Source organism: Callorhinchus milii, unplaced genomic scaffold (assembly GCF_018977255.1).
Source record: "Callorhinchus milii isolate IMCB2004 unplaced genomic scaffold, IMCB_Cmil_1.0 Scaffold2, whole genome shotgun sequence".
In the NCBI taxonomy this organism is placed as follows: Eukaryota; Metazoa; Chordata; class Chondrichthyes; order Chimaeriformes; family Callorhinchidae; genus Callorhinchus; species Callorhinchus milii.
In genome coordinates, this window is record NW_024704743.1 from 489,766 (window position 1) to 621,464 (window position 131,699).

The 131,699-nt window shown below is 47.6% G+C and overlaps 3 protein-coding genes and 1 non-coding gene across 6 annotated transcripts in view; all 4 read left to right on the forward strand.

Annotated features, from left to right (window-relative positions):
* Positions 1-10,142: 10,142 nt before the first annotated feature.
* On the forward strand, positions 10,143-95,409 carry ctdspla (CTD (carboxy-terminal domain, RNA polymerase II, polypeptide A) small phosphatase-like a). Of its 3 annotated transcripts, none has more exons than XM_042346228.1 (8): positions 10,143-10,380; positions 82,690-82,844; positions 85,744-85,776; positions 87,859-87,960; positions 90,505-90,561; positions 91,980-92,072; positions 94,415-94,600; positions 95,188-95,409. In XM_042346228.1, exons 1-8 carry the CDS (start codon positions 10,365-10,367, stop codon positions 95,311-95,313), a joined length of 768 nt encoding a protein of 255 aa, XP_042202162.1. In that variant the 5' UTR covers positions 10,143-10,364; the 3' UTR covers positions 95,314-95,409. The 3 variants fall into 3 exon arrangements, with proteins under 3 accessions (XP_042202162.1, XP_042202160.1, XP_042202164.1); XM_042346226.1 differs by lacking the exon at positions 10,143-10,380 and adding an exon at positions 19,377-19,603; XM_042346230.1 differs by lacking the exons at positions 10,143-10,380; positions 85,744-85,776 and adding an exon at positions 19,377-19,603.
* On the forward strand, positions 59,701-59,776 carry trnam-cau. The gene is given in 2 exon segments: positions 59,701-59,737; positions 59,741-59,776. It is a non-coding gene; the product is annotated as a tRNA-Met (tRNA).
* A 23,635-nt stretch (positions 95,410-119,044) lies between the features above and the next one.
* Positions 119,045-131,699, forward strand: part of LOC103173327 (villin-1) — a 24,200-nt gene continuing 11,545 nt past the window's right edge. Inside the window, exons 1-8 of the mRNA XM_042332519.1 lie at positions 119,045-119,108; positions 126,591-126,691; positions 127,344-127,481; positions 127,989-128,147; positions 128,658-128,837; positions 129,401-129,546; positions 130,151-130,295; positions 131,481-131,669. Coding sequence (XP_042188453.1) covers positions 119,045-119,108; positions 126,591-126,691; positions 127,344-127,481; positions 127,989-128,147; positions 128,658-128,837; positions 129,401-129,546; positions 130,151-130,295; positions 131,481-131,669 — 1,122 coding nt within the window. The remainder of the gene's footprint in view (positions 119,109-126,590; positions 126,692-127,343; positions 127,482-127,988; positions 128,148-128,657; positions 128,838-129,400; positions 129,547-130,150; positions 130,296-131,480; positions 131,670-131,699) is intronic.
* The window catches only part of dlec1 (DLEC1 cilia and flagella associated protein), a 58,671-nt gene continuing 57,916 nt past the window's right edge, over positions 130,945-131,699 (forward strand). Inside the window, exon 1 of the mRNA XM_042346911.1 lies at positions 130,945-130,975. The gene's annotated coding sequence lies outside the window, so the exon portion shown is untranslated. The remainder of the gene's footprint in view (positions 130,976-131,699) is intronic.

Here is a 131,699-nt window from a genome sequence, read left to right on the forward strand (position 1 = left end):
ATAATCTCAAGAGTTTCCTATCACAACAGTCTTCCCTTGAGTAAAAGAACAACAAACTCGTAGTGTGTGATTTTTTTTTGTGCGTGGGATTCTGGCTTAGATTTAGCACCGTTTCCCTCCCTGGTTGTTCTCAACTTTCTCTCTTTGGGTCGCTGTCTCTATTAGTTCTTTTCTCTCGTTAGGTCTCACCTCACCTACAGCTCACTTCCTGATTTAGCATCTCCCTACCTCTCAAACTTGCCTACACCTGATTGAATTTCTTTTTGACCAAGCCTTTTGGTCACCTTCCTCCCCCTCCCCCCGGCTCGGTCCCGGGATCCGTCACTGTAAAGCGCTCTGAGACGTCGTCCAGCGTGGAGGGCGCTATATAAATCCAAGTTGTTGTTGTTCTTGTTGCGCACAGCAGCGTCCCACATACAGTCGTGGATTGAGTGACAAAATTTTTTTTAAAAAAGATTATTACCGCCAGAAAAGCAATCCATCAATCGCCTAACAACTTGGCTGCTAGGTAAACAGAGGCGTGTGGAGCAAGGAAACTCACTTCACAGTATACTCTGTGAAGCTCTTTGAGATGTCTTGAAGACATGATAAGGCGCTATATCAAATGCAAGGATTATAATTATTATATCAAATGCGAGGATTAATGTTAAGTAACACCCCCACAACGCCTGCTTTAAGGAGGACAATCCCAGCCTCTCTAGACTCTCGAACAACAGAGTATTGTAGTGAAGTTTTGTGGTGCTGAATTCTGACGAGAGAGGAAGCAAGTCGGAGGTTCCTAGGCGATGGAATGCCAATGTCGTTGTGAGATAATGATAGGGTTATAAATCACCCAGCAAATCACCCAAGGGACACAAGCTGGTGTTGGATTGGCTGCAATACACAGGTACATAGAGGCCGATTGCCTGAAAAGCCAATTAGGTTTAATATTACTTTGTGTTATTATTAATGCAATCAATATTAGGTTAATTATGTTAGAATTACAGGACCACAAGGTAATTAACATTAACGCCAATTGTATTCATATTAGTCACTATATTTAACACTATTGTTTTATTACTCCAGCATTGTATTAAAATAACGCTAAAGTAATAAAATTGTATCCATTTCAACAGTAACATTGTATAACAGCAATTCAGTGGTTTCAGCAAAGCAATTTCACCCGTCTCCGTCACGAACCCATTCCGTTATTGGTGCGCGGAGTTTTGTAAGGGCCCAGGCCAGCCAACTTCACCTTCACCATCATCTTCCTCCAGTCACCACACTTTAACAGTAAACGTGTGAAGCGCTTTGAGACGTTTCGAAGACGCGAGTTGGCGCTGTATCAAATGCAAGGATTATTATTATTATAAAGTATCAACCCTGCCACAAAGAAAAGAGCTTTCCGTCTGACCATTTTTTTATGCCTAACCATTTTTGATTGAACTCCTTGAATCATTGTGTATAAATTTCTCCAGTCATCCATGCCTTATTCATTGCAAAGTAGGTCAGCAATATTTTCAGCCGGTCCTCTTTCTTTCCAAGGATGATGGCTTTTCCGTCCTGCCCTGCAGCGATGCACAAAAATATAATCTTTAAGGGTTATTTGCTATTAATGCCTTTTGCAATTTTTCACCTTAGAAACCTAGACTTGCTCCCAAAACACACAGAAAAACACACCAGTTTTGTCCATGTTAAAAATATTGTGCCGACCATAATCACGGACCTTTGACAATTTCTCCTCCCCGCTCACTCAGAATCCGAATCTGCACACTCGCCCCTCACAGCAATGTTACGTCCTTCTTAAAAGAAGAGGCCTTTGAAGTTTCTATTTCCTGCCTAATAAGTAAGTGCAATGGGCGAGAGCCATTGCCACACCAATTGATGTACCTTGTATATTTGCAGTCTTTATGCAGTTATTGGTCACATTTTTCCTTTAATATATTTGAGTCCTGAAGTGTATTGGTTAGAGTGTTCACCTCGCAAGCGAGAGGACCTGGGCTCGATTCCCAGATGGGGCAAAACCTTAGGCAAGTTTCCTTCCTCCGCAAGCCTGTCTTTACCGAGCAGTAACTAGGAACCCGGTTGTTAGTCGATTGGCGATTGGCTTTCCGGGGTTAATAATCACTTAAAAATAAATGAATAGGTCACTCAATCACAGCTGTTTGTGGGACACTGCTGAGCGCAATTGGCTGCTGCGTTTCGCCCACAAAATTTACAGTCAATTCACTTTACAGTGTACTCTGTGAAGCGCTTTGAGACCTCCATGGGTATTTTCCGGGGGTTATAATAATCCATTAAAAACAATTTGGTCACTCAATCCACGACTGCTGTGCGCAATTGACTGTCGTGTTTCACCCACAAAATACAGTCAATTTTCTTCACGGTATATTCTGTGAAGCGCTTTGAGACGTCTTGAAGACGTGATAAGGCGCTGTATCAAATGCAAGGATTATTATTAATTTGGCTGCCGTGTTTTGCCCAAAAAATAGAGAGTCAATTCACTTTACTGCTACGGAATCAAACCCGGGTCCTCTCGTTTGCGAGGCAAGTGCTCTAACCACTAAGCTACAGGACTCCTTGAATATCTCAGAGTCAAATGGCAGGAATAACATCATCCTTGGCATAAGGCTGTGATGTCACGTTGCTATACTAAGCCTGCTCGCCAGGGAAGGCCTCTCAACGCTTGGTTCACAAGCCACTTAAAGGTCACTCATGCCTTACACAGCTTGAAGGACACTGTCAATTGATACCGGCACGTCTCAGGCATCAAAGTACATCTTTGGTTGATCTCTCTGCCATTATTTATTCGCTCGCAAAATATACAGTCAAATTCACTTTACAGTGTACTCTGTGAAGCGTTTTGAGGCATCTCAATGGCGTGATAAGGCGCTATATCAAATGCAATGATTATTATTATTTATGTCTGTCATTGAAACCCAGCAGGAGTTAACTGGTGTACATGAGTGCTTTACTGTACCACTCTTTAGTTTCCTATTAGCAATACAAACTCCCAGTGAGCCATGTTTCCTTGCCAACACAATGCAGGAGGTCCTATGAACTGTTGATCATTCATTAACTTTGCATCCATCTCTCTGCAGTCAATTCACTTGACAGTACATCCTGTGAAGCGCTTTGAGACAGTTCAAAGACGTGATGAGGCACTATATCAAATGCGAGGATTATTATTATTTTTTATGAATGATCCGCAGATGTTGACCGATTCATGAGATTGTGCAGTTTCTGTCTTCAAACGAGTTCAAACCTCTTGAATGTCCCAATCCACATCTGCTATTGATGTTCCCTGCTGGCTTTCTAAATATTGACTGTTGTAACAAGTTCAGCAAGCAGTAAGGCACATTGTGGTCTCCTATTGTGATTGCATCCGCCTCCCGAAAAGAGTTACTGTAGATCTCTGGTTGAGTGACGTTTGGCACATCATGGCCAGCCTGATTCTTTTGGTCAGCCGACACAAGCGGAATAGAGCTATCAGGACCTATCAGTATTTGTGTGATTACTGCGGGTTTTTCCAAGTCCCTTTAAATATTGAATACACTTTCCAGTTCTTTCCCCATGGAATAATACTAATAACCCTTGTATTTGATATAAATCCCATCATTTAATGATAACAATAATCCCTAACACTCTGATATAGTGCCTTATCATGTCTTCGAGACGTCTCAAAGCGCTTCACAGATTATACCATAAAGTGAATTCACTGTATATTTTGAGGGCGAAATGTAGCAGCCAATTGCGCACAGTAGAGTCCCACAGTCCCAAACAGTCATGGATTGAGTGACTAAATTATAGTAATTATTTTTTTAAGGGAATATTACCCCCGGAATGTGATCCGCCAATTAACTAACAATCGGGTACATACTTCCTGCTTGTTAAACGCTCTGGGATGCTACTCCTCATGAGGGGTGCTATATAAATTCCAGTTGTTGTAGGTAAACAGTAAATTTGTTTACTGATATCTGGTTCTCTTTTGAAGGATTTTATCAACCTCAGCGGCTGCTTTTAATGATATGCATATCATAATAAGAAATTCCTTCTAATCTCCCTGACACTGCCATTTTGTCAGCGATTCACCAACAAAAGTTAATACGGTAAACTGCTGAAAACTCATCACTCCCATTGACCGGTTAGCTATACCGGCCGCTTACTGAGGTGTATAAATATGCATATTATCCGGCTGGGATATTAGCTTAAGCGATAGTAACAAGTTAAACCAGGGTCGAGTTATCAGAAGTGATCTGTTGATCTTGCCGTGCTCCTTCAGAAGCTTAACCATTTTTATGCTTTCTCTCGTTGGCTGGTCTGTTTCAGTGGGAAAAGCCCTAATTTGACACTTGGCACCTTTCAGAGTTAAAGAGAGGAGAGGTCTCAAAGTGCTTCACATAATATACTGTCAAGTGAAGTGACTGTATATTTTGTGGGTGAAACGCAGCATTCAGTTGTGCACAGCAGTGTCCTACAGCCAGTTGTTGATTGAGTGACCCAATTATTTTTTTAAGGGATTATTATCCCTGGGAATCTGCCAATCGACTAATTACCGGGTTTCTACTTACTGCGAGGTAAACAGATAAATTGTTTACTACTCAGGAACTACCATCTGTCCTGATTAATATGCAGCTAAATTGGTCATTCACTTGCTTGGATCTTTGTGGGATAGTGTAACCCGGAAATTGGCTGTCATGTTTGCCTACAAATATACGGACACTATACTTAAGAATAATAACTTGATCACTCAATCCACGACTGTTTATGGGACACTGCTGTACGTAATTTCATGCTGCGTTTCACACAAAAAATACACAGTCAATTAATAATAAGTAATAATCCTTGCATTTGATATAGCGGTGAGATATAGTAATTCACTTCACAGTATAATCTGTGAAGCAATTTAAGATGTCTCAACGATGTGATAAGGCCCCATATCAAATGTAAGGAATATTATTATTATTAACAATAATTAGTAATGAGCCCTTTGAGACTTTTTAATTGGTGAATCACTATCAAAACCAAGGATTTTTTTGTAAAAAAAAGTAATCTGTGCTGAACCTACTCGTGTTTATCACGGCCTTCCTGTAATAGGGTTTCCCAAACTGAACACAATATCCTAATTCAGTTAACATTCATATCAGCATCTCTGCAGTATAAGCACTTGTGTGAAACTAGTGTTGGAAATCCACCTATCCACTTAGTCTTCTGATAACAGATACTTTGCTCATATCAAGTTTCCCTCATCTTCTGATGGACAACCTGCACACCACTTTGCTGTGCATGTAATGTAAGTGGAGTGACCGCAGATCATATCAACGCAATGTCCATCCTGAGTTGAATGGCTGAAACCTGTGTGAGTTTTGTAAGAAGATTGACTAACTGGACCAATGTCACTCAAGTCAATCAGCACATTGTGGAACAATTAGAATCATCGAATCTTACAGCACTCGGCCCATTGAGCCTGTGCCGGCTATTTGAAAGAGCTACCAACTAGTCCCACTCCCTCCGCTCTTACCCCCATAGCCCTTCAAATTGTTCCTTTTTGAAGTACCTTTCCAATTCCCTTTTGAAAGTTATTATTGAATCTGCTTCCAGGCAGTGCATTCCAGATTGTAACAACTCTCTGGGTAAAAAAATCTCTCCTCTGGTTCTTTTGCCAATGATTTTAAATGTGTGAATTCTGGTTACTGACCCACCCACCAGAGGAAACAGTTTCTCCTTATTAATCTATCAAAACCCCTCATAATCCTCTATTAAATCTCCTCAACCTTCTCTACTCTAAGGAGAACAATCCCGGCTTCTCTAGTCTTTCCGCATAACTGAAGTCCCTCATCCCGGGTATCATTCTGGTTAAAAAAAACAGTTGGTGATTAGTTCAGTTGGTGAAGCATTGAATGCCCCCAAGGAATAGTCCCACCAATATGGCCGTTGGTCATACTTGCCTGCGATGTTGCTGTGTTCCACTACTCCAGAACTTCTAGAACTCCCTGTGTCAATCCCTCTTCCTTGCCTATCCTTTCTTTGCCCATCTCGAGATAGCATCTGAAGCACGCTTGGAGTTAGTTGATGGATATTTTAGCTTGGGAGACCAGCGTGGAAGTGATTGTGCAAGGGCAGGCGGAGAAACATTTAGATGAGGCGGTGAATTGGGTTGGAATTGGAATCGGGAGTCACAATTTATGTCACCTCTTATCTTAAGTGGCGCCTTCACTTTACCCTGTTTGTTAGTTCCCTCTATAAATATAGTTCACTGCAGTCTTATGCAACTATAAGACTGTCTGTAGTTCTCTCAGGCTAGCACCTGTCTGGGAATCACAGAGAGGGAAAAACAGCTGATTCATAATTCTGAAAACTTCGGTTAAACAGGTATTGTGGAGAACAGTGATAGGGAACATCTGGAGGCAGTGCCTTATTCCAGGTAACGTAAACCTGTCTGAACACCCTCTCACAGAAAACAGGTTATTGGCAATATAAGTTTATAAAATATCGAGTCTTACAGTGTAGCAAGCGAGAGGACCTAATGTGTCACCACCACGTGCTCAATCAATAGCACATTATCACATCAATGAGACATCTCAAAGCGCATCACAGAATATTGCAAAGTGAATTGACTGTATATTTAGTGGGTGAAACGTGGCAGCCAATTGCACATAGCAGCGTACAACGTGACCTTTAAGACTTACTCTTAGTTACATAAGACTCCATTGAGTCTTTACTCCCTATATTTTCTGTGTCAAGCATATGGCAAAACACACAACAGTCCTGTCGAATCTCATGTACAGCATTTCCTGTGACAGCTTTCTTTAGTATAAAAGTCATGTTCTGTATGACTAAAAAAAAGGTTTGTTTAACATGTTAAATGAGGTTCCTGGTTTGGGAAAATAAATCATATACGTTGCATAATCCTGTCATACCGATCAAACAAATAAATTAATAATAATAATTTGGTCGCTCAGTCCACGACTGTTTGTGCCACACTGCTGGGCTCAATTGACCCCTCTCTCCTCATCCTCTCCCCCCCTCTCTTTCCTCTCCCCCCCTCTCTCTCTTCTCCCCCCCTTCTCCTAACTCTCCCCCCCGTCTCTCTCTCTCCCCCCCTTCTCCTGACTCTCCCCCCCTCTCCTCTCCCCCCCTTCTCCTGACTCTGTCCCCCCCTCTCTCTCTCCCCCCTTCTCCTGACTCTCCCCCCCCCTCTCTCTCTCCCCCCTTCTCCTGACTCTCTCCCCTCCATTCTCTCTCCCCCTCTTTCCCCCCTTCTCCTGACTCTCCCCCTCTCTCTCCCCACCCCCACACACTCTGCTCAGTTATACCATTTTTCTTTTCGGTTTTCTGTCTGGGTTTTACCTCAACTTCTCTCTTCTGTTGCCTTTCGTTTTCCTTTGATGAAGGAAATGAGGTTTAAAATAATAATTTCAGCAATTAATCTGGAGAGAAATGAGAGAGAGAGAGTGTGGTGGGGGGGGGGGGTTGTATTTCAAGATTGTTCCAACTTTTCTTGGTTCTGCCAATATTTTTATTTTGCCCCAAAACTTCTCTCTTTCTTCTGAAATGAGGTTGAAAATAATAATAATTTTTTTTAGCTATAAAATAATGTAAAGTGCATTAATCTAGAGAGCAAATGGAGGGGGGGAGGGAGGGAGGGGGCTGTTTATATTGTAAAACCTGGGCCCCCCTCTCTCTCTCTCTTTCAGCTCTACTCACTTTTACTATTTTCTGCTTTATTTTACCGAAACTTCTCTCTTCTTAAGGAAATTAAGTTGAACATAAACTTTCAGATGTAGGGGCGGAGGGGTGGGGGTTGTTTATGTGTCAGAGTACTTTTTTTAAAAAAAAAACTCGACTGATGTTGTTATTTCCATTTTCTGTCATACTTTGGCTAAAGGTCTCTCGTTTTTTTGGGTTGAAAAAAGGAAATTAAGTTTAAAATGAACTTCCACAAATCACTCTTCAGAGAGTGCGAAGTGAAAGAGAGAGAGAGAGAGAGAGAAATGAGGATTGTGTGTCACACATATACCCCCCATCCTCTCTCAACTCTGTTGAGCCATTATTTCTGTTTTCTGCCCTTAATTTCGGAGTTAAGGTTCAAAATAAACTTTTTAACCAATTAACCCAGAGACAGAGAGCGTGAGAGGGGGGGGAGAGAGATGGGGGTCGTGTGTGCGTTTAAACGTCAGGTCAGATACAACTCTGTTGTGTTGTGTTGTGCCATTGTTTTTTTTTGTGTGTGTGTGTATTTTCTCATTTGAGAGAGAAAGTGAATCGCAATCTTGTGCATTGATTCATAATGTTATAAAGTTAACAGAAAAAGACCTGCGAGGAAGCAGAGCTCCGAGTTGGGAAAAAATTGGAGCTCAGTTCTTCCCTCATGTCTCGACCTGTACAGTGTTTTTTTTTCTCTCTCTCTCCTTCTTTTATTTTTTTTTTTAGCGTTTCAGTGAATAAGGTTTGACACGAACTTCTCCACATGAGCTTTCGAAAAGCAATGCGTTTGCTTACAGGTGTGGGGTCTTGTTGGTCTCTCAACCCACTCTTTTTCCAATTATTTTTATTTTCGACCCGTTTTAAAGGTCACATTTTAAATGAACTTAATGGAATAATAGTACGTGCAATAATAGTTAATAGAGAGGGAGATGAGGGAGCAGTTTCACTCAAGGTTTTCTGAGTTTTTTTCCCCCCTCTCCTGTGTGTTTTTTTCTGACTTGTTTAAGGCAGTCAGATTTAAACAAGAAATACTACCATAGTTTTATACACGTTTTAATAATATTGAACTGGATTATAGAGCGGTTTAAAAAAAAAATCAGGTCAGGTTTTGGAGCTTTTAGGAGTATTTTTTTTCCCCTTATTTAAGAAAAAAAACAAAAAAAAACTTCAGCAAAATGAATTACAATACAAATATTTTTTTCCAGTGAGAGAGGGGGAGAGAGAAAGAGAAAGTTGGGGCTTCTGAGTTTTAATGAAGTTCTCCCATTCTTTTTTTTTTGGTTTAAAAAAAATATATTTTTTCCTTCGGAGGGAATCGAATCGAAGAAAGAAAAGCGAGAATTAAATAGAAATTTTTTTTTTTAAAAAAATGTACTCGTGGGGTGTAACGTGTGTGTGTGTGTTGATACGAACCCTCTTCCTCCCCCTAACTTTTTTTTATGGAGTTTGGAAAGAAAAATGATTGGGGGGTTTTTGTGTTTTAAGAAAAAAAGAGAGAGAGTTCGGGACTTGGGGCAAAATCTGTCATCTGAGGAATCTTAATAACATTGCACTCGGTTCGCGAGAGAGACCCCCACAAAAGGAACGAAACGCCCCTCTTTTTTTTTCTGTGCAAAAAAAAAACCACACACACACACACAACACACGCACACAACAACACACACAACACCAGGAAATGTAACCCTCTAAAAAAAGCTGTTTGGAATTAGAGACGAGTGCTCTCTGTTTGGAAGTGCGTGTGTTTCGATTCCAAACCGTTTGCGAGAGGGGCTCGGACCGATTTTTTTATTTATATATATATATATAAATATATATCATATATATATAAATATATATCATATATATATTTGTAGTTAAAGTACTGTAACACTGCAGGAGAGAGAGAGGGGTGGGGGGGGGGGGAACGTTGCCCGTCTGAGGTCCCTTTAGAAAAAACACTTTATTATTATTATTTCTGTGTGTGAGCAGTTGTGCAAATACGCTTTTTTTTTCCCCTTAAATTCTTTCCTGTCGTGGTGGTGGTGGTGGTGGTGTTGGTGATTTTGTGCAATTCCATTGCATTCGGGGTTGCAGTTCCTCAGCTGTAACTGGGGGCCCTGTAGGGAAAAGTAAGACGTTTCAGACCAAGACACAAGTACTTACTCTCTCAAAACACGTGTGGTCCTGGGGAAAAAAATGGAATTATTAAATATCGACGCGTTAATACTTGTGTTTTTTTTTAAAAAAAACAACAAGTCTTGTCCTAGACAGCAGTGGGGGGGGGGGGGAATAGATTAATATCTATCCTCTTTGCCATATGTTCTCTGATCTCTCAAATAAAATGGTTCGTTTCAAAAATAGCGACACATGTCATCACATGAAAACATTTACCCACACGAAGGGGAGGGAGGGGGGGGGGTTTCTGATCGTACTGAAGGCGTGTTATTTGTATACACTTTCATTTTTAAATCCCCCCCCCACACCCTCTCCAGCCTTTTCTAGTATTTTCCTATCTTTCTTTTATAGCAATCGCTTTCTCGCGCGTAAACCGGAGGGTTGTAGCCGGTCTGGTTTCGGTTTAACTTTTCTAAATGGTTCTCTTTGTCCCATTTTTTTTTTATTGTTTTCGTGTGTTTTTGAAGGTTTTATAATAAAGCGAGACTTAGCCCTTGTGGAGGTGGAACGCATTACGCTCTGTGATGTGGACTGGCAATGGTAACTCTTGTTTTGCTTTGCAGCAGAAGTTAACAGTAAAATTTTTATAACCACGTGAATGCTTCAGCTTGATTATAAGCCCGAGCGTTTTAGCTTAGGGTTTCGGCGCTTGACCTTACAGCGGGGCGATGTTGAACGGGTATTATTAGGAAGTCTACCTCGCGAAAGCTCACCGCCTTAGACGGGCGAAATGAAACTTTTTTTTCTCTCTCGTTGCGCCGTTGCTTTTCCTTCCTCTCCCGATTTTCTCCTCTCCTTTCTGTCGCTTTCTTAAGATGCTGTTTCGCGTCCTGACTGCCGTCTGTCTGGTCCCTTGCCCATATATGAATGTGTCTGGCCAGTCAGTTTTGGCAGGCGGTGCGATCACAGTGCTGGTGGGAGTTGGGGGCAATCCAGCTGAATCCTATTACTGTCCTTAGAAGATCTCCACTATGCATTCTTTCCAGCAAAGGTCACTAGATCACAATCACAAACAGAATCCTGGGCTGATTTATATTTTTTATTCCCCCACCCCCACCCCCTCTTCCCGTAGTCTGAGCTGTAGTTTAAATGCTCCAAGACACTGCCTCGGGTGAAGGGCGCTATATAAATCCAATGTCTGCTGTTGTCTCCGATGCCATTTGTAGGGTCTCCGACTGCAAATGAAATCGAGGACCTCAATACAGGACAAATTCCATTTGTACAGCGCCTTTCCCATGAGGATGTCCCAAAGCGGTGAACAGATGTTCGAACGTGTGACTTTCTTTTCTTATTGGTTGGTGCAGTGTGGTCCAACTGGCTGCCGGTGGGCCTCATCCGGCCCGGGGAATCATTTCAAGTGGCCCGCAAATCATTTCCCACATCACTATCTGACGAGCAGATACAAGCGACGCGCACGCAGGCTAATCAGGTCACTGGGGTCTCTAAAGGCCAGCATCCGGCCCTCGGCAGCCAAAAAGTTGGACCACGCTGAGTTAGTGTGTGGCGATGGCTGTTGATAGGCATTGGTGGAGCGGCAACAGATTTTCTGGCAGCAGCTTTATGACAGATGTTTTACAATGGTACTAAAGCAAGTCTTAAAAGGAACCCATCATCTGAACAGCAATTAAGAATAAAACTGTCCCTCACCTGTCAGTGCTGTGACTATAACACTGCACTGTTCAGTGTGATGACATCCTCCCTGTATATCAGTGAAGACGTGAAGGTGAGCCACGTAAATGCATCCCGGTCGTCGTAAAAAAATAATCTGTGAAATTATTTCTCTCCCTTTGTGGTAACCGACGTGGTTGTTGATGCTACAGTGGAAACGTCGCAAGGTTTCTGCGGCACACCGCGGTTGCCATCGGACTTCCAAGCCCATACGCTGTTAAACCCTGAAATTGGCGATGGAGTCCTGTAGTAATAATTTGGTCGCTCCATCCACGACTGTTTGTGGGGTGCACTGCCGTATGCACTTGGCTGCCCCGGTTTGCCCCGCAAAACGTGCCGTGGATTCACCTTATATTGAGTATATTCTGCGAAGTGCTTTGGGACGCCTCGGCGAATGCAGAAAAAGGGAATCGCGCCAAAGATGCAAGCGAAATCAATCCGAATTTGGGCAGCAACACTGGAATTAGGGGGAGGGCCCATTAATACCCAAGTATGCAGCTCTCCGCACTTTTAAACGTCTGTGGGTTTTAGCCTGTTTGGCCTTTTGGGACGTAATTCACTCAAGTTTCACTCATCACTTGTGGTCGTCCAACTTTCTCATGGTTACTGGCAAACATTAATCTCTTTATAATGATGTGCTGGACATACAGTCCACAATGTATCAGGTTCCTATCTCATTCTGTGCTGAGTTCGCTGATCTTAGCTGCTGACCTCAATGTCATTGTGTAAGAGAGGGAGAGGAGGGGGGGGGGACGCGAAGGGGAAGAACAAGTCCGGGTTCTTTCTCCGGATTGCTAACCAGATACGAACCCTGCGAGTGTGTGTGCGCGCGCGCGCGTTTGTGTTGTGTTTGGATGTCGGGCGAGGACGTGATTAGGATTTTCCCTGTGGTGAAACGTCCTGCCAACTCTTGACTGTCGGACTTCATGCACAACGGGTGTCAGCATCTGAAGCAAAATGCACTTATATAAGAGCGGGGGGTGGGGGTGGGAAAAAAATGGCAGGTCTTGTTCTAACTGGTGCTCGGTTCTGCCTAAGTGCAGGGAAATTGCTGTGTTTGGGTGGAATACATAGGTAGAACCCTGCCTGGTTTGGGCATTATTTTGCGTGAGTCAGACCCTCGACCAAAACATTTTTATCGGTGCACGTTCAGTGTAAATGCAGCGTGGGTACATCGCAGCCTGTTGAGTTATTGGAGAATCTTGTCACATCAAGACCCAAGTGCAATAAGCTTCTTAACGTCCCCAGTTCTCAAAGTAAGTTCAAGGCTGTGCGCAATTGGCTGCCGCGTTCGCCCACAAATATACAGTCAATTCACTTTACAGTGTGTTCTGTGAAGCGCTTTGGGACGTCCTCCCGACGTGAAAAGCGCTATATCAAATGCAAGGATTATTATTATTATTATTATTATAAGGCTACAAGTTAATCCTTTGGCGTTCAGTAATGTAAGGCATTTAATTCACTTGTCCAGGTTCCCGCGTTAGTCTGTAAAGCTTCCACGGTGTAATCTTGGGGGTTGGGGGGAGGTAAGCGGGGTCTCCTTGGAGCCGAACTGGCTCCAAGATGCCGTGTTCGGCGGCAGAACGTCAGGGCTCGTCACGCTCAGCTCCCGTTAACCCTGCAATCCAAAGCCTTAACCGACAGGGTGGTCCGAGCTGGGCAAGCAGCAGGAACGCTTGCCAGGCAGTGATATGAATGGCAAGCTGTGTGGTTTCAGCTGGTTAGACTCCAGCAGTTACCCCAACGCACTCTTGCCAACCTGCACCTAATACTTTCCGGAATTGGGTAAGCAGGGGGCGTTCATCCAGGGGGTGAGAGAGAGAGAGAGAGAGAGAGCGCATTCCAATAAACATCTCTGGGATTTTGATGTGTAGGTGGATGCGTGGAACTCTTGTTTGGCTTAATCATAGGGTTTCTGCATGTGTCAAAAAAAATCCATTCTGCATTTTGCTCATGCAAAGCCGGTCCCACCCCTTCACGCACTCGCACACGTTTCTATTTTGTTGTGAATTACGTGTCATAATCTTGAGATTTGCTTCTCACTTGGGCCATTTTGCCGACAAAATACGCAGTCAACCCACTTTACAGTATATCCTGTGTCGCGCTTTGAGACGTCTCAATGACGCGATAAGGCGCGATATCAAACGTCAAAATTCTTGGGCCTGCTGCTGTGTAAACTATTCTCTGAACGAATTCACCTTTTGCTTGCAAAAATAAGGTTGAACATAGTTAGAATGCTGTGTGCAAATTCACAGCTGTATTCACCTACAAAATGTATAGTCTCCACATTTCCAGTAAATTTAGTGAAACACTTGTGACACAGCTTCCTGACGTGAAAGGCTCTATATCAGTCGATTTTTATTGAACTGCACGGTGGTGGAGTGGAGCCAAGCGAGGATGGGTGTGTGGCTCTCGGAGCTGTGTGTGTGGATGGTATATAACCTTTGGAAGGAAGAGCGGCAAACAAGCCCGAAGGTCATTTTGCCTATTGTGTCGGTGTGGTAGCTCCCCACTGGATCTGTGCACTTTAAACCCATATCAAGTAAAGGTCGCTTCTCCCCAAAAAATCTGCATAAGATCACGATTTAGTCACGTGTGAAATGTTTACCAATTTGTATTTGCTTCGAGCTGACATCTAACAGTGGAATCAATGATTAGTTTTTTTTTACTTGGAGATGCTTAACTAGGGTTGGGTCGTGTCTAGTGACGAATTGGATTTGTAGACGCACATCGAAGGATGTCTGTTATGTATTTTCTAGGATTCGTTGTTCAATTCATTTTATAAATTCAGCTCATTCCCAATTGTGAACAAATTACATTTAAAAAAAAAACCTCACGAGGGAATTAGTGTAACTTTTGAATTATACAAACATTTGGTTGATTTGTATCGGTAGAGCCGTAGCATAGAAACCATGAAACAGAGCAAAATTAATTCATCCCGTACCTCTTCAAGCCCATCTCTCTCATGCCGCCTCCGCCACCCTAGTCGACGGGGAACTCCGCAGCCCAACAACGCTGAGTGCAAATCATTCCTTCTTATTTGACCTTTCGCTGTTCTTGTGGCTTTCATAACTATGTTCCCCTAGTCCCCTTCTCCCCTAGAAATAACTACTCTATTGTTGAGACATCTCAAAGCGCTAATCAGGAAGTTCCTCTTTAAATTTAATTTTAAGTGTTTGCGTTTTTGAAGAAAGCTTCGTGTTTTAGGGTTTTCTAACTCTGCAGCAATAAACAACAACAACTTGAATTTACACAGCGCCCTTCGTGCGGGGTAGTGTCCTGGAGCGCTTGAGCAAAAGCAGTTTTGTGAAAAAAAATCCACTCTAGCAACGAATGACATTTGTGTTGCGCCCTTCATGTCGGGCGGACATCCCAAGGTCCTGGACATTCAGGGATTTGGACCCGATCGGGGGAGCACTTTAATATAAAGAATACCAACTTTGTTTTAAGTCCCACTAATTAAGCTCCATGATAAAGGGACTTGTATCTAGACTTTATTTCCTCTTTAAGCTTGTTGTGGAATGTAAGCTTTTACAACGTATTGTTGCCTCGGCTCTTGATTATAATAATCCAGCCACTAACTACCCACAACAAGATGTTTCATAACGTCAAAGAACTTGTGTTTATTTCTGCCTGGCTTTTCAAACCGGACCTGGTTTCATCTGAATTGGCACGTTTATATGAAAGGAGAGATTCATATCGCTATTAGTTTCCCATCCTCCTGACTTTCTACACTTTAGAAATGGTTTGTTAAGTACTGTCTGGAGTAGACATTCTGTCCGGAATTAAATGCCCCGTCAGCAAAATCAGTAGGTTCTTCCCCGTCTTTGTGGGTGGTAAAATGTGGGATCCTTTGCCGCAAACCGTTGTCAAAAGCGGAATCGACAAATTCTTGAATTGCTCGATGAGCTGGATTGTTCGATTGATACGAGGAATGAGCAGCAAATGAGTTGTCTCGGCGTAGACCCGATGGGATGAATGGTCCAATTCTGTTCGGGGAGATGCTTTGATGTCTCTTTTTAAAAAAAAAGGAGAGATTGAACTGAGAGTTTTGAAGCGAAAATAAGGAACCAAAAAGCCATATGTGAGATATCAGTAGATATCTGCCGTTTCCACTGTTTACAATTGTGTGATGATTGGAGCGTGCACAATTTCTCAAATAAATAGGCATCGGGTGTTAGGGTAGAGAAGTTGGTGGCCTCTGGGTCATGAGGTTGTGGATTCAAGTTCCACTTTGGCACATGGAGTCACATAGTCGAGGTTGCCGCTCCAATGCAGTGTTGCAAGCACTGCCCGTCAATAATAATAATCCTTGCATTTGATATAGCGCCTTAGCACGTCGTTGAGACGTCTCGAAGCGCTTCACAATATACTGTAAGTTGAATTGACGGGTGAAACACAGCAACCAGTTGTGCACAGTAGTGTCAACAGTCACATTAGGGAAAAAAAGGTCATTTACCTTCTGGCTGTTTACGAGACATGACTATGTGCAAATTGGTTGCTGCATTGACCTCCAAGTACTGTATAGTCACTTTACACAAGCTTTTAAGATGTTTTGATGTGATATATGGGATTGTTGGCAGGATAGAAAGGGAAACGTGCGTTCTGAAGCTCTATAATTCTTCCATATAAATGTGCCGTGTATTTGATCAAGCTTTGATTGTCCCTGACACTTTGAATGGTTTTTATAAATAGCTATACTGAATATTGTCTTAATCCACTCTGCATTACGTGGGCCGTGATAGATGATCTCCAAGCTTACACTTGAGCTATTTTTTGCCTTGGGTTCAAGATCAGCATCCCATCTTTCAGCCATGTGTTACAAAAGCCACGTGGCTGGCTGGCCCTCCCCGACTTTGTTCAGATCCTCATCCTAATATTCTGCCCGCCATTTTGATGAGATTTCATCAGATTAATATCGCGGCTCCACTGCCTCGGCTGTGTATGATTTTGAAAGCTTTTGGGCAAAGGGTGATTTCGTTAACGCTGATCGCGTCCTATAATATTTAATCTGTGATTTACCTCTTCATTGCTCTCTTTTCCCCCCCCCCCCCCCGGCAACACATAGACGCACTTGCTATGCAAATCTTTCTACTCCACTGCTCTCCAGACATATGTAGAGATCTGAGAACTGTTGTGATGTAGGGAATCCCCCTTGTTGTTGTTCTGATACACACAGAAACCCGGGCCTGCCCGCCCTGCCATCGGCAGTCATGCCTTCATTCCGTTCACCTCGCCCTTTCCCGTACCTCCTTTCTCTTTGACCATATCTTCGGTCATCTTTCCACCCCCCCCACCCCCCCCCCCCCGGCCCACATCACTCCTGAATCCAACCCCCAGCTCGGGTGCAAACCTTCGATTGTCCAGCACCTTGGCATTTCCTCCCAACCTGTACAATCTGTTGTTGTTGTTGTTGTTGTTGTTGTTTTGGCGATGGTGGTGTAATTACATTCTGCCAATCTGACTACAATCTGATTTCAAGTTCATGCGATCACAATCACTTCTGATGGGGGGACGTCTGAGTCCATTGGAGAAAATCCTCCAGGTTTGTGAAGGGTATTCTGCCTTTCTCCTCTAAAAGTTTCTCCTCTTTTGCATATGCCCAATAGGACCGTGTATCCCAGTGAGCTTGAAGTTCCTGGGTTGAAGCCCAGTCTGGCACTCCGGGTCTCCTCTGCTTGTTCGGTTAAAGTTATTTTCTAGAATACTTTAGTCACCTATTGGCCAGTTGTGGAACTCTGTCACACACACACACGTGCCTGTAAATAGTCATTACACTTGATATCAATTACATGGGAAGCTTTTCCAAGACATTTCAACATCATAGACACTTATCAGGTGAAAGCTTTATAATGCAGGAGTGAGCACGAAGACAACTCAAGCAGCTTCAGACCGATGTTGGGAATCTCCAAACAGGGAGGAAAGGAAAGGAGGGCGAATTGAAGAGTGTTGGTCGAACTCTCAAATTTCAAGACGATTTTGAAAGCAGAGAGTAGGGAAGGGATTTTGCTGATTCCAGAAAGTGGTTGAAAGGTTGGGGCTGGCTGTCCGTGGTGGGCCTGAGCGGAAGAGTGAGGAATGAGCTTCAGACCATTTAGTACCAGCAGCTCATCAGACTCGTGTCAAGGCAGTGTGCTGTAAGGTACTAACTAACTAGTTTAAGAATGAGAAAGGCTGCTGTAACTTATTCCAATGTTGCTTTAAGTGGCACACAGTCAACAGAATAATAGTTTTTTTTAAGTGGTTGAGTGGCTCGCATGAGACACACCAAACTTTTCCCACTTTAAAATTACAGCTCCCTTCTTTAAAAGCTGCGGTTGATATCAGTCAGTCTGCTTCGAATTATGACAGTCTTAATGCGTCGGCTGCGATATGATTTTCTGTAGCCCGAGTCCCAGTTCTTGCATCAAGACAAGCTCATCGAAGGCCTATTTGCTCTTTATATTAATAATAATAATAATAATTCTTATATTTGATATAATGCCTCAACATATCATTGAGACATCTTAAAGTGCTTTGCAAAATATTCTGTAAAGTGACGGTGTATTTTGTGGGATAATTGCGCCCGGCAATGTGGATCGAGTCTTTTCAGGAAAAGTCGTAAATTTTTATAAAAGGAACAACGTTCAACCAAAATAGCAATTCACCTCATTAAAGTAATTTGGCAATTGATTAATTGTTTTGTTTAAACAACCACGGCTGCTGGAAGAGACTATAATGGCTATTTAGCATCACAATCAATAGTTTGCATCTTTAGTCCATGGATAATAATCCTTGCATTTGATATAGCGCCTTATCGCGTCATTGGGATGTTTCAAAGCGCTTGACAGAATATATTGCAAAGTGAATTGACTATATATTCTGTGGGCGAAACGTGCAGCCGATTGCGCACAGATGCTGGCATAAAGGTTTTGCATTAGGTAGTTTCGATACCTTTTAAGTGCTAGGGGAATTGTCTGATGTTTCAAAACAATTTAGACTGGGCTCGAGAGGGTAAAATTACACAGCAGTTTTACATCTTTTTAGCGCTCGGATTAATCTTTTCTTTTCTTGACTCTCTCAACCCTTTCTCTTGCTATTAGGATTTGCATGTTTTGATTGTCATGGTCAAAGATGCTACTCATAACTAAATCCAGAATGTCAGTCCACTGGCGTCCACACATGCACGTTTCCCGCAGGGCTCAATAAATAAAATATCAGTCGATTGGAGGATTGCTTTCCATTCCAGCGGTAATAATCCCCTTTTTTAAAAAAAAATAATAATTTGGTCACTCACTTCACGGCTGTATGTGGGGCACTGTGTGCGATTGACTGAAATAATAATCCGTGCAACGTATGTCATGGAGACCTCTCGAAGCGCTTCACAGAATATACTGTAAAGTGTAGTGACTGCATTTTGTGGCCGAAATGCGGCAGACATTTGGGCACAGCAGTGTCCAACGAACAGCAGGGTTTGAGTGACCATATTTTTTATTTTATAGTTTATTTTAAAAGGGATTATTACCCCTGGAAAGCGATCCGTCAGTTGACTAACAACCGAGTTCCTACTTACTGCTAGGTAAACGTGGGTGTGGGTGGGTGGGTGGGGAGGTGGAGTAAGGACACTTTCCATGTTTCGCCCCAAAAATATTGAGTCAATTCACTTTACAGTATATTCCGTGAAGGGCTTTGAGACCGAGTGATGAGATGCTATATCAAACGCTGCCGTTATTATAATTTGATTTGCGAGCTGATTTGGCCTGCCTGAACTTGGAGTGTCGAAAGTGACAGCGTCTCTAATGAAATCTAACTGAGATCATCGCACATTGGGTCCCTCGTGGCTCAGTTACCCATCAAATAAATGAATGAGTCACGGGAGGGGAGGGGGGATGATGGGGTGGCGGGAAAGAATATCACTCTGGCTTGATGCGATTCGCGAAAGCATCAACATTTTGAAGCCCATGAGCCGCGATAGTGCAATAGTTAATGCTCCAGTGTTTACTGAGTAGTATATGACTTCTTCCACAGGATTTGCCACATGGCAAGTTTCTAATCTTGGCTGTACGCAGGCAAGGGATGAAAATAACAGGGGAGTCCTCTGCTGTGGTTGCTGCGAGTGAGTAGCATTTGCAGTTGCTGAGTGTATGTCACCTGTCAGCGTCGCCACTAAAGCAACATATATAGTGTGTGCGTGGGGTGGGGGGGGTGGGGGGGATAGAGAGAGAGAGAGAGAGAGAGAGGGAACACAAAATGGCAGATTCCCAAACTCGACATTGTGGTGAGTGGATTGCATTTATTGCACGCTTTAAGCAGTTTACAGGCAATCAGTCGTCCGGCACTTTTAATAACAGAAGTTTAAAAGCATTCGTGGATGGCATGGCGCTCGCAGAAGAAAAGCAAAGTTGCCGTGCTGCCCGAGTTGCAGTTTCACAATCCGACATTTTCTAAATTACTGAGGCCATTGGTTAAATATTTTGCAGTGGGGCGTGTGCCTGGTGTGACATCTGCGTACGGATGTTGTCCAGTATGTTTAGCATAATGAAGCAGGAAGTGGGACTGGTGAGTTCCAACTTGTTTTGATCACATTTGTTGTCACGGAGCCAAAGAACTGTTGAATGCACCACATTTCAGTGTTGCGCTTTCATTTTACTGGGCGAACTAGCAAAGCTTAGTTAGTTAGTCAGACAGTCATTCTTTGCTTCTGGCTTCGACTGTCAGTTTCGTAACTTTGTTTTGTCTCTGAACAAACGAAGCCAGTTCATGACAAGATTTTGACTGATGGGTCATCAGCATCCCTCACAAAGGAATTAAAAGGGACCCACACAGGGTTTAGCTGATGCTGATTGCAGTACAGTTTCCAGTGTTAACTTGGGAACATAAAATACAGAATGAGGAAAATCCCGTATCCCACCAGACCATGATTAATAATCAATAATAATAATAATAATAATCCCTGCCTTTGATACAGCGTCTTATCACGCCGTAGAGACGTCCCAAAGCGCTTCACCGAATATACTGTAAAGTGAATTGACTGTATATTTTGTGGGTGAAACACAGCAGCCAATTGTGCACAGCAGCGTCCACAAACAGCTGTGGATTGAGTGATCAATTTATTTTTTTTAGAGCGGATTTTTACCTCCAGCGCTCAGCCAATTAACTAACAACTGGGTTCCCACTTACTGCTGGTAAACATAGCCGTGTGAAGTAGGGAATCTCGCCCTGCCGGGGAAATTGAACTCGGGTCCTCTCACTTGTGAAGCGAGCGCTCTCACCACTGAGCTACAGGACCATTGCTATAAACCAACAATACTCAGCTAAAAATATACTATATCTACTCTGCATGTTATTTCCTGTAATCAACTGCAGATTATCAGGGAAATTCACAGTGACTATAAATAGCATTAGCTTTTGGATGTGGATGCATCCATTTGTGTTGCAAAGGAAGTCAAAGTGGAATAAATGTGGAGTCCTCACCCACTCTGGCAAATGCATTATAAAATTAGCGGATGAACAGCTACGATTCCAAGGCGGAAATCTCATTTTGGGATGCTATAAACAGCTCGAGCTTTGCCCTTAGGGGCCAATAAATTATCGGAAGATCTTCATGAGATTACTGCCTCAATATCACTTGATCTGTTGCTTTCAAAACAACACGGGTGGGGTCGTGGGGGGTGGGTGGGGAGAGAAGTGACGTTTACACAATTTTACACAGGGCTGCCATTTTAAATGTGAGTGCCTGAATGAATTACAGTGTTATCCCCACACCAGCAGCCCGACCTGGTTTCCCGGGCAGCATGTTGAATGCTGACCACGCTGATGTTGACTAGGTGGGCCTGAGGTAACAGGCTGCATAAGGGAATCGATCGCTTGCGTGTTTTAATTGTAAAACGGGATAGAGGGAGACATTTTTACAAACCATATCCAAATCATTTCGCAGAAAAAAATATTTCTTTGTTTCAAAACAGGAGGGGGGGGCTAGACGGAGGGATGGAGGAAAAGTTTCCCTCTCTCCTCATTCATTTTAAATCCTTCTGTAATTGAATCACAATTGCGATGTATAATTCTGCCCTGTGTTAGGGCAGGGCATGTAGGGGAATATAGAAACAGAACCTTGAAGCCCAGAAGGAGGCCATTCGGCCCATCATGCCTGTGCCGGCTCTTTGAAAGAGTTGCTAACTAGTTCTCCTCCCCCACTCTTACCCCAAAGTCCGTCAATTTTCCTCGCTCCCTCCCTGTCCTCCTTCAAGGCCCAGCTCAAGACCCTACTCTTCGATCGCTCCCTCGGTCACCCTCTTACCCCCACCCTCCCTTCCAACCCTCCTGATACCAACCCCCAGCTCGGGTCCAAATCCCTGACTTTTGGACGTCCTCCCGACATGAAAGGCGTCGTATACAGATGTCATTTGTTATCAATTGAGAAGAGGCGATTTTTTTTAAAAAAAGTTTGCCTTTAGTAATTTAGGTTAAGCATTTACTTTACCTGTTTGTGTGGGTGCATTTATCATCAAATCTTGTCTTCTAACCTCATCGCATATGCAAGTGAGGCTTGTTTGCTTGTTCCCAAGGTTGCACAATTATTGCAAAATACTTATGAAATGTGAAGTGGGCAATCAAAGCTAACAAAAAAAATGTTTTCCCATGTTTTATGTCTTATTGTGCAGAAGGACAAATGAGGGCTGTTCAAGATTATACTTTTATTATACATTTAGGCATTTTTGTTTAAAGTTAAAGATGGTTGATGGACGTTCTACATCTCTTTCCTTTTTTTTCTCTCTCTCTCTCTCCCCCACCCTTCTTCCCGCCACCATTAGTTTTCCCTGGTGAAATATTTATCCCTGAGCTCATCGCAAAAGCTGACATTACTTCTGTAAATTATTTATTCCGCAGTAATGCACGTTACTGTGAAGGGTTTCACAAGATATTTTTGTCAGTCCGGAATGGCAGTGGCGAAGAATTTTCTTTCCACATCCTCTATCGGATGAAGATTACTAAAGTTTTATATCCTAGTACGGATTAAATATTAATCTTCATTGTGACAGATTCCCATCCATGCGATGAACATCGAACTTGAAGGAATTTGCGAGCTTAAGGTCATCTTTTATTTGTATGCGAAATCTCACAATTAATATATAATTTATATCACTAACATGCCTGAGTCTGGGCACTATTGACGCGGCTTTCATTTAGCTCTGCCGCTTTGGAACTCCTCCATCTCCGCGAAGAGCAATGCTGAGAACCACTACTTTCTCAGTTTATACTCAGTTCTGTGAAGTTGGTATTATCAGGAGACCAGAAACTATCTGGCAATAATAATAGTAATAGTAATCCTTGCATTTCCTTAGCAAGTCATTCAGACTTCTCACAGCTCACCACAGAATATATTGTAAAGTGAATTGACTGTGTATTTTGAGGGAGAAACGCGGCAGCCAATTGCGCACGGCGGCGTCCCCACAAACAGTTGAGTGACCAGACCAAAAAAAAACAATTTTTTTGAGGATTATTATCTCTGTAAAACAATCCGCCAAACGACGTACAACCAGAGTTCTTACTTACTGCTATGTAAATGGGTGTGAGGAACAAGGAAACTATCTAAGGTTTGGCCCTGCCCGGGAATTGAACCCAGGTCCTCTCACTTGCGAGGCGAGTGCTCTAACCACTACCCTACAGGACTCTCCATTTGTTCTCATGTGCATTTGCTGCTTTACAGAATGCAAATCGCAGACCCAGCGTCAGTAATCCTAATCATTGCATTTGATATAGTGCCTGTAAGGTTGCGGTTTTTCATAGCACCTCGGAAGAAAATGTTTGCAGTGATATGCAGGCAAACTCAGCAGATAAATCGTGCACAGCATTGTCCAACAACCATGAACAGTTTGATCTAGAGATTTATTGGCCAGAAACTCCCATCTCTTTTCACATGTTGTCATGAGATCTTTAAGCTCCACCTGAACCTTAGTTTAATGCCTCTTTCCAAATGCCATCAACAGCGCAGCATTCGGCCCGTTACTGCATTGGAGTGTGAGCTCAAGGTTCGATTATAGATTGAAACTACAATAACAACATTACATTTGTGTAGCGCCTTTCGCGTCGGAAGGATATCTCAAGGCACTGGACAGTCAGTGTTTTGGATCCGAGCTGGGGGTCGGGATCGGGGAGGGTGGAGGGCTGATGGGGGGGTGGGTGGGGGGAGGATGGAGATCGAAGGCCTTCAGATTCGGAGGTGAAAGTGCTAAGACAACAGCTATAGAAATAAAACAGGACTTGAATGACTTTGAACGAATCATTTGTTGTGTATTTTAGATGCAAGTGATTTGGAGTAGGTAAACTATTTACAGTGTTCATCTCCAAAACTGTAATCACTGAGCGCCAAGGGGCCTCTAGGTTTGTGCTGCTGATGGTATTTATTGCTCTCCATAACAGCATCCGACATTCGGTAGTTTTTAATGCTGAGGAGCGAGAAGTCCTGGGGTTCTGTAGTGCGGTGATTAGAGCACTGTGCACAATCGGCTGCCGTGTTTCTCCCACAAAATATATGAATTCATTTTGCAGCATATTCTGTGAATCACTTTGAGACGTCTCAACGACGTGATCAGGGGCTACATCAGGTGCAAGGATCGTTATTATTATTGAGTTTTCATAACACTATAAAAAAGCTTTAAGCATTATACAGGGTAAAGGATCATCCAGGAGCTAATTTGAAGGTGTGTCTGAAGCCTAAACTTGAATCTGCTGCTGCTCTGTTGACTTTTTATCGCTCCCTCGCGAAGTGGGTTAAGATGCACGTCTTGCGATGATGCGACCTGTTTCAACCTGGCTTGTGTAACGTGTTTAGAATTGATCAGACGTGAAATCAGCGTGTAGCCAGCACCAACTGTGCCTAATAACAACAGTTTATATTTAAATAGCGCCTTTCACAAATGGAGGAGATCGCTTAAATACTTCACACATCTGCCTGGGAGCCTAACGTCTGGGTAACGGGGAAGGGAAGCTTATAAGGGCAGTGTACCCACTCAGATTTCTTATCGAGTCAGGTCAATGATAGAATAAATTATCTCTGCTAGCCATTATTCACATCAACTACCTCCCACCACCACCACCAAATTACATTTGTATCGCGCCTTTCACGATGAGAGGATACCAAATACCAGCGCGAAACATCCAGTGACTGATATTTCCTGTCGCACCAAGCAATTGGCTGTGTGCGTTTTGCCCGCAAAATATTCAGTCAACCCACTTTTCAATATGTTCTGTGAAGCGCTTTGAGACGTCTCAATGATGTGATAAGGCGCTGTATCAAATGCAAGCGTTATTTTTAGTATTATTTCTTGAGGTAACTCCATATCAGTCTCTGCAGGAGAACTGCAATCTCTCACTCCAGTGCTCAGTGATAATTTGCAAATGTCAATTAACATTTTTAATTTCTGCGAATGCGAAATATTGCTTTACCCCAGTGTTGGTGAAATTGCCACTTATGGGCATAATGGGATTTAGGGAGGACTGAATTGCGCTGCTCTCGACTCTGTTTAGCAGTTATATTTCCATTTTTACGTCTCCGCTCTGCTGGGTTTGAACCATAGCAGACTGAAAATTATATGGGGGAAGCTTTATCGACTGAGCACTAAGTGCAATGAGATGCAGTATTCAATAGGGAGAAGAAAATTCAGGTGAGATAGTAATACAGTAATTGTGATGGTGTGGGCTGATTCTTCAGTGAATGTAATCATCAGCGTCCAAGGAAAAAGGCTGTTTTGTAGTCCTCTAAAGCTCTTGCATTGATCTGTCATGATTACTGCGGTTCAGCTGTTACAGCAGGAGTAGAACTGATACGATTAGGACAGGATTTATGTAATCCCAATTATTTTAGTATCAGATAGCTGTTGAGCAGTCAATGGCTGTTTGTGTTGCCTTGAGCAGGAATATGTGCTTCTGTAATAACTTGTTGTGATGTAGTAATTGCAATCTCCTTGTTAGTACTTCTTACGCTTATATTACAATAGGGTATCATTAATCTACATATGCATATCATTGCACACACTTGCTTTGTAAACTTCCGAACTCACAGCAATGAACTGCACTAATAACTGATCAAACGTAACCTGATTCGGACGCATTCTTTTTAAAATATAAAAACAGTGACGGTTATAAAATCTCTATATTTTATTATGGTTACTCAATCCACGACTTTGTGTGGGACACTGCTGTGTGGAATCGACTGCCACATTTCCCCCACAAAATACGCAGTTAATCCACTGTACAATCGAAATAGCCCGTTGAGCGCTTTGAGATGTCTCAAAGGCGATAAGATGCTGAGTCAAATGTAACTATGGTGAGTGTTAATTACACAGCAATGGCATTTCTAAAATAAAAAGCATCTAAAAGCACGTGAGAGATTGCGTGCGAGGCAAGACGTGGTATAAAATGCAACACCTGGATCTCATGATTAAAAGCGGGAGCTTTGGGCGAATTTTTTTTTGTTTTTTTTTGTTTTGATCAGCCGGTATCTGACAGGCATGGAAACCAATTGCCATTCCGTGCGCACCCAAACGACTGAGAGTTCAGCAAATGCTTTCCGTTCGCTCTCAGATGCTGACCAGTCCGTCGGGCGCTACGTAAATTGCACGTTGTTGTCTGGTCTGGAGGGTGCGCTCTCTGGCGAATGATGCCCTCCTCGCTCAAGCCCAGAGAATTTAGGCACAGGTGAGTATTTGGGAAGCCAAGAGCGTGTGTATTCGGTCCCGCCAGAGTTTAATCAGCTAAATCATACAAAAGGAACAAGGGTGATGTTTGTGCAGAGAGAAAGGTGGTAGTACTATAATTTTGCAGCCTGTTGTATTAGCCCTACCTATGCCAATGCAAACCGTTATTCAGTAGAGGAGAAGCATTGCTTTCATACTGTGGAAGAACAACGTATTGTTCAGGAAAACACCAGTGAAGTGACACAAGGCGTATTGGTGATCAGTTCATTGCAGTCGACAACTTGGGGACGTGTTCAGCTATGTTTCAGCGCACGCTTCTCTCTCTCGTCCCAGAGAACCGACTCCCTTGGGGGTTCAGGATACACGATTATCAGGGGAGTCGGTGCTGATTGAAGTGCTTTTAGCTGCCTTAACAAAGCGCCGTCCAGCGTTTAATGAGATGCACTTTGTTAGTGTTAAAAAGCAACATTTGTAAACACGAAATAAACAAGTGTTAGGAGTTTTAAACTGTCGAACCGGATTTTTCTGGATAGCAGTGAGCGGTCTGTTTCTCTTTCAAGTCCTGCCAATGTATTTTGTGGGTGTGTCCATGGACTGTTGATGCACCCATGGCCTTGAGATTAAACTTGTGAAATGCAGCCTCGCGTTTCAAACTCGCGGTCCAGTGTAACCTGTCCAGGATGTCGACGGGAAGTAAGAGAGAGCCAAAGATATGGGGCAAAGGCTGGCAATTGGAGTTGAGGTACAGGTTGTTAAGTTGGCAGGTCGCTTTGCCGGGGGTAATAATCCCCTTTTCTTTTTAAAAATAATAATAATGTCCTCACTCAATCTATGGCTGTTTATGGGATACCGCTGTGCGCAATTGGCTGCTGCATTTCGCCCACAAAATAAGCAGTCAATTCACTTTACGTCTCAAAACGCTTCACAAAACATATCCTTATATATCATTATTGTTAAAAAATATGGTCAAGTGGAATGACTTGTGTATTTTGTGGACGAAACGTAGCATCCAATTGTGCACAACAGTGTCCCACAAACACTCGTGGATTGAGAGATCAATTTGTTTTAAAAGGGATTATTAAGCCCCGGAAAGCGATCCGCAAATCGACTAATAACCAGGTTCCTACTTAACTGCTGAGCACAGAGGCGTGTGGAGCAAGGCAACTTGCCTGAGGCTTCGCCCCCGGCCAGCAATCGAGGCTCGGTTCCTCTCACGTGCGAGGCGAGCGTGCTCACCGCTACACTGCGCCACTTCCTCTCTCTGCAATCTCCTGTCGGCGTTATTGTAATGCTAGTCTGCTGCTCATTCCTCGTTGGTTACGTTAAATACTGTGATCCTCTTGAGGAGACAAGTGCTCACAGTAAATCCTGGATAATGGAAAGTTACTCCCGGTTTCAGTAGGCGCCGATCAGCCACATTAATTCAAACCGAGGAAACTCATGAATTAATTCATTGAGGAAACCACGCAGGTAGAGAGCGAGTAGTAAACTTATGGAACCGGCTCCCTGGAGAGATGGTGGCTTTGGTTCGAGAACAGATTAGACAGATTTCTGCTAGACAATAAAATCTGGGATACAGTATTTAGTTTGGGGTACGACATGTCAGGCTTCCAGATGTTTTGTCCACAAAATACACAGTCAATTCACTTTGCAGAATATTCTGCGAATCGCTCAGGTACGTCTCGATGACGTGATAAGGCGCTGCATCATTATTATTATTAATTAGTGACAGCCGTTCTGCTGTAGTGCTTTTTTAAATGTATTCCACACGGCTTTGCGTTTCGAATGTGAAGAGAATGCCCCAAATCTAAATGTTTTGATTTTTGCTGGTGGCTATCCAGTTCTGCAGTGTTTCTTTTTTAAGTTCCTTATTCTTTTGTCTTTGATGAAACACTATTTATCTCCATCACCACAGACAATTTCCTGGTTGACAAACACAGCTTCCCAACCCGCACACCCCTTCCGGCCAGTTGTGAGCTCGAGCAAATTTTACTGTATAATTGCTGCTTTGCAATCCCATTGCAGTTCAGCTGCAAAACTTTCTCTGCATTAACTCATACTGCACCCTTCATGTTTTGAATTACTTCAGATGATAGGGGGGGAGAAAGATATATTTAAGGGTGGTGTTGACCAAAAACATGGCCAAACACATGTTTTTTTNAAAAGGGATGAAGGGATGGAGCCTGGGATGAGAGCGTAGAGGCTGAAGGATCAACCATTGATGGTGGGATAGGGGGAGTGATCACTGGATCTGAATACTCACTGGGACAGGGACTCTTAATACCTGAAATCAAGCCCTTGCCTCTCAAGCGAGAGGACCCAGGTTTGAGTGCCGGGCAGGGCGAAGCCTGAGGCAACAACAACAACAAAATTACATTTATAGAGCGCCTTTCATGTCGGGAGGACGTCCCAAAGCGCTGAACAGTCAGGTGTCGGGGCCCGAGCATGGGGGAGGGTTGGGGTAGGGGTGAGGGAAGGCAGAGAGGTGGGAGGGAGACCAAAGGCAAGTTACCTTACTCCACACGCCTCAGTCTACTTAGCAGTAGGAACCTGGTTGTTTTAGTCGATTGGCGGATTGCTTTCCCGGAATAATAATCCCTTTTTTTAAAAAAAATAGTAATTTGGTCACTCAATCCACAACTGTTTGTGGGACACTACTGTGCGCAACTGGATTCTGGTAGAAGTGGGAGTCGAGATTGTCTGCTGGTTGTTGACTGGTGTGCTCAAAGGATCAGCAGTCACCTGGAAACTGAATCAGTGGACATTTTGCTGACGTATTATAATTTTAAAGATGCGATACATGGAGCCAGACTGTATTCAGTTGCTGATAAACCAGAGTACAGCATACTGTGATTGTAATCCGCAAGCCCCTTTTTGGATCATTTTCTACGTGGAAGATTAACTGGAGATCTTGTTTTACGGGATTGCTCGCCCTAGATTATCAGAGTTGCAATTAACTCGCATTTTGTACCTGAAGCAAATAAGTCACAGGTTGTTAATTGGAGCATCTATTAATACTCATCCAACTAACATGAAGCACCACATTGTTGCACATAGCTTGTTGCAGCTCTTTACGATATTACTACTTCAAGTGGGTCATGTATTGTACATATGGAACTTGGCATGTTTACACAGAATTTATAAATTCTGTAATTGGTAAAAAATCTGCTTTTGCCATCTGTTTTCAGTTTTGCGCCACTCTGCACTCCATCTTTCTAGACGCACACACACACTTTCTCACATTCTCTTTCTCTTTATCACCCTCGTTTTCCTATATATATATATAAAACAATGCAAGGATTAATATACATACATTTACACGCACAAACACACACAGCCTTCTGACCTTGCAGTCCTGAAAATAAATGAGTATTTGGCTAACCATGTATTTTCTCGAGTATTTTTATCGCAGCAGCATTGTATGTATTAGATTGCCGATGTTGTCCCATAACATGCCTGTAATCAGAACTGAAAAGGACAGTATAGAGCAAATACTTTACAACACAGCCCCTCCCTCCACCAATTCAAAGTGGAATCAGCATTTAATGCATTAAATTGCCCGGAACAGATTTCCTTTCTGTTCCGATTATTGCTGTCTGCCATCCATCACTACAAATGAGTAGCAAATAGCACTTGTGTTTTAACTGCTTGCAACACACCACAGTTGACACAATAATGGTAACAGGAGTATTCTGTCTCATCAGAGACCTACCAATTCCAGTTTTAGCCCGGAAGATCATTGTGTTAGAAAATTCAGCATTCATGGAAAGATGGTGCAGATCAAATTCAGCCCATTCAGTTCGGCTGGTGTTTTTACTCCATGAGTGCCATAGGGAACTCGCCTCGCAAGTGAGAGGACCCGGGTTCGCATCCTGGGTGGAGCGAAACCTCAGGCCAGTTTCCTCACTCCGCCGCCTCTGTTTACCCAGCCATAAGTAGGATGTCTGACACATGCGGAAACCCATCACCGCTGCTTAAAAGCGGTATCCTAACCAAACTGAGAATTCCACGCATCCCACCTACACATAGAAATCCCAGAGATAGATTGTCGGAATTGAATGCACTCTCTCTCCCCCTGGAGGGATGCATCCTGCTTCCCTAATTCCGGAGAGTATTAGGCACAGGTTGGAAAGCGCTAAGGCTTGGGGGAGCCCAGAATGTATGTTGGGGTAACTGCTGGAGTCTAACCAGCTAAAACCACACAGCTTGCCATTGGTAGCTTGCCCAGCTAGGACCACCCTACACGTTTGGGCTTGGCAGGGTTAACAGGAGCTCAGTGGGATGATTCCATGCCCACAGTGACTGGGCAGAATTACAACGTAAAAACAGGCCATTTGACCCATTGCATCTTGCTGCTTGGTTTGTCTAAATGAGCCACCGACGCTCTTTAACGTTCTTCAAGCTCCAGGATCTAATTGCATTCAAAAGGAACATGAACTCTGGTTCGACAGCAGTCTGCGGCAGTGAATCCACATTCCAACCCCTCTCGAATCAGGTCAGGGTTCGATGTGTTGCCGTGTGCCATGCACTGAATGCAATCTTAATTGCATGTTTGATAAATTAAATTCACTGACATTCCTGGCAGATTATTACGCCTCATGGCTGTTCACTTTTATGTTTGTTTCACTCTGGCTTCTTTTCCCTGTGACTCTCGGTGCAAAAAAAAAATCCCTGCTCAACGCCCCTCTCCAGTCTTTCATTTTAACACTCTCTCTCTCTTTCTCTCACTGTGTGTGCAAGTGAACTTCCAGTTTCTCAGCAGTGTTGTCTGATGTTCAGTCAACCTTAGAAATGAGCAGAGCAATAATGGTTCTGTAATGAACAGCATTCAGGGCGGGGTGGAACGGGGGGGGACATGGAGCCATCATAAAAAGCTTTCAAGAGAGCTACGTTCAATTGTGCAGCGATGGCTGACTTAAAGCCGCTCCGTGCCAGAAACTAGGCTTAACCGAGGCTTTTTTAACTGGAGGAATGGCAGGAATGCGTCCGATTAGCATTATCCAACAGCAGCCCTTTATGCCCTCCCCTTCCCCCACCCGTAGCGATTTACAACCTGTGGGCTTTTATTTTGAAGCGTTATTGTGGCGCTGCCCGAAATCGATGGTGAGTGAATCTTAACCGTTTGGAGGCACGAGGCCAACATTTCTCTTGCTCTTCCCTTTTAAGACCGTTGACTTAAAATGTAAGATCATTCAGTATTTTTTTTTTGGGGGGGGGGGAAATATTTCAATTGCGTTTCGATTTGAAAACTATTTTTCCTCATTTGTTTTTTTTTAAATTAAAAAGACACTTTCAAATTGACGTTGGTTTTAGGCTGGAAATCTGCTGCTGTTTCTCAAAGAGTCCTTAATGTTGTGGAGATGATGATAATCTCTGCAATTTATGAAGCAACTTATCACGTTGTTGAAACATCGTAAAGCATTTCACATGATTAAATTATTATAATCTTTACATTTGATATATCGCCTTATCACGTCATCGAGATGCCTCAAAGCGCATCACAGAATATATTGTAGAGTGAATTGACTGTATGTTTTGTGGGCGAAGCGCGGCAGACAATTGCTCAACCCGTCGTGATTTGAGTGAACGAAAATAGTTATATTTTTTTGAAGGCATTATTACCGGCAATCGACAGCCGGATTCCTGTTTACTGCTGCGTAAACAGAGCCGTGTGGAGTAAGGAAACTTGCCTAATGCTTCATCCTCCCCGGGAATCGAACCCAGGTTCTGTCGCTTGTGAGGCGAGTGCTCTAACCACTACGCTACAGGACTCCATGTTGCTACTGGGATGTCTTTACAGAAACATTTTCTCAAGATTCCAGCGCTGCATTAAGTGTCTCAGTGCTGTTTTGATGCAGTGGCCCAGTAAATGTGTGTCAATGATGCACACGATTTAAGGTGAGCCCAGGAGGCAGATTTTTAATAGCTTCATTATCTGTCAGTGGAGAGATGCATTTATAGCTGCTGTTCAAATCTTAAGTGCTGTACAGTGTGTTATGAAATTCAACACAAGATTAAAGCCCTCATGATTTTGTTATTAAATTAAGTTGTGCCGATTTGAAATGGGAGATGTCTCTACTTATGCTCATTGTATGAAGAACTGGTCAGGTGCAAAGCAAAACTGACCCTCTAAGCTCTACCTCAATAACTTAGCTCCAATTCCATCACTGTGATGCTGTGTATCTCAAACTACCCATTTCTGTGGCCATTCACGTTAGCTTTGTATCTCATTTTGAATTGTGGACTTGTGCCCAATGGAAACTGGTCTGAGATGTCCAAACTTTGGGCTTTAATCTTGTGTTGAATTTGATGAAATGTGTCCCATCAGTTCGGGCCAGATTTGTAATGATTAGTGGCATTGGTTGATGTAAGAGATTCACTTGAGTGGATGATCCCATAGACCTGCTTGAAATTCTCTTGCTAAACCATGGTTAATTATGATTAGATAAAGGAAGTTGAGATTGCTGTAACTAAGCATTTTACCGTGATAGCGTGGGTCAAATATTTAGAAATGTTTTGTGGTAATGACATTCTGCCTCGTGTGGAGTTGGAGTTGAAACTCTGTTGTTGTTCTACAATCAAGTCGTTCAGATGATGTTCAACATCATGAGTGCTGTTATCATGTAATTGTCAACTGCTCAACAAGGGTCAAATTACTTGATGATTAGCTTCTGATACACAGTGCTATTTACTCATGGGTGAGTGAAAGCAATTGGTGTTCAGACAGCGAAACAGTGTTAGAGGCAGCACAGGCAAAGCAAGTGAGGTCTGGACTCAATAGCCACACACCTTTCAGCAGGAGGCCGTGGAGAAAGCCTAACCCAGGCCTGCTAAAGAATAATAATAATAATCTTTACGTTTGATACAACGCCTTATCACGCCATTGAGATGTCTCAAAGCGCTTCACGGAATATACTGTAAAGAGAATTATATATTTTGTGGACAAAACGCGGCAGCCTATTGTGCACAGCAGCGTCCTACAAACAGGATTGAGTGACCAAGTTGTTATTTATTTATTTATTTGAAGGGATTATTCCCCCGGAAAAGCAATCAACTAACAACCGGGTTCCTAACTACTGCAGAGGCATGTGGAGTAAGGAAACTCACTTAACGTTTCAACTGTCCCGGGAATCGAACCTGGGTCCTCTTGCTTGCAAGGCGAGCGCACTAACACTCTACAAAGCCAATTACTGCCACAAATTAGCTGCGTCTAAAACATTCATTTTATTTCTACTGCCGCCCTCCACCCTCCCTGATCCCAATCATCAGCTCAGGTACAAATCCTTGACTGTCTAGTGCCTTGGGATGTCCTCCTGACGTGAAAGTCGCTATGTAAATGTAATTTGTTGTTGGTCTGATTCTTTTAAAGAGCTTTGAGAGTTCATCCTATGTGAAAGGTGAAATATAAGCACAAGTAGTTTTTTTTAATAAAAACATTTATTTATGTTCATGCCAGGATTTGGGTTACGGTCACAATTTCTCTTCAGTTTTCCCAGCTGCTGTAAATCTCTGTGACTGCCGTTTCACATCATCCTCCCAGTTTGTCATGTTCCCAGTGTCCGACTTCCAGCTTTTATTTCTTATTTTTTTTTGCATCCAAAGTCGTGTTTCCGACAGATGTTTAACTTGCGGCTTCCATTCCCTCCCTCCCTCCCTCCCACGCCTGCCCCTTATCCCGCTGATCACCACGAGGGACACTTAAATTGTTCTAAACCCCAGCCAGTTCTCAACAGATTGCATAACCCTGACGACATGTAGCACAGTCTACTTCGCAGTAGTCATATCCTCGGAAATCGTATGGCGGCAAAAGATGGCTTGTCGAGAGAGGTTTGCGTAAAACATCTATCTCTAATTTGATCGCATGTGCCTGCAACAACCACAACTACTGCTGATTTGGGACCTTGAACCTCCAGCAGGGACCCGCTGATTATAATTAACTGAAATGAATTCTCCGTAGGGTTTGGCTCTTTAGGATTTAAGTATGTGCCGAAAGTAAATCCCCAAGTCAACTAGATTTCAGAGGGGTTACCTACCGTTCCTTCCGTTCTCCGCATAGAAGAAAAATTATGAAGCCGGGAAGTGCCGGGAAAAAAAAAAGGCGTCTTACTAAGCGAATTCAACCGATGCTCTGTTTTTGCCTGAAACTTGTCGTTAAAATAGTCTGTCGATCGGCTGCCATGTTTCGCCCACGAAATACGCAGCCAATCCACTTTACGGTGCGTTCTGTGAAGCGCTTTGAGACGTCTCGTTGACGTGATAAGATGCGATATCAATCGCCATGGTTATCATCTCAATGCAGATTGAGCTGAACGGCTGGTTTCTATGCTCTAACATTCTTTGCACCAATGTTCAACTTACAACATTCGTGTTACGCCCACTGGAAACTTGGAATGTTACCATAGGAAGAGGCCATACATTCCACACTGTTTTCCCCAACGTGAGCCAAACACTGTCCTGCTCTCACCCTGAATCGCTCCTCATATTTCTCCTCTTCAAGCATCTATCCTGTAGCTAAGTGGTTAGAGCACTCGCCTCTCAAGCGAGAGGACCCGGGATTGATTTCCGGGCAGGGGCGAAACCTTAGAAAGGTTCCCTTACTCCGAACACCTCCGTAAGTAGGAACCCGGTTGTTAGTCAATTGGTGGATCGCTTTCTGGGGGTAAATAAACCTATCAAAAAAAAATTTTTAACAGAAAATCATTTGGTTCCTCAATCCATAGCGGTTTGCGGGACGCGGCTGTGTGGAATTGGTTGCCGAGTTTTGCCCACAAAATATACGGTCGGATTCACTTTACAGCATATTCTGTGAAGCCCTTTGAGGCATCTCAGCAATGCGATAAGGCGCTATATCAAATGAAAGCATTTCCAGGTTTCTCTTTGACTTTTCTCCCCTTGTTTGAATTTTAATTTTCCTTTTGGGGGTTGGCACTCTACGAGCTGTAAAGGATTTCATCGCCATAACCTGCAGAAATCTTCTGTGACATTTACTTTTGAGGAGTCTAGTCATTCTTTACGCATGTGGGTGTATGTATATTATAATATTTATGGGGGTGTGCGCAGAATTGGCTAACATAGTCATTACCTGAATGCATGAAAAGAAAGAGCCATTGAGGGACCGTGTTACAAACTGTAGGAAAGAGTATTGAGCCGGTTAAATGTAGCTGAAAGTTGTGAAAATGTGGGATATTATAAGGCTGTTGGCCATATAGGGAGAATAAGTTGTGATGTTTAATGGGGAATCAATTTACCATAATCTAATAAATGCAATACAAATTTACATTTATATAACCCCATTTGTGTCGGGAGGAAAGTGCTTAATAAACTGGCGGAACAAGGTCGATTGAGTGAATATTGTTCCAATGTTTCTAACCACGCGTAGACCATTTACCTATATATCACATCAGGCCTCTGTTGGTTCGTGTGGACATTTCAGATGTTCAATGTCTACAGAATTATTCTGAAGCTACGTTATGTGTGTGGTGCTAATGATGTAGCTGGTCATGTCTGTTTTACGTGTGAGACCTGCAGATACTTGTCTGACCCTGTTGGGATTTAATACGGGATCATTTCGTGTATAGAAATATTGAATAGGAGAAGAGGTGCTGTAGAGTTCAGAGCTTTGCGGAGAGATTTTTTTTTACTCAGGGAGTGGTTACGGTCTGGAATCCACTGTCTGAAAGTAAAGGCGGTGGAAACAGGTTCAATAACAACTCTCAAGAGGGATTTGAACAGGTACTTTGAAAAGGGAACGATTGCAACGATATGGGGAAAGAGCGTGGGAGTAGGACTGATTGGGAAGCTCTTCCAAAGAGCCGACACAGGCCCGATGGGCTGAATGGCCTCCTTCGGTGCTGTAATACCTATGATTCTAAAATCCAGGAAAAAANTTGGATCCATCACCATTCACTGGTATGAGCCAAGATGAGTGGCTGTCGGCATTCTTTTACGTGTAAGTTGACAAATAAGAAAATAATACTTGCATTTGATATAGTATTCCACTCACAGTATTGTAGTTGGTGTGGTAAATATTTTACAGGCATATCAGTCAGCAGAGAGGAGGGTTAATACAAACTGCCAAACTCGTAGTGATTTGTTTTGATAGTCCTTTATGGGTTACAGATTCCAGAGGTTGGGCCTGATACTGCCAGAAACAACTCCCGTGTTTTCAAAGGGGAAGACGAACCTCGAACCAGGGCGTTTGTGCGCTGTTCACCCAGCAACACCTACTCAGGTGTTCCGATTGCTCTGCCGCAAACCAGTGTTGGAGCAAAGCCCGAAGATTCCTGGGGAAAGTGTCTGTGTGCCTGTGGTAGCACTCTTGCTCTGAGTCGGAAGGTTGTGGGCTCGAGCCCCGCGTCGGAGCTTTAACTCACCTCGTCCGAGCTGACACTCCAGTCGAGTACTGAGGCGGGGGCGGCAGTGACGGGGGTGCAATCCTTTGGATGAGACATCAAACTGAGATCCTGTTTAGGGGACGTCAAAAATCCCAGCTGCCATTTGAAAAGAGAAGTCCGTTTGTCCCAGTGCCCTGTCCAAAATGCCCCCCCCGTTTAACATTGTTCTTTCCTTTGGGAAAATGTTTGCGGGACATTTCTGCGCGGTGCTGTTTTCGCCTAGAAATATACATTTACTCCGTAAGATCAATGGTACTGTGTGGTTTCAGGTTTGCAGTTGAGGTATCTCTGTGGGGTGAGGTAGTTTAAGTTAGTCTAGGCTGACGCAGCATTGCTGTATTGGGGTGGGGAGAGCAGGAGAACCGGGTGCTACGTTGTTGGAAGTGTACAAAAATCGGTTCGCCTACAAAAAGGGTAATTACCATTCTTTACAGACGATTTGTTCAAATAAACGTGATAATAATAATCCTTGCGTTTAATATAGCGCCTTATCTTGTTGCGGTGTATCAAAGCGCTTCACAGGCTATACCGCAAAGTGGAGTGACTGTATATTTTGTGGGCGAAACAAGTGAACAGGTAACGGCACAGACCGTAGCTGGCCGCGTTCGAGAAATCCACTCTTCTTTCCGTTTAAATCGTAAAAAGGGCAGTTGACTACCTGTGGAAATCCGTAGCAATAATTGCTCTGTGGGATACCGTGATGCAGAGGATGCAGTATGTACAAAGGACGACTCGGTTGCTGCTGTGCATGCATCAAATTGCTTTGAACATTCTCCGTATCAGTGATGCTCGGAGGAGCCTGCTGTTAGTTGACCCGAAGTTGACTTCAGAATATCCTGTGCGGACTAGAAGTGGTATCTGTATGAGTCATTCAATTATGTGTTTATATATTACAGTCGTAGCTTTTTTTTTATAAAAAAAAAATTGCCACCATGGATGAGGTGAATCACGATCTTGCTAGCAGGATATTTATTATATACTTCGCAATGCATTGCAAGCCGGTTAATATGGCCCGGTTTGCCTATTTTTCAGCAACAACAAATTATATTTACACGGCGCCTTTCACGTCGGGAGGACATCCCAAGGGGCTGGACAGTCAGGGATTTGGGTTTTAATGTCTTGTCTCAAGGGCGGTGGGCACAACAACGACAACAACAACAATTATTTGCATTTGCTGCATATAGCGCCCTTCACGTCGTGACTGTGAGTGCTTTAGATGCGGTGGATTGTAGGCCCCCAGGTGGGTTTGAACCCACAGCCTTCTGACCTCAAAGCGTGAGTGCTATCCAACGAGCCAAACTGACAACTGAGACATATGCATTCAATGCGTCTGTCCTGTAGGGCTTTCCACAGACCTTTAAACTGTCCATTACAGCCATGTGCAGAGGATGTTAAGTCTGTCCAAACATCTTGAGATGCTAGTGCTGATGATTAAAGACATGGAGGATGTTTTCCATTTGGCACATGTCCTGTATACAATGTGTGGGGGAAGAGTTGTGCAATGTTCCTGTGGATGTTGCTGACTGTTTAATTTCTCGTGAGCCCTGAGCTAAGCTGTCGACTGAAAACTGGTAGGAAGGCAAGTCCAAATTGAGTGGGTGTTTGGCATCTACTCACTCATACCTTTCATCTGGATACTGTGTGTGTGTGTGTATATACTGTAAAGGCATTTGTATGTCTAGCCAAGCCTCTGTCTGCAGGCTTTGTATTGACATATCCTTGCAATTTGGGACTTTTGTGTGTGTGTTTTTTTGTCCTCTATTCAGAAAGATTTGTGGAGTTCTGTACGTATTGGTTAGAGCACTTGCCTCGCAAGTGAGAGGACCCGGGGTCGATTCCCAGGCGGGGCTAAATTTTAGGCAATTTTTCTTACTCCACCCGCCTCTGTTTGCCTAGCAGCAAATACGAGCCTGGTTATTCATCGATTGGGAGATCGCTTTTCTGTGGGTGAATAAAATAAGCCATAATAATAATTTGGTCACTCAATGCATGACTGTTTGTGAGATGCTACTGTGAGCGATTGGCTGTCGCGTTTCGCCCACAGAACACACAGTCACTACGCATTACAGTATAACCTGTGAAGTGCTTTGAAATGTCTTGAAGACGTGATAAGGTGTTATATCAAATGCAACCATCATTATTATTATTTCTAACCTTTTCTGCTTGACTGTCAACTATGCAATTAGTTCTGGAACTGCCGAAAATTGGCCTGCCTACTACAAGGTTAGACGATACCGGGGTGTGGGAGGATTTATGCACAGACTTCAACTTACAAGCAGGGGAGGCAAGTACAGTCAGTGCCTGTGTTTGTAGACTTAAAATCAGACTGGAAGTCTTTGGGGACAAATGATTGGACACAACTGTAAACTGCTGTCCCTCTGGCTTTGGGACACAATGCTCCAAGGTGACCTACGTCTTTAGTTCTGTCAAACTACTCTTCTTTTTTAATAAAAATCTGTTTTTAATTGGCAGACAGCTGGAGCAAGCAGTGAGTAAGAGCATAACGTGGGCTGTTTCTAAATATATGATGTCTGCTAGTTTTTCAAAACCTCTCTGAATGAACAACAATGTCCCATTTACACAGCAGTGGAGCAAAGCCACATCTGAATGTTACTCAGGTTTGTTCTGAAGCTTGCAATGACTGCTCAGTTTCAGTATAAGTCCTAGATGTTTAGTTATCATCAAATTACTTAATGGTTCAGGAGAAATAGAAACGTTGACTTGGAGCGAGGGGAGGTTGCTCTACTGTGGAGTAGAGTAGCTCAGTGGTTAGAGCACTCGCCTCGCAAGTGAGAGGACCCGGGTTCGATTCCCGGGCAAAGCAAAACCTTAGGCAAGTTTCCTTTCTCCACACGCCTGTTTACCTAGCATTAAGTAGGAACCTGGGAATAATAATTCCTCCCCACAAAAATTATAATTAGGTCGCTCAATCCACAGATATCTGTGGGACATTGCTGCGCCCAATTGGCTGCTGCGTTCCGCCACTTTACAGTATAACCTGTGAAGCGCTCTTGAGATGTCTCAACAAAGTGATAAGGTGCTATATCAAATGCAAGGATTATTATTACTGCACTTACTGCTTCTTTGAGAATGAGATTTCTCAAACATTCTCCTCACCAGATTACCCGGTTCCTCCCTGTCCCTCCACTCCCTGATCCTCTCTGCAGTCTACTCCAGCCTCACTCAACTGCAAAGGCAAGTCTGCTGCAATCCCCTGTCAACACTATTCAGTTCAGGCCCCCCCCTTACTTCCCTGTCAATTTTTCAGGGGTCAGCCGGGTGTCTGACACATGCGGAAGCCCATCAACGTTGCTGAAGAGTCTCCAAACCAAGCTGAGAATTCCCCGCCTCCCCACGCTACACGTGGAAATCCCAGCGATAGCTTATTGGAATGGAATGCGCACTCTCTATTCCGGAGAGTATTAGGCGCAGGTTGGCAAGAGCCAAGGCTTGAGGATCCTAGAGTGTGCGTTGGGGTAACTGATGGAGTCTAACCAGCAAACCCACACATAGCTTGTCATTGATATTGCTGTCCGGCTAGGACCACCCTAGCCATTAGGGCTTTGGTTTGTAGGGTTAACGTGAGCTGATCGAATTGATTCTCTGGCCACAGTGACTGGTCTGCCCTCCCACGTCCTGTCAATGAGCCAGGCTGGCAGTGCTGTCATCGACAGCGCCCTGGAAAACTGCGCACCCACCTGGCTCAGGAACCCGACTGTGGGACAGCCAGAGAGGGCTGACTCGATACCGACATTCGATTGCCAGACATGTCACCTTGGAGCCAGTTCAGGTCCAAGGAGACCTCACTTAGGTCCTGTCTTTTTGAAACGCTTCAAGATGTTCAACTACATGAAAGGCGCTACACAAATACACACTGTTAATCCAGTGGCTTTTCAATTGGAGATAAATCTTTTTATTTGATACTTGCCTATAAAGTTAAAACGTCTTATGACGTTCAAACACCTCAAATTACTTCAATTGCTGTTGGGTGTCGTGACTTTGTGTATGTGAGCAGGACTTACAACAAATTGGAAGCTAATTTGTAAACAGCGAGGTTTCACAGACAGCCATGAAATGAACAAACAGTTTACCTGGAGGATTATTATTGGAGTCCTGGAGCTTAGTGGTTAGAACATTCGCCTCTCAAGCGAAAGGATCCGGGTTCAATTCCCGGGCAGGAGGGAATATTAGGCAAGTTTCCTTATTCCACACAGCAGTAAATAGAAACCCGGTTGTTTGTCAATTGGCGGGTCGGTAATAATTCCTTTTTTTTCCGGAGGTAATAATTCCTTTTTTTTTAAAAAAACTGGTCACTCAATCCACCACTGTTTATGGGCACGCTGCTGTGCGCAATTGGCTGCCGCGTTTTGCCCAGAAAATACACAGTCACTTCACTTGACAGTATAATTCTTTTGAGGCGTCTCGAAGACTTCATACGGCACTGTATCAAATGCAAGGATTGCTATTATTATTGGCCAGTATATTGAGGATGGGAAAACTTTTTTTTTCCCCCTTCGTAGACTCCAATGGGGTCTTTAACATCCACCCAAACAGGTAGACAAGTGCTCGTTTTAATGTCTCATCCAAAATAAAGCACCCTCCCATCGCTACCCGTTAGCACTAGGTTGTGGATCCCTGACTGTCCAAAGGACAAGGAGGACATCCTCCTGATGTAAAAGGCGCTAAGTGTATATATAATCTGTAGAAGTTGTTGCTCTCCTCCAGTGCTATGCCGGACTGTCAGCCTAGACTGAGCTCACAGTCCTAACTAGTAAAAGTGAGACTGACTGGAATAGTGAAGAGCATCCAGCACCATAAAGTGGGGGGGGGGGGGATCCAAAAGCTAACCTGAGTGGCATTGGAAGGGTAATAATAATCACTGCGTTTAATGTGAGCTCATTAACACATTGTTGAGACTGTCAAAGCGCTTCACATCAATTACAAATTTATATAGCGTCTTTTACCTCAGGAGGATGTCCTGGGTGGGGTTGTGTTCTGAGGACTCTATGCTTAATTCCGCTGCCCGGATATTCACCCCCACAAAACCCCATCCCCCAGCGCCCCAGTCCTCGCCAGGCTCCACTGGCTCCTAACCACCCAACGGATCGATTTCAAAATCTTCTCACTCGTTCTCAAACCCCTTCATGCCCTGGCACCTCCCTACCTCTCTCTCCGACCTGCTCTCACCACCACTCGCTGCCTCTGCTCAGTTGACTCCCAGTCTCCTGTCCGTCCCTCCTCCCCTCCGCTCCACCATCGGTGGCCGTGCCTTCAGCCGCATCACCCCGAAACTCTGTAACTCTCTCCCCCGATCCCTCCGCCTCGCCCCCCCCTCCCTCCCCACCTTCAAAACTTGCCTAAACACCTTCCTTTTTGATTGAGCTTAAGCTCACCTCCCCTCTCCCACCTCCCCCAGACACCGCCACCGTGTAGCGCTCTGGGACGCTATCCTGCGTGAACGGCGCTGTGTAAATGCAAGTTGCTGTTTGTGTTTGAGAGCCTTGAAAAATAAAGGCCGGAAATAACTATCTGTTGTTTTCCTCTTTGAGACCCATTCGTAGTACAGTGAGTAAACACCCTCGAGAGGTGATATAATCACACGTGACATTCCTCACAAGTCAAAACAGAGGTAAATATGTAATGAATATCCTTACCTTGCTGAGAACTATTATAAACGTACTCGTTCAGCCTAGTTACCTTTACTCATTCTCCCCCCCCCCCCCCCACCACCCGCCCCCCTTTTCTCCCCCTCATCCCACAGAAACTTGTAAAGATTTATTTGCAGTCTGGAAATTAGTTGGAACAGAAGACGATTTTTCCCCCCCCCCTTTTTCCTGAAACTTTTTGGATTCCTGGATAAAACATGTCAGAGGAGCATGTTATTGAGAAGGTATTTTGCAAACTTAAAGGCTAGGAACTTTCTGCGAGTCCTGATGTGCTCCCCCCGCTCATAGATGAGAGTAAGACTCTCAGTGTGTGAGTGACTGACTGTGTGTGTGTGTGTGTGTGTGTGTATAGGGTAGTAACCTTATTTTATGTCTCCTCTAACATTGCACCTTGAGTGTGCGTTTTATATGGAATCTTTATTTTAAAAAAAGAAGTGTCCCACAAAATGATGATTCAACTCATCTTCAGACCTCAAACAAGATGTCAGCTTGGCTCCGTTGGTACACGTGAGCCCCCAGGTCAGAAGTTTGCCAGTTCAAGTCCCACGTCAGCAATTTGTGTTAACAGTTCAGGCAGGTACCGGCTTTTGAATAAGACATTAAATTGGATCCTGTCTGCCTGTTCAAGTAGATGTTTAAAAGTCCCATTGTACTCTTTAAAAACAGAAGGGTTTCTCCTGGTGTCCTGACCGACAAATAAGAGGTGAGATTCATTACAGTGTTTTGTTAACTGGATGTGCTTCAGAAAGGACAAGGAGGATCCAAAAAAGTTTACGTGGAGTCCTGTAGTTTAGTGGTTAGAGCACTCGCCTCGCAAGTGAGAGGACCTGGGTTCGATTCCCCAGGCAAAGGAAAACATTGTGCAAGTTTCCTTGCTCCACGCGCCTCTGTTTACCTAGGAACCAGGTTGTTAGTGGATTGGCAGATTGTTTTTCCGGGGGTAATAATCCCTTCGGAAAAAAAAAACAACAAAAATTGTTGGTCGCTCAATCCAAGATTGTTCGTGGGGCATCGCTACGTACAATTGGCTGCGGCTTTTCGCAGTTGATTAATTTTACAGTATATTTTGTGAAGCGCTTTGGGACATCTCAATGACGTGATAAGGCGCAATATCAAATGCAAGGATTATTATAATAAGTTTAATATTGAAGCACAATTCTTCCTAGAATTCTTAAATCGCTCTTTATTCACATAAGCGGACTGAGATTCCCCGTAATCTAGATCTGTGCCCTTGCTTGGGAGACTCAACCCACCTTATTGGCAAATGGTCCAACAAACTTAACCCCTTTCCCCTTTGATATTAATATAAACAAAGCGTTGGTGTTCAATCTCTTTTTTAGAATAATTTATGATCCCTTCTCCGACTGCAGTCTGTGGTGAGGAATTTCACATTCCAGCTACACCCTGTGTAAAGATTTTTTTTTCTCTCTCTCTAACCTCCCCATTACTTCTATTCATGATTATCTTCGACTTGCGTTCGAGGGCGGAGGTGCCAAGAAAATCAATCACCTATTCGAGTGCTTAAACTTGGAGCGAATGTCAACCACCGGAGCCCTTACCAGTGGGAGCACGGCTGTTTGGTTTCCCTCGGTGTTGCTGGGCTAGGGAGGGGGAAAAATCTGCCGAAAGGTAATCATTTGTAATTGCTGCTGTGTGAACGAACTGTGTTGGAAATGGCCTGCATCTGGGCGTTGGTTGAAGGCAGGCTCAGGCTTGGCTGTGATATTCCTCACAGTTGAATAACTTGCCAACACTCACTGTTTAGTGTCATGCAGGAAGAATGGTAATTTAAGCGAGGTGAGTGGCTCCCAGAGTTTCCCCCCCACCATGTACCCTCTACCCCCACCCTACCCCCAGGTGGGGATGAGGAGACAGAATATCTACAAAGAATTATTGTTGGTCTTAGGGTTTCGCACCCCAGCCCACCCCCAAAGGCGGTGTTAAGCGCTTTTGGGATGTCCTTTTGACCTGAAAGGTGCTAGATAAACGTCAATTAGTTTTGTAATTGGATCGTCAGTGGCAGATTGCTTTTCCGGGGATAATAAAAGCTTTTTTTTAATAAAATAATAATTTGGTCACTTAATCCACGACTGTCTGTAGGACGCTGCTGTGCACAATTGGCTGCTACGTTTCACCCACAAAATATACAGTCAATTGAAGTCGAGTGAAGCGCTGTGAGACGTCGCGACGACGTGGTTAGGGACTATATCAAATGGAAGTATTATTATTTTACTTCTTTCTGGCCTGTGCCGTGTCGAAATATTTAAATTTCCGAAGGTTGAGGGGTGAAGCTGAATTAAGATGGGCGGATACAGTTGTTAATTGAGGCAGTCCGGTCATATCTCTGAAAATTTGCTTGAGTGTCAATAATAATAATAACACCTCATCACATCGTTAAGACGTCTCAAAGCGCTTCACAGAATATACTGTAAAGTGGATTGACTGTGCATTTTTAGTATAAAACCTAGGATACATAATTGATATATAGCGCCTTGGGACTTCAGGTGTCATGGCTGGATAAAACTTGCTCAAGCAAGCTTTTGTTTCATTAGTGCCGTAATGTCACTGTACATGACCAGTAAAAGTGCAGGACTCACAGGATACAGCGCCTGACTTGTTTTTACTCTCCAGTCGGGAGAGGCAGTGTGACATGAGGGGAGCCATAAGGGTATCCAGCTGGCTGCTTGATTTTATCACTGTACAAAGTAGACTCTCTCCTCTCAAGGAATTTTCATGCAGCGCTTTATTGGAATACTTTGAAAGGAAGAACGTAACGCCTTATTATCACATCGAACATCTCAAAGCACTTTCCAGCTACAGCTTAAGTTCTGCCATCTTTTAAGACAAACGCAGCAGTGGTTTTGCTCAGAGTATCGATCCACAACCAGCAATGAGATAAATGAGCCATTAGATGGGAGGATTCTTGGTTAGAACACCTTATCTTATCCATAGGACTGTACCTCTGTCAATGTACCCAGTGGGTGGAATTCAAAATCCACTCCTTCAAGGCCCTCTACGGCCTTACCCCTTTCTACCTCTGTGACCTGCAAAACCTATCTATCAACCTGTCCGCTCCCTCCACTCAGCAGGCTCCAGCCTGCTCCACAATCCCCATCTGGCCTACTCCACCATTGGTGGTCAAGCCTTCAGCCTCTCAAGACCCTCCTCTTAGGCCACCCTCCTATCCCTGCCCTCGAACCTCCCCCGATCCCAAACCCCAGCTTGGTTCCAAATCCCTGACTTGCCGAGTGCCTCGGGACATGCCCCTGATGTGAAAGGCCCTATTACAAGTAATTGGTGGTGGTGGTTGTATTGTAGTGTAGTGACAGGTTAGAATATGTGCTTAAGTAATGCCAAGGCCTCTACAGCCATCCCAACCAAGCCTTGCAGTCTCCTGCAAGCCTAACACCTCTGCTCACTCGCCTGACGATTCCGACCATTTTTGGGTGAATTTCTGCCATTATATGCTGCTTTCGGGAACTCCATTGACCATTTTTGGTCACTTCCTCCCCATCCCCTCCCCCCTTCTGTTTCAGAGATGAATACACCTTGTTTGTATTAATCATCTTCTGTCTCTTGCTTTCTTTGCATTCTCTTTGAATTAAATGTTCCGCCCCCAAAATATACTTTCAATTCACTTTACAGTATATTCCGTGGAGCGCTTTGAGACTCGACAGAATAATGCACGGATTATTATTATTATTATTCAAAGTTTTTTTACTGCCTTTGGGATTCAAAAGTCCATTGATACATCAAACGGTTCAGTATGTCCTCCCCACGTGAATGGATTATTTTTATTATTCTGACCAAACGGAGAAAATTGAAAGTTGTACTGGTGATTAGCTGTATCAGTCGGGCGGTTTGACACACTGCAGAGGCACAGGGAGGGATCCATTTCCTTTCCCGGCATGGTAATAGGATCCAGTTGAATTCCTCCAGACCATTAAAACCCTGGTTGTTTCCTGAGTGCTTTCAACTTCAGTGGACATTGTACGTTGAGGCTATGAAAGGAATGTGCAGTATTTCAGTACCTTCATGTTGTGCAAGTCGCTGAGGTTCATATTTAAAAGGGGAAAATATGAAAGGAATTTTTTTTGTGCCTGCCCATCCCATCTGCTCAGGTAAAGGATAACTGAGGGTCTTTTTGAAGTAGACAGAAGTCGGGTAAGATCTCGTGCTCTGTGTAATCCCTTTTAGCCTAATTGCTGCCTCTTTCAAAAATAATAAAAATGCCATTGATTCAGCCTCTCTCGGAGAGAGCAGCGTCCCCACAAACTGGATTTTTCAAAGGGATTATTACACCCAGAAAAACAATCCGTCCATCGACTAACAAGCGAGTTCCTACTTACTGCGAGGTAAACAGAGGCATGTGGAATAAGGAAACTTGCCTAAGGTTTCGCCCCGCCTGGGAATCGAACCCGGGTCCTCCAGCTTGCGACCTGACTTTACTGCAGCATGTGAGCTCTAATGTGGACAAGGAGACGTGCGAATAGGCAGCGTAAAGCACTGTAAAGCTCTAAATCATGAGCAGATTGTCAATGACATACTCCACCCTGAGGTGAGAGAACAGGCTTTAGCTCACTCCAGGCAGTCTTGTATTTTAAAACAACATGGAATATGAAGCTAGTGGAGGCAAGTCTTGGATGTCCGCCAGTTATTTTCCCGCTGCCGAGAGGGGCACCAGTCAGGGAGTTGCTGAGAGTCGCTGCCCCTGCCAGGTCCATGAAGAGATCTAAAAGGGGCGGTGAAGTCAAGGCAGGAATAATTGGCCCGAAAAAATGCTGTTGGACCACAAAGTGATTGAAGTGCAGATAGAAGGCGTCAGGAGTCTCTCTGAGTGCACAACATCTGCACAACAGCTGGCTCGCTCCACATTTTATTACATTTAATATCGCAGGCAATTTTATTGAGGATTATAGAATAGACCTTTTGTTGGGGGAGTGGGGGGGGGGAGGAAAAACCCCTCTCTTTTGGAAATGTTTTCAGACTAATTTAGGAGTTGGTTAAAGTACTCGCCTCGCAAAGGAGAGGAACCAGGTAGGGCAAAACCTTACTCCACACGCCTCTGTTTACCTAGCAGTAACCCGGCTGTTAGTTGAATGGTGGATCGCTTTCTGGGGGTAATAAAAATATATTTTTTAAATTATTTGGCCACTCAGTCCACAACTGATTGTGGGGACGCTGCTGTGCGCCCACAAAATATGCAGTCGATTCACCATCACAGGATATGGTTTGAGACGTCTCGCAGATAAGGCACTATATAATAATAATAATAATCCTTGCATTTGATATAGCGCTTTTCACATCTTCTAGACGCCCCAAAGCGCTTCACAGAATATACTGTAAAGTGAATTGACTGTATATTTGTGGGCGAACGCGGCAGCCGATTGCGCACAGAAATGTTCCCACAAACAGTGGTGGATTAAAAATGACCAATTTATTATTTTTTTATCAAATGCAAGCGTTATGATTATTATTATTCTCTCGCAAAGTGTGTTGGTGCAGCTAATGAAAACAAGAAGTGTATGTCGAAATAAAGATTTGAAAGCCGTTAACAAGTGTGGCGAAACGTGTGTGTGTGTGGTTTCCGTTCAGGACATCTGATCGAGCTTATCTTTGAAGAATGCTGTCAGTTCTTTACTTTCCATTGCAATTTTTAGCATCAATCTTAAAATGTACCATTGAGTCCGTGTTGTGAACTTTTAACTTCATCAGTTTAATCTTAGTCATTGTGGCGTCGTGTAGCTCATCGGTGAGAGCGCCCGCCTCGCAAGCAAGAGACCTGGGTTCTATTCCCCGCAGGGCAAAATCTTGGGAAAGTTTCCTTACTCCGCACGCCTCTGTTTAGCCAGCAGTAAGTAGGACCCCGTTTGTTATTCGATTGGCGGATTGGTTTTTTGGGGGATAATAATCCCCCCCCCAAAAAAAAAAAAATAATTCGCTCACTCAACCCACGGCTGTTTGTGGGGACGCTGCTGTGAGCAATCGATTGCCGCGTTTCGCCCACAAAATATACAGTCAATTTACTTTACAGTCTATTCTGTGAAGCCCTTTGAGATGTCGAAGACGTAATAAGGCGCTGTATCAAATGCAAGGATTATTATTATTATTATGATTGATAACCCGTAGGTTGGTTACCTGTTTGCTGACCTTTGGAAATGCCTCCCTTATCTAGGATCTAGATGGTTTTACATTTCACTTAACCTCTCGTGGTCACTGCGTGCTTCCTCTCATTGTGGTGAATGGTTTTTTCACCATGTCTAATATCCAGTGACTTGGGACATCCCCATGACATGAAAGGTGCTGTATGGAGGTTCAAAGCGCTTCACGGAGTATACCGTAAAGTGGATTGACCTCTCGCTAACCACTAGGCTATAGGACTCCTTTTAAAAATTCCCCTAGAAAGAGTCCAAATTACTGGAATTAGATAAAGAGGGTGCGTCTCTCTGGGGGGTGGGGGGGGGAGAGTGCGCATTTCATTCCAGATATGGGAATTTTCATGGTATGGAACTCTGTCTAGTTTGGATACTCTTAAGCACGTTGATAGACATTTTCGCATGTGTCACACACCCTACTGACCATATTGAGGTAGTTTCAGAACTCCAGTACTGTTATCATTTCTCTCAGCTACATGTCATGACGTAACGTGGCGTCCTGTAGCTCAGTGGTTACAGCCTTCGCCTCGTAAGCGAGAGACTTGGGTTTGATTCCCGGGCAGGGGGCGAAACCTTGGGCAAGTTTCCTTACTCCACACGCCTCTGTTTACCCAGCAGTAAGTAGGAACCCGGTTGTTAGTCGATTGACGGATCGCTTTCTGGGGGTAATAACCCCTCAAAACAAAAAAAGTTGGTCACTCAATCCACGACCGTTGTGGGACGCTGCTGTGCGCACCTGACTGCCACGTTCCGCCCACAAAATACACAGTTGAAGCACTTTACAGTATACATAATCTCTGTTCAGTCCTTAGCCATGTACACTGGGGTCGGGGGGGGCGGGGGGGGAAGGCTAGCAACAAGAACGCATGGAAAGTAAACAGGATTTTGAAAGGGTCTGTATGCTGATTCCATCCAGATCGGACCTTGTTGTTTGTCCATCACCGCAGTGTGTGGCAAAGCAATGTTCCACGCAGCAGCTTCCAGCTGTCACTCCACACAAAATCAAAACGGCACTTCTGCCCGTCAGTGTGTAAGGCCACCACTCATCTGTTTATCAAGCAGTTATTCCCTCACAAAGGCACCGCTGGTTAAATTCATTTTTTAACCGCTCCGCAGGTGGTCTAAAACTCCATTCGATTCCCGTTGTTACCCTGGCTGACGGCACCTACTCCCATTCGCGTTGTATTTGAAGCAGCTCAGGTACCCATGAAATGAGGCAGTTTATTCGCTCGTGCTGAAACCCCCAGAAAAGGCTGAATGTGATATTGTTTAAAAAAAATTGTTTAAAAAAAAATGGCTGTCTCTGGCCTCCTGCTTGCCCCTCGTCCCCTCGCCTCCGCCGTCAGCGTCCATGTTTTCATTTCAGCCACTGCGCCCTGAAGTTTCGGAACTCTCTCCCCGAGTGCCACTGCCTTTCCCTCTGCTTCCCCTCTTTTAGAGCTGGACCTTCCTCTTCGACCGTGCTGACGGTCACCCCCTCCCCTGCCCCACCACCCCCGGCTCGAGACCCTGCCCCGTGTGACGGGCGCTGTGTATTTACGCAGTTGATGTCTGCTGTTGTTGTGATGGCAAAAATCTTCAATCCAGTTTCTTCCGGTCTTGTGTCCCTGAAATTCGAGTCCAGAAGTCTATGCTCCGTAGGGCAGCCGTGCAAACATTGTGCATTTCCTTGTCACGAGTGTTTAGAGATTGACGGGGAATTAACCAATGCAGGAACATCTACTCATTAAAACCTTTTCCTTTTTTCAAAACCTTTTTTGAAGGCTTTTTTTCCCCCACCCCGTTACGCCTCGCATTGTATCGCTTATTTCCCTCCCAGGGCTCCTTCCTTCCCCAAACGTTTCCTCCGACTCTCAGCGCCTCACATCCATGTCAACGTCAACTCAATTCAGAGCCTATTTAAATCGTCTGATGTCATGAAATGGGATGCAAGCTGTGTTCTGGACATCTGTTCGCTTGCAGGAGATCTGCAGAGAAGAGGGATGGGGGAGGGAGAGCAGCCTTCCCTCATGAAGCTGCTTGTATGTATTGCTTTGGATAGATCCTTCCACGTTTTCAAGATAAATCAGTTTCATTTGGATCTATTTTAATGGCTCAAATGGGCGTATTTCATCGGCGGGGGACAGTCGATTCACAGTGAGGTCCAGGTGGTGCTGGAAGATAGCAATCTGTGCAAACTGTGTCTGACACGGAGAAAATCATTGAACGTTGCATCACAGACGCAAGCCGTTTGGCTCATCTTGCCAGCATTTTCCATCCTTTCCCAAAGACTTACCGTGGAACTCAACAACCACAATAACAAAACACATTTCCCCAGCGCACTTCACGTCAGGAGGATTTCGGACAGTCAGGGATTTGGCCCCGAGCCGGAGGATGGGATCGATGGGGGTACGGGTAGGAGGGTGGCCGAAAAGGAGGGTTGCTTATTATTGTTAGGAAATGCGAGGATTATTATTAAGCTTAAAATATTTCAGCCGAGCTCTTGCCTAGCACAACTAGATTTCTTTCATCCCGGAGCCAACATTTGAGTCCAGCTTCACGGGGTAATGATTGAGTTACCTTTGTATCCTGTTTTTAGCTGCACTTTCTAACGCTGATCTACACAATCGGGAGAGCACCAACGGAACAGAGATTTCTTTGGTCCCTTCGTTTGTGTGTGGGAGGCAGAAAGCAGTAGTTCCATTTGTCGGCCAAGATTTAGCAACAGATGGAAAAATGTGAGGATTCATCATGATGGCTTTTATAAAACTGTGACGTTTTTCTCTTCGTGTGATGCAACCCATTTATGTCATGGGCTAAAAATACTCAAACTGCAAAACAAATTGAGGAGTAACTCAATAATAATAATAATCAGAATAATACGATTCATTTGATTATAGGACCTCATCACGTCTCAATGCACTTCATGGAATATACCGTAAAGTGAATTGACTGAATATTTCTGGAGGCAAAACACAGCAGCCAATTGTGCACAGCCGTGACCTACACATAGTTGTAAATTTTAGTGACCAAATCTTTTTTTTTTTTTTGAAGGGTTTATTACCCTGGGAAAGTGATCTGCCAATGGATTAACAACCGGTTTTGACTTACTGCAAGGTAAACTGAGGCGTGTGGAGTAAGGAAATTTGCTAAAGGTTTAGCCCTTCCATGGAATCGAACCCGGTTCCTCGCTCCTTTGCGAGGCGAGCATGCTAACCTCTCGGCGACAGGACTCCATCACTCTCTCCTGAATAGTCTCCCTTGAATAATTAAATAAATGGTCCTTTGCGTGCAAGGGTCATTGAGTACGTGATTGGTTTTATTGCAACAAGTGGTAAAACCTGTTTGTCACACATTTGCGGTCACAATGACATGAAAATATCTTTCGATTTCTGGGGCGCTGGTTTACTTTAATGAAATGAAAATCTTGGAAGGATTATAATTATTTTTCAATCCTATCCGGTGGGGGGGGAAGGGGGATTAAGCTTAAATCCTTTATTTACAGCGAAGGACAATAACTTGGCTGGGACAGCAGAAATAAGGGGTTTACCAATTCTTGTGCGCTAAGTAACTAAGGAACTGAACAAATATTACCTCTCTCTGCATGAGTGTGTTTGACAGTGTTTGAGCTCTGCAGGCAAGTTGCTACTGGCCATTTGTCACTTCCTATCATTCATGACACCGAGGTGTCAAAAGTGGGATTCAAAACGGTATTGAATACAGCGAATTTAATAGGTTCTTTTTCCTCCCCGTGCGCACTAAAAACGCTGGTTGGCCATAGCATATCAGCTTGAGCACTCGCCTCGCGAGCGAGAGGGCCCAGGTTTGATTCCCGGGCGGGGCGAAACCTAACGTAAGGTTCCTTACTCCACACGCCTCTCTGTTTACCAAGCAGCAAGTAAGAACCTGGTTGTCAGTCGATTGGTGGATCGTTTTCCGGGGGTAATGATCCCTCAGGAAAAAAAATAATAATAATAATTTAGCCACTCAATCCACGACTATTTGAGGGACGCAGCCGTGCTCAATTGGCTGCAGCATTTCGCCCACAAAATACACAGTATTTTCAGTATATTCTGTGAAGCGCTTTGAGATATCTCAGCGACGTGAAAAAGCGCGATATCAAATGCAAGTATTATTATTAATATAATGAAATAATCGAGTGCTTGGTCTGGACTGCCAGCCTCAACTGCGAGCTCACTAGAGTGCCAACGAGGGCCTTGAAAGCACAATGTTCTGACCCAGAGGCGAAAGCGTTACCCACCGAGCCAAGCTGACACCACAATGAACAATCGTGATGCTCTACGCCAATTTGAAGTGGTCATTCCAAACCTCAAAAGAGACTCGGAAACTTGAGAGCTGCCTGGAATGTGTGCTGTCAGCCACAGTGTTCAGTTCCCATAGCACCATCCCTTGTTTCCTTTTCCTTTGCAAATTCACATTAGCAATGGAATCATTTTCTATTTTTGGCACCCACCCACTCCCAAGGCCAATCAGAATGTGCGCGCGATTCCTCTCCTCTCCGCCAATGCCGTGCCTGGAGTACATTTCAACTTGAGGCCCAATAGTATGGCCGCTTATTGAATGTTTGAGGACAAATATTTCAAAGATCCGGGAGAGGAGAAGGGAATGGGGTTAGACCAGATACCTCCAGTGGGTTTGGTTATTCAATGACTGTAAACCTGTACATTTTCTATACTTTGTGGTCAGCCGGATGGTTGACTCAAAACGCACTCACTCACTCACTCACTCACGCACGCACGCACGCACGCAAGCCAAATACCATGCTTTATTATCCAAACCAAAGTTTTGAGGCTTCCACATCTTTATGCCAATCAATGTACAATGTCTGATACATAGTGCATGTTCTCTCACACTCCACTTGCCAAATCCAAGAGTTTAGGTTCAACTTGCCAAGAACTTAGGGATCCCACAGTGTGCCTTGGGTCCTGCTGGAGCTCAACCAGCTAAAACCGCTAAGCTTACTCGTGGAGTCCCGTAGCTTCGTGGTTCGAGCACTCCGCTCGCAAGCGAGAGGACCTGGGTTTGATTCGCAGGTGGGGCAAAACATTGGGCACCACATGCCTCTGCTCACCTCGCAGTAAGCATGAACCTGGTTGTTAGTCGATTGGCTGATCGCTTCTCCGGGGGTAATAATCCTTCCTAAATAAATAAAATAAGAATAAATTAGTCACTCAGTCCACTACTGTTTGTGGGACGCTGCTGCGCACGATTGGCTGCCGTGTTTCTCCCAGAAAATAAAGACAATTCACTTTACAGTATATTTACAGTGCAGCGTTTTGAGACGTCTCAGTGACATGATACGGCGCTATATCCATTGCAAGGATTATTATAGTATTTATATCAAATGCAAGGATTAGTATTATTGCTCACAGTAACAACAGAGTTTGAGGATCAACCTTTTATGTGAATATTTGTGCCCCTGGAATCAAACCCAGGTCCTGTTGTTTGCGAGGTGAGTGCTCTAACCAATACGGTACAGAACTCCACGAGTGCCTTTCATGTAGGATGAACATCTCAAAGTGGTTTGCAGAGTCAATAGGGAGCACGGAGGGAGAGCTAGGAGGATTCAAGGATGGTAATCAAACGTACATTAAAGAGTACGTTTTCTTCAAGTTGAAAGATCTGAAGTTCTATTTTATGTGGATGTGGTGGCATGTGAGGCTGGATATGAGAGATGTCTACCCTGGGAAATGAAGTTCTTTACCCAGTTGTCGGTCAGCATCAAGCATCACTCGAGATTGCTGTCTTTGAGGCTTGTATTTAAGCATCAGTTCAATGGGCCGTCGCTCACGAGGAATTGACTTGAGGATTCCTAAATTCCTTTCATGTTGGACGCAGCAGAGAGAGCACATTTCATCCCCGTCAGCAGAGATAGCGATGACTTTATCCTATCTTTCTGAGCAGGTTTTTACCTTTAATGATAACAAAATAATAATAACCCTTGCGTTGGATGTAGCATTATCGCACCATCGAGACTGCTCAAAGTGCGTTATGTGGTATACAGTAAAGTGGTGTGACTGCGTATTTTGTGTTACTTTTCCTCTACCTGCATGTCTCTCCTGCCCCCTCCCTCCCTCCCTCCCCACTCCATCATCAACCACCACTCCCCAAAACCCTGGAACACGCTTCCTCCATCCCTCCGCCTTGCCCCTTTCCTTCCCCAAATCAGATCGCGCCTGAAGACCTTTCTCTTCGACCGCGCGTACGGTCACCTCCCGCCCGGCTCGGTGTCCTGCTCCGCCACTATCAAGCGCTCTGGGACGCTACCCTGCATGAGGGGCGCCGTGTAAATTCTTGTTGTTGTACCCTTCCTTTTCGAGGTCTGGGGATCGAGTGCTAATACACTACCAGTATCTCCTGGCGTCCTGGCCAACAATCCCCCAGATAAGAAGAAAGTTGTTTGCTCACTCCACGGCTGTCTATGGGACATTGATAGATACAAACTGGCTGCCACATTCGCCAACACAAAATACACACAGTCGCACCGCTTTACATCATGAAGCGCTTTGAGACGTCTCAAGGCGCTATATCGAATGCAAGGATTATTGTATTGTTATTATCCAGGAACTGACCATTTTGCACATGTTCTGTACAAGCTATTTCTATTTCAAACAGGATCTTACATAGGACGCTAAATGGGATTGAAAAAATAATGATACTAATAACCTTTCCATTGATACAGCCTCTTATTGCACCGTTGAGACGTCTCAAAGCGCTTCACAGCATATAATGTAAAGTGAATTAACTGCTATTTGTGGGCGAAACTCAGAACAGGTGTAGTAATAATAATAATAATAATCCTTGCATTTGATATAGCGCTTTTCACGTCGGGAGGACGTCCCAAAGCGCTTCACAGAACACACTGTAAAGTGAATTGACTGTATATTTGTGGGCGAACGCGGCAGCCAATTGCGCACAGCAATGTCCCACAAACAGTCGTAGATTGAAAATGACCAATTTATTATTGTTTTGGGTTTTGGAGGGAATATTATTAGGCTCTGTGTGGAGTAAGGAAACTTGCCCAAGGTTTGGCCCTCTGCCTGGAATTGAACTCAGGTCTCTCGCTCGCAAAGCGAGTGCTCTAACCACTGAGCTACAGGACTCTAGTAACAGATATTGGTACAGAGGCAGATACTCAATATCTGTTACGCCCACTCGGTTAACTCCACTTCTCTCCAGCCTGTGAAATCATTGACAAGAAGTGCTGTCTGTAGTATTATTCAATGGTCAAATCAGATCTACGCATGGTGTCCTGTAGCTCGGTGGTTAGTGCACTCGCCTCGCAAGCGAGAGACCTGGGCTCGATTCCCGGCAGGGTGAAATGTTGGGCAGGTTTCCTTACTCCACACCTCTCTGTTTACCTAGCAGTCAGTAGGAACCTGGTTGTTAGTCGATTGGCAGATCGCTTTTCCGGGGATAATAATCCCTCAAGAAAGAAAAACCCGATAATAATTTGGTCACTCAATCCACGGCTGTTTGTGGGACGCTGCTGTGCGCAGTTGCTCGTTTTGCCCACAAATGTACATCTCGAAGGCATGAAAAGCGCTATTCAAATGCAGGGTTTATTATATTATTATTATAACGGTGCTTTCACGTGTGCCAAAACAACAGGGCACAGGTTTGGGCTATTATAATGGACTTCAGGGAGTATTTCATTACACGCTGGTGATCAAACACTAGAACAATTTACCTGGAAGAGTGGTCGCGGCTGGGTTTCATTAAAGAGCTCAATATCATTATGTAACGAGAGGATGGGAGAGAAACTATTCCTTTGTTTTATGTTAGAACACAGTTAACGTCTGGCACATTAGCACCTGAGCTCGTGATGTGTCGCAACAACATTCTGTATGTTATGCATTATAGAATAGCGTCTTTGTTTGTATCTGATGTGCTGGCAAATAAGAAAATATATATTATTTTAAAGAAGCCAGTGGTGTTTTGAATGTGTAGCAGACTTGGATGCCCTGTGTAAGAGTTGCTGTTGAATTATTTAAACGTTCTGAGTCTATCGCCCAGCATTAAGTTAGTGTCTCGCTAGACTGGTGGAACTAAAGGGGAAGCGAAATGGAGCCCGGGGTTCACAATGAATCAATTCAATCCGTTGGGTGTCAAAATTGTGCAGTAAAATTCGGAAAATAAATGCCACGCGATGCCCTGCCTTATGATTTAATAACCACGTGCGAGGATGTCGCAAAAATGGAGACTGACGGCACTGCACAGGCTGTGAATCACTTCAGTCGAGTGCCAGAGGCAGTGAGCCGACAAACATTAAATTGCATTCTCTCTGCTGTCTCCTCGTTCCATTAACGTGAACAGTGAATACACTCGGCAAATCTCAATAGTACCAACCTTTGTCCCTCCGTGTCCATCTCTAAGAACTCTGAGATCACTCACTGTTCCCGATGATAGGTTTCATATCACACAATGTGCTTTAAATCTGCGACAAAGTACTGTGTAATTCTGTAGGGCGAGAGATTACTATTCATGAGTGAGTCGTATTCTGATTTTGATGAATTTTAATTGACTATATTTTTTATTAGGCCGAAGGAAAAATGATAATCCTTGAATCGGTGCCTCCAAACGTTGAAAAGTGTGAAAAGCGCTTGATGGGGAACTGCATCTGTGGTCAGATGCAGTCACTGTGTGTTGTAAGCAAGCCAGAAAGGTCATTTTGTACACAGCTCGTTCCTGCAAACCGCCATGAAGTGAAAGACCCAATTTATCTGGTGCTCGGCCAAGACTTTGGGAGTGGGAGAAACTCCCTTCTTGTTTTGAATAGTGCCATGGGATCTTTAATGTCCGCCTGAACAGCCGGGCAGGATCTTGGCATGATGTCTAATCTGAAGGACAGCACCTCTGCCATTGCATTAACTTCCAAGTATAGCGCGGACTTGTTGGGCTAGACTGACTTCAGGGAGTAAACTGCTTCAAGTCACGCCAGCAAAACAGCTATGGAATTTGGTTACGTACACACTCGTGCATTTGGCTTCAAAGGCAAAGCACTCTTCCTCCTCTAATCATAACGGGATGAAAAATGCACAGTGTGATGTGAGACTTCTTCGGGTGAGACGTTAAACCGAGGTCCCGTCTGCGCCTGTTCAGGTGGTCGTTAAAGATCCCATGACACTATTGGAAAAGAGAAGGAGTTTCTCCTCTCCCACAGTGTCTTGGCCAACAATTTCCCAAATAAAATTGATCACTCACTCCACGGCCGCTTATGGGACATTGCTGTGCGCAATTGGCTGCCCCCGCAAAATGCAGTCACTACACTTTACGGTATATTCTGTGAAGCACATTGAGACGTCTCGAAGACGTGATAAGGCGTTATATCAGATGCAAGGATTATTATTATTATTAATTATCTTTTGGTGCTTTTGGCCCTGGCGATATCAAAGCTACCAAGAACTGACTTGGTTTGCCCACCACCATCTCATTTACAGCAGACATTGAGACAGCTGGTGGCAACTTGGCATTTGCTGCCTCGCAGATCCCACCATTCCAGTGGCCGTTGAGGGAATACCGACTTAACTGAGATTCACCTGTTAGGGACTGAGACGTTTCCAGCAGAGGAATGTCTCCTGGGCGTTTTTCACCCCTCGGTTAGACAAGTGGGAGCCAGCGGTCTGGGACTTGCGAGGGGAAGAGAAATGAAAACACTTGAGTTTAAGAAATCGCAGTATTTCTCTCTCCTGTGTGGAATGCCATCTGTGGCACTAACACGTCAGCTCTGGGATAACATTAGCTTTTACAACACAGACTTTGCTCTCGCAGTTTGACATCAGTTCAACCCTTCAATGTGTCACAGTCGTGGAACCCACTCCAGACTGGGTGTTACCCTGTGTTTATTTTACTGGCTGATATAGGAAATACCAAGGCTTCTAATACTGCAGTTCAGTGGGTTTTTTCCATAGGAAGCTAAGTTTAGCTCACCAACAGAGAGTGCTTGTAGGAGCGTTTTGCATGTGGATGTGAGAGCTTTTCAGTGCGAGCCTTATAATCTGAGCTGTGCTGTCTTTCGCTGGTATAAATTATACTTGTTTGCAATTTAATCAGGAAATGTTTTAAAAGAGAAAGAACGTGCATTTTTCTAGCAACGACTGGCATTTATTTGCCCAGCGCCTCTCACGCAGGGGGCTTGACCGTGGCGGAGAATGACGCCAAGCTGGTGGGAGGTGGCTGTAGGCCCGGTTGAAGGCGCTTATCACGTCAGTCTCTCAAAGCGCTTTTAGAGTATCTTGTTGTGTGTGGGCAGGTAAACACGGCAGCCATTACTGCACGTCCCAAGGCCCACAAACTGGGAGAAGCTCCCTTCTCTCTCCGCATGGTGTCAGTGGATTGTTGGTGACCAACTGAAGCTGCGGCTTCATCCTGAAAGGCAACACCTCTCCCAATTTATTGTTCTTGTCTTCCCCCACCACGTGGTACTCAGGGATATTACTATTCTATATGAAATCCAGCATTATTATGTATTTCCAAATCGTATCCTTTTTGGGGATGGCCATTAGGTTACTTCCCATCTACCTTGAGATTCAGCTGAACGGTAATGTGCTCCAGATGGTTCTTCTAAGGTGTCTGTATCTCTACAGGGCCATCAAATAGAGAACATTGCCATTCTCTGCTCATTCTGCTGCTGTCGTAAGTTAATTGCAGTGTTTGACGCCACAACAACTGGCTCTTCATCTCTAATTAATCTCATTCTGCAAAGTGCATGGAGATATTTTTCTAACATAATATGTATTTTACAAGGGAGGATAGTGGTTGCACACTGGAAGTATTTCTTCCCAGTATTTGTTTGAACTGTTAACACTTCGGCATATAAAATACGTGTCCAATCCTGCAGCGTGCTGGTTGGAGCACTCGGAGAGCGATATTCCAATCGACTTAACAACCGGGTTCCTACTTACTGCTGGGTAATCAGAAGCGTGTGGGGTAAGGAAACCTGCCTAAGGTTTCGAGTGTCCGTCCCGCCTGAGAATCGGACCCAGATCCCCTCGCTTGTGAGGAGAGTGCAGACTCTGTTGGACGGGCAACAGAATTGAGAAGCAACACACAAAAGACTATTGATATGAACAAAATCCTGGAAATTTCTGAGCATCATTCTGTGGTGTTTGTGGGGTGCAACGATCTCCGATTCTACCAGGTGTTCATAAAAACCGAGCAAGATTAAACAACGTGCTGCCCGACGGAGGTCGCGGCAGATGGGGGCCTCTTTTTAGAGGTTGGCTTCGTGCGTTTGCATTCGTTCAACTGTTGTCCACGATTACACTGAGAAACATCTCGGGCCTAAAGATCCGGTTAATGGAGTCCTGTAGCTCAGTGGTTAGAGCGCTCGCTTCATTGCGAGCGAGAGGACCTGGGTTCGATTCCCGGCAGGGCGAAACGTCAGGTAGGCTTTCTTACTCCACACGCCTCTGTTTACCTAGCAATAATAATAATAATAATAATTAAGTAGGAACCCAGTTGTTAGTAGTTTGGCAGATCGCTTTTCGGGGGTAATAATGACGTCAAAAAAATTTATAAATTGCTCACTGAATCCACAACTGCTTTATTTGTTTTACAATTTGTGTCTCTTTTTTCTCTCCCTTTCCCCCCTCTCCCCCGCCACCAAATATCCATGATTCTCCATCAGGAAGTGAAGCTGTTGATGAACATCAAGAGCTATGTCATTGCCCCTTGGTTAATGCACCAGCAGGTTCGAGTAAGTGATCGAAAGAAAGCATCTTAGTGATATAGGAGTGAGGAGAATGTTTTTGTGTACCAGGGGTGAGCGCCAGGTCCAAATGACTGTATTTCTAAACTCGCCATCGATAATTAAACCGTATAGAAAATAGAGTTTGAAAAATCTGCCTTGAAACAATCTTTATTCGCATAGAATAAAAAAGGGATTTTGCCCACAAAATATGAAATTAATTCACTTTACATTCTGTGAAGAGCTTTGAGACGTCACGAAGGCGTGATATGGCGCTGTATCAAAATGCAAGGATTATTTTTATTATTATAGGCTGTATTATAGCCTATAGGTAAGGTCGAAGTGGAAGGTTTTCAGGTGCGATCGAAGAGGGGGCAAGACGGATGGATTGATGCGCCTTACATCACTTTGTGATTTCATTTCTGTAACATTCCTTAAATATCCCAGCTGCTTTTTTGTTTTGGTCAGCCGGGTGTCCCGACACCTGTGGAATCCCATCACCGTGCTTAAGAGCATCTGACCCAGACTGAAGGGTTCCATGTGTGCCACCTACCCATGGGAATCTCTCTGCTGTTGATAATGATCCTTGCATTTGATATAGATGTGTCCGAGAATGAAGATTTGTTACTAAATGGGAATGCCTTCAATCTTGACGTCTAACCAACCCAGCGCTCCCAAGACACTACCCTGTGTGTTGATTTGAATACATCCCATATATAAATGCAGTTATTGGATTTCATTCCCCTAAGTTATCTTCCAGTCAGGCCTTACGGGCAGTCATAAAGATTATTTAGCGTTAAAATGTATGTGGACAGTGCCTTATAACACAGGTCAGTTGTGTGTTACACATGTGGCATTACAGAGCGACAAAAGAATCTTGTGAAGGGAATGTGTATTTTTGGAAAATTCCCCAACTCTCAGGATGTGGGAGAAAGATAACCATAATCGCAGGGCGAAAGCCTAAGGCAGGTTTCCTTACTCTTCTCTATTTACCTGGCAGTAAGTTGGAGCCCAATTATCAGTTAGCTGCTGGATTGCTTTCTGGGGGCAATAATCCCTCCAATTAAAAAAAATTTGGTGACTCAATCCACAACTGTGTATGGGACGCTGCTGTGTGCAATTAGCTGTCACATTTTGGCCACTAAATATACAGTCAGTTCACTTTACAGTATATTCTGTGAAGCGCTTTGCGACGTCTGAATGACGTGATAAGGCGTGACAGCAAATGTAAGGATTATTATATTATGAGTGTGTGTGGGAAATGTTGGCAACTGAAGACGATTCCACTGGTAGATAATCTGATATGCACTGAAAACTGAGGCTTTGTGATCATCTGGGGATGGGGGCAGAGGGTTCCTCTTTTTTTTTTACTAATGTTGAATGAATTGCAAACACAAATATACAGAAAAAGAAACTAGAGATGGCAGGCCGTGAGCAGAGTGACGGTTTATTCTTGGTGCTAACAAGAGCATCTCATCATTAAATGTCATTTCAAATTTTCAAGAGGTGCAGAGATGTTTGTTAGGTCAGGCTATCAAGGGATATGGGGCAGAGGCGGGTAATTGGAGTTGAGGTGCAGATCAGCCACGAACTAATAGAATGGTGGAACAGGTTCGAGGGACTGAATGGCCTCCACCTGTTCCTAGGAGCCAACTGTGATGTTACCTTATGCTTCATTGGATATTACTGTAAACCGAGAATGTCGAATAATGGAACGGGAAGTGAATTAGACAAGTGTCCAGGGATTATTATTGGATCTGGCACACACAATAACAACACTTTTTTAACCATGTCTACAACTGTCAACTCGGAGAAAATTAATTTACACTCCTTCGCCTTTCTGCCCCGTGCAATTTAACCTCCTCTGGGGGATTTTCTGTGTAATGTGAACTCACTGAAAAAAAATCCTAATGCACCTAATTTAGATTTACTGTAAGGAACAACTTGCATTTATATAGCGCCCTTAACATGGGGCAACATCTCGGAGCTGTTTTTTTCGTCGAGTCGGGGAGAGGGGGATGGACCACTAGGGCTTTGGCTCGCACAGTTGAAAGGGAGGATTCCCTGCCCCCATTGACTGGTCGGCCCTACCAAGTCCTACCAATGAGCCAGGCTGGGCTTTGGTCTCGTCAGCAGTGAGTGCCCTGGAATACTGCGGAACGGTCTGGCTCAGGAAGCGGACTACAGACCGTCACAGAGGGCTGGCTCGATTCTCACATTTCATTGACAAACACGTCACCTTGGAGCCAGTTGAGCTCCAAGGAGACCCTGTTCCCGCCTTCCCCAAAAGATGCATACTCAAAAGAAAGGTCTTTAGACGTGATCTGAAAATGGAGCAGAAGGGAGTGAGGTAGAGAGTTCCAAAGTCTCGGGTGTAATGGCTGAAAGCACGGCCACCGGTGATGGAGCGGAGGGGCCGAGGGACACGCAGGAAACCGAGTTGGCGGGTGGTGGAGTGGCGAGTAAGCCAGCTGGAGAGATAGGAAGGTGCAATCAGCACGTGTGAACCCACTCAAGCAAACCATTCGTGTATAATCTGTGCCATGTTTATTTTTGTGGCTAACGAGAGCATCTCATCATTATTTGCCAGGACGCCTTCATCCATCGCTTCAGTGCAAATTGCAATCGCTGATTATGTTTAAACAAGAGCTTTTGTTGTTGTTCCCTCCAAAGCTCCGCTGACAAAGTAGGAGTCACTTGTGTGACTAGGATAGTCGTGACAACTAACCAATATGTTCACCTGCTCGAATGCATGGGCTCCAGCTTCAGTGCTTTGATGCTTATCGCCGTGTGATTTGTACCATGCAGTTTGGGGGCTGGTGGCTTCTCCCATCCAATCAAAGTCCCATCATTTGCTTAGTCAATGTGTGGCCTCCAGGAATCGTACCAAAGTACTACATCAGTAGGTTAATGAAAATAATAATTTATTCCCGATCCATGACTGTTTGTGGGACAACAGCAACAAAATAACTGCAATACATAGTCAAATACTTCGCAATATATTCTGTGAAGCGCTTTGAGACGTCTCAATGACGTGATAAGGCACTATATCAAACGCAAGAATTATTAGTATTATTATTATTAACTGCACTAGAATGTCAGCCTGGACTGTGAGGGCTTGGTCCTACAGTGCTAACCCTCACCTAAAGACAGAATCCACCTGCCAACAGTGGTCTGGACCGCTTCACCAGGCAATGGTTCCCACCACTGACAAGTTGGTGTTTAGAGATGACAGATAAGGAAAAAGAAGAACTTGCGTTTTTAAAACTCCTCCTCAAGTTGCAATCTGCTCCATAAGGTGCCTCACAGGAATTACTGTCAAGTGAATGGCAGATTGATGAGTGTATGGGCAGGCAGCACCACAACAGTCCAGTATAATAATAATAATTTTGCATTTGATATAGCGCCTTATCACGTCTTCGAGACGTCTCAAAGCGCTTCACGGGATATACTGTAAAATGAATTGACTATGTTTTGTGGGTAAAATGAAGCAGCCAATTGCACGCAGCAGTGTCTCGTGGAATTGAGTGACTAAATGATTATTTATTTATTTTGAAGGAATTATTACCCCCAGAAAAGCGATCCGGTAATCGACTTAACAACCGGATTCCTACTTACCGTTAGGTAAACGGAGACGTGTGGAGTAAGGAACGTTTCGCCCTGCCCGGGAATCGAACCCGGGTCCTCTCGCCTGTGAGGCGAGTGCTCCAACCACTGAGCTATAGGACTTAAGTGATGACAACACACCTAAATATAACAGGGGTCTGTGGGCAGCAATCAGCAGCACTCACTCCTCTCTAACCAAGGCTACTGAGGCCAATTATAGTACCTCAAAGGCCGAGACCAACCAGCTCAGCACCGAGTGGAATTTGTTTCTGCTGTCTGTATGGCCTAATGCCATCGGGGGAAGTCCTTGAACTATATTTTTTTCTCTAAAAACAGAAAAGTACTAACTTTCATCTCGTGAGTTCCCACTTGTGGCCTAATTGAAACAAAAGAAAGCAATCAATTCAGACTTCTGGCCCTTCTGAAAAGTACATTACAATCCTATAATAATAATAATAATAATAACAGTCCTTGCATTTGATACAGCGCCTCATCCCATCTTCGAGACGTCTCAAAGCCCTTCATAGAATATGCTGCCAAGTGTAGTGACTGTGTATTTTGTGGGCGACATTGTGAAAACGAAGGGGCAATGGCAAGCTCGCGGCTGCCTGCTACAGTGACCTGCGAGGATATGTGTAAGCATATGTCAGCCAAGTCTGTAACTGGTTCCAACAGCTGGGGAACATATTGAATAGCGTTACCAGAGTGGCCACTCGTGTGACGAAGACTTGCTGTCATCAATCATGGCCCTGGAGGAATGTAGGGATGGATAACACTGAACGTGGACATCCCGCAGATGTCCCCCAAACTAGGAGGCCTTGATTCTCCTGAAAACCCGTCCGTTTAAATGCTCGGGCGTTAACCTTGACTGACAGTCGTCATCCCAAGGGTTCGCTCACTCAATGTGGCTTGTCGCACGTATACTGTGTCAGAAAGCAGAGAAAGATCACCGACACATCTGAAAAATAATAATAATAATCTTTGCGTTTGATATAGCGCCTTATCACGTCTTTTAAACGTCTCAAAAAAAAATGTGCTCGCTCAATCCACTGCTGCGTGCTATTGGTTGCCGTTTCTCTGCCACAAAATACACAGTCAATTCACTTTACGGTATATCCTGTGAAGCGCTTTGAGACGTCTCAACGCCGTGATAAGGCGCTGTATCAAGGATTATTAGTATACCGCGTTTAGCCCCCTCTCTTTCATATGCCTGTCTACTTCCCTCTTGAAAGCTACAATGGACTTCTCCACCCACTATTGGATGGGCTCTCCATGTCCCGCCAACTCCGAATGAAAAAGTTCCTCCCGAAGTTCCCACTTTGGGATTTGAGCGACAGATGAACACTCCAGACCGGGGAAGTGCTTCGAGAGGTTTCGAAGACGTGATAGGCCGCGATATCAAATGCAAGGATTATTATGTTCAATTGGATGAAATATATATAGATAGGACTGTGCAGTTGTCTTGGGAGATTTTCTATGACATTCTACAGTAAAATCCCCGGCTTCGCTTGTCACCGACACTTATGTCATCAATATCCCGGCCGTGTTTATTTATGAATTTACACGAATGTCTAACTCGCCACTCCTGATAACTCGCCACTCCGCCCTTTTCCCTGGCAGTTGCCAGGAGTTTCCCGAACGTGAAGTAAAGCTTACTGTTCAGCACACTTGATACCAAGGTCCCATCTGCCTGTTTTTCAGATGGATGTTGAAGATCACGGTATTTAAACAAGTAAAGGAAGCTTTTGCCGGGGTTCCTGTCCCGACAATATATTGGAACACAAGAACAGGAGGAGCCCATTCAGACCCTCGCGCCTGTTCAGCCATTCAATTAGATCATGGCTGATCTGTACCTAAATCTAATTACCTGCCCTTGCATCTCTTGTTACCTGACCTAACAATCTGTCCACCTCAGTCTTGACAGTGTGAATGGATCCAGCATCCACAGGCTTTTGGGGGAGAGAGTTCCAGATTTCCACCGGCCTTTGGGTGAAAGAATACTTCCTGATTTCACTCCGAAATTCATTGTTCGGTTCCGTCGGGCAAATCGGCTGGTATATTTGACTGCACAAGCCCCCCATGTTTCACCAGAGCTCTTGAGACATAGCAATGTTTTAGGCGCTTTAAAAATGCGTTCTCCCTTTCCGTGTCGTGATCGTTTCTGCTGATGTAGGGTAAATTCCACGACACGATGGGGCTCGATGACTTCCTAACAGCATCAGAGGCGCTCGCTCACTTAAACAAGAATGTTCGAAAAAAAATAAGACTCCACGCAGGCTGTTATTGCAATGTTGTTTGGTGAATCTACATGTTGACATTTCATAGACTCACTCAAGCATTTCCGTAGCATTCAGGCCTGACCTGTCTTGCTGTTTGGCCTCGAGGCCTTTTCTGTTTTGGTGATGTGCACAGAATCCATACTGCTTCACTGGAGCGCCAGTAACCAAAGGCATGGCACTTCCTTGCTGGAAAGAACAAAGTCATCCCAGGCTGCTACATGCTGTTCCTCAGAGCAGCTGCTTTAGAGACCAGATGTGTGGGAGCTGAGAACAAGCTTACCTTCCTGATCCGAGGGAAGGGAAAGTGCATGTGTAACACCAGACACTGATCGAGATCTGATGGAACAATTTATTCCGACCGTTCACATCAAATAAATCTCCCGATCTGGTTGCACTGCGCTCTGTTGCCTGTCGCTTTTCGCCCACAAAACACACAGTCAATTCACTTTACAGCGTAACCTGCGAAGCGCTTTGAGACGTCTCGACGACGTGATGAGGCGCTGTATCAAATGCCCGGATTAATATCATGACAAATGAAGTCAATGTTCTGGAGACCAGCATCCATCTGTATTACCTCGTATCTCTGTGATGTGTTGGGGAGTAAGAGTTATTGACACGTGCACACCAGTTAACCAGCTTTGTAGTCTGTGCAGAAACGTGACCTCTCCAAGCGGTTGTTTCGATGTCACTGAGTCAGAACAAGCTGTTCTGTATTCAGAGTTCACCGAGCGCTGGGATTTGGCTTTGGGCCCTGTTTTGCAATGAAGGGATCACCTTGTATTTGAAAAGCTTTGTCTAACCTCAAAAAAAAGGCACCCCCCCCACCAAAAAAAAACTTCCAGTGTCGTAACCCTAGTCAGGAAATCGGTTAAAAGCCTAAGAGCCTTAAGAGGTTGAAAAAGAGAACAAACAAGTGACGAAACCGATTTTGTAACTACTTCCTGAAAGTTTTTCTGACCCAGACAAAATGGAAGGCCTTGCTCCCTCCTACCTCTCCGACCTACTATCCCCCTACCTACCTGCCCGTACCCTCCGTTCCTCTGGCTCCGGTCTGCTCCACGTCCCCCACCCCAACCGCCCTACCATCGGTGGCCGGGCCTTCAGCCTCTCAGCCCCCAGGCTCTGGAACTCCATCCCCCAGTGCCTTCGCCGCTTCCTCCCTTTCATCCTTCAAGGCCAGTCTCAAAACCTTTCTCTTTGACCGTGCCTTCAGCTCCCCTCTCGACTCTCTACCCCCTCCTCGCTCCCTCCCTTCCCTCCCCTCACCCTGACCATTTCCCCCCTCCTCGCTCCCTCCCTCCCTCCCCTCACCCTGACCATTTCCCCCTCCTCGCTCCCTCCCTTCCCTCCCCTCACCCTGACCATTTCCCCCCTGCTCGGGTCATGACCCAACTGTGCAGCGCCTTGGGACGTCCTCCTGACATGAAAGGCGCTTTATAAATGGAATCTTGTTGTTGTTGTTGTTGAAGCTTACCAACGTGAAAGTAACACCGTAAATGACAAGCAGTGCGACTTCGGAAGGGGTAGATTTATCTGACCAGCTTCGTAAACTTTCTGAGAGAGCGGATTTCCCAAGCTGAATGTACATGCATCTCCTTAACATACTGCAGCTAGGTATTGAACGTAAGACATTAATGTGAATTAAGTAGTTAGGTAAATGGAGGCTAGTCGTTAGGGGAGCTAACGGGAGACTCCGCTATCTGAGAGAGGATTCAACTTTGTTCTTCTACGCTAACTCCCCACTCGCTGGACTTCCCAATTCTTCCCTCCACAAGCTGCAGATTATTCAGAGCTTTGCAGCTCGTGTCCTCTCCTGCACCAGGCTCCGTGACCCCCATCACCCCTACCGTCGCCCGGCTCCGCTGGCTCCCCATCCCCCAATTCAAATTCCTTGTCCTCGCCTTCAAGGCTAACCATGGTCTTTCTCCTCCCTACCTCAGCGACCTCCTAATACGTTACCAACCTGTCCGCTCGCTGGGAACTGGTCTGCTCCATATCCTTGGCCTTTCCCGCTCTACCATCGGCAGTCGAGCCTTCAGTCTTTTATGCCCCCAGCCCTCTGGAATTCTATCCCAGAGCCTCTCCGTCTCGCCTCTTCCGTGCTTCCTTCAAGGCCTGTCTCAAGACCTTCCTCTTTGACCGAGCCTTGGGTCATCCTCGCCTGTGAGCGAAGTAGGGTAAATTCGGAACAAATCTGCAGAAGTTGTCACAAGACGGCGGAAGTGTTGATTCTTTCACAAGCAAATGAGATTGATTTCTTTTAGGGAATAATATCTCAGGACACAGTATATAGTTTGGCGCACAACATGTGTATGTGATGGTGGAGGTTCTTATGTTCTTATAAGTGACTAATAATCTTAGAAGATAAATTGGTCATTCAAGGTTACCTGTGGGATTTTGCAGTGTGTTAATTGGCTGTTGTATTTGGCTGGAAATATACGGTTATCAATGTGTCTGTGAAGCACTTTGAGATGTTACAGGTTTCTTGAGGACCTGGGTTTGAATCCTGGGTGGGGTGGGGTGGGGGGAATGGCGAAACCTTAGGCAAGTTTCCTTACTCCACACGCCTCTGTAAATGGCAACTCGGTTGTTAGTCGATTGGGGATCACTTTCACCAATAATAATAATTAATCAATAAAATATAATAATGATCTGGTCACTCAGTCTACGAATGTTTGTGGGACGCTGCTGTGCGCAATAGGCTGCCGCGTTTTGTCCACAAAATACAGTCAATTTACTATGAAGCGCTTTTCGAGACTTAAGACTCGAAGAGGCGCTATATAAAACGCAAGGATTATTATTCATACAAAATAAATCCCAACTAGCGAACCTCACCAATATTCCTTTCATACTGAGCAATGTGGTAATTTTATGTTCCTTGCATCGGTTGTATTATCCAACCCCATTAACTCTCAGCCTTTGCTCCTGGCCACATCCTTGTGATTGTCAAACCACTCCAGAGACGAGCCAGTTTATCTGTAATCATCCACCGACTTACCACCAATAAATCTTGGAAACTAAAGACATTTCAAAGCTGATATGTTTTAAGTCGAGTTTTCGAAAGTATCTCAATACACTGAGCCTTCTTAGCCGTTCTGAATAAAAAGTTACCCACGGCCTAAAGCGTAGCTTTGAATCTTCTCATAACTTATGTTGATTGCTCTTTGGTCTGATCAGATCCATTGATAATAATGATAATAATCTTTGCATTTGATACAGCGCGTTGTCACCTCTTCGAGACGTCTCAAAGCGCTTCACAGAACATACTGGAAAGTGAATTGACTGTATATTTTGTGGACAGCCAATTTGCGCACAGCAGCGTCCCCACGAACAGTCGTGGATTGAGTGACCAAATTATTTTTTTAAAGGGTTTATCATCCCCAGAAAAGCTGGCGATGATAAAAAAAAAATCCACAACCCTCCCCCCCCCCCCAAAAAAAAAAATAATGGACATATTGTACCAGGGAGCATAAATCCGTAAGGCCCCAAAAATGGCAGGATGTTTGACTGAAACTATACTTGTGGGGACTAGTTGGGGTAAGAGCGGGGGAGTGGGGACTAGTTGGGGTAAGAGCGGGGGAGTGGGGACTAGTTGGGGTAAGAGCGGGGGAGTGGGGCTAGTTGGGGTAAGAGCGGGGAGTGGGGACTAGTTGGGTAAGAGCGGGGGAGTGGGGACTAGTTGGGGTAAGAGCGGGGAGTGGGGACTAGTTGGGGTAAGAGCGGGGGAGTGGGGACTAGTTGGGGTAAGAGCGGGGGGGGGACTAGTTGGGTAAGAGCGGGGGAGTGGGACTGGTTGGGGTAAGAGCGGGGGAGTGGGGACTAGTTGGGGTAAGAGCGGGGGAGTGGGGACTAGTTGGGGTAAGAGCGGGGGAGTGGGGACTAGTGGGGGAGTGGGTGGGGTAAGAGTGGGGGAGTGGGGACTAGTTGGGGTAAGAGCGGGGGAGTGGGGTCTGTTGGGGTAGGAGCGGGAGAGTGGGGACTAGTTGGGGTAAGAGCGGGGGAGTGGGGACTAGTTGGGGTAAGAGCGGGGGAGTGGGGACTAGTTGGGGTAAGAGACGGGAGTGGGACTCCCCCGTTGGCAGCTCTTTCGAAGAGCTGGCACAGGCACGATGGGCCGAATGGCCTCCTTCTGTGCTTTATTCTCACCTGTGAGATTCTTCCTTTGCAGGGTCCAGAGTCACGGTGAGAATAAAGTTTCGCAATGATACTTAATACCTGATCTTTCCATCTAAATTATTGAAAGTGTCAGCTATCCATTTTCAGACTTTATTCCGGGGTTTATTTATGGATACAGTCGGGGAGAACGCAGAGCTGTTTTTTTTAAAAATTATCGACGTGAATAATTTATGGATTCATAAATGAGTTTGTAAAGCAATTAGCAAGCTCTTAAATCATACAATGAATTAATGATGAAATGAATTCTTTGCAGTAGCGAAATGCAGAACGCTGGCAAAACCGCACAGTTTTTCGGGAGCAAATATTTCTCCCTGTTTGACGTGAATTGTTCATATTAATATATTAATAGAACGCGACAGCGCATTGATAAGGCATCCCAAGGCACTCTCCTCCCCCCCCCTCTCTGTGTGGGTCCCTCTACTGTGAGTCTCTCTTTATGTGTCTGTCTCTGTCCCTCTCTCAGTCTCACTATCTCTCCTCTCGGAGCTGAAACCTCTTGTGTATTGTGTACAGACTGTTTCTCCCCCCCACCCCACACCCTCACCCCGCAGAGTCCTGTTAGCATAGGAACCCGGCTGTTAGTCGATTGACGGGTCGCTTTCCAGGGATAATAATCCCTCCAAAAAACAACAATAATTTGGTCACTTAGTCCACGACTGTTTGTGGGACACTGCTGTGCGCAACAGTCTGCCGCATTTTGCCCTGAAACACACACAGTCACTGCACCTCACAGTATGTCGTTTGAGATGTCACAAAGACGCGATAAGGCGCTGTACCTAATGCCAGGATTATTATTACAGAAACAGGCCATTCGGCCCGTCAAGTAATAAATTTACAGCGTGGAGGGTGGGAGGGCCCATTCGTCTATTCTGGTAGTTTCCCTCATGGAGTCTCACTTCAGTCTCATTTACTTCCTCATAGCAGGGAAAGAGGAATTTCTTTTTCAAGTTACTCCACACACACTCCTCTGTTTGCCCAGCAGTCAGTAGGAACCCGGTTGTTAGTGGATTGGCGGATCGCCTTTCTGGGGGTAATAATCCCCTCAAAATAAATTAAATCAAGAAAAACAAATGTAGTTACTCAATCCATGACTGTTCGAGGGACCCTACTGTGCGCTATTCGCCCACAAAAGTACACAGTCAATTTACTTTACAGTACATTCTATGCAGCGCTTTGCATATCAGATGCAAGGATTATTATTAATAATATGTTAAAATATATTGGAAAAAGGTCAAAGATAGCATTTCAACAATGTAGTTCTTTCCTACGGCAGTGCACCGGAGTGTCAGCCTGGATTTACGAGCTCAAGTTCTGGTACACGACTCAAACCCTTTAATCTTCTAACCTCAGATTTGCCATCACTGCCAAACGGATAATTTGTTTTGGTCAGTTCGACACATGCTCTTAAGTGTATTCCATCTGACTGAGTCTTACACATACATCTGTGTCGACTACGCACTGGAATTTCTTTGTGTCTGAAATGGATTGCACACACACACGACATTCTCCCTCGAGGTTGTTTCCCTCATTCCAGAAAGTATTAGGCGCAGGTAGAGGAGAGCCGATGGTATGCATTGGGAGAGCGTTGGGAGTCCAACCAGCTGGAACTGCAAAGCTTCTCGCCATCCAGTGGCTGCCCAATAATCCTTCAATAATAATCCTTGCCTTTGATACAGCGCCTCATCACATCGTCGAGACGTCTCAAAGCGCTTCACAGAATGTACGTGGGGTCCTGTAGATCAGTGGTTAGAGCACTAGCCTCGCAAACGAGAGGACTTGGGTTTGATTCCCAGCCGGGTTTCCTTACTCTACACGCCTCTGTTTAACTAGCAGTAAGTAGGACTAACAAGTAGGAACCCGGTTGTTAGTCGATTGGCGTATCGCTTTTCCGGGGGTAATAACCCCTTCAAGAAAAAATAATAATTTGGTCACTCAGTCCACGACTGTTTGCGGGGACGCTGCTGTGCGCAATTGGCTGCCGCGCTTCACCCACAAAATACACAGTCACTCCACTTTACAGTATATTCTGTGAAGCGCTTTGGGACGTCTGAATGACGTGATGAGGCACTGCATCAAATGCAAGGATTATTATTATTTTTATTATGTGGAGGGAGTGGACAGGGCGTTAGGATAGCAGGAGGTCGCAGAGGTATGGCGGGTAGATGTTGTAGAGGGAATTGAACCTTCGATTGAATTCAATCAGCCGAGCAATGGAATCCAGTCGATGATGGGGGTGACCGGCTTATAAGACTTGGGTGCAGGAGAGGACATGAGCTGCAGAGTCCCGGATGGCCTGCAGCTGGTTATAGGGAGCTTGAAACCGACAGTAGTTCTGTTAACGGAGAACGCCAAGCACATAGTTCAGCTGAAACCAAAGCCTCACTGCCTACAGGGCTTGTTTGCACAAGTGTTTTTGTTCAGAACTGAAGTATGAAATGCCCTCGTCGAGCTCCAGTCTCACCGAGGCGGCCTGGACCCCCCCCCCCCGCCCACCGTCTGCTTCCACTTTGCTCCAGAAGCCGAACGACAGCGAGCGGTGGGTCTCAGTTAAGACGCAGTTAAACTTTCCATCTCCGGCGGGTCGACCGGCAGAGGTAAACGTGCTCGGGCCAGGTTAGCGGCACCCCCTGGCTGGTGATGGCATCACACCAGCAGACCAAAGCCTCAGTGACGCGCAGAGAAAAGTCGTGAGAGCACGGCTTCAGCTGTGGCTCGTACAAAATCCTGCGGAGTTTATCCTCTCCCGCAGCAGCTCAGCATACCTGAACCCCCCCCCCACATACACACACACACACACACACACACAGGCCTTGGAAACGATCCCTGTTTAATCTTGCCTCGTACTTTCTCTATCTTTATATGCTCCGTTTCTACGGTGTCCACTACTCTCTCTCTCTCTCTGTCGCACCGTCGGTGGCTGAGCCTCGCTAGAACTCACCCCCAAATCCCCGTTCCTCCCTCCTTCACACCCCATCTTCAAAACCACATCTCTCAGGTGACGGTTCATCAGCGTGCCTCCACATCCCTCCGCGCTTTATAATCATAATAACCCACTAAATTAGTACGGGAACAGTAACGTGTGGCACCACCACGAAGCTCTTTGCTCGGTTTCTGTAAAGCGTAATGATCCTTTGGAGGTAAACGCAGCAGTCGGTTTTCACACAGCGATGCCCCATAAACAGCCGTGAGGTGAAGCCCTGACTTTATCTGGAGGACTGTTGGACTGTCTTCTTTCTAAAGCTCTTTGAGGCGTTCATACCACGCGGAAGACATTATATAAGTGCGTTATAAGAAGACATTATTATACTTAAGTCTTAATTTTTAATGGTATGTTGTGTGCGATATCCAGTAGAATATAACGTGTTGTTTGGGCGTTATTTGGAGAGAGCAGGGGTGCTGTGCCGTACAGGTGCGAGCAAATGGTAGCGTTAGTTGTAAAGGAAGCCGAGATTTGCAGACCAATAAGTCTGGAGCCGGCCCGTGTGTAGTCTGCTTTATTAAAGGATAAATGGCTGCTTGTTCGATGCTCAACGGGCAGAGCAGAGCAGTGCAGAGGCCGGAGAAAGTTTCCTGCAAAAACTCCTGGTTCAAAGCCACGGCTCTGGCAAGGCGCCAGGAAACAGGAATAAATCCAGACAACAAAATGGAGGGAGAGTTGAGTCGAGCAGCAAGTCTGCTGAACACGTAGAGAATTAACGAGAGCGTAAAAAAGGGGAGGGGTGGCTGACTTATCTCCAGTTTGCTCATCTGGAAGCCTCAATTAACCAAATAGGAGCGAACTCACCCGCGAGCTGCTGACGTCAGCTTTTCCAAAGGTACTTCCTTTACAATGGTGCCTTGATTTGCAGCTCACCCCTCACGGGAAACGTGTTCAATTAACTCAAGAGGCCAAGCACCTCCTTTTTCTCCCAAATGACCCGTTTTAGCTTTATTTTTACGAATCACACTCAGATTTTCCAAGTAGTTTTTTTTTTAACCCCTCTAGCCCTGTTTTGACATTTGTCTTATACATCTATATATATATATTCGTTAAAACGTTTTCAGAAGGCACTTGACAGTAGCGGAACGCGACTTCTAGTCGGTGGAATGTGACCATAGCCACGGTCGAAGGGGAAGTATTCAGGCGAGACCTGAGGGAAAGGGGAGAGGCGGAGGGATTGAGGGAGAGAGTTCCAGGGTTTCGGGGAATAGCGGCCGCCGACGGTGGAGCGGAGGGGGTGAGGGACGAGCAGAAGGCCGGAGCTAGTTGAGCGGAGGTAGTGGGGATGGGGGGCAAACAGGTCGGAGAGGTAGGGAGGAACCCAAAAACATTGCACTGACCCCCTGGTTCTGCAGAGAATTTTTTACATTTCTTTCCAATTCTTAAAGGGCCAGGCCGGCTGGTCACGGGAATATACGGCAGTGCTGGGCAACGAGGTAATGATCTTCCGCTGCTATCCACACGTTTGGGTTTCAGCAACGAGCCCTGCCTCGCCATCATGCCCACCACCTCATTTATTTTTGTCCAGCCGGGTGTCTGACACACGCGGAAACCCATCACCATTTCTTAAGAGTCTCCAAACCTCAGCTGAGAATTCCTGCCTCCCACCTCCACGTGGAAATCCCAGAGATAGATTATTGGAATGGAATGCGCTCTCTCTCTCTCTCTCTCTCCCCCTGGAGGGACACCCCTCTGCTTACCTAATTCCGAGCAGTATTAGGCGCAGGTTGGCGAGAACCAAGGATTGGGGGGGGAAGCGCAGAGCGTGCGTCAGGGTAACTGCTGGAGTCTAACCAGCTATCAAGTCATCGAGACGTCTCAAAGCGCTTCACAGAATTTACTGTAAAGTTTATTGACTGTATTTTGTGGGTGAAACGCAGCAGTGCAGCAGCGTCCCACAAACAGTCGTGGATTAAGTGACCAAATTACTTTTTATTTTTTTTGAATGGATTATTACCCTCGGAAAGCGATCCGCCAATCGATCAACAACCAGTTTCCTGCTCACTGCTCGGTAAACAGAGGGAATCGAACCCTGGTCCTCGCGCTGGCTCTAACCGCTCAGCTACAGGTCTCCCGAGTCATGCAGTTTAAGAATGAAATGGATTTTTTTTTAATGCCTGAATCCCCTCAATTAAATAGAGTTGGATTAACTTTGCAGTTCCACACTGTTATGTTAGTGCTGAAATAGATGCCACGGATCAGTTGTGTCACACAGACGTGGTGTGTTTATTTCTGTCCCTATTGAAAGACACAGCATCGGAACACGTGTTTTCAAAATGCTTTATATTAATTACTGTCGTGTGTAGCCAGGGTCCCACAAACAGTGAACAACCAACTTTATCCAGAGGATTATTGGTCAGAACATTCGAAGAAACCTCTCTTTTCCGGTTGTTTAACGTCTGCCTGAAGACAGAACCTCAGCAATAATAAATCCCTGCGTTTGATGGTAGCGCCTTATCACGTCATTGAGACGTTTGAGGGCGAAATTGGCGGCCAATTACGCACAGCGGCGTCCCCACAAACAGTCGAGGTTTGAGTGACTTGACTTTGTGGGCTTTAGTGTTTCACCCGAAGCAGAACCCACCTGACACAGCGACAGCTTCCCCCCCCCACACCCCCCCAGTCTTGCCCTGGAGAGGCGGCCGAGCCTGTGAGTTGATGTGGCTTGTTCCTCTAACCTTCCTGCCCACGGATCAGATTGTTACCAAACCAGTCTGTGCTTTGTCAGCCATGCCACCAAGGAGATAGATGAGTAAAGCCTGGCTCAGTGGTAGCGCTCTCATTCTCTCTCTCTCTCGCCTCCGAGTCTGAAAGTGATGGGTTCACGCCCCACGTCGGGACTTGGAATCACGTATTTTAAGCTGACGTTCTCTCTCTCTCTCTCTGTTTCTCTCGGCGTCCTGGCCGACAATTCTCCCAAATAAAATTGTTTATTCACTCCACGACTGTTTGTGGGACGCTGCTGTGCGTAAACTGGCTGCCGTGTTTCCCCCCCCCCCCCACAGAATACACAGTCAGTATTTTACACGCTTCGAGACGTCTCGACGCCGTGAGATCAAACGCGAGGATTATTATTATCAATTCACCCCCCGTCATAATTCACCAATTTCAGAGATGCTCACCGGGGTTAACGCCGGTTAATCTGCCTCAAAGCACTGTCTAAAGCGGGAATCTGTTTTTCTTTGCCTCTCGTCCTGTTTAGCTCTGCACAATTTTTCCATTAAACCAAATATTTATAATAACACATCGAGAGGAAATAGTCTTGTCTCAACTGCTCTGTCAGAGGCCATTTCCTCCCTGGTGCCCTGGGAAACTTAGGACAATTAGCTTTTGCTTATTTGCACAGTGTCATGGAATGGAACAGCGCTTTTGAGGGCCGTCGTGGTTTGAAGAACTGGGACTTTCCTTTCAGAATCCAGCGTCTGTCTCGGCCTCCGCCACCTCCCCCCCCAACACCACCACCAATAATACTAATACTAGTAATCCTTGCATTTGACACAGCGCCTTATCACATCTCCGAGCCCTCTCAAAGCCCTTCACAGCACATGCCGTGGAGTGTAGTGACCGCATATTACGCGGGCGAAACGCGCCAGGCGGACTGCGTGCAGCAGTGACCCACAACCAGTCGTGGATCGCGTGACCGAAAAGAACGATCGTTTTTCCCTGAGGGATTACTACTCCCGGAAAAGCGATCCGTCACCAATCGACTGCACAGCAACAGCAAAAGAATTTTTAAGAAAGAAAAACCCAAAGCTAGCGGTGGACAGAGCACAGGCGTGCTGCCGAAAATGTCTCTCTAGATGTGCGCGACTCGGAAAACCCGCCTAAAAAAACCCCAGCCTCAGAGAGAACGCCCCAGTGTGCAGTTTTCATTTCCTAAACTGCTTTGTGTGAGGGAGATTACGGAATTAGTGCCAGTTGTGCTGAGTGGAGCCTATTTTGTTTTGTTTTGTTCGGGTCGCGGCGGTTTCCTCCGTGTCAATGTCACAGCTCCCCCAAAGGCTGAGAGGGTGGAGGCACCTTTCGCTGCAGCGCTCGCTCCTGTTCAGCTAACCGGAAGCAAATTCCACTGAACCAGTGCTTCGGGACGTCCTCCCGACGTGAACGACGCTGTATATCAATGCAATTTGTCGTCTCGTCCCATCGGCGGCCGCACTTTCTGCCCCAAAGCTCTGGAACGCTCTCAAGAACATGAGAATTTGCTCAGCGCAAGAAGACCTCGACCCATCTAATTCGCTCTCCGCCCTCCTGGCAGTCGCTTGACACATCGTGTCCCAAACTGTGTACTGTATCGCGAGAGAATATTTTCTGGCGGAAATCTATCTTAATTTGTTAGCGATTGTGGTAACTATCACAAGCCAGCGAGCGCGGTAAGTTTCACAAGCTTCCACCACAGTAAGACACGGACTGTTTGCGGGACGCTGCTGTGCGCAAATCGGCTGCCGCCTTTCGCCCATGTCATGTACAAGTCAATTCACTTTGCAGTATACTCTGTGAAGCGCTTCGAGACGTGTCGACGACGTGATAAGTAATCCCTGCATTTGGTACAGCGCCTTATCGCATCTCCGAGACGTCTCGAGGCGCTTCACGGATCACGCTGTGAAGTGGATTGACTGTATTTTTGCGGCGCTATGTCCGAACGCAAGGATTACGTTAATTTGAAAACTCTAATCGAGCTCTTATATAAGTCACTGAGCGGCTAAATTAGAACCATAAATTGGATTGATGTTTGTAGTTTCTAAGGTAATTTTATTAGGTGCAAGTTTCCACTGCACCACTAGCGTTTTTAGCTCATTTAAGTGGAGAGAGGGGAAGGAGAAAACTATTGGATGGAGTGTGTGAGACCGTATGGCTGGTTTATTTGCACAGAGCAGCTGGAGTCTGCTGTTAAGGCTGGTGTTTTATTGCTCGCGGGTCCTCTCAATGTGCTTCAGGCTTCCACAAGCTCCAGTCTATGCCTTTACGAGCTCCTGGAACAAAGCTGCTGTCATCAGAATGACAAGACACGCGTGTGAGCGTGTCGTGTAGTTTGGGGAGTTTGATCCCGGTTTCAGGAATAATTAGTGCAGGCAAGTTCAGCCCACATGTGGAGTGTGTTGTTTCTGTGTTTAAGGCTAGGTTTAATCGAGCGAGCGTTGATGCGAATTCACAATCGCTCGATGGTCTGTATGTAGTGAGACTGGAAAGGATGTCCTTTACTCTCTTCGTGTGAGGGGCACTCAACCAGTACAATAGAGAGGGAGTGAGATAGTCCACTAGTCAGGCCCGGTCCCATTGTGGGTGTAATGTGAGGGGCTGGTTTTCATTGTGAATTTCACAATGTGTGTGTGTGTGTACGTGTTTCTTTCTCTCTCTCTCTCTCCGACTCTCACTTTCTCCCGCTTTCTCTCTACTGAGTTACACTGTGGAGTCCTGTAGTGGTTAGAGCACTCGTCCCGCAAGCGAGAGGATCCGGGTTCGATTCCCGGACAGGGTGAAACTTACAGCAATTTTCCTTACTCCGCACGCCTCTGTTTACCTCGGCAGTAAGTAGGAACCCTGCTGTTAGTCGATTGGCGGAAACATTAGGGGTGTTAATCCCTTTTTAAAAAAATTGGGTCACGCAATCCGCGACTGTTTGTGGGGACGCTGCTGTGCGCAAGTGGCCGCCGCGTTTCGCCCACAAAATATACAGTCAATTCGCTTTACAGTATATCCTGTGAAGCGCTTTGAGACGTCTCGAAGACGTGTTATCAATTGCAAGGATTATTATTTTTAATTAGTGGTAACTCTCTCGCCTCTCGAGTCAGAATGTTTGAGCGTAACATTGGGTCACTGAGCGCACAGTCTAGGCTGAGGCGCCAACGAACTGCATTCTCAGAGGTGCTACCTTTCAGGTGAGATTTATAACTACCTGCTGTTCAGGTGGGCTTTACAGATCCCCTGGCACTCCTTACATGCCAGCCAACAATTCCCCACATAAAACAATCGGTCATTCACTACATGGCTGTTTGAGGTATCGCTTTGCTCAAACTGGCTTCTGCGTTGGCCTCCGATTACATTTTAATGGAGACACTCCGTGAGTGTAACACATCCCGACATGAAAAATACACTGCAAATTTAAACGTTACTATTTATTATCTTGCTCGCTTGCCTCGGTATGTGAGATACCAGGATGCTGGGGATTTGGATAAGAAACTACAATTACAGTTGCACACAGCGCGGATTCACATCGCGAGGCCCTAGATGCTGGAAAGTCAAGGGTTTGCACCCGAGCTGGGAGCTGGGATCAGGAAGGGTGGAGGGCAGTGAGGGTGACCGGAGGTGAGGTCGAAGATGAAGGGCTTGAAGGAGGCAAGGGAGGTGGGGGGGGAGTGACGCGAATGGACTTGGGATGTAGGACGCCTCAAAGCTCTTCAACGTGGTGTAGAGATTGTGCTCCGGGGGGAAAGTGAATCGCCTGAGTTTCCGATCTGCGAGGCGGGAGGTCTGAGAGCTGCCGCCAACATCAGCCAAACGTTTAGCCAGACTCTGGATGAGGATAGATTGGGCAGAATTCCATCTGTGATATCCTCACCATCGCAGTCACATCACGTGTCACATTCTCCACCCCTCTGATTGCTAACAGGATCCATAGGAACGCCTCTTTGATTCCTTGTGAGATGGATGTCCTTTTGATCAGTGGGACACGTACCAGCGATAAGATAAAATTATCTCACAAATAAAACCCGTTAAGGATGTTAGGGAAAGGAAATCTATTAAGGATTGAAATATTTTTCTCTCCCCCCCCCCTACCCCCACCCTCACCACCACCCAACTCTTCTCCCTCCCCCTGCCTTTGTTTTCCAGGTAATGATTCCTCCCCCCAAAAAATAAATGAATAATTTTTAATCACTCAATCCACGACTGTTTGATAAGGCACGACATCAATTGCATGGATTATTGTAAAAGTGGTGCAGACACTTAGCTGGGTGTCTGGAGACCTGCAGAACATCGCTCTGCTTAAACCTGTCCAACCGGACTGAGCGTTTACATGTACATACGCCATCTAGACACAAAAATATTCCTGTGCCTAGAAGAGCATGTGCACCTCTCTCTCTCTCTCTCTCTCTCTCCCTGTTTGCCCAGTTCCAGGGAGCATTAGGGCGCAGGTTGGCGAGAGTCGAGGTTTGGGGGATTTGTGTTACTGCCGGAGGTTTATTCAGCGGCTAAAACCGCAGCGATATTTATAATAGCAATCCTCGCGTTCGATATCGCTCGTTTCGTATCGCGCGACGCCTCTGTGCCTTTCCCAGGGGTTATGGTGAAGCAGAGCGACTATAATTTAAAGGCAAACGTGGCAGCCAACTTGCGCACACAGAAGAGTTAGTTTTATTTGAGGGATTGTTGGCCAAGACACCGAGAGAGAGAGAGAGAGAGAGAGAAAGACTCCTCTTTTTGAATAATGCCATGGGATCTCAATGATGTATTGGATGGCACAAACATGCTGGGCCACACATCTTGAAAGTAATTACCAGCTGTGAATGAAAGCCTGATTCTTGTGGTTTTATCACTGACTGCTCAGCTCCCATTACGAGATTACGAGCGCAAATCCTGACGAGTGGGGGTGGGGGGGGGGGTTCGAACTCATAACTTCCTGAGGCCCGTGAGCGCTACTAACTGAGCCAAGCTGATCCACATAAATCTATTGCAATATATTATTCCTGATGTAAGTGTGTGAGTCTTACGCGGTGCTGAATTAGCTCTGTAACGCTCTCCGAGCTGCTGCCACTCACAAATCGTGGATACAATCCCGAGTCGAGTACAAGACGTAAAAACACCAACATCTACACAGCGCCCTTCACCCGGGGCCAGGGTCTCGGAGCCCGACTCCGCGGCCGGGTGCCGGGAGGAGGTGACCGTAAGCGCGATCGAAGAGGAAGGCCTTCGATTGAGAGGCAGAGGGGGTGAGGGAGAGCTGCAAAGCTTCTGGGGGGGCAGTGGCTGAAAGCGTGGCCGCCGATGGTGGAGCGGAGGGGACACGGGGCAAGCAAGGGGGCTGAGCGGAGGCAGCGGGTGGAGGTAATAAGCAGGTCAGAAAGGCAAGGAGGTGCCGGGACGTGAAGGTGTTTGTAGAAGCACCGATGTCTACAACTACGTCAAAGTCCATTGGATGCGTGTCAGTGTTTGCTTCTCTATCTACTTTAATCCCAATTCCTGCTCTTTCCCCCGACCATTAAATATTCCTCCTGTTTATGCGCTTATCAATTCCGTTTCAAATACCCTCAATTTGCTGTTCCACCTCGGGCCATCGCGGGCACTTTATTTTGCATTCTAATAGTTGTTCTGGGAGAAAAAAAATTATCTTTAATGTTCCTCGTTACAATCTTAAATAAGATATAGTCTGAGCAACATCTTGACGAGGGTGATTGATGAGCTGCGATATACAGCATCTTGCGAGTGTATTCGCCTCGTCCAGCCCGTCTCTTCTCCGTGTTTGGCCGGTGGGTATTTGCTGGGGTTGAATTTGCGCCGTCAAATTACTGCCTAAGAAATCAACAGAAAAATTCTCTTTAAATCTTCTGTGGAAAAAGTTGCCGATTTTGGAATATGTCTACAGTATATATATATCTATATGTATATATCAGTCGCTCAATCTATCTCAAATGTAAGGATTATTATTAAAATGAAGGTGCGATGGGTCAAATATTGCCCACATGTTCCTCTGTCCCTAAGTGTTACCAAAAGGCTAATCTCCTAAAGGAAGATCTGCAATGTAATATCCGTCCAAGTGGAGAGAGAGAGAGAGAGAGAGCAATTGTCGATTTTAAAAAAAACCCCACAAGAATCTTACTTTAATTCCCATTCCCAGCCGGCAGCCACTTTCCGGATGTGAATTTCAAAGCTTTCCACATCGCGTTACCTATTCTTTAGAACAGTTGCTGCGTTTCCTCACTGACAACGGCTATAATGTACTTGAGAGTCGTAATATAAATCATTGCGAGAGGCTTTCCTCTGGCCCCTCTGCCCAGTACTGTGTCTTGTAGTGCTTTGTAACGCGCTGGTTGTCGACCAGAAGACACGGCTACCGTGTGACAGTCAACAACCCTCTCTCTGCTTTCATTAACACCAACTGATTTTCAACCGGCTCATTTGGAACATTATTCAAGCATTTCAGGCCGTGAGGAGTTTAGTCAAGTCTGTTAGGATTTTATATATAATACAGTATGGATTCCTGGGGGCTCAGTGGTTTGAGCGCTCGCCTCACAAGCGAGAGGACCCGGGTTCGATCCCCAGGTCGAGGCAAAACCTTAGGCAAGTTTCCTTACTCCACACACACACACACGCTGCTGTACGCCCAGCAGCAAGTAGGAACCCGTTTGTTAGTCGATTAGCGGATCCGGGGAGTAACTATCCCTTCCAAATAAAAATTATAAGAATAATTTAGTCACTCAATCAACGACAGTTTGCGGGACACCTCTGCTTTACAGCGCATTGAACGATACGGAGCTGTTATCAAATGCAAGGATTATTATCCTTATTGTTTGCGGGTATTTTTTTGCGCAGACCCTCACTGCTTTGCCCTGCTTTTCTCTCTTTCAGTGTCTCAGGGCAACATCAGCTTGAAGAAGCAGCGGAGTCGGAGTATTCTGAACTCGTTCCTGTGTTGCTTTCGCGACTACAATGTGGAAGCAGTCCCCACCAACAACAACACCAACGCCCACCCTCCAGTGGAAGAGAATGGGTCCATCGCCAAGGTGCGTGTGGCTGGGCGGGAACGGTTTCGGAGTGGGCGCGTCCTCCCGACGTGAAAACACGCGTCATTTTTGGGACCCGTGGTTAGATTGGATTCTACCCCAATTTTTGGGGAAGTTGGAGATGGATAGACTTTGATTGATTGATCGATCGATCGATTGATTGATGCTTTACTCCCTCCACAAACTATTTCTATGTCACAATGCTGCACTCCACTTGTTAGAGGTTTAAAAGCGACTAATATTTCTGTCCCGAGTTCAATTGGACCTTTGGCTGTTGGCAATAGCTTTGGCAGCAAAGTTAAGTGCATTTCGCAACGGCTGTCTATCACTCCTGCGAGATTTATTGGCCGCATGTCATTTTCTTACAAAGAACTCTTTAAATATTTCATATTTCGCAAACCGTAAGGCCAGTGAATAAATATTAACAAATGTTACAAATTTGTATTTTATTTTACCAGTTTTTCTGTGGCCTTTTCCAGCTGCTAAAACATCCAAAACATGTCCCTTTTGTCAATAATCTGTCACTGAACAAAATGCTGCTGAACTTTTTGTTTTCGCTTCCGTTGCCCTCGTGGAGCCCTGTAGCATATTGGTTAGAGCGCTCGCCTCGTAAGCCACGGGTCCTGGGTTTGATTCCCGGCCAGGGCGAAACCTTAGGCAAGGTTCCTTACTCCACGCACAGTTTTACGACCGGTTGTTAGTCGATCGGAGGATCGCTTTTCGGGGTTAATAATCCTTTCAATAATAATTTGGTCACTCAATCCACGACGGTTTGTGGGGACGCTGCTGCGCGTAATTGGCCGCCGCGTTTCGCCCACAAAACACACAATCAATTCACTTTACAGTGTATCCAGTGAAGGGCTTTGAGACGTCTCGGAGTCGTGATAAGGCGCTGTATCAAATGCCAGGATTATTATTACAAATACACAGTCACAACATTTTACAGAAAATTCTGTGACGTGTTTTGAAATGCGCTACAACAAATGCAAATATTCTTGTACAGTGTGTAACTGTAGTTGGGTTTAAGTAAAGTCAGGGTTTTAGTATTGTTTTGAGCGCTTTGTATACATAGGTGAACTGAAACTTGGATTGGAAGTAAGTCTTACCTTTACAGTACATCCCTGAGCGGACTAAGGGCCTTAAAACAGAAATAGCTAAGTGATTTATTCCGCCTTACTTTCCTCATTGAAGATACCCTCAACGCAAAGCCATTGTTTGCGAAATAACTTCATTGTTCTTGAAATGGATATTATCCATTTATTAGTATTCCCTGTACCCAGCCAAGCGAATAATGATTACGCTTCATTTTTATTCAGTGTATTTATTGTTGAATTTTATTACCAACCCCCGTAATTTATATGAATGTTCGCAGAAGTATTCATCAGTAATGCAAGGATTTATTACAACCACCGTGTTTTCTTCCCGCCTGGAGCCTCTCACTGTCTCTCTCGCGCGCTCGCTCGATAGCGAGGGAGGGAGGGAGGGAGAGTGAAGAAGTGGAATAAATCTTCCAGGGCGATGTTTACTATAAACAATGTTTCACAAATTTAAAGCTGTACCTGAAACTACTGAAAATCTTCCTCCTCGTGAGATTTACCAAAATGTCAAATGCCAACAGATATTGCAGTGGGTGTAATATTAATAATAATAATAATAATCCCTTGTTTGCTTTTGATACAGCGCCTTATCACGTCGTTGAGACGTCTCAAAGCGCTTCACAGGATATACTGTAAAGTGTCATGACTGCGTATTTTGGGGCTGAAACTCGGCCGCCAATTGCACACAGCTGCGTCATACAGTTTGAGGATGGATGAGAAGGAGGGGGAGAGAGAGAGACTATAAATGCTCTTGGCCAGTTTGTATTCGATACAGTGCCTTATCACGTCACTGAGACGTCTGAAATGTTTCACAGAGTATACCGTAAAGTGAATTGACTGTATATTTTGTGGGCGAAACGACTTAAAATGTAAGATTGTTCAGAATTTGGTTGGGGGGGGGGCGCGGGGGGAATTCAAGATGCGCGCAGCAGTGTACCACACTGGGATTGAGTGAGCAAATTATTATTTTTTTTGACGGATTATTCCCCCCAGAAAAGCGATCCAGCAATCGAATCGACTAACAGCCGGGTTCCTACTTACTGCTAAGTAAACAGAGGCGTGTGTGTCTGTGGAGTAAGGAAACTCGCATCGGGTTTCTGCCCGCCTAGGAATCAAATCCGTGTCCGCTCGTTTTGTGAAGCAAATGCTTTAGCCGCTGCGTTACAGGACAGTTTTCATTGCTATGCCGATTATGGGGTTTGAGCCTAGCAAGGGCAAACCTACCCAGCTTACTACATAGGTATATATACAGGAAGAGCGATACAGTATTGTCCTGTTGTGTTGTCCCTATCCTGTGCTTTGTGATTACGAAGCAACAGATGGTGTAGGAGACAGTGGGTGGAACAGATGTCCGCGGACAGACCAACTGAGCGAAAGGACCACAGAATCTGGCCAGCAGCGACTGTTTCTAAGACTGCTTCCTCCCAGAGAGAGAGATTTAGGGCCTCAGCAACGCTATAGAGCAGCTTGCTTAGAGACGGTGGAGAATACTGTTTGTAACATTGAAACTCTCCCATTTGTTTGCCCACAAAACATACAGTCGTTTCACTTCGCAAGATATCCTGCGAAGCGCTCAGAGACGTCTCGGAGACGTGATAAGGCGCTACATCAAACTCAGGGATCATTAGTATTCTCTTGAGCGACCGCTGTTCGTTTTACTTTTAAGATTTTAACCGTGATTGTGTTCCCGTACCTCCCTTGACATCGGCTTTGTGTTTTTTGTGTGTTTTTTACGTTGCTTATTGATTTAGGATTTTGTCTCTTGTGTTTTCTTTTTTTGCCCGCTTTGTTACCTCCTGCAGTCTGACCAGGTGCAGGTCATTCCCAGTCCCAGTGTATGTATGATTTCATTTTCTTTTCTTAAAACCCTTTTTGCATGTTGCGATACGCTACCATTTTCCGGCTTGCAAATAGCTTTCGACCTTCGGGAGCCCTGGGGCTTGTGAGCAAAAAAAAAAGCAAAGTAACTAATCCGAGAGACGCTGTGAAAATCGCCGTATTTTATTCCACCCGATGTTATTACTCCTTGCGATTAATTTCCCATTCTTTGCTCTTTTTAAAAAAAATTGTATAGTTTTAATTCCGAGTGGTTTTGGTGAGGGTTCCTTTCTCTAGTTGCATGTTAACAATTTATCAGGCACCCCGTTGATTGGGTTCACGTGGACAGTTGATCTGATTATGGAACGGAGCGTGGGAGGGGAGGTGGTGGGGGAAGTGAATGAATCGATTTTATATTGAAATGACCTCAAAAATCTCAAGCTCCCATCACCCTAGCTGTTCGCTCATAGAAAAACATAGAAACGGGAGGAGGCCATTCAGCCCTTCGAGCCTGTTCTGCCATTCTATAAGATCACGGCTGATCTGTACCTCAAGTCCAATTACCCGCCTTTGCCCCGTATCCCTTGATCCCCTGACCTAACAAACATCTAATCCACCTCAGTCTTGACAATGTGAATGGATCCACAGCCCTTTTGGGGGAGAGAGTTCCAGATTTCCACTGGCCTTTGGGTGAAAAACGGCCCCTGATTTCACTCCTAAATGGTCTGGCTCTGATTTTCAGATGACGCCCCTTGTTCTGGATTCCCCACCAGAGGAAATAGTCTCTCTGTAGCTGCCCTATCAAAAATCCCTTGATTATTTTAAACACCTCAATCATATCACCCCTCAACCGTCCATTCTTTTCCTGTATCGGTGGCTGATGTAATAAGTGGCTCGAATAACGGCATGAAGCACCGATTTGCTGATGGCATGATTGTAGCTTTTCTTTGAAAACGCCCTCTCCCAAAAGAGAAAAAAAATAGAATTTGGTTCCAATAGGACCAACTGGTAGGATCACAAGTAAATCATCGATTTGGGTCGAAGTGAGGTAAGGTCATTTGCTTCCTGCATCCTGTGGCTGTGAAGTATTAATTTGGTGTTAAGGGGCGCTCGACTTGTCTAACCTGTTTCTGATCATATAGTTTTTTTTTCCCCTTTGCTTCTGCATTTGTGCTGATTGGCATGTCGTGTGTTTTGGACCCAGCCAAGGTCATTCGTTCCATTCACCGCCCGAACCCAGACCCGTTTCCTTTCATTCTTTTGTAGGAATGAAAGTGGAGTTCGGGTGACTGTTGAGCAGTCATGTTGTTGGTGTTATTGGATTTTTATCATGGATTTATTCCATAGAATCGTAGGAAAGTACAGCTCTATCAATGAGATGTTTAGTCCCATGGCCCTGCCTTCCCCTACATTCACCTACAAAACACAACAGTCTTTGCACTTTCCATTATATCCTGTGAAGCACTTTGAGACATCCTACCAATGTGAAAAGATTATTATTAAACGGGTCCCCTCCTAAAAGGGAATATAAATATAGATTGTGCCTTAAACATGGTTCCAGATTCTGTGGGTAGAACAAATCTCCCAACATCACCCCTTCCTCTTTTGAATTACCTTAAATCTTTGCCCTCTCATCACTGACTCACCGACCAGTGGAATTAATTTATCTTTGTTTATTATCAAAGTCCCCTCATAATAAAACTCTCCACCAGATCTCCCCTCAACCTTCTGTATTCTCGAGAAAATGGCTTTGGATACAAATCGGGTCAATTTCTGCTAGAAAATAATATCTGGGGGAGACGATATATAGTTTGGGACACGACATGTCACTTAGCTGCCAGGATGGTGGAAGGCAAACTGGATGGACCTCTGTTTTCTTTCGCCAGCAAATTTTTATGTTCTTAAGTTCTGAATGGCCTGGCGATGGGATGCCCCATTTGGAGGGAATGCTTTGAATATCCTTTCCACATTTGGTGTTGATGGCCTGGATGATGCTGATCATTTTGTAACGTACACCATCTTGTGCCATAATTTAATGTGTCCCGTATTTTTAAATTTTCTTTTTTTCGTTTTGTTTCTTCTTTGTTTATTTCCTGCAGCCTCCGACCAAATTCCTCTTACCCGAGAGAAAAGCGAACGACGCTGGAAAGAAATGTGTAGTCATCGACTTAGATGAAACCTTAGTCCATAGTTCATTTAAGGTACTGAAAATTTTATTCAATTTTATTCGCGTTTCTTCCCCGTTTTTCTGTTGGTAGAGGGTCTGGTCTACGAGAAGCGATTAGATAAACTGGACATGTTCACACTGGAGAAGAGAAGGTTGAGGGACGATATGATTACAGTCTTTAAGATTCTGAAGGGAATAGATAATGTAGACCATGACAAGCTGTTTTATCTTGTATCAGAGGACACGGCCTGGGATCGAAGGGGGGTAAATTCAGAATAAATACGGGGAAACACTGCTTCATTGAGCGAGTAGTAAATTTATGGAACAGGCTCCCCAGGGAGGCAGACAGTGAAAGCAGAAAATGTTGTTTGTTTCAAGAACAAATGAAACCGATTTCTGCTAGAAAATAATATCTGGAGGATACAGGATATAGTTTGGGACACGACATATCAAGCGACTGACAAGATGGTGGAAGGTGAACTAGATGGACTCCGGCTGCTGGGTCGGTAACCAGAGGACACGGATTTAAGATAATTGGCAAAAGACCGAGAGGGGAGACGAGAAGAATTCTTTTTTTATCCGGAGAGTTTGTTATGGTCTGGAACACACAGCCTGAAAGGATGGTGAAAGCAGATTCATAGCAGCTTTAAAAAGGGAATGGGAAAGGTACTTAAGAAAGAAAAATTTGCAGGGCTTTTGGGAAAGAGTAGGGGGAGTGAGACTAGTTGGGTAGCTCTTCCAAAGAGCTGGCACAGGCATGATGAGCCGAAGGGCCTCCTGTGCTGTAAGATTATTTGATTGTAAGAATCCTCTGGGTGCCTTTTTTTAGAAAACCTCTTAACCTCTCCCTTTGACTCTGGTAATGAACTCAAATTGGAGGATGCCTTTCCAGTTAACGACCGTCCAACCTTATTCTCCTTAACAAAACCCGACGCAGAATTTATGGGGTCTCCTTTCGGCCACCCATTGCCGCTCGCCTCAAATATCGAAATTCTTGGAAAGATGCGTTAAAAGAAATGGGGTTAGCAAATCCCAGACCTTGAGTGTATCATAAAATGCTGATATTCCAAATCTAACCTTGGTCGATACCACACAATCTACAGATACAGATACATCATGACCATCTTCAGCGTTTCAATCGCTTCGAGTTTACTGGCCAACACTCCTCCCCCCCCCATTAAACATTTAAGTTGGTCACTCACTCCAGAGGTGTTTGTGGGACGCTGCTGTGCGAAATTGGCTGCTGCGTTTTGCCCACAAAAATACACAGTCAATCACTTCACAATATATCCTGTGAGACGTCTCAACAACGTGATAAGCGCTATATCAAATGCAAGGATTAATAATTAATATTAATGTTTCACATTAGCCCCACAGTCTCCTTCAGACTTGCACTAACAGTGCAGCCCTTCCAGCTCAGACAACACCCCAGACTGTTCTCCAGATGCATGTCTGAGGTGTTAAATTTCTCCGCTCTTAGCCCTAAAACTATCATCTTGTGAAGCCCTGTAGCTGAATGGTTAGAGCTCTTGCCTCGCAAGCCAGAAGACCGGGGTTGGATTCACGGGCCGGGGGTGAAACGTTGGGCAAGTTTCCTTACTCCACACACCCCTATTTGCCCAACAGTGAGTAGGAACCTTGTTGTTAGTCAATTGGCGGATCACTTTTCCGGGGATAAAAAATCCCTTAAGAAAAGAAACCTAAAAATTGGTCACTCAGTCAGCGACTGTTTGTGAGACATTGCGGTTTGCAATTGGCTGCCGCGTGTCGCCCACAAAAGACACAGTCAATTCACTTTACAGTATATCCCGTGAAGCGCTTTGAGACGTCTCGAAGACGTGATAAGGGGTTGTATCAAATGCAAAGATTATTATTATTATTTGCCTTTATGTTGCTTGGTCCCGAATTTCCCCTTCGCACCCTTAAGCTAGTCGCATGATATCTTCTCACCCCCCCCACCACCCCCTCGTCCCTCCTCACCACCCCCTCTGCTCCCCTAACCTCCCCCTCTGACCCCCAGCCTTGCAGAGATGACACATTTGGCTCCCCAAGCGATTTGTTGGCACAGGCTACTGAGCTCCGCTGTGAATGTTGAGCTGCAATTTTCATCTTGTGTTTCATCTGCTACAAAGGCTACTTATATAACACAGAGCTGACATTATTTTGTGATCTGAAAAACCTGGAGCTGTGGGATGTTGTCCAGCCTTGCAGAGCAGAAAGGCAGCTTTCTATTCATAACGCAAGGGGCACCATCTAGTGGTAACTTTCCAACACAAGCTTTTTGATTCCCCCACTATTTGTACTGAGTTGTTTACACAGCGCCTTGCACATCCAACACCTTGGGACGTCCTCCCGACGTGAAGGGCGCTTATACCAGTGTAATTTTGTTGTTGTTCACCAGATGGGGCAAAATGATCAGCCGTGTCTGGGTACCTGGCAAATGTAATGATAATTCAGTCTTGTCAGCTCTATTCCAGCATTGGCGCCATCGTCCAGCCTGTACCTGTATCATTTGGCTGGCGGGAATCTTGTCTGCATAACACCGATTTTTTTATGGTTGCTTCTCATTGCTTTACAGCCCATTAGCAATGCTGATTTCATTGTTCCTGTTGAGATCGACGGGACTATTCATCAGGTAAGTCAGTTCACAATACCACTGTGCGCTAAGGATTCCATAGAAGGCGCCAGTGAGCGCCACGGACTCGCTGTTGGGTCACTTTACTTTGTGTTATATCCTGTGAAGCGCTTTGAGATATCTTGAGGAACCGATAAGGCGCTATATCAAACGCAAATATTATTTAAGCAATTACTGTGAATGCTTTTGTCTCGATGATTAGGTATAAAACTGATAGGTTCTTTTAAGTGCTTCAAGCTGCTCGCGGAAGATAGCTGGGCGATGTGGAAATCACGTGTGGACACATTGTCAAAATAATTTGGGAGGAGGACAGTAACACAGAGAGGAGAGAACCCTATAAAATGTAATAACCCATCCTTGAGATGAGACGTTAAACTGAGGTCCCGTCTAACCCTCCAGATGGATGTTAAAGACTCCTGGCACCGTTTGAGAAGAGAAGAGAAGGAAATTTCTCTCTCTCTCGTGTCAGCTTTGGCCAACAATCCGCCAGATAAGATTGGTCACTCATTTCAAGGCTGATTCTGAGGCATTGGTGGGCGCAAACTGGCTACCACCTTCGCTTAACAAAGACGCAAGTGCTTTAAAGGTCCTCCCGACCTGCGAGGACCCGGGTTCGATTCCCAGGCCAAGTTTCCCGACTCAACCTACGCAGTCAAAGAGAATAGTGAAGGTTGGAGGAACCGTGGGGCTGGTGGGAAAATGAATGGAGACCGGCGGAATTAATTCCGAAAGCTTCGAAGACGTAAATAAGCTAAGTAGATGCGAAATGTTTGGGACTGACTGCAACACGCCAGGCAGGCTGCCTTGTCTGGGGATACCGGCACCGGGAATGACACAGGATGTCCAACTGGCTGAGACCTGGTTCAAGTAATCCAGGATAGGCTGTGTATCTCCTGGTTGGCCTATTCTCGATTACTTGCACTAGGGGGTAGTCACCACACACACAAAACCAACTCACCTGCCCGAGACCGAAGAAAAACTTGTCGAGAGAGAGAGAGAGACACACGAGGGGAGAAATTATTGATCGGTGGAGCAGCAGGAGATCACCCACAAAACAAACAGGCAATTCGCTTTGCAGCGTATCCTGTGAAGCTCTTTTGTGGCGTCTCGAACAGGTGATAAGGCAGTGCATCAAGCACAAGGATTATTATTCAACCCTTCAAGCCCGCTATTCTGGTTTCTTCCCAAAGCACACCAGGCTTCAGAGTATCCAAACCAAGCCAAACCATCCCATCTACACGTGGAAAACTCCTGAGATATTTATTGGAACGGATAGCGGCTTTGGAAAGGGGGTTTTGAATGAGACCCTGTCCGGCGCCTTGGGACATCCTCCTGAGGGGAAAGGCGCTGTACAAATGTAATTTGTTTGGGGATGTTGTTCGCTCAGTCCCTCACCCGGGTGTCGTGTGCTTCCACAGGTCTACGTATTGAAAAGGCCGCATGTGGACGAGTTCCTGCAGAAGATGGGGAAGCTCTTTGAATGCGTTCTCTTCACCGCGAGTCTAGCCAAGGTAAGACAGACGCCTTTGAAAGAAGCAAGACCCTTTTCCATGTCACGCTTGCAAAGTGCTGTTCGCCGTGGGTTCTGCTGCGTTTCGCCCACAAAATACACAGTCAATTCACTTTACAGTATATGTATACACTATAACAAGCACAAGGCTAATTCACTCCTGTGAAGTCCCGTAGCTCCGTGGGTGGAGCACTTGCCTCGCAAGCTAGAGGTCCCGGGTTCGATTCCCGGGCAGGGCGAAACCTTAGGACATAAGTAGGACATTAGCAGTAAGTAGGAACCCAGTTGTTATCGATTGGCAGATTGCTTTTCTGGGGGTAATAATCCCTTCAATAAAAATAAATAAAAATTTTGGGGGTAGTAAACCCTTCATCAATAAATAAAATATAATAATAATTTAGTCACTCAATCCACAGCTATTGTTGGACGCCGCTGTGCGCAATTGGCTGCCGCATTTCGCCCACAAAATATTCTAAATATTCAACTCACTTCACAGTATGTTCTGCGAAGCGCTTTGAGACATCTCAACAACGTGATAAGGTACTATAATCAAACGCAAGGATTATTATCATCCCATTTATCATTCCGGTAAATCTCCTCCGCACCCTCTCCAAGGCCCTGCCATCCTTCCGAAAGTGTGGTGCCCAGAATTGGACACAGTACTCCAGCTGAGGCCTAATCAGTGACTTAATTATGAAGGTTTAACGTAACTTCGGCTCGCACAGCTCCTCTCTCTCCTGCCAATCCCCCCATCTCTTGCAGAATTGGACAACGACACCAGCACGGAAACAACAACTTGATTTATGTAGCGCCCCCTGACACAGGGCTGCGCCCCAGAGCACTCGAAACAGGCCATCCGGCCCATCACAACTTGTGCGCATCGGTCGACCAGTCTAATTGCATTCTCCTGCTAACCGCCACACCATATTATTTAACATTCCTCCTCTGTCGGCAACCATCTGATTCCCTTTTGAAAGCATTTACAGACCCCGCCTGTACGGTAATTTATGGCAGAGAATTCCTACCACCCTCTGCGGATGAAATGTTGGTTCGTACCTGCCCTTTAATTATTTTTCTCCTCCATTCGTGCCCTCTCATTACTTACTGCCTCCCCGACTGGTGGAAATAGCTGCACACATTATTTCCAGATGCTTTACCTTTGATCTGCAGGGTGACTGCCCCTGTTCCAGGCACTTTGGCAGCAGAGCGTGGTATGTCGATGTTGCCTCGGCTTTAGTTTTTGGCTATAAATTTAACAGAAAGTTGTGTGTTCGAGCCTCGTGCTCGCACTCAGATGGCAGCAGCGCAGCACTGAGACAACAACAACAAATTGCATTTACACCGCACCCACCTCTCACGTCAGGAGGACGTCCCAAGGCGCGGGACAGTCGGGGATTTGGACAAGAGCAGGGGTTTGGGATCAGGAGGGGTGGTGGCCAGGAGGAAAGGAGGGTGACCGAAAGCTCGGTCGAAGAGGAGGGTCTTGAGTCGGGCCTCGAAGGAAGCAAGAGAGGTGACATTGCTTCAGCTTTTCTAGGGGTAACAATCCAAAAAGACGAAAATAATAATAATTTGGTCATTTCAGTCCACGACTGTTTGTGGGGACGCTGCTGTGCGCAATCGGCTGCCACGTTTCGCCCACAAATATACGGTCAATTCATTTTACAGTATATTCTGTGAAGCGCTTTGAGACGTCTCGAACATGCGATAAGGGGCTGACTTATTAATAATCAAATGCAAAGATTATTATTTAAAATGAAATTTGGTGAGTGGAAAATTGTGCCTTCTTGGTTGTCAAGCGCCACACAAACGAAAGTTGTTGTTGAGTCTGACAAACGCCTGGATATGATTTAAGCATCGCTTCAGCTCTGGGTTCTGCTCCCCGTTCGCAAATCCCTCAAGCTTTGCTGTCCCCATTCTTGCCGTAAGTCGAGAAACATTCGATCAAGAAACGTTCATTTCATTGGCCAACCAAAAAAGGTTAGCCGCCACTGGCAACAAACGGGAAATATTGAATCAAGAGAAAGTGGGAGCAGTTTAATCAAGCGGTAGCTCTCTCGCCTCTTGAGTCAGAAGGGTGTGGGTTCGAGCCCCGGGTGGGGACTTGGAATCACGTTGTCGAAGGCTCGGGGCCTACGTGTAGTGTCGCCCTGGTTTGCTCGTCGGACAGTGAAGTTGAAAATGGCTTGCGGGCCGGATGTGGCCCGCGGGCCGCCACTTGGACCACCTTAGTCTACCACAGAAATCCTGGGCTCAACTAGGGGGTTGCCCTGTACTTTGAAATGCGTTAATCTTTACCTTTTGTCTTTCTTCCTCCCCCCCCCCGGCCTCCCCTCTTAAAAGTACGCTGACCCTGTGGCTGACCTGCTGGATCGCTGGGGCGTGTTCAGAGCGAGGCTCTTCAGAGAATCGTGCGTTTTCCACAGAGGGAACTACGTCAAGGATCTCAGTCGCTTAGGAAGGGACTTGAGCACAGTTATCATTGTAGACAATTCCCCCGCGTCCTACATCTTCCACCCTGAAAATGCAGTGAGTATTTGCCTCAAATGGCCACAAATTATTGTGCTTGATGTTTTCTTTAACTCCCCCATCTCTCTCGCTATCCCTCCACCTCCTCCCTCACTCTATCCCTCATCTGCTTTAAAATCCTACGTTAACACTTACCTTTGGGCCACCTTCCCATTTGAGACATCTCAGTGACGCGATAAGGCGTCCTGTAGCTCAGTGGTTAGAGGGCTCGACCCTCGAGCGAGAGACCTGGGTTCGATTCTCGGCAGGGTAAAACCATGGGCAAGTCTCTTTACTCCAAACGCCTGAAATATAATCCCTCGAAAAAAAATATAGTAATAAATTGATCGCTCAATCCACGTGTTTGCGGGGACGCTGCTGTGCGCAATTGTCTGCCTCGTTTCGCTCACAAAATATATGATCAATTCACTTTGCAGTGTATCCTGCGAAGCGCTTTGAGACGTCTCGAAGATGTGATAAGGCGCCGGGTCAAATGCCAGGATTATTAGTAGTAGTAGTATTATTTTAAACGCTCTGCTTCTAAGATGACGTCGAGATCCATGTGCACAGATGGCTTACGCATCGCGCTCTCCCTCTTTGAAACGCAGGTGCCTGTGCAATCCTGGTTCGACGACATGTCAGACACCGAGTTGCAGGATCTGATCCCGTTCTTTGAAGGACTGAGTAAAGAAGACGATGTTTACAGTATGCTGCAACATCTCCGCAACAGGTAGCGCTTGTGCTCCAGGTGTATCGCCATGGCAGAAGTATTTCTTACGGCTGATATCCCCCTCCCCACCAACAACACCACACCGCCAAACCCCCCGCAGAGAATTTTTTTTTTTTACACAAAAAAAAAGCCTCCTTCGGTTTTTTTTCCTGCCTAGTGCACCTGTTCGGTCAGAACTGAACTGCAGCTTAAGGAAAGGAGTCGAAAGCATTTTTGAATGCGAAGCAATTCAGCAACTGCGAGGAGGAGGAGGGGGAGGAGGAGGAGGAGGAGGAGGCGAGGATTTTTCCCATTACTTCCCATTCCCGCCATCCTCACGACGGACACCGGGATGGGCCTTTCTCAAGCTTATCCAGCCTGGCATCGCAACATCTTTTTCTAACAAGAATTCTTACGAAACATACACGTGTGTGTGTGTGTGTATGTGTGTGTACATACCTATATACACACACAAACACAGGCACGTAAACACACTCAAACTCGCACACGCACACACACAATATCTGATAAGGACTGTGGTTTTAATAGTTGTCTTTCCTTCTCTCTAGCTACCAAAAACAAGTATTTGGGCAGTTCTGTGATATCTTAAAAAAAATGTTTTTATTTTCTTCCTTGTTTCAGTCATTGCTGTGCAGACCAGCTTGTTGATCTCTCAGTGTTTGACCTGATTCTGTGATCTCTTTTACAGAATGAAGTGCCTTTTGTAACAAACAATAATTTTAGGAGGGAGGGCGGGCGGGGGGGTGGGGGGAGGGATGTGTGGGGGGGAGTGGGGTGGGGGGGGGAGATGGGAGGGTTGAAACAACAAAGCAGCTTTTTTTTATATACAGCATATTCCAGAGATCTTTATCTTTCAATGACTGTATGTTTTGAAAAAAGAAAACAAAATAATTCATCTTTATGAGCACTGTTATTTATGCTAAATGGGTCAGAAAGGTTATTCTGGCTTCGAGCCTCCAGTGTCATTTAATGTGTCTTTTTTTTTTACATCAATTGGCTTTGGGAATACCGAATGGGCACCCAGTACATTCTTTTTGTAGTTTTATTTTGAATCTGGGGACGATTTAGAATTGCTTATGTTACAACAAGCCATGACTGAATGACTTGATAAGGAACAGATTAAGAAATTGAGGTTAATCCAAGTGCCATCAGATGTATAGCATATTTGTTTCCCTCTCTGGCGTTCTCCTCTGGTGCTTTTTATAGCTCTTTTCCCTATTAATCTTAAACAAGAGTGTTTGTCGGTCGGGTTAAAGCAACGGGAGTTTATCAGCGCGCAGCGATTCCGAGGTTAACCTCGGCGAGGTTCCTTCAGTCGCTCTCTCTCTTCCCCCGGCCATCTGAGTTAACGTAAGTCACTTTCTTGCCTCTCTCCCTCTTTGAGTCGTGGCGTTCTGACCGTTAATGCAGCGCATGCGAGTGATCTGGGGGGCAGAGGAAGGAGGAGGTGAGGTTTGCTTGGGTTTTGGTACAGTGTTTCCGTATTGAAATGCAGGTTTTACAGCACAGAAAGGAGGAGGCCATTCGGGGGTGGGTATAGGATGTGGGACGAGAGGACTGAAGGCGTGTTAAATATTGGTTCAACTGCGATTTTTCTACACACATCAAAACCGGTGTTGAATTTTACCCACTTCTACTGCGACGGAAATGGTGTGGGGGGGGGGGGGGTGGGATGGGGGAGACGAGACGAGAGAGAGAGAAATGGTCAGATCATATTTTTATTATAGTGCCATCCATCTGGAAATTTAACATCAACTCAACAAGAAAAAACTTTTGTCTCGCGCACATCTTACATCGCGAGTGACTTCTCTGGGCTGTTCTGGGGGCCGAGTGCTATTAGTTTGGACCAGTCGGCCTCGATCTCACACCGCAAATGGCCAAACGTCGGTCATCTGTCACGTCATCGCCTCTTTAGTCAATCCTGTTTCAGTCAGCTGACGTCCTTTCATTTCACGTCCTTTCATTACCTCGGCTAACGCTGGGTAAATTCACTCCACGGCTGTTTGTGTGGGACAATGTGTACAAATTAGCCCACACCGTGGCCCACAAGTTACCGTCTTGTACCCCTCACAGTAAAGTCCAGTGAAGGCTTTGCCGGTCGAAAGAAAGATCGGCAGTTGTTGTTACGCTCTCCCCAAACCACCCTTTCCAAAAACCTGCCCCTGGGGGACCTTTTGCGGATGGATTGCTGGCCACCAGGGAGGGAGGGCTTCAGTGCCTGTGTGTGTGTGTGTGTGGCTGTGTGTGTGTGTGCAGTGTGTGTATCAACAGCCAATCTTCCTGACCACAAAGTCGGTTGACGAAAGTGCCTCCCCTCTTGGTGCACGATAGCCGTGAACCGCTTCTAGACCATTGCCCGATCTCCGCGTCTCCAAGCAGATTTCCTCTGTCGGCACCAAATAGGCCTCGGAGATGGAATTGGATGGACGAACTGCGCTCGTGTTTGTAGTCAATGTTAGCGAGCTCGCCAGAGACAGCCTCCCGGGCTACTGGTATCAACGCACCCTGTTTGTTTGGGGGTTTTTTTGCTGTAGGAATGTTTCACTAAGGAACAGGAAATTCCTGAAGGCAGCGCCTACTTTCTGTGGTTGAGTTTGTTGTCATAGCAGTGAATTGCAGTGGGCGGAGGTGGTATGGGGGGTGGAGTTTGGCTTGGCAAACGTGAGGCAAAGGGCAGGGCTGTGCGGAGAAGATATTGTTAAGAATGTCGAGAGAACAGTCCTTTTGGAGAGAAGGTCAACATCGAACCTGGATGGGGACGATACCAATGATTGCCTCGCGCACTCTCTCTCTCTCTCTCTCGGGCCCAATACGACACGTAGAGACCCTCGACCGGGTTGGTGACTGGGTGGGATCCAAAGGTACGAAAGCTGCACTGAATGTGCCACACGAGCATTCGCGCTGAGGAGTATTTATTCCAACAGCACAGAGGGACCATTGCGTTTCCCCAGACAGTGGCTGGACCTGACCTGAGAGTGTCTGACACTGACACTGGGTGAACAAATTGTTTTGAGCCTGAGGCGATAGCCAAAGCTTTCGTTATCCATATCAGGACTCTGGCTTTATTTCGGCCTCTTTTTCGGGCCGGTGCATGTACGTGCTTGTAGCCATGTCAACATTTCGTTGTTTCCAACCATCTTCTGTTCCCACGGATCTGTTTAGCAGAAGCCAATCCATTGCAGTCTTTCTTCACAGCCGTGACTGCCTTCTTACTTTGTTCGAGACAGCTGCCTAAACTGCTGATCATCTTGAGCGGGTCCTTGTTTCTTTGTTAGCCAACAGTTTACATGAGCATAATCCTCCAAACTGCCCGAGATTGAAGGCCAATAGGAAAGAATTGAAATTATTTTCCCCGGACTTAAATAATCCCGTGATGTAGGGAGTTAACACATTTTATCATCGGAATTAAAACCTGTGGCGTAAGCTGGTCAGGGAGAATGGAGCAGTTAGAATCATAGAATATTACAGCACAGAAGGGAGGCCATTCGGCCCATCGTGCCTCTTTGGAAGAGTTACCTGATAGTCCCGCTCCCCTGCTCTCTTTCCCCACATCCTTGTAATTTTTTCCTCTGCAAGTCCCTATCCAAATCCCTTTTGAAAGTTGTTATTGAATCTGTTTCCACCGGCCTTTCAAGCCGTGCGTTTCAGACCTTAACAACTCTCTGGGCAAACAATTATCTCCTCGCCTGTCTGTCGGATGATGTTGATCAGAGCCATTTGCAGAGTTAATGCCCAGTCACTTCACCCCTAGGAAAGGGCAGGAAGCTAACACAGCTGAGGAGGTGGGGGGTGGTTTCTAGGGAAACGTTAATGGAGCTTCTATAATTGCCCTCTAGTTCCCGAGTCTTCCGATCACTGCACGAGAGGTTGGAGGACCCTTCGGTCCATTTGATCTCATCCTTCCAAGAATACTCCATCCTGCTGTCTTCCCAACACAGCACTCACTGAGCTGTTCCTCAGAGAAACCGGCAACATCCCACAGTCAGGCCTTCCCCCAACACACAGCAAACAGCTAACAGAGGGGGTGTGGGGTGGTGGGGGGTCTGGGGGTGGGTGCTGGGGGCTGGAAGTGGTTTACAGATCGTACTGATCAGTAGCCTTGTCAGTGCAAGAGCAAATCGATGCTCTAAATCCAGAAGTCGCTGGGATCAGGCAGCAGGTGAGGCAGCATCTATGGAGAGAGGAAAATGAGTGGACATTTCCAGTCGATGACCTTGCGTCGATGCTGTTGATCAGAGGCGTTTTCTCCATTAATTTATTCCGGGTGTAACTAACCCGCCAACGTGGAACAGTGTGAGTTGATCACACGTCCCTGGTTGGGAGTGGAGCTTGGCAATAGACAGAGAGAGAGAGAGATTATCTCTTAACAAGGGAGGGAATAGGTGGCTTTTGGGGAATAATTGCGGTTGAAGCCGGGCAGAGGCAGCTCAGCGTCTCGGTGTTTTGTAAGGTTAATTAAACTGGTGACCCTGAGGTGAAGCATGAACTGGCACAAATTTCCTTTTAGATCGTGAAACCGTAATAAAAGATTAGTAAAGCAACGCGTATCAAAGTCGCTAAGTTTCGTCAAATCAAACTAAAGCTTACAATGGGTTCGTAAAGTTCACCGCAATGATCGGGTCGGTATAGTGGCTTTCATGTCACTTTCCAGAAGTAAAACAAGTCCACGAGTCTTTGGGATGTCTCTTTAGTCAATCCGAGCAATCCAGAGTTGTCCTCCAGTGGGACAAACTAACAGCATCAGCCCCTCATCACCATCAGGATCTTCACCACTCCCTTTCACCTCAGCCACTACATTCATCTTTTCGATTCATTTTAGCGTTCGGTTTAAGAATCGTAGAAATGTTCATGTTTCACATCGGATTTCTAGATCCAACAATGACAGCAACAGCAAATCATCATTAATAATATTATGATTTCAATTTAATTAAATGCTAGCAAGGTTTTACGTACATAAATCGTACTACCACAACAATTTAAAGTATGACTTCAGTGGGAGTTCCCTTTTTTATTATGATGTACACACACACCTTTTCTTTCAACATATCATTCTAAAATTCCCAATGAATGCATCTGTACTTGATCTGTATACACATCGTTTTGATTAAATACTGGAACAAAGCAAATGATATATAAAATAAATCATAATATCTACCAATAATATTTGGATAATTGACACTAATGTTTATAGACATGCCGGTTGCAAACACCGGCCCCAATATTCCCCGTTTGCTTCTTTATTAACTTCCTTATGGTCACTTTTACAGGTCTTTGGTAAGTGTCTGGTGTCTCTGCATTTACCGCAGTCTATCCCAGTCGGGACTAATATGTCCAGACTTCCCACATCGCTAACACACTAGTGTTTTTTTTATATATCGGATTTGAGCTTCATCCATCTACCTTTGCCCTCGTCATTAAGTAGTCCAGCATTTTTTTGGGCCATAATTGCTCTCTTCCCTGACTATCTGCTGCCTGACAAACTTTAATCTCTTCTTTTTTTTTCGCTTTCCTCCTGCTCTTGTTCCGTAGCCTCCCTGAGCTCTCGGTGAAATTGAATGGCCGTATCTCTCTCATCGCAGGTATCGTGAGTGAGTGAGTGGCCAACCACGAAACCTCATTAAAATGCCCGTAAGCATCCTGCTTTCCATCACATTTCGGCAATGGACTGTGCGTGGCCCGTAGTTGAATTGCGTCGTAAGGTATCCGTACTTTAGCCTTTTCTGCCTCAATCTTGTAGGGCACATTAGAAAAGTCCGATTATCCTGATTGTTTTCTTGCTGCTCTGTCATCAACATCCCTTTAGTCATTTTTAGTCGACTTGAGCTCCATTCGAGTTTCTTCTAACTCTCGTTCTCTCTGTACTCTCCCGAATTTCTCTCGAAATTCGTTCTTTTTCCAGAAAACCCCTGAACTCTTCTTGAGAACTGACGAGTTTCTCTTCCAACTCCTTTTTTTCTCCGAGCTCAATACCCGCTCGTTCTGTTGAGAACTGGCTTCCCGTTTAATTCCCCGCTTCCAGAGCTCGGAGGCACGTCGATCGAAATCCGCAAGGACTTAAATCCATGCAGCTTTAACTTGGTTAGCTTTCACTACTTTTGTTCCAGTTCTCGACGCACTCCAACCGCGCCTGTGTTCGAGGTTGTTCCTTTTCTTTACGATCAAAGAGTTAATGAGGAGTGGGAGGATGAGAAAACAGTGCAACCGGTTCACACACCAACCGGCAAAACCCCGACTCACTAAACGCAACTGGTCAATTACACAAATACTTCCATTTCTAAACGGCGTTAACCGATTCCTCCGACTTCGACACAACGGGGTTCCCTGTTCGGGAGCCAATCGTAAAGGTTGCGGTGACCCTGTGAAGGTGACGTAGGAACCCACGCAGATTCCTCAATCGATCGATACTCATTAATTGCAAATTAGTCAAGAAACGCACGTCAGAGTTGGACGTTTCATCAGATTAACGCTTGACAACAGGTCAGTGAGGTTCGCTGCCGTGAATTGATCAGAACAAATCAAGTGGCTTTGACGAGGAATCGGTTTGTTAATCCACGTTGAGATTGGAGTGTATCCCTCTCTCCTCGAAAATTATCTATGGTTAGGAACTCGCTGATCCTTGCAAAGACATGTAGCGTTCAGCTCCATGGAAACACCTTTTGTTCAGTCGCCCTGTTAGCAACATCCAGCAGTCGTTAGGCTTCCCCTCCCTCGCCTCGATCACGATTCCAGGAGTTTTCTTCGAAACAAGCCCGAAAAAGTCCCCATTTTGTAGCCGACAACAAGGTCTTATCAACGATGATGTTTGAAACCCTTAACGTGTTCTCCGCACGCGCTTTCGCTGTTTCCCGGCTGCCGTTTCTCCGAAGAAAAATTCCACGAGCCTTTGCCATTTTTCTTCGGCCAACTCAGACCGTCCCGAGTTCTGGGTTGGCTTCCGGTTTGGAGCAGAAAACGGAGAGAATTGAAGCCGCTAACGGAGGGGGAAAGGCTTCTCCGTGCATTGGTTGTGACCTTTCATTGGAAAAGCCCGACTTCCGACACCCGCCTCTCCCTCCTTTCTGGACCCTCAGCATCTTCTACGTTCACTACCACTAACTTGGGGTGAAGCCATCTGTCGCTCTCTCGCTCTCTCTCTCTCTGACCAATTCTCCTTGCGCTATTTTATTGTGATCTGAATCCAGCCCTTGTGTGCGCGCGAGTGTGAACTCCCTCATCTTCTCCCTCCCCGCCCCCCAACCCCCCCTTAACTCTTTGCCGTGGAGTGAATATATAAGATAGCGTTCCTCAAACGCGGCGACTGTGGTGTTAGTCCTGCAGCGGGAATTCAGTCGGGCGTGTACGGTGATTTGGAATTGAACCCGGAATCCTAGTTGGACGGGTTTTAGGGTCTGGGTGAGGATGGTGGGCTCTACAGCAACCTTAATGCCCTCCCCTGTTAGAGACGTGTCACCCACTAAACCATTGAACGTTTCAGTGCTATTCTCTCCCACCGCGATTGCCGTTAAAACCTCCGGTTCATTACGGAGGGCTTGGGCCGCTACCTTGGGTATCTCAAGCCAACGGATGGGAGGGGCGGGGAGGGAGAGAAGGTGAGGAAGAGACATCGACGTCCATTTGGCTTGATCACCGGGGAACACATCACCACGCTTAAGAGCCAGGCAGCCGAGGGTATGGTTTTGTGTTGCCTGCTATTGAGTGCGCACACACTCTCTCTCGAACCGTGTTTGTTGCCCGTGCAATGGGAGCCGATAGATCCATCATGTTAAGTCTCACGGGCAGGTTGGGCTGTGGGAGTGGGGGGGGGGGGGTCAACACTCGCCCCTCCCGTCTCCGAGCAGGCGGTGGGGAGAAGAATATTCCCAGAGTATCCTCCCATTCCCGTTGCCGTAGTCTCCTTTTCTACGGAAGCAAAACCCGTATCGGTCTTGTACATATCAAGTTTTTCTAACGGAATAGTAACCGGCTTTGAGATGGTGCGTGGAGCGAGTTACCGATGCGTGCATTGTTCCTTTCGGGTGGGGAGTTAGCGGGGAGGGGGTGGGGGGGAGAGGGCGAGGGGGAAAATTGGCGTTTGCTGTTAAATTACACTCACCAAACGGAGTTTGGCCACTGGCTGTTCAAAACTGTTCCTCACCACTGTGCCTGTGTTAACACGTACCGCCGTATGCTACGGATTCTGGGCAATAATTTCGGAGGACGGACAGATCAATGAGCTCCCGCCTGCCCCGCCGAATTGTCCCCTCCGCGTATTAGATGTGGCGGTTGGGGGGGTGGGGGGGAGGGAGAAAAAATCGGCGGGGTGGGGGGTAGGGGAATGACGTGATTTTTTTTTTAAACGACGATCGGAATAAAAAGGTTCAACTGCATAGGATCGCTTCAGGTTTCGCAGCGGTGCGTGTGCGTGTGTGTTGGCAGTTGCTGAGGATTTAATGTGTTCAAGTAGCCTCCACATCGTCTCTTATTCCCCCACCCCCCACCCCCCTCTCTCTCTCTCTCTCTCCCACCCCCCACACGCACACGCGCGCACACAACACGCACGCGCCCGGCCGCGCGCGCGCACACGAGCAGAGCGTTTGGCAGTTACTGAGTGGGATTTTACGTAGCGTGTGTCGCATATTTTTTTAACACAAAGAAGCACACCACAACAGTACTCGCTCGCTCAAACACTAAGCATATTCCGAGCTTTTTTTTGGCGTTACGAGACGCGAGTGTCGGGACTGCCCTTTAATTCTCTTTGTTCGCTTGAGCCTCAACTTGCTCTTTTTTTTAAAGATTAAAGGAGGAGAGCTAATTATTATCTGTATTTTAATACTATTTTTGTGTGCTTTTTCCTGTTTAAAAAAACAAAACAAAAAAAAGCGCAGTTGTTCGACGGTCACGACGATCAAAGCTCCTGAAATATTCCGACTGGTTTCGCGGAGACGGTGGCGGGGAGGGGGGGAGAGGGAGAGAGAGAGAGAGAGAGAGAGAGAGAACGACTTTAATGCCGATATATACGCACTGATGTGCGTCTCTGTTGCGTACGGTTGTTGTGCAAGTCGTCTAAATCAAAGGGGAATAATAAAAGGCTGGATTCTCAGTCCGGTTAGCTAGGCATTACCTTTTCCTTTCCCAGGGCGTCGATCATGTACAACAGCTTCACAATCGTGTTTAGCTTTTCTTTCGATCTTTAAAGTTGTTAAGCTTTTCGCTGATCAAATGAACCACTTGCCTTAAAAAGAAAATCCAGTAAATGAATGTCACCTACAGTTGTTTTTCCCCCCACACCCCCACCCCCCCCACACTCGCGAGTCGTACGGCTGATTAACCAGTTGACATCCTCGGACACGCAACCTTCACACGTGTTCGCGCGCGCGCACACACGACCGCTCAATCGGAGAGAGAGAGATTGCTTCAGGAGCGAAGCGAATCCCGGTCGGGATAACGTGGACGTGAAAAAAATTGTCATTCCACAATATTGTTTAATTCCCCGGAGCTCTTGACTGTTCTCACTGGTACCTGTTAAATCGATCTGTTCTGTGCCTCTGATTCCAAAGGTGCTCGGATTTTTGCCTTGTAAATGATTGCTTTGGGGACGGGCGGGCGGGCGGGCGGGGGCCTGGGAGGAGGAGGAGGAGGAGGGGGGGGGAGAAGGGAAGGGGTGGGTTGGGGGGAGAAATAGGAGGAAATGAAGCAAGAAAAGTAACTATGCAAAACAAGTGGTTAATTCTGGGTTCCTTTTAAAATAAAGTTGGGTTACGGTCTTCGGTGTTTCACCCGCGCAAACTTTTCTCCTTAACCGTTTATTCTGAAATTGTGCAACGGGAACAGCAAACAAATGGTCGGACTGGGAAGAGGGGAGCGGAGCGAGAGAGAGAGAGAGAGAGAGAGCGCGACGGGGAGAGGATGGATTGCTTGTTTTTCATAGTTATATGGTTCCAGAGTTGGCGACACTTTTATACAATGATAAGCAGCAATACTTGAGAACACTATAAAGTTTTAAGAGGGAAAGAAACAGAAGAGGTTGTTACTGTCAGTTACTGAATAATCTGTTTCTTTACTTTCACAAATAAAATAACTTTTAAACAAGTGTGGTGGTTTTTATTTCCTGCTTCGCACCCCCCCCCCCCCCGACCCCCCCCCACCCCAACCCACCCACCCAGAGAGGTTTGGTCCCTGGAAAGCAGGACAAGCCATCTTTGGTTACTGATGACTTGGGAGTCCTGGAGCTCAGCGGTTAGAGCGCAAGCGAGAGGATCCTCGTTCGATTCCCGGGCAGTGGGGGGGGGGGGAACCGTTAGGAAAGTCTCCTCACTCCGGACACCTCTGTTTACCTAACAGTAAGCAGGAACCCGGTTGTTCGTTGATTGCCGGGTGGCTTTCCCGGGAGTAGTGATACCTTCAAAAAATAAAGCAATAAACTGGTCGCTCAACCCACGGCTGTCTGGGGGACGCTGCTCTGCGCAATCGGCTGCCGGGTTTCGCCCACAAAATATACCCTCAATTCACTTTACAGTGTATCCCGTGAAGCGCTTTGAGACGTCTCGAAGACCTGATGAGGCGCCGGGACACATGCAAACTGGCCAACAGCATTCATAGTCTCTCACTCTCCCCCTCAAGTGGAAGGATTATTAATAATAATGAAGGGTCGAAGACATTCCATCACTGAGTCCCAACACATGAAAGACTGACCCACTGTTCAGTACAGGGTGTCCACAAAGTCCTGTTACCCCCCCCACCCCCACCCCCCCCCCACTGCGTGTATTTCTCCGGTGCAAACTGACCAGCAACTGAAACGTGGAAGGATGATGATAATTGTATTTAGAAGTTATTTGATTATATTCAGTACGAGGGGAATGCACTCTCTCTCTCTCCTTGGAGGGACGCCCCCGTGTTTACCTAATTCCGGAGAGTATTAGGCGCAGGTTGGCGAGAGCCAAGGCTTGTGGGGGGGTGGGGGGTGGTGGGGTGGAGCCCAGAGTGTGCGTTGGGGTAACTGCTGGAGTCTAACCAACTAAACCCACACACAGCTCGGCCATCGAGAGCGCTGTCTGGCCAAGCTCGGACCACCCTCCCCGTTAGTTAGTGAGTGAGTGAGTGAGTGAGTGAGTTAGGGCTTTGGCTGCGGGGTTACCAGGAGCTGAGGGGGGAGGATTCCCTCCAGGTCCCGCCGATGGAAGCAGAGAGTCCCCGATGGCCGTTTGCAGGTCTATAACAGCCCCCTTGTGGTTCCAATCTGCCCCGAACTGCTTCCTGCTCTGCTGTCATAGCGACGAGAAAAACTGAGATCAGTCCCCATCACAGCGAGAAGGAGGTGAGTGGTTTTTGAGAGCTTCGAGAGCTCAACGAGCAGAAAAGCAATAAGCAAAGAATCTAAACGTAAAGCCAAGTTGGCGAGGGGGGGGCGGGCGGGTGGGGGGGACACACGAGTGAGCGAGTGAACCTATTGGGAGGTGTGGAGAGAAGAGATGGAGAGAGAGAGCGAGAGAGAGAGCGAGAGAGAGAGAGACGGCTTTGATTTACGCAGAAGTTTGGAAAAGTTGAACTTGTTGCGTCTCGGGTCTGGGTGGAAGGAGGAGAGTTGTGGGGACAGACAGAGAGAAAGAGAGAGAGAGAGAGAGAGAGGTGGAAATGGACCTCACTTACAATGTCCCAAAAGCTTCACACGCACCAGACGAGGCAACACAGATTTTCCCTCTCTCTTTGCCTCCGCCAGAATTTGCACAGAGAATATGCATTTGTGGTCCTGTAGCTCAGGGGTTAGACCCCTCACCCCCCACCCCACAGCCCCTGTAGCTCAGGGGTTAGACCCCTCACCCCCCACCCCACAGCCCCTGTAGCTCAGGGGTTAGACCCCTCCCCACACCCCACAGCCCCTGTAGCTCAGGGGTTAGACCCCTCCCCACACCCCACAGCCCCTGTAGCTCAGGGGTTAGACCCCTCCCCCCCACCCCACAGCCCCTGTAGCTCAGGGGTTAGACCCCTCCCCCCCACCCCACAGCCCCTGTAGCTCAGGGGTTAGACCCCTCCCCCCACCCCACAGCCCTGTAGCTCAGGGGTTAGACCCCTCACCCCCCCACCCCACAGCCCCTGTAGCTCAGGGGTTAGACCCCCCCTCGCACCCCACAGCCCCTGTAGCTCAGGGGTTAGACCCCTCCCCCCACCCCACAGCCCCTGTAGCTCAGGGGTTAGACCCCTCCCCCCCACCCCACAGCCCCTGTAGCTCAGGGGTTAGACCCCTCCCCCCCACCCCACAGCCCCTGTAGCTCAGGGGTTAGACCCCTCGCCCCCCACCCCACAGCCCCTGTAGCTCAGGGGTTAGACCCCTCCCTCCACCCCACAGCCCCTGTAGCTCAGGGGTTAGACCCCTCCTCGCACCCCACCCCACAGCCCCTGTAGCTCAGGGGTTAGACCCCTCCCCCCACCCCACAGCCCCTGTAGCTCAGGGGTTAGACCCCCCCTCACACCCCACAGCCCCTGTAGCTCAGGGGTTAGACCCCCCCCCACCCCACAGCCCCTGTAGCTCAGGGGTTAGACCCCTCCCCCCACCCCACAGCCCCTGTAGCTCAGGGGTTAGACCCCTCCCCCCACCCCACAGCCCCTGTAGCTCAGGGGTTAGACCCCTCGCCCCCCACCCCACAGCCCCTGTAGCTCAGGGGTTAGACCCCTCGCCCCCCCACCCCCACAGCCCCTGTAGCTCAGGGGTTAGACCCCTCGCCCCCACCCCACAGCCCCTGTAGCTCAGGGGTTAGACCCCTCCCCCCACCCCACAGCCCCTGTAGCTCAGGGGTTAGACCCCTCCCCTCGCACCCCACAGCCCCTGTAGCTCAGGGGTTAGACCCCCCCTCGCACCCACAGCCCCTGTAGCTCAGGGGTTAGACCCCTCGCCCCCACCCCACAGCCCCTGTAGCTCAGGGGTTAGACTCCTCGCCTCACAAGCGAGAGAACCCGGGTTCGCTTCCCGGCAGAGTGAAACCTCTGGCAAAGTTTCTTCGCTCCCCCCCCCCCCCCCCCCACACACACGCCACCGTTTCCTTACGCCGCAAGTCCTGAGGTGCCGCCCTGCGTTGGAGAGCGCGACACAAGAGCGAGTCTTTATTGTTTGCCCAGTCGTTATTAACCCGGTCGTTAGTCGATTTGCGGGTCGCTTCTCCTCGGGGGTTAATAATACCTTAAAAAAAATAATAATTTCGTCGCTCAAACCCGCGGCTGTTTGCGGGGACGTCGCTGTGCGCAATCGGCTGCAATCGTGTTTCCCTCGCAAAGCGTACGGTCAAATACAGCTCATAGTATATCCCGGGAAGAACTCCGAGGCGTCTGGAAGATCAGATAAGGCGCGACAGCAAAGGCAAAGATTATTATTGTCGTCGTTGTTGTCTGTTAAGAGACTGTGTTTGAGGTGAGGCTTCTACCTTCGAGGGGAGTGAAGCCGATCAGAATGTTCTTTGGAAACTAAGGAGAAAGGAGAGTCAAAGTTGATGATTAACTTGTGTCCAGTTCTTGGTGACTTAATAATTGGCCTTCTCTCCCCCCGTCTCTCCCCCCCTCCCTCTCCCCCTGTCTCTCCCCCTGTCTCTCCCCCCGTCTCTCCCCCCCTCCCTCTCCCCCTGTCTCTCCCCCCCTCCCTCTCCCCCTGTCTCTCCCCCCTCCCTCTCCCCCTGTCTCTCCCCCCTCCCTCTCCCCCTGTCTCTCCCCCCTCCCTCTCCCCTGTCTCTCCCCCCTCCCTCTCCCCCCGTCTCTCCCCCCTCCCTCTCCCCCTGTCTCTCCCACCGTCTCTCCCCCCTCCCTCTCCCCCCCTCCCTCTCCCCTGTCTCTCCCCCCTCCCTCTCCCCTGTCTCTCCCCCCTCCCTCTCCCCCTGTCTCTCCCCCCTCCCTCTCCCCCTGTCTCTCCCCCCTCCCTCTCCCCCTGTCTCTCCCCCTCCCTCTCCCCCTGTCTCTCCCCCCTCCCTCTCCCCCTGTCTCTCCCCCCTCCCTCTCCCCCTGTCTCTCCCCCCTCCCTCTCCCCCTGTCTCTCCCCCCTCCCTCTCCCCCTGTCTCTCCCCCCCTCCCTCTCCCCCCTCCCTCTCCCCCTCTCCCCCCTCCCTCCCCCTCTCTCTCCCCCTCCCTCTCCCCCTGTCTCTCCCCCCTCCCTCTCCCCCTGTCTCTCCCCCCTCCCTCTCCCCCTGTCTCTCCCCCCCTCCCTCTCCCCCCCTCCTCTCCCCCTGTCTCTCCCCCCTCCCTCTCCCCCTGTCTCTCCCCCCTCCCTCTCCCCCTGTCTCTCTCTCTCTCTCTCTCTCTCTCTCGCTCCAACCTCCGCCCCCAAATTTTCAGGCTTAGTGTATGAAATGCCAATTTTTTTGTGTGTGTGTTATTCCAAATTATTTTAGGTCTCTCTTTCTCTCTCCCTCTCTCTCTCTCTCTCTCTCCCCCACCCCCTTCGCCCACATAGGAAATGTGGAAATATTAACCGGTTGGGCCTCTGGAATATAATAATAATAATAATAATAATAATAATATTAGATATCAAACCCGCAGCGTGTGGAGCCCGAGCTGCATTCCTTCCCCTCCCTAACTGAGACAACTGTCCCTGGAGCTCAGTGGTTAGAGCCCTCACCTCCCGAGCGAGAGGACCTGCGTTCGATTCCCGGGCGAGGAGGGGAGGGTGGGGGGGGGGGATCTTACCCAAGTTTCCTTCCTCCACACGCACTCGCGCCGCTGTTTACTCAGCAGCAGTAAGAAAGAACCCAGTTGTTAGTCGATTGGGCGATGGCTTTTCTGGGGGTAATCATTGCTTCAAAGGGATATTGTTCGGTGACTCATTTCGCTCAGAGAATACACAGTCGCGTGAATTACACAATCGCTTTACGGTCTGTTCTGTGAAGCGCTTTGAGCCGTCTCAAAGACTGCGATAAGGCGCTTTATTAACTGCAAGGATTATTATTATTATTAATTATTATTCCGCAGCTCCGTTTTGACGCTATAACCATCCTTGCATCTGATAACAGCGCCTTATCACGTCGATGAGCGCTGAACCGTGAAGTGCAGTGACTTTTTTTTTGTGGGCGAGTTGCGTGTGTCTCACAAACAGCCGCGGAAATGATCTCCGACAATGCAATACCCCCCCACCCCCCCCCCCGCACCCCCCCCACGTACGACTCCCAAGTCCTGACGTGGGGGGCTTGAACCCACGAAACCTTCTGACTCCGAGGCGAGAGAGAGAGGGAGAGAGAGAGAGAGAGAGCGAGCGCTACCCATTGGGTTTCTGATTTTCCTTCTCAGTTGAAGCCTTCTGGCAAATTAACATTAATCATCAATTTGGTCCAAAACGGGTGAGTTTCTACCGCGATGAGAGGGAGGGAGGGAGAGCGAGAGAGCGAGCGAGAGAGAGCGAGAGAGAGCGCGAGAGAGCGAGAGAGAGAGAGAGCGAGAGAGAGCGAGAGAAGGCCAACTCCTGTCACCAGAGGGGAGTTTTCAAACCAACTTGTGTACATAACTGAATGCCGGGAACGTTTCGCTGCTTCGCTTCACCCAGTGAGTGAGGCACCTCGTCTAACAACCTTTGTACTCGGCAATGGCGTTGCTGTGGTTACAGAGCCCTATTTAATATTCCGGCCAAACCACAGGGACCACCCAACCCCCCCCCCCCCCCCCCCACATCCTCCTCCTCCTCCTCCTCCTCACGAGGTCCTCACGAGGTGACAAAAACTCTCAGCCGATTCCCGCTGGAGCTGCGTGATGGTCATTTTTTTGGGGGTGTCGGCCGGTCGGGTGTCTGTCACACGCACGGAAACCCGTCACCGTCGCTTAAGAGTCTCCAAACCTCAGCGGAGAATTCCCCGCCTCCCCCCCTCCACCTGGAAATCCCAGAGATAGGTCGTTGGAACGGAATGCGCTCTCTCACTCCCTCTCTCTCCCCCTCTCTCTCTCTCTCTCTCTCTCTCTCTCTCGCGACGCTCCCCGTACACCTAATCCCGGTTGGCGAGAGCCACGGCTTTGTGGGGCCATGAGGTGATCAGCAACTTTATCTGGAGGATAAAGATCTTTATCTTCCCCTTTAACGTCCACCTGAATCAGTTTATTAATAATAATAATAATTAATATTCGCTGCACGTGACGTAGCGCCTCCTCACGCTGTTCAGCCGTCCCAAAGCTCTTCAGTGACGTGACTTTGACTGTATATTTTGTGGGCGATAACTAATTTTCGCGCAGCAGCGTCCCCGCAGACACACGTGGAATTTTTTTTGGGGTGGGGGTGGCGGGAGGGAAAAGCGATCGGACAATCGACTAAACAACCGGGTTCCTACTCGCTGCTGAGTCAGCAGAGGCGCGTGTGAGCGCGTGGAGTAAGGAGAGTTGCCCAAGGTCTCGCCCACCCCCCCCCCACCCCCCACCCCCCGCCCGGGAATTGAACCCGGGGTCCTCTCGCTCGCGATGGCGGTGGGGGAGCGTGAGTGAGGCTGGACCATGATCTGAAAACTCCCCACTCGCTCGAACCCACGGGATTCTGACCCGGAGGTTGAGGGCACGAGAGGCTGAGACGTCCTTCCACCTGCAATCCTTGTCGTCTCTCAGCGCCAACTCTCGGGGATTGACCGCGAGTGGCGGAGCCCCAGAGGGAGATCGGTTGCTAACCAGAGGCACAAAGCTCCTCTTGGTGACCAGGTCTAAGGCAACAGTCGCTGAGCCAATCCCTCTGGGCTTAACGCCAGATTGGAAGGAAGGAGCAGGTTTGTAAATACAGAGACATTCAATCAGGCGCTGAACAATGGGAACCTCTCCATATTGTTCTTAAATACATCCTCCCGCGCGCTACAGAAAGGCCTCAGAGGAACAAACTCGACTTCAGCCTCAACTGTTTGCTTCATGAGTTGCCAGACTTTGGTTTTAAACACACACACACACACACACCGGAAACCCGTCACCGTGACCGGCCGGGTGTCTGACACACAGGGAAACCCGTCACCGTGACCGGCCGGGTGTCGGACACACAGGGAAACCCGTCACCGTGACCGGCCGGGTGTCTGATGCGCACGGAAACCCGTCACTGTGACCCGTCGGGTGTCTGACACCCACGGAAACCCGTCACCGTGACCGGTCGGGTGTCTGACACCCACGGAAACCCGTCACCGTGACCGGTCGGGTGTCTGACACCCACGGAAACCCGTCACCGTGACCGGTCGGGTGTCTGACACCCACGGAAACCCGTCACCGTGACCGACCGCGTGTCGGACACACACAGAAACCCATCACCGTGACCGGCCGGGGGTCTGACACACACACACGGAAACCCGTCACCATGACCGGCCGGGTGTCTGACACACACGGAAACCCGTCACCGTGACCGGCCGGGGGTCTGACACACACACACGGAAACCCGTCACCGTGACCGGCCGGGTGTCGGACACACACGGAAACCCGTCACCGTGACCGGCCGCGTGTCGGACACACACAGAAACCCGTCACCGTGACCGGTCGGGTGTCTGACACACACGGAAACCCGTCAACGTGACCGACCGCGTGTCGGACACACACAGAAACCCGTCACCGTGATCGGTCGGGTGTCTGACACACACGGAAACCCATCACCGTGACCGGTCGGGTGTCTGACACACACGGAAACCCATCACCGTGACCGGCCGGGGGTCTGACACACACGGAAACCCGTCACCGTGACCGGCCGGGTGTCGGACACGCACACGCGGAAACCCATCACCATTGGATTTGTGAGAACCAGGAAATAAAATGATGAAGTAAAGCCGGAGGATGAGAGCGAGAGAGAGAGAGAGAGAGAGAGAGAGAGAGGAGGAGAAGAAAGAGAATGAGAAGAGAATGAGATGCCCGAAACTGGTAACTGGGCCTTTTGTAAAGTGTGCGAAGAAGGAGGTGGGAGTGACTCTTTGATGACAGTGTTCCTCCCATCTCCATCGGATTACTCAGAACCTCGTCACTCGTGTTCCTGTGCACAACACTGCAATGCCACGTTTACTCCCAAAACGCGCAGTCACTCACTGCCCGAGCAGTCGCAGTATGGTAATAATCCTTAATGCTAATTATTATTAATAATAATAAACCCAGCGCCTCGCCAGGTCATTGAGATGTCTCAAAGCGCTTCACCGAATAGATTGTAAAGTGTAGTGACTGTATAATTTGTGGGCGAAACGGGTCTCAATCGACTAACAACCGACTGTTGGCAAACGGAGGCGTGTGTCTGTGTGTGTGCGTCTGTGTGTGTGTCTGTGTGTGTGTGCGTGTGTCTGTGTGTGTGTCTGTGTGTGTGTGCGTGTGTCTGTGTGTGTCTGTGTGTGTGTGCATGTGTCTGTGTGTGTGCGTGTCTGTGTGCGTGTGTCTGTGTGTGTCTGTGTGTGTGTGCGTGTCTGTGTGTGTGTGTGTGTGTGTGTGTGTGTCTGTGTGCGTGTGTCTGTGTGCGTGTGTCTGTGTGTGTCTGTCTGTGTGTGTGTGTGTGTGTGGAGTAAGGAAACTTGCCTGAGGTTTCTCTCCGCCCGGGAATCGAACCCGTGGTCCTCTCGCGTGCGAGGGAGTGCTCTGACCACCGAGCTACAGGACGCCACGTAGCAGGGATGGGGTGGCGGGGGGGGGATGAGTCTGAGCTCGCTGTGAAGTGTAGTGACTGCGTATTTTGTGGGCGAGATTCAAACCATTTGAGAGCGTCTGATGTTACCTCCGCTGTGGATCAGGTGAAAGAATTCTCTAGGGATAAACTGGCCTCGTTGACCGCCTTGTATGATGATAATAGTCCTTTCACGTCTGGAGGACGTCTCGAAGAGCTTCACAGGAGATGGTGCAGAGTGTAGTGACTGTGGGTGTTACGGGTGAACTCAGCATGGATTTTATCGGGGGGCCAGGACACCGGGAGAGAGAGCGAGAGAGCGGGAGAGCAACTCCCGACACTGCTTAAAAGAACCGATTTACGGTTTCCTTCAGTGCTTTCCTGACGCTGATTAACTCGAGGAACGAGGCAACACCCGCAGATGAATCAGGAGTGATTCTGGCGTCTGATTAATAACGAATTATTAATCATTCTAATAATGAATCCGTGGGCGCAAAACGGGGCAGTCAGTTTTTCGGAAAGCGGTGCCCCAACAAACGGCCACCGGAGCGGGCGACGAATTTTTTCGGGGGGAGATTGTCATCCAGGAACCCAGGGAAGGAAGAGAGAGAGAGAGAGAGAGAAAATCCCTTCTCTTTTCCTATAGAGTCGCGGGATCTTTAACGTCCACCGGAATAGGGAGAAGGTACTTTAACGGCCAAGGTCTCAGACCAAGGTCTCAGCTTAGACCTTAGGCGAGAGAGAGAAAGAGAGAGAGAGAGAGAGAGAGAGACACTGCACTGACCCCAAAAGACTCTAACATTGGAATTTGGGGGTTTGAGTTGGTTTTACCCATAGGTGGGGGTGTGTATGTGTGGGGGGTGGCGGCGGCGGTGGGGGTGGGGGAGGAAAGGAGGGGTAAGAAAGGGGGTGGGATGGGCAGGTGGTGCTGATGAGGGAACACAGTCCGGGGGGGGGGGGGGGACAAGAATTCAATCCTTGGTTAAGAGGTTCTTTGGAACGTTTGAGTTCTTGTCCCCCGTCACCACCATAACTCCGGCCGTTGGTCGTCTCAAAGCGCTTCACACGGGACGCGCGGCAAAGTGTGGTGACTGTGTAATTTGCGGGCCAAACGCGGGCAGCCAATCGCCCAGAGCAGTGTCTCCCCCCCCCACCCCCAACCCCCCCGGAATCAAGCGACCAAATTATTATTATTACTTTTTGGGTGGGATTATTAACCCCTCGAAAGCGATCCCCCAATAGACTAACAGCCGGGTTCCTACTGACTGCCGGTAAACAGAGGTGTGTGTGTGTGTGTGTGGAGTGAGGAAACTCGCCCAATGTTTCGGTCCCCCGCCCGGGCATCGTACCCGGGGTCCTCTCCCTCGCGAGGCGAGCGCTCCAACCGCTGGGCTACGGGACGGCTCGTCACCGCGTGCGTCCAGCTGGTGGAGCGCTCGGTTTACAGGCCGCGCCTCACGGGAGTGCCGGGCGAGTCATGTTTTTCCGCTGAGGAATTCTCTGTGAGGTGGAGCTGGAACCAGAAGAGGAAAAAATCACTCTTGCGAGTCGGAGTCCGGGCTGGTTTCCCGCGACCCGCAGCTGGGAAACATTACCTATTGGCTCCGAAACGTTCTTATATATGTATTATACTTTTTTTTTTTGATGGTTGTCGTTAATTTCGCCCCCGAAATACGCAGCCGACCCTCGTCCGCTTCCGTGGAGCGCCTCGAGACATCCCGTGAACGCGGTAATAAGGCGCGGTCTCGAAGGTAAGGGTTATCGCGTCTTTATTGACAGTGAGAACGGCCGCCGCATCTGATAAGACGCCTTTCACGTCTGGGGAGGGGCCACGTCTGTCCCGCGGGGTTTCGCTGGGGAAGAGTAGTGACTGTGTCAGCGCTCCGAGACGCAGCGCGGTGAGCTGTCGTTGTTGTGTGCACCGTCAGACCCATCCGACTGACCCCCTCCACCCCCCACCCCACCCGAAAAAAAAGTATTCTGTAGGCGGGCAGTCAGTTTGCTCACAGCGACATCCGAACAATGTTTTTCCCCCCAACTCCTCCCCCAACTTCCCCCCTCACTCCAATCCTTCCCCCTCTTTTTTTTTGGCTTTCCTTCCCCCCTTTCGCCAAATTCTTTCCTTCCTCTTTTCCATATCTGTCGTTCGTTCCTCTCCGCTCTCCTTCCATTAGTTTCTATTTTCCTCTCTCTCTCTCTCTCTCTCTTTCTCTCTCAGTCTCCCTCTCTCCCTCTGAGTCAGAAGGTTGTGGGTTCAAGCCCCAAAGTCGGGACATGGAATCGCACGGTCTACGCTGAGGCTCCAACGCAGCGCTGGGGCGGGTGGTGGGGTGAGTGGGGGGTGGGGGGGGGGTGGGGGGTGTCGCATTGTCGGAGAGCCGTCCTTCGGATGAGATATTAAACCCAGGTCCTGTCTGCGTCCTGTTCAGGTGGACGTTAAACATCACGTGGCGCTATGCGAAAAGAGGAAGGAATTTTCTCTCCCTGCGTCCTGCCCGACAATCCCGTTTTCTTTCCATCCCTTTCTCTGTGTCTCCCCCACACCCTCACTTCCCTCTCTCTCTCTCTCTCTCTCTCTCTCTCACTCTCTCTCTCTCCCTCTCTCCCTCTTTCTCTTTGGGTTGAAAGCTCTGGAGCGTTGTTGTGAGAGAGAGAGAGAGTCAGACTGAGCTGTGGGTCAGAGTGACATTCTCCGAGAAGCGTTGGCAGCTTTGAGGAGCGCCGCAGTGGGGAGGGGTGGGGGCCCGGAGCCACGGGGAGAAGGACACAAGGTCAGAGTTCAGATCCGAAAGGTGCCTTTCAAATATAACTTGTTGTTGTTGTTGTTGTTATCTCTACTGGTTCCTCGTAGTACCCTGTAGCACGTCAGCCTCTGAAGGTCCTATCAGCCGTATCCATCCACAGCCTCCGATCAGATTGAATCAAAATCCCCGGTTGGGAAAATGTAATATTTTCCGGTGGAAACCTGGAACTCTCCCCCGTGGCCCCCCCCCCCCCCCCCCCCCCCCCACCCCAAAGGCTGTGGATCCAAGGCTTCAAGGCTGAGGTGGATAGATGTTTGTTAGGTCGGGGGATCAAGGGATATGGGGCAAAGGCGGGTAATTGGACTTGAGGTACAGATCAGCCGTGGTTTATGGAATGGCGGGAAACAGGCTCGAGGGGCTGAATGGCCTCCTCCTGTTGCTATCTTCCTGTTGTTGGGGTGATGACGTCCCGTGGGGGAATATATTGGTCCCTTTACTCCACGACGACTGGGGGTGGGGTGGGGGGGGGGTGTGGGTGGGGGGACACTCCTGTCCGCTTGACAGCGCATACCGCGAAGGGCTTCGAGACGTCTCGAGGATTGTTACGGTCATTCGTATAATTCCGACAGCGAGCGGGGAGCGGGGAGCGGGGAGCGGGGAGCGGGGAGCGGGGAGCGGGGAGCGGGGAGCGGGGAGCGGGGAGGGGTAGAGGGGAGGGGAGGGCAGGAGGGGGGGAGTCTGCTCCGACTGCTCATCCGGTTTAACTTCATTGTTTGGAGTTTTGCGGCGTCGGCAGCACAGTAACAGGAGGGCGAGGATTGAGACACACAATGCACAGCAGCCACCACCCTTAGCTGCTGGGCACGGAGCCACCTCCTCCGCTCCTCTTCGCGGAGCCCCGTACTCGCACGAGTTGGGAGGACCCGGGTTCGATTCCCGGGCGAGCGGGGAGGAACTCCGCGCGAGTTTCCGCAAACGCGCGCGCGCACACGCACACGCGCACACGCACACACACACAAGGCTCTGTTCACCCAGCAGTGAGTAGGAATCCAGTCGTTAGTTTTCCTGGAGGGGGTAATAATAATCCCTTCATCCCCGTCCCCCACCACCAAAAAAACCTGCCGCGTTTCGCCCCACAAAATACACGCAGTCGTTCCACTTGGGGAGGGGGATGTCTCGACGGAACCCGATAAGGCCCTCCCATCAAACGCAAGGTGGGGAGGGAGAGAGTGCGGGGGGTGAAGGAGAAAAAAAGGGAGGGTGGGGTAGGGTGGGGTGGGGGTTGGGGGGGGGATGGGTGGGGGAGAATTTACGGCCCCACAAAAAATTCCATTGTCACAACAAAATGACATTCCAGCAATTGCGGTCGGATGTGTCACCGGTTTGTCTGTTGGATCAACAAAAAGCTCGAATCCCAATGCATTTGGGGTCAATGTCAATTCCCTCCCTCCCCCCCCCCCCCCACCACCACCCCCATCCCATCTCCCTCGCCACCCCCACCCCCCCCACACATCTCTCTTCCCCTCCCACTCTCCCCCCGCACCGCCCCCCCCCCGTACCCCCCCTTTCCTCTCCCCGCTACGCCTCAAAGGGAGATTTCGCTGATTTTCTCTCTCTCTCTCTCTCTCTCTTCTGCGAATAACATGTTAAACCGGTCACGGTCACCTGTCGACCCCTCCACCGCACCCGTGAGGGTTTCAGGCCACGTGGAGAGCTCGAGTTTGGTCTGAGACTAATCTGACGGAGGTGATTGAAGTAACGAGCGGCGGATGATTTCCGAGGGCACTTCACTCGCTGGGGTTTAAAACGGTCCGTGTAGAGGTTCCCCGAGAGCGAGCAATTAACTAGAAGGGTTCTGACGATTATAAAGAGAATCTGCAACGGGTTCCCGAGAGTCAAACGAGGCCCTAATCTTTTCAGAGGGATTGGATCACGGTTCATTGCTGAGCCCTGAAGCTCAGTGGTCAGAGAGTTCTCGCGCCTCTGGTTCCTCAGCGTTAAGTAGGAACCCGGTTGGTAGTCGATTGGCGGATCGCTTCCCAGGGGCAGTAATCCCTCGGAAAGAAATAACAAGTAATAACATGGTCGCTCAATCCACGGCTGTGTGTGTGGGGACGTCGCCGCGCGCAATTGGCTGCCGAGTTTCGCCCGCAAAGCGCACGGTCAATTCACTGTACGGCGGAGCCCGTGAAGGGGTTCGAAGGAGGAATTTTCGGAGATTGGCTTCTCGGGTCCCCAAATCGAAGACGGTTCGAGAATTCCTCGACGTTTGTTGCCGCCGCGATATCAAATGCAACGATTATTATTATTGTTGTTGTTGTTGTTGTTGTTATTAAGTGGGGTGCACGCTCCGGGAGAGAGAGATACAGAGCGCACACTCCATTCCTGACGCAGGGAGATTGCCGGAGGGGTGGGGGGGGGCTCAGGCGGAACTTGGAGGCTTTTAAACGCGGGGACGGGTTTCGATGAGCGTCAAATACGACCGAGAGACCGGAGGAACAGCTGAGGGACACGTTTCCTACGACGCCGGTATGTTAAGATTCCTGAAATTCCTCTGGCGGTTCACACCCCCTGAAACTCACCGTCTCTCTCTCTCTCTTTCTCTTTCTCTCTCTCTCTCTCTCTCCCTCTCTCTCTCTCTCTCTCGCTGCGTTCAGCTGCTGCGCAATAATAATAATAATAATCCTCGCATTTGATATAGCGCTTTTCACGTCGGGAGGACGTCCCAAAGCGCTTCACAGAACACACTGTAAAGTGAATTGACTGTATATTTGTGGGCGAACGCGGCAGCCAATTGTGCACAGCAATGTCCCACAAACAGTCGTGGATTGAAAATGACCAATTTATTATTGTTTTTGGTTTTGGAGGGATTATTATTAGGCTCTGTGTGGAGTAAGGAAACTTGCCCGAGGTTTCGCCCTCTGCCTGGAATTGAACTCAGGTCTCTCACTTGCATAGCGAGTGCTCTAACCACTGAGCTACAGGACTCCACAGTCACATGCACAGTCACTACGCTTCACAGCAACAAAAAAAAACCCCGCGAAGCGCTTGCCAGGCGCGCTCCGACACGAAAGGCGCAGAAAGTAGGTTAACGTGCGTCGGTCGGAGAGTCAGGTTGTAAGAGAGGAGAGAGAGAGAGAGAGAGAGAGAGGAAACGGTTATAAAACACAATACAAAGGGATTTACAGGAAGAGGGGCGGAAAATATTTCTTGACCCAGAGGGCGGGGAAGGAATGTGGATGTCTCTGCCACCAACCGTATCTGTGGGTGAGAGAGTCTGTACGTTCTTTTCTAACAACAGCAAATATTAACCGCAGTTTGCGTTTGCTTTGAGCCTTTCGCGTCGAGAGGAAAGGTTCGCCATCTTCTCACCCCGTCCGCAAATCCCTTCGCGTCCCGGGAATAGCAATGGTATCGTTGCGTTGTATTATATTACGGGTGAAGGTTTGGAAGGACAGGTGTTCGTAGGCGGTGTGTGTTGGAGTGGGACTGCAATTAATGTCTTGTGTTTTCTGCGGACAACATGGAGACGATTCGATCTCTCACTCGGGGTTAAATTGGGATTCCATCAGGATTCGACGCCATTGAATTGGGACGAACGCGTGTGTGAGCGTGTGTGAGCGTGTGTGAGCGTGTGTGAGCGCGTGTGAGCGTGTGTGAGTGCGTGTCGAGTGCGTGTGTGGCACAAGTGGCATCGCTCTCGCTCTCTTGAGTCGGAAGGCCGTGGGTTCGAGCCCGACCCAGGCGGACAGTTCGAATCACACCGTCTAAACTGGTCAGGACTCCGGGAAGAGAGAGAGAGAGAGAGAGAGAGAGAGACACACTCCCTTCGCTTTTCCAACAACACCCCCCACCCCCCACCCCTCACCCCCTCACCCCCCCACCCCCCAGTGCTGCATTGGAGCCTCAGCCGAGACCGTGTGATTCCAAGTCCCGCCATGTCTCGTTGACACGGTGCTGTGAGATGGTTTTTTTTCCGCCCGGGTACGTGTGAGACGTTCGGCCGCCATTCTTCAGCCATCGCTTGTCCACTCTTTTCCCCACCCCACCTCCCGACCCCACCCCCCAACCCCAACCCCCTACGCTCACTGCACCCCTCGTTGAAGCCCATTGTCCACGTTAATCTGCTCCGTCGGTCCCGGGCTATTCTGCTGCGGGACAGACTCCGTGTCGTCCACCTACGATGAGGTAAGGTGTCTGAGTCGAGGCGTGTCCTCGGGGCGGGGAGGGGGTGGGGGGGGAGCGGGGGGGGAGAACGTTGGCAGGACAGCCAACACTTTTATGGCTCCTTATCAGGTTTCGACACCTCACAGCAATAACAACTCTGGTGTCTGACACTGGGCTTTATCGAGCGGCAAAATGGCTCCAAGCGCTTCGCGGCACTTACTGGAACCCCCGGAGTGACTGTGCGTTCAAGCGGCCGCGTTTCATCCCCCCCCCACCACCCCCCCGAACAAAACACCCAGTCACTACTCCCCTTTACAGTACATCCCGTGAAGCGCTTTTGAGACGTCTCAGCGACCTGATAAGGCGCTGCATCCAACCCAAGGATTTTGCTATCATTATTATTATTACTGTCGTTGCTTTTGAGTGTAAAGGGGGAATCTCAGGGCTAAGTCTGGGGAGGAATTTGGGAGCCTCCTGTGCCCGGGGCGGGGAACGGAATAGGAAAATGAGGCAGGAAGGAGGGGGTTAAGGCGTGGTGAGTCAGCAACCGCAGTCCGAGAGAGAGAGAGAGAGAGAGAGAGAGAATTACTCACTCTCTTTCACAAGGTGTGCGAGCGAGTGAGCGAGCAATGGGAGGGAGGGAGTGGGGGGGCGGGGGGGGGCGGTGAGAGAGTGCGTGTGCGTGTGCGCGTGTGTGTGTGTTTGTGTGTGTCGTCGGGACACAATCAGAGGTGGAGAGAGAGAGAGAGAGAGAGACGGTGGTTTATTTTTTTCCTCTTTCCCTCCGTCTCCGTCAGAAGGCTCTGAAAACAGAGGACACGTTCAGCCCCAAAGGAAGGTCAGCGAAGCGACGCTGACTGTGTCTACCGAGGTAAGACCCCGGGGGGGGGGGGGGGGACATCCAACCACACACCCGCGGGTGGTTGGTGATAAAATACCAGAGGCGAGAGAGCGCGTGAGTGTGTTAGAGAGAGAGAGAGAGAGAGAGCGAGACATAGAAAGAAAGAGAGATCCATACCTACTTATAGGATCTTACAGCGCAGAAGGAGGCCATTCGGCCCATCGTCCCCATGCCAACTCTTCGAAAGAGCTGCCAACTAGTCCCCACTCCCCCGCTCTTACCCCAACTAGTCCCCATTCCCCTGCTGGGGGAGTGTGGACTAGTTGGGCTAAGAGCAGGGGCTGGAGAGGGGAAAGAGGGGGGCAGAGCGGAACCCGAGGAGAGTGGGGGGGGGGGGCAGGAAATGGGGCAAACCCCCACCCCACACGTTACACGTTCCAGTGTTTGATTGTTTCCCGGGTAGAGAAGGCTGCCTTGGGCAGCAAATCAGTTCCAGGCGTTGTATCGGGGACAGACAGCGAGAGTTGGAGCTAAACCAAAGCTTTATATAATAAGAAAAATTAATATTTTCCACTTCCACAGTTCTTAAGGGTATTTTCGGTGCTGGATGTGAATGTCCCCCCTCCTCCCCCCCCTCCTCCCCCTCCCAGGACTTTTTCTCTTGTTTTTCTCTCTTCTCTCACACTCTCTCTCTTTTTCTCTCGCTCCGTGGCTCTCTCTCCCTCCTCTTACGTCTCTCTCTCTCTCTCTCGCTCTCGGTCTCTCGCTCTTTCTTCTCTCTCTCTCAATCTCTCTCAATCATTCCCACTTCTCTTTCTCTCTCCTCTCTCTCTCTCTCTCTCTCTCGCTCTCGCCTATCAATCTCTCTCTCTATCTATCTCCCTCCTCTTTACCACACCCCTCTCTCTCTCTCTATCGCTCTCTCAATCAATCTCTCACAACCATTTTCTCTTCTTTCGCTCTCTCTCTCTCCTTTCTCACGCTTCTCATCTCACCTCGTCTTTATCTATCTCATCTTGCCTTTCCTCTATTCCTCACTCCCTCTCCCCTCTCTCTCACTCTCTTCTATCTCTCACTCCACTCTATATCTTTCTCGATCCTTTTGGGTGGTGGGGTGGGGTGGGGGGGTAAACAAGGTCTCCTTGGAGCTTACTTAACTGGCCCTCACACTCACACTCTGGGCTCCCCCCCACCCCCCCAACCCCCCACCCCAAGCCTTGGCTCTCGCCAACCTGCGCCCAATACTCTCTGGAATTAGGTAAACAGTGGGCGTCCCTCCAGGGGAGAGAGAGAGAGAGAGAGAGCGCATTCCATTCCAACCATCTTATCTCTGGGATGTCCATGTGGTGGTGGGAGGCGGTGAATTCTCAGATCGGTTTGGAAGCCGTTAAGCATCGGTGATGGGTTTCCGTGTGTGTCAAACACATGGCTGACCAAACCAAACCCTCTCTCTCTCTCGTCCTCACCCTCATGTCCATGGGCAAGGACTCTTCTGTTCAGACCCATTCCCCAACCCCCTTCCTGAACTCTTTCAATTTCACTTGCACTCCACTTTCCAGTAGGTTGCTCTGAGATGCACTCAAATTGTTATCATTCGGATAACCTTCCTCACTTTCCCGGTTACTTTTGTGACGGTAGGGAAAAAAAATGGAGCCGGGAATCAACTCAACCCAACTCAACAGCCACTCAGTTCCTGTTGAGCCAAAGCCCTAACTAACGGGGAGGGCGATCCTAGCTGGACACGTGCTCCTAATGGCCAAGATATGTGTGGGTTTAGCTGCTTAGACTCCAACGCACACTCTGGAGGGTCCGCCCACCCCCAACCAAAGCCTTGGCTCTCATCAACCTGCCCCATCCTTCCTCTCTTTTCAATCACGACTGAAGAGCTTCCTCTTAGACCATGCTTACAGTCACCTCCTCCCTGCCCACCTCCTCCGGCTTGGCGTGATGGGTTTCTACGTGTGTCCGGCTGACCAAAATTCCGATGAGGATTCCCTCTTGGACATAGCTTTCAGTAGGGAATTGGATAAGGTTCTTGACAAGGAAACAAAAATGTGCAAGGATATTGGGTAAGAGAGCGGGGGCTGGGGGGGGGGTGGGGGGGGTGAGGGGGCGGGAGTGGAACTAGTTGGGTAACTCTCCCAAAGACCTGGCACAGGCACGGTGGGCCGAATGGCCTCATTCTGAGCTGTAAGCTTCTAACGATTCTGCGGTCGACTGGGGCTTCGAGATCAGAGGTGTTTGCTGGTATCATCTGCAGCGAGGAAGGTCAGAGCGATTGATATAGGGTGTAACCCCCTCCCTCCCCTCCCTCCCTCCCTCCCTCCCTCCCTCCCTCCCTCTCTCACCCCCTCTCTCCCTCTCTCTTCCCCCCTCTATTTTCTCTCCCCCTTTTCGGTCTTGTGGGTTTCCACATTCCTTCTCCTGCATTGCTGTCGTTACTTAAAGGGGCAAGGCTGTTGAGGGAGGAGTATTCGAAACGATGCGGTTAATCCACTTTACAGTATATTGAGGAGTCCTGGGTCCTGAGCTCAGGGGTTGGAGCACTTCCCCTCGCAAGGCGGGAGGACCTGGGTTCGAATCCCGGGCAGGGAGAAACCCTGGGCAAGTTTCCTTACGCCGCCCGCCCAGCTTACCCAAGCCGTCCGTTAGGAACCTGGTTGTTCGTCAATCGGGGTAATAAACCCCTTAGAAAAAAATCGGGGTCACTTATTTAGGTGCCCTTTTTGAAAAATAATACTCTCGCCGCTCAATCCGCGACTGTCGGTGGGGGGCGACGCTGCTGTGCGCCACTCGACTGCCGCGTTTCGCCCGCAAAACTATACGCTCGGTGAGTTTCGCAGTGAATCCCGTGAAGCGCTTTGAGGCGCCTCTCAACGGTGTGATAAGGCGCTGCACCGAACGCGAGGGTGACTTGCGTATCAGGATCCAGAGACGCGCAGCGTATAGTTTGGGGACGCGACATGTCAAGCGACTGACAGGATGGTGGAAGATGAACTGGACCTCGGGACCTTCTCTCGTATTCCACCAAATTCCCTTTTCAAAAGAGTCCGCAGGCCTTCGCCTTCGCCTTCGTCTTCGCCTTCGCCTTCGCCTTCGCCGCAAGAGTTTGTGGCAGAGAATTCCACGGACCCAACCGCCCTCCGTGCGAGAAACCTCTCCTGTAATCGTTTTTGTGGTGGCCTTAAATTTATTCCCGCTTGTGACTGATTCACCGACCAGCATAAATAACCTCTGCCCACGACCTTTATTTAATCTTGAAACGCCTCAACTGACCCTCAGCCCCGCACGACGCTCCCCTTCCCTCCCCCCCCTCCCCACCCTCTAAATCCTCGCCAGATTGCACTAACTTCCTGCTGGTACTTTGTGGAGTACTGTAGCTCAGCGGTTAGAGCCCGCGCCTCGCAAGCGAGAGGAACCGGGTTTGATTCCCGGTCGGGACAAGCGCACACACACACACACACACACACACGCGTGTCAGTTTACCCAGCGGTAAGTAGGAACCCGGTGGTTAATCTATTGGCGGATCACTCTCCGGGGGGTAATAACCCCTTCAAAAAAAGAATAGTGTTTTAGTCACTCTATCCGCCGCTGTTCGTGGGACGCTGCTGTGGCGCAATTGGCCGCTGTGTTTCGCCCACAAAATAACACCCTTTGCGGTATATTCTGCGAAGCGCTTCGAGACGTCTCAGTGACGTGAGAAGGCGCAGTGGCAAATGCAAGGATTATTATTATGAGTAGTGGTAGTATTATTATTATTATTATTATTATCGAGTTGCCTCGTGAATACATTGACGCCTTTTTGCTTCCACATTGTCACCGCTTCCCGCGGTGAGGAGATACTGTGTCTGCCCGGTGTTTCCATGTTAAGTACAATGCGCACAGGAAAGACAGGTTTTTCGCAGCCTTTCCTTATGTAAATACTGCGCTGAAATCAGGCCACACCTGCAGTGAATGCTGGAGGTGTGGGTGGCGATGGTGGGGGGGCGGAGGGGTGCGGAGGGATTGAGGGAGAGAGTTGTTCCACAGCTCTTCAGTCTTGAAAACAGACGACTCAGACAGGAGCAGGTGGATTGGTGTGAGAGAGCCGGGGGGGGAGTGGGGCTGGTGGGGGGTAGAGAGAGCCGGGGGGGGGGGGGGGGGGCTGGTGGGGAGGTAGAGAGAGCCGGGGGAGTGGGGCTGGTGGGGGGGTAGAGAGAGCCGGGGGGAGTGGGGCTGGTGGGGGGGGGGGTTTAGAGAGCCAGGGGGGAGTGGGGCTGGTGGGGGGGGGTAGAGAGAGCCGGGGGGAGTGGGGCTGGTGGGGGGGGGGGTTTAGAGAGCCAGGGGGAGTGGGGCTGGTGGGGGGGGGTAGAGAGAGCCGGGGGGGAGTGGGGCTGGTGGGGGGGTTGAGAGAGCCGGGGGGGGAGTGGGGCTGCCCCTCCCTCCCCTACTTCTCCCTTCCCTACTCTCCCTCTCCTTTCTCCCCTCATCCTCTCCTCTCTCCTCTCCTCTCCCCTCCCCTCCCCTACTCTCCCTTCCCCTACTCTCCCCTCTCCTTTCTCCCCTCGCCCCTCTCCTCTCTCCTCCTCTCCCCTCCCCTCCCCTACTCTCCCTTCCCCTACTCTCCCCTCTCCTTTCTCCCCTCGCCCCTCTCCTCTCTCCTCCTCTCCCCTCCCCTCCCCTACTATCCCTTCCCCTACTCTCCCCTCTCCTTTCTCCCCTCGCCCCTCTCCTCTCTCCTCCTCTCCCTCCCCTCCGCACCGCCTCACTCTCCACACCACATTGGTGCCTTCGTCCCAGTTTGGAGTCCTGTAGCGCAGTGGTGAGGGCACTCGTCTCGCCAGCCAGAGAGGGCCTGGGTTCGATTCCTGGTCCCAGGGCGAAACACTGGGCAAGTTTCCTTATTCCAAACAGATTCCAACCAGAACCAGGACAATCTGTTGTCCACCGCAACCATTGATTCTATCTAACCCCTCTCTCTCTCTCTCTCTCTCTCTCTCTCTGTGCCGTTCCGTTCCCGGCAGCCAAAGTGGAGAAGAAGAAGTTTGATGTGACCTTGTTGTACGCTGAGCCTGAGTTGGCAGCTCATCAGAGGATGGTGGACGATGGATCTGGAAAGCTGGAGGTAAGCCCTGCAGCTCAGTGGTTAGAGCACTCGCCTCGCGTGCGAGAGGAACAAGGGGTTTGAATGCCGGGCGGGCGGTGGGGGGTGGGTGGGGGGGGCGAACCCTCGGTTTCCTTACTCCACCCACACGCCTCTGTTCACCCGGTAGTCAGGAGGCAACCGGTTGTTAGTCGATTGGCGGATCGCTTTCCGGGGGTAATAATCCCTTCAAATAAAAAAATAATAATAATAATTTGGTCGCTCGATCCACGGCTGTTTGTGGGGGAACCCTGTGATCGGCTGCTGCGTTTCGCCCACAAAATATACCGCACCGCAACAAAATGACACCTGTAAAAGCGCCTTTCACGGCGGGAGGGCTTCCCAAGGCGCCTGTAAGGTGAATTGACTGTATGGTTTGCGGGTGAAGGGGTTTGAAGACGAGCGGGAGAGGATCTCGAAATCGATCCATTCGGTGATAGGGAGCCAGCGGGGCCTGGGCAGGAACTGGTGAGGGGGTGGGGTGGGTGAGGAGTTCCGTGTGGGTGAGTGTGCGGGCATCGGAAATTTGGATGAAGTGGATCTTGTTGGTAGTGGAGCTGGGGAGGCCAGCGAGGAGGGGGCTTTCGAGAGGTAGGGTATAACTTGAATGGACTGACTCTGTGGCTTGGCTCAGATCTGGAGGATCGAAGACCTGGAGCTGGAGCCTGTGGACCCGAAGACTTACGGTCACTTCTACGGTGGAGATTGTTACCTGGTTCTCTACACCTACATGAAGGGGCATAAACCGGCCTACATCATCTACTTCTGGCAGGTGTGTGGGCTTCCCTCCACCGCCCCACAACCCCCCACCCAACCACCTTCCCCACCCACCCATCCACCGCGAGCCTTGGCTCTCGCCAACCTGGCCTAATACTCTCCCTAACAACCTGTCCGCTCCCTCTCCCTCCGCTCGGCCTGCTCTACTGTCGAAGGTCAGGTCTTTCAGCCTCTCCACCCCCATCCTCTGGAACTCCATCCCGGAGACCCTCTGCCTCGCCCCCCCCCCTCCCCCACCCCTCCCTTTCCTCCTTCAAGGCCCGTCTCAAGATCCTCCTCTTCGAATGTGCCTTCGGTCACCTTCCCACCACCACCACCTCCCACCCTGCGCTTCACCCACCTCGACTCCAGCCCGCAGCTCGGGTGCAAACCCTTGACGGTCCCAGCGCCTTGGGACGCCCTCCTGACGATGAAGTGCTGCCGTGTGAGCGTACGTTGCCGTTGTCGGTGGTTGTGTCGCCGCTCTGCGGGTGCGTAACGTGCTCGGCTCTGGTCCCCGCAGGGTCTCCACGCCACCCAGGACGAAATCGCGGCCTCCGCCTATCAAGCCGTCAACCTGGACAACAAGTACAACGACGAGCCCGTCCAGGTCAGGGTGGTGATGGGGAAGGAGCCACGGCACTTCCTGGTTATCTTCAAAGGGAACCTCGTCGTTTACCAGGTGCGTGTGTGTTCATGTCTGTCTCCAGATCGCCCCGGTGGCTCCCACCTTTTGGAACACCATCCCACGGTCCATTCGCCGAGCCCCTCCACCCCCACTCTCGCCTCCTTCAAAGCCCACCACCCTCCTCTTCAGCCACCCTCCTTCTACCCACCCCCCCATCCTCCCTGCCCTCCGTCCCCTCCTGATCCCAACCGCCCCCCATTCCCCACCCCACCCCCCCCCAGCTTTGATCCAAATCCCTGACTATCCAGCGCCTTGGAATGTCCTCCCGACGCAAAAGTTGCCGTGTACGTGTCACGTGTTGCTGTTTCGTGAAGCGTTCGAGTTGTTAAACCGTAAACCTCACATAACTCTTTAGGCGCTGTATCAAACGCAATAATAATAATAATAATGAAGACGTTCTTTTTTTCTTCCTTGTGCTTGGGCTAAAACCATTCCCAACCCCCTCCCTCTCCCACCTTCCCCCCCTTCCCCCCCGACCCCAATCCCATCCCATCCCCAATCCAGGGAGGAACGGGTCGCCAAGGAGGGCAGGTGGCGGAACCCCCGGTCAGGCTCTTTCAGGTCCGGGGTACGGATGAGATGAATACCAAAGCCACCGAGGTGCCCACCCGCGCTTCCTCCCTCAACTCCAACGACGTCTTCGTGCTCAAGACAGAGCAGACCACCTACCTGTGGTGCGGGAAGGCAAGTATCGATGTCCCCTCCGAGCCGGGCTCAGTCGCTGGCACCATCGTTGCCTCTGAGTCAGAAGGTTGTGGAGTCCCAGCGGTCAGAGCCCTCGCCTCAAAAGCGAGAGGACCCGGGTTTAATTCCAGGGCAAGGGAGGAGGGTGAAATGTTGGCCAAAGTTTCCTTACTCCACACACACACACACACGCATATCGCCCACAAAATGCACAGTCACTACACTTTACAGCGTGTCCTGCGAAGCACTTTGAGATGTCTGGAAGACGCGATGAGGCGCCGGGTCAAACCCAAGGATCATTATTATAATTATTGTTGTTGTTGTCGGTTCAAGCCCCACGTCGGGACTTTGAGCTCACAGTCCAGGCTGACGTTCTCGTCCAGTGGGGTGGGGGGAGGAGGGGGGGCGGGGAGGTTGGGGTTAGGGTTAGGAGGGTGGGGGGAGCATTGTCGGAGTCACAGTCCTCGGGATGTTGAAGCCGACTGTGCATGTTCTGCTGGACAGTCTTCCCCACGGTGAATAGTCCTTCAATCTCCTCAACCCCCCATCCTCCGTTTCCTCAGGGATGCAGTGGAGACGAGAGAGAAATGGCCAAGTCGGTGTCCAACAACCTGTCCAAACGAGAGAAACAGACCATTCTGGAGGGGAAGGAGCCGGCCGAGTTTTGGCTCTCGCTGGGAGGAAAAGCACCTTACGCCAACGACAAAAGGTACCGGCTGATTGCGGCGGCGGCAACAACAACAACAACCACCACCACCACCACCACCACTTGCATTTCGGTGACCCTCAGCGCGCGCTGGACGAGCAGGGTCTTCAGGTGCGATCTGAAGATGGCCACGTTGGAGGGAATGGGACAGGGAGCTCCGGAGCGACTAAAAGCACAGCCGTCGATGGTGGAGCGGAGGTGGTGGTGGGGGGAGGGGGGGGGTGGGAAACGAGAGAGCTGCAGAGCCGAGCGAGCGAAGGGGGTCGTGGACTTGCGTGGATGTGGGTGTGGGCTTGGAAGGGTTGACGGAACAAGGTAGAACAGGTCCACGGGTTGCAAAGGGTCCATTCTCCTCTCCCTCGCTATTGGGTACAGTTATCCCTTCGGATAGTGCAGCGGTTAGAACCCTCGCCTCGCGAGCGAGAGGACTTGGGTTCGACAGCTCACTGTCGATAAATATCTTTCATATTTATAGGCCTAAGAAGTCGGGAGGACATCCCAAGGCGATGGGATGCCTCAGCGAGCTGACAGCGTGCTGCGGGGAGTGCCAGAATTCTTACTATCATTATTTATCATTAATTCTTATTAATAATACTGTAACGCTTAGGTTTCAGGAAGAGGACTGTGCGGTGGAGCCCCGCCTGTTTGAGTGCTCCAACCAGACCGGGCGCTTCATCATGAGCGAGGTCAATGATTTCACCCAGGAGGACCTCGATGAGGAGGATATCATGCTGCTGGACACGTGGACCGAGGTATTGGTTGGCTTACACACGCCCCGCATCAGGCTCCGAGACAACCCTCCTCTGGTTCTTTTGCCAATTATCTTCCATCTGTGTCCCCTGCTTCACCAACCCATCGGCCGGAGGAACGGTTCCTCCCCTATCTACTCTGATCATTTAGTAAATCTTTCCTTAACCTTCTCCACTCTTGTGGAGAACGTCTCTCGTCTCTTCTCTCGTCTTCTCCGTGCCTTGGCTCGTCTTGGCTGGTACCCAGTGAGGGCTCAAGCCCGGGCTTGTCAGATGTCAAACGGCCAGCTGGTGACTAGGCCCCAAGGTGACATGTTTGGCAACGGAATGTGGGTATCGAGTCCCCCCCCACCCCACCCCGCCTCTCTGTGACGGTCTCTAGTCCCCGGTTCCTGAGCCAGGAGGGGCCGCAGTGTCCCAGGGCACTCACGGCTGATGGCCGCCCAGCCCCGGCCCCGGCTCATCCATCAGCAGGACCTGGAAGGGCCGACCAGTCACTGGGGTCAGGGAATCCTCCCCCTCGGCTCCTGTTAACCCCACAGCCAAAGACCTAACTAACGGGGAGGGTGTCCGAGATCGACAAGCATTGGGAAAGCTTGGCCAGACAGCGCTCCCTCCCCCCCCCCCCACACCCCCCAAGCCTTGGGTCTCACCAACCTGCGCCTAATACTCTCCGGAATTAGGTAAGCAGAATGCAGTAATACATTATACATGTATGCCTACTTACATATGGACTCACACACATACAGATACATACAACGTGTATAGACAATAAATACACAATACACATACTTACACACAAACATACACACGCGCACATACACTCACCTACACAAATATACACGCACATACATATACACATACATACACACATGTATACCACATGCATACATACATACACACATACATACATACATACATACATACATGCACACATACATATGTATGTACACACACACACATACACACACACACACATACTACACATACAAATATATACCCCACACACACATATATATAACAGACGTACATACAAAAGAAAGATATTGAGAGGTTTTGGGGGAGAAAAGGGAGTGAAATGGGATTATAGATCTTCTGTGATCTTATTAAAATGGTGGCACAGACTGGATGGGCTGAATGGCCTCCTCCTGCTCCTGCTCCTGTTCAGACCTGTGTTTTCCTCGGCAGATCTTCCTGTGGGTGGGGATATCGGCCAACGACTACGAGAAGAAGGAAACTCAGAAGTCCACCAGCGAGTACCTTCAGTGCCACCCGGCTGGCCGCGACATGGACACCCCCATCATCACCGTCAAGCAGGGCTTCGAGCCCGCCACCTTCACAGGCTGGTTCCACGCCTGGGACCCCCACAAGTGGAACGTAAGCCACACCCCCCTCCCCGGAGCTGCA

Bases quoted from the DNA above. Each gene is read 5' to 3' on its own strand.
- ctdspla (XM_042346226.1), top strand. From the start codon at position 19,564: ATGAAAATAACAGGGGAGTCCTCTGCTGTGGTTGCTGCGA. The intron at 82,845-85,743 runs GTGCGTGTGGCT...TACCTCCTGCAG, and splicing joins AGAATGGGTCCATCGCCAAG to TCTGACCAGGTGCAGGTCAT. The intron at 94,601-95,187 runs GTGAGTATTTGC...TTTGAAACGCAG, and splicing joins TCTTCCACCCTGAAAATGCA to GTGCCTGTGCAATCCTGGTT.